Below are 144,179 nucleotides of genomic sequence, written 5' to 3'. Positions count from 1 at the left end.
CATTCTCCTAAGACAAGGGGCCCCCCTTGATTTATAGCAGAAAACAATTCTCAAAGTCGTAAAAAGGGAATTACAGGTCAAGAGCAAGGTTACATAGACCCAACATAATTAAGAGTTGGTAAATAGTAAAATAAAACCGTTAAACTTGAGCCACAGGACAAAAGGCCAAGAGCAAAGGAAGAGAAAACAACTGGCTGAAGGGGGGGTGTAGACTGGAGAGGCTTCTTTTAAAAAACTGTTTTTTTACTGAGTTCCTTCCTTTCTACTTTGAGAAGCTTTATTCTTTTAAAAGGTTACCTATGATAATGTATGAAATATATTAGCTTAAATATATTGGCTTAAATGTAATTATGCAAAGGATTTAAGAAATGCTAGATTCTCATTTCATATAGTTGTAAGAGTTGTATTTATCCTGAAATTAAGTCAGCCACCAGCCTAGCCCCCCTGCTAGACAAGGAGACGCCATCCAAGCAGTCCTGATAAATGGTGGTCAGGCATTTGTTTAGAAACCTTCAAATGAAGGAGATATTTCATTGATGATGCATGAGAATATGAACCCAAGATCCTTGACATATGTTTAAGATAAAAATTTAAGATTAACCATTTGTTTTAGAAGGCAATAGGGCAAGGAGGGCAAGAGGTGAGCTGGTAATTAAGATTCCATGTAAGATATATTATTACTTATTTGTCATTTATATATAGCTCTTTGTCTCCCTTATAAGGATAGAAGGATATGGGTGTATCTTTTAGGATTGGTTATAGCAATCAGCCAATAGGAAATCCAACCAGGCTGACTGGACAGAGGCAGCCACAGGAGGAGCAAAGGGGGCTGGATTAAGGAAATATAAGTGCTGGCCATAATGGCAGGAGGCAGGCCAGAGCTTGGTAACCATATACCACTGTGCCTCTCATTTATTTGTCTGACAAATAAATTATTATTTTAATTTCTCTGTTGCTGCGTTGAATATTTCATTCCAGCTAAGCGTTAACCACAAGCAGGGTGCTACAAAACCTCCTTCAGGATCTCTCTCGTGTTCATGAAAATTGCTTTACTTGGAGGTCACAGAAAACAAGGAGTGGTACATCTATAGAGATTACCCATGGTGGTTATTTCTTGTACACGTTAGGAGACATTTATTTTTATTACAGCTTCACACATTGAACCACTCAGCCCTTAAACTGGAACTCATTCCCAGTGCTAAGGCCTGGGTGTGAGAATTTTTTACGCAAACAGCAGCAGATAATCCAATATTTCAGTCCTCATATTTCAGTCCTCCTGTATTTTAGATTGTTTAACGAATAATCCATTTAAATCCCACTCTCTCGCACCTTCCAATTCACTCTTAACGTACCACAAACTACCAATCTTACCTTAAAAAACAAAGAAACAAAAGCAAAATCTGGGCCATGATCAGTTTCTCTCCTGTAAACTGACGTGATTTCAAAGCTTTGATATAAAAGCCCTTTTGAATATATATGTTCTGTACCAGTGAATCTACCTTTCTGTGTTTTTTTGTTTTTGTCTTTAGCTAGCCTGTTCTGCTGTGGTGATTTTCTACCATTTCAGAGGACATTTGAAATCTGTGCTGCCCTGTGCAAGGGCATTCTGTAAACAGAGAATTCCCCTTCATTTGGCAAAGATGGCAGGGATGGGGAGGGGACTTGCATAAATTGTGATTCCATCTTAAATGATGTGCCAGTAATAATCAGAAACGGGGCTTGGAATATTATGCATGACTAGTCAAAGAGGATATTTTATTTTATTTATCCAGCACTAAGAGCAGAGCCTCCCCGCAGAACTCCCACTGATTTTAATGTATGCAAAATTGGACCCTAGCTGAGTTAATTAGTACTTGACAAAAATTCACTCCCCACTTTGCTCTGATTAACATATCTTGAAATTTAGATAAAGAAGGGCAAAATAATTACTGGATGCAAATGAAGGCTGAAGGATGCTGACTATAAGCAGGTATAAATGTGGAAAGCTCAGGAGCAGCACTGGCTCCATTTAAACTCAGTTATTGTTTAACTTTGTTGCTTACCCTTCTATATGAGTGGCAGGGGGAGAAATTGGGGAGAAATTCAGGTTGGCAACCCTACCTAATCCACTTTCTGACACAATAAGCGAAGTGAAACTATCCTTCTAAAATCTGTACTTCTCTCAATTTTGCAGTTCAACAACAACAAGCCATTTGGGGGCCATTTCTCCAGCCTGCAGGCAAGTATAATAGCTGTCAACCTTCCCTTTTTTTGCGGGAAATTCCCTTATTCCGGTGCCATTTCCCGCTGCTTCCCGCTGCTATCCCGGATTGTTAGATATCCCGTAGACTGTCCCCGGGACAGGTGAGGCTGCTGATCCCTTATTTTCAAATCTGAAAGTTGACAGCTATAGCAAGAATCCAGTCAGGATTTGACTATGAGAGGTAAATAATAATAATAATAATAATAATAATAATAATAATAATAATATATTTGTATCCCACCCTCCCTGGCCGAGGCCGGGCTCAGAGCGGCTAACATCATGAAAACAACACAATAAGCATAAAAACAGACATCAAGTAATTAGAATACATCTTAAAATTAATTCAGACAAGTTAAAATCCGGGCAGGTGGCAATTATCAGGGTGGAATTGAGAGTGGTTAATAATTGCCAGGACCAACTGTTTCCACTGATCATACAAGGACCTGTGAGCAGGTTGGGGGCCTCCTTTAGGCTTGTTTTATACAAAGGAAAGTAAGTCAAACTGCATCCTGCCCAAAGGCCTGGTGCCCATCCCAATCAACCAGGCAGCTCTCAACAATCAACAGCAGGCTTCCCCAGCCTGGTGCTCTACCTCCAGATATCATTGAACGACAACTCCCATCATCCTTGCCCATTGCCCATGCTGGCCAGGGCAGATGAGACCTGCAGTCCAAAACATCTGGAGGGCATCAGGTTGGTTAAGGCTGGCCAAGTACAGCAAGCAGCAGGTCAGAGACATGCAAAAGACCATCTGCTGCCCCCCAGATTTTTGACCGGGACTGAGTGAACTTCTCTCACTGAAAGCATCTAGGGAAGAAATAAAAATACACAAGTCATTACTTTCTTGGGCTCCATGATCACTGCAGATGGTGACAGCAGCCACGAAATTAAAATACGCCTGCTTCTTGGGAGAAAAGCAATGACAAACCTAGACAGCATCTTAAAAAGCAGAGACATCACCTTGCCAACAAAGGTCTGTTATAGTTAAAGCTATGGTTTTCCCAGTAGTGATGTATGGAAGTGAGAGCTGGACCATAAAGGAGGCTGATCGCCAAAGAATGGATGCTTTTGAATTCTGGTGCTGGAGGAGACTCTTGAGAGTCCCATGGACTGCAAGAAGATCAAACCTGTCCATTCTTAAGGAAATCAGCCCTGAGTGCTCACTGGAAGGACAGATCCTGAAGCTGAGGCTCCAATACTTTGGCCACCTCATGAAAAGAGAAGAGTCCCTGGAAAAGACCCTGATGTTGGGAAAGATGGAGGGCACAAGGAGAAGGGGACAACAGAGGACGAGATGGTTGGACAGTGTTCTCAAAGCTACCAACATGAGTTTGACCAAACTGCGGGAGGCAGTGGAAGACAGGAGTGCCTGGCGTGCTCTGGTCCAGGGGGTCACGAAGAGTTAGACACGACTAAACGACTAAACAACAACAACAACAAAGTCATTATATTGTTCTTCGTGCTTAAGAGGGACTGTCAATAGAAAATGTTCTAGAAAGGTCTTGTGTTTCATGTCTTCTGTGTCTTGTTTGTTGCTAAAAGGCAACACACACACACACACACCCCATGACCCCTTGTTCCAAGGTTTCAAAGGGATTTGGAAAGAAGCATGAACTGTCTGTTCAGCAGGCTAAGAAAAGGTCACGTCAGCAAGCTCCCTGAGGAACATTCACAGGGCTTCTGTACTAAATGTTCTCCCTTGCCTTCAGCAGCGATATACAAATTAAAATGCATGTCAGTAAGAAAAGAGATGTATATAGGTAAAAATACCTCGAATTATCATGATCAAATGTCATTTAACTTCAAGATTCATTGGTCACAGTGAAGATGTTTCATTTGATGCAAGTGAAAGAGAGAACAAAAACGTGTGTTCTAGTTCCATTTACTTCTTTTGCATATCTAAAGTGACTGGTAATACTAGCTTCGCTGAATACGTTTCAATCCTTCCAAATTGCTTCCACCAACCTAGCGAAGATTGCAGTGATTTCAACACTCTTAAATGATACAGTAATGACAGGGGTGGAGACCAACATGATGACTGACTTCAAAAGACACGACTCATTATTCAGAGAGAGGAACTGCAGAGACATCCCTGGCCCAAGAGAATATCAGCCCCTTAAACAAAGGTCAATTTGGTGGCTATGGAAACTGTAATTATTTGATCCTTTAATAAGAAACCTCCACTTAGTTGGGCAGAACATGCAACTGACTGGCTACAGAACAGCAAGCACTGCCACCTTTTTCATAGTCTGAAATAAGACAAAGGGATTCTAAGTGTGTTAGCTGCCAGTAGCCATAAGAACATACTCTCAACACCAGGCATAGGCAAACTCAGCCCTCCAGATGTTTTGGGACTACAACTCCCATCATCCCTGTCCTGTTAGCTAGGGATGGTGGGAGTTGTAGTCCCAAAACGTCTGGAGGGCCGAGTTTGCTTATGCCTGCTCAACACAATCAGTTGCACTTAAAGGAGCACCTTTCTTATATTTTTGTATTGCAGGAAAAGGAACGTGCAAAATGGCTTCCCTTGACATGCTCAGAAGGAATTTCAAGATGGATATATTTGGCCTTTAAAAGGGGCCAGGTTTCCTTAGGCACCGTCACTTCAATTCTTGTATACTGGATATTGTTTCATTCGATTATATGTTGTTAACCACTGTGGGTTAAACCACAGAGCCTGGGACTTGCCGATAAGAAGGTCGGTGGTTCGAATCCCCGTGACAGGGTGAGCTCCCATTGCTCGGTCCCAGCTCCTGCCAACCTAGCAGTTTGAAAGCACGTCAAAGTGCAAGTAGATAAATAGCTCTGGTGGGAAGGTAAATGGCGTTTCCGTGTGCTGCTCTGGTTTGCCAGAAGCGGCTTAGACATGCTGGCCACATGTACGCTGGCTCCCTCGGCCAATAAAGCGAGATGAGCGCCGCAACCCCAGAGTCGGCCACGACTGGACCTAATGGTCAGGGGTCCCTTTACCTTTACCATGGGCACCCTTCGGGGAGAAAGGGCAGATTATAAATTTAACTAATGCATATATATATATATATCAATCAATAAATTTAGAAATAATAGTAATAATAAACTTATTATAGCGTTATTGGAACTTGCATTGTCCCTTCATGGAATCACAGACTTGTAGAGCTGGAACACATAGGGATGGTGAAGAAACTGGATTCAATTTGTATTTAAAGGCAAGCCTACCTCATCTGCAACTTCTGAAACAATATGAGGACCAAAACACACCCATCTTTTGCCGTTCACACTTCAGGGCAGTTCTCCAGCTAAGAGGTGTGTGAAAAAGGCATATGCTAAGCTATAGTGTGCATAAAAATGCTCATATCAGTGAAAATGACTTACAGGAATGCATTATAGCAGGGGGCACAGATTTGCATAAAAAATAGGCAAAATTGCATACTAAATGTGCATAGCGGGATAAATTAACATTAAACTGCTTGTGAATTTACATGAGGTCTTTTTCTTTCTTTTTTTAATTGCTTGCTGATGTGTAAACAAGAGAATTGAATTGAAGATTAGGAAAATGAGAAACCAAGAGAAACCAAAACTGGCAGATTTCCCAGTACGTTTCCCAGTACGTTTCCGAGCACAATTCAAAGTGTTGCTGCTGACCTTTAAAGCCCTAAACGGCCTCGGTCCAGTATACCTGAATGAGCGTCTCCACCCCCATCGTTCAGCCCGGACACTGAGATCCAGCTCTGAGGGCCTTCTGGCAGTTCCCTCACTGCGAGAAGCCAAGTTACAGGGAACCAGGCAGAGGGCCTTCTCGGTAGTGGCGCCCTCCCTGTGGAACGCCCTCCCACCAGATGTCAAAGAGAACAACAACTACCAGGCTTTTAGAAGACATCTGAAGGCAGCCCTGTTTAGGGAAACTTTTAATGTTTGATGTATCACAGTATTTTAATATTCTTTTGGAAGCCGCCCAGAGTGGCTGGGGAAGCCCAGCCAGATGGGCGGGGTATAAATAATAAATTATTATTATTATTATTATTATTATTATTATTATTATTAGCCTTCAAGTTGGGAATAAGCAAGTTTTTTCCATGGGGCTGTGCATATTTACTTGAGAATAAGACCCACTGTGTTCAATGGAGTTCCCTTTCCCTGCCTTCCCCACTCAACTGAACATTCCCCCTTGGTCACCCATTCAAAGACCTCTTTATCCAGAAAGTAGGAATACATAAAAAGACACCCCTCCCAAAAAAAAAAGCCTTCCCCAAAGAAGGAAATGAGTCAAACTCAATAGAGTATTGCTTGTTTTCTGCTCATCAGGAACATAAGCTTTGGGTCACTAATTACCATGCAAGACTTTCTGATAGTGGGAACGGAGGTGGAGGAAAATGAAACACTTCATTTCAGTAAACACTTGACTTCATTTATCTGTCTAATTTTCGCACGTACCATTGCTAGATTTCCAATTACTCTTTGGGCAAAGAGTATTCTCCCCAGAGGTATGACTCAAGCTCCTCAGTGGCACGACCTTTCAGAAAAGTACGTGTTCTGTAAATGCATTTTCCTTGATACAAAATGTGCCTGATTTCCTTTGTGTTCCTGTCACTGCTGTATAAGGAACAATTCTGAGAGACAGCCATTCTCTTTACTTTTCAGCTTAATAAAAAGAGTTTGCTTAGATAATAATAATAATAATAAGTACCATCTAAAACATATCAATCTTTAAACTGTATAGACTTTTCTTCTCTGTTTTTTCAGATTCTAATCTTGTGTAAACCTGCCCAGCAGAGGGTGGTGTTGCACACTTAAGTGTGCAAATCACTTGAAATGAAGACAGGATTAGCCATCAACCACAGAATAAATAAAACCCGGATAAATTTCATATAGGGGTTTGTTTTTAATACAATCGAATCTATAAGCATTTGAATGAACCATAGATTTATGTTTTATCGTAACTATCTGTTATAGAAGAATGCGTATTTAGGCAGGCACACTTCAAATAAAAAGGGGACAAAGATTGTTTGGCATAAAAACTACAGGTGTTCCGGCTTGTAGTTTGTGATGAATGTGCTGCAGAGACTGTCTAAAATCTTGGAATGGGGAAATTGCAGGTTACAGGGACAGCATTGGCCAATGCAATTTACATCCTTCAAGAGGACACAACTTTCCTCCTTTTTCAGGGTCTCCTTGCACTCCCGGTTATCTTGCTTAAATAACTTCCAGGTCAGTGTTCTGGAATGAGTGTCCAAAATGGCACCACACACACACACACGAAAGAAAGAGAGAGATGAGGGAACCCAAAGTGTACAGAAGTACAAAAATATTTAGGGGAGAGGAAACTCCAATAGGGATGATAATAATAATAATAATAATAATAATAATAATAATAATAATAATAATTTATTTATATCCCGCCCTCCCCAGCCGAAGCTGGGCTCAGGGGGATGTCAGCCGAAGGCGGATGGGGAATGTTAGAACAGTCCAATGCTCACTGGCCTTGAATACTGACTGACGGTTGGGGGATGAAGGAGGGAAAGGACAACCAGGTAGAAAACAGAAATGGAATGCAGTATTTTAGGGAATTCCATACAGTGCAATTTTGTTGCAGGTTCCACATGTTGAATGTTAACAAGATGGGAAGGGTTTGTATAAGCTTGTGAGGTGCACACTTGGATATTTCTATGCATCTTTGTTGCAGTTCAGATCACCCCGTATCATTTTAATACATACATAGCAACCACAAAGGGACATTTTTCTTGCCTGACATACTGGCAAAGACATGGCACTGTTAGCTCAGCAATCACCCTCGAGAGATTCCTGTGGAAGGGAATATGGATATATGTGGAAGGCACTTTGATGTCCAGCTGCAAGGGTACAGCAATTCCATTTGTCACCATAAATTATCAAGTGAGCTCTTAAATGTGCCAGACTGAGCAGTTCCACAAGCCTCATCTAGGTGACATTTCACAAGGTAACTTTCAAGAGGTTCCCCCACCTCACCGATCCATCGTAACAGCTCAAGCATATAGGATATTTCACATTCATGCATAGAGACACATTAAAGAATATTATTAATTCAAAGGTAAGCTAATTCCACCTTCGTAATTCTACGTCACCTTGCCAACAAAGGTCCATATAGTTAAAGCCATGGTTTTCCCAGTAGTGATGTATGGAAGTGAGAGCTGGACCATAAAGAAGGCTGGTTGCCAAAGAATTGATGCTTTTGAATTATGGTGCTGGAGGAGACTCTTGAGAGTCCCATGGACTGCAAGGAGATCAAACCTATCCATTCTTAAGGAAATCAGCCCTGAGTGCTCACTGGAAGGACAGACCTGAAGCTGAGGCTCCAATACTTTGGCCACCTCATGAGAAGAGAAGACTCCATGGAAAAGACCCTGATGTTGGGAAAGACTGAGGGCACAAGGAGAAGGGGGCGACAGAGGACGAGATGGTTGGATAGTGTTTTCGAGGTTACCAGCATGAGTTTGACCAAACTGCAGGAGGTAGTGGAGGACAGAGGTGCCTGGCGTGCTCTGGTCCATGGGGTCACAAAGAGCTGGACACGACTAAACGACTAAACAACAACAAAGCTAATTCCATGTTCCAAAAACTCTTGACAGAGCCTTGTGTGGCATCTTTTGGCCAACGCTTAATATGCATTTCTACAATAATTGCAGAGAGCTTCCAAAGAACGAACCTGAGATATGGATTTTTAAAAACAAACAAACCAATCGATCTTCAAGAAGAAAACAAAGTGGTTCTAAGTAGGGTGTGCACCACAAGATTTGGTTTAGATCCTGATGTGGCACTTTGGAAGATAGCCTTCCTGTGTAAAAGAGGTACTAGGAGAGTTTAGGTTCTGAGTCTGTTTTATTTCCCAACACCAATTCACTATTGCCCTCCCTGTAGCCCTTTCGGTGCCTGGTGAAGACGTTCGTCTTTCAACAAGACTCACCGTACCCTCCAACATTCCTCTGATTAAAATAGGGGTGTCCTAAGGAAAAGCAGGCCATTCCAGGATCAAATCAGAAACCGGAATGGCTTCTGTAAATCTGGGACTGTACCTGGAAAATAGAGACACTTGGAGGGCCTGGTGTTACAGTTTGGGGATGGCTTTAAAAAGCAATTGCTTAGTCGCCCCAAGTGTTTTGTGGGCAACCGGTCTGAACACAGCATCTGAAGGACTTGGAGCAACAGAACAATCTGGCCATTATAAAGAAACTCTGCCCTTGGTATGCCTTTTTCCCCCCTTCTCAGTTTGATTCCCTGGCACTATATTTGTATAAATTAACTATCCCAAAAGACAGACGTGCCTTCACACTGGCCAGACTGGATGTGATGCCCTCTGCCGTACTTGAGGGCAGATACCAAAAGATTCCAGCTGAGAAACGACTCTGCCCCTGTGGAGATGGCAACCTGGAAGCAGTGGCTCATGTTCTCCTGTCCTGTCCCCTTTATAAAGATCTGAGGAATGAGATCATCACCCCACTCTTACTTACCATCCCAGGCCGCCCATCTGCGGCCACATTGTTCTTTCTTTTATCCCATCAAAATGATCAGACAACAGCAAAGGTTGCTAGGTTTATCGAGGGTGCAATGAGATTAAGGGCCACCATCTGAACGATAATCTTGGTCATTTGATTGTCCTTTTTACCCATTGTTGTCTTTTTAATTGTATATATTGCTTGTTTTATGTTGCTATGGCCGTTGGCTAATGCGAATAAAGTTTATCTATCTAAACTGGTCTGAACATTTCAGATATGTGAGTGATGTCCCTGGGTGAGCTTCCTGCCAAATTGCAGGCAAATTGGTCCAGGGGTGTTTGTGCTAGGCAGAGAACTAAACGAGATGAACTCTCAAGGGAAAAGCATTCCCTCCGATTACAAGTGTGCCCTGTCAGTTACAATGAAGCTCTCCCTCTCTGGCCTCACTAGTTCAAATGGGGAACTTGCCTCTCTAGAGATATAGTTGTAAACCACTGGGATGGTGGAGGTTGCCAGCTTCATCCCATATACTTCTAGTGTCTCCGAACCTGACAACTGAAGCATGTGTCTTCTGCAACCTGCTGCTCTCCAGATGTTATTACAACCCCCATCATCTCTGACCATTGGCCGTACTGGGTGGGGTTGATGGAAGTTGTAGTCTAAAATATCTAGTTGGAAAAGGCTGGTGTAGGCCTTTGACAAGCCTATGGAGGGGCCACTAGCTGGTTAGATAGATTGATGAAGGCAACTCTGCAAATGAGGCCATCTCACTTTTGGTCACTTCATGGCTTGGATGGCCTAAATGTGCATGTTTTCTTCCCCTCTCAGCATTGTGTACTTCAGAATTTGTGGTGTTTGTTTGTTTGTTCTAAAAGAATGATCCACATGCTTTGCATATGCCTTGAGGGAGCATTCTTGATCTTATGACCTTGCCAGATATCAAGAGATAGGAAGGAACTGTCTCACCTAAGCAATTGTTGCCACATTACCATCGCTGTGGGGAAATCCTCTTGCGTTTAATACATATTCATCACCAATTGATTTTTAAAGGGGCAGTTGGGTTTTTAAAAAAAGCTATTTTGAGGCTATAGGCTCGGCAATTATTCCCCCCCCCCCCCCGTCCGTCATCATCCTTCCCATCACTCTGGATAATAAACCGAATGCAGCAAGAAGTAGCTGACTTGCTAAGTAAGCCCAAGGGAAGAGAGCAGCTGGGATTTTCAGCTTCTTTGGGAATGTTTGTTTGTCAGAAAAACAAGGCACACTGGGGGAAGGTCATGGCTGAGGGACAGAGCTATTGCTTGGCAGGCAGAAGGTCTGAAGTTCAATCCTGAAGGTTCAATAGCTGATGATTGACACAGGACAGAGGGCCCTTTGCCTCACTTCATTTTATGATAAGAACATTTTTAAATGTATTTATTTTGTTTCTTCATTCTAGATAAATTATCTACTATAGACGTTTTCATACCATTTTTCAACCATATTCCCAGGGCAATTTACAAGGAAGAAAAAAACAATTAGAATGGTCATTGAAAATAAAATAAAGGGCTACACAAACCACAAATGCATCATAAAACAGTTGGCAAGATTAATTTATATCTCAAACACATGCAGTGGGACACATTCTCAAAGGAGAATAAGGTCTCATCCACAATAAAGCACACTGAACACACATTTGAAGCACATGGCTTCCCACAAAGACTCCTGAGAACAGGGCATTGGGAGTTAGAGCTCTGTGACGGGTAAAATCAGTTTCCTTGAATCTTGGCAAGAAGCCATGCACTTGAATGTGCTTTAAATAGATGCCGTGCATGTGACCTTGGGTGCCAGGAAAACCTCTGAAAAAGGAGTTCTGCATCTGGGTGACACCACCACTGAAATGTTTTTCTCACTGGTCCCTGTAGATAAATAGGTACCGCTTCAGCCACCATCTCACCTCACCTGGTGGGCAGAAGGCTCTCCACAAAAGACCTCAGTATACAGGTAAAGGTAAAGGGACCCCTGACCATCAGGTCCAGTCGTGACCAACTCTGGGGTTGCGGCGCTCATCTCGCTTTATTGGCCGAGGGAGCTGGCGTACAACTTCCAGGTCATGTAGCCAGCATGACTAAGCCGCTTCTGGCGAACCAGAGAAGCGCACGGAAACACCGTTTACCTGAAGTGATACCTATTTATCTACTTGCACTTTGATGTGCTTTCGAACTGCTAGGTTGGCAGGAGCAGGGACCGAGCAATGGGAGCTCACCCCGTCGCGGGGATTCGAACCGCCAACCATCCAATCGGCAAGCCAAGTATTATTTGGTATCTTCAGGTGGAAATGACGTACTCTCAAAAGGAAAAGGAGAGTTAAGGGAATGTCTTGCTGACTGGATTGAGTTCTCAGAAGACACCTTAGACCAGGCCCTCCAGATGTTTTGGGACTACAACTCCCATCATCCCTGACCACTGGTCCTGTTAGCTAGGGATGATGGGAGTTGTAGTCCCAAAACATCTGGAGGGCTAAGTTTGCCTATGCCTGCCTTAGACCCTGCCTCACAGCAGCTGCATCTAAGATATGCTCCCTCAGCATTGGTTGGTGAAGAATATGCATTGTCCTATAACCAGCAGCAGCTACAACTAAAAATATATCTACAAACATGTAAGGAAGGAAGTCTGTACCCATCTTCAGTAGCCTTCAGAATCCCAAATATTCAGCAGCACAGGAGATAAGCCACCAAGATCCCCTGGAAATACCAGGACCTGATACCATTTGAAAAACAGGACATAGAATTTAGACATGAATATCTAAAGGGAATATTTTGGTAGATTAAATCCCAGAAGTCAGTATCTAAGCATATGGTTAGCACACCCAACCGTTTTGACTAATTCGAAAAGAGTTGATTATTATCTGACAATGTGCTGTGCTTTAAATACAGGGAATAAATAATTCAGTTCTCTTTGGCCTCGCATGCACACCTCAAATTTTGGCTCAGACTTCCTGAAAAATGTGGCTTCCATACTTTCACTTTCTAGATGGGAATCACATCAATTGTTGCCATGAGAATGTGATAAGACTCTCCACAAAGTCTATATGATTAGATCCAAAAATATCTGGTTCTCCATTTTATTCAAATGAACACACATCTACTGAGACACCTCGAACTGTTTACCAACCGCTTCTCCAAAACAGTTGTCTAGTATTGCTTTTGGTCTGAGGGCTTGCCTTTTCTACTAAGAATCTAGTTCTTTCAGGATGGTTTCAGGAAGGGAAAATGCTACAAGGTCTGGTAAACTGCGTCCTATACATCAGGGGAACTTGTGGCCCTCAAAATGTTGTTAGATTAAACTCCCTTGATCATTGACTATCAGACACGGTGGCTGAGACTGTTGGGAGTTGGAGATCAATGACATCTGGAGGGGCAGATCCCCTACCTCTGCTTTAAATCAGGGGTTGCCTAGATAGTTCTGTACAGATGCCATTGGACTACAAATCTCATCATCCCTTACTATTAGCCATGCTGAATGGGGTTGATGGACTCCAACAATAACTGGAGGAATGTAGGTTCCCTATCCCTGTATAATTTGGCAGTTGGAGGTTTCAATAAAAATCATACTAACAAGAACTCTAAGGAAACATTCCTTTTACTGTTTAAGGAAAGACTAATGGATCAATTCATATGGGCCTTCAATTTGAATTAGCCTGATTACCTTTTCCCTTTCCTCATCTATGAAGAAACCCTTTCTGGGACCCCACATTTAAATTATTCCCTGGTCTCCTTGTTGGCCCTAATAGGACCAACTTGGCCAGTTAGCCCTGGTGATCATTTGATGTCTACTGACTGGGTTTTTGTTTGGTTTTTTTCCTAAAATGACCCCTGAATTTTTTGAATTTTATTGATATTGATGCTGCATTTTATCTTGTATTTTATGCTGTTTTATGCTGTTTTTAAGTCACATTTTAATCAGTGTTTTATATTTGCTGTTAGCCGCCCTGAGCCCGGTTTTTAAATCGGGAAGGGTGGGGTATAAATAAAAAAATAATAATTAATATTATTATATGTTCCTCAACCCCACTTACCAAATTGTTTAGTATCTGTCATGAAGGCAGGGACTATACAAAAAAGGCAGCACTTTGTTGACTAATGAATTTCTGAAATGATAGGAATGGAAGCTCAATTTGATGGACCTTGACCCATCTTCCCTGATGTAGAGGCCACAGTTTTCCAGGCCTTGTAGCATCTTTCCTTCCTGAAACTATTTTGATCCTGGATGGTGGGGCTGCTGGGATCCAACAACATCTGGACGTCCACAGCGAACCCACCTACACAGAGACACATTTTGTACACAATTCATTTCCTTCACCAAAGCCCCACCAAATTTCGACGTGGTGGCAACAGTGCAGCCAAGTCAGCATCACCTTGTGGCCACACACTAATGACAACCAGTTCCCCACACTGGAGACAAGTCCCTAGTCGTTTTGCGCATTATAACATCGCCACCATCACCATCATGAATCAAATATTGTTGTGGAACCTAAAAACATAGCAATAGAGAAAAATGGCCTGGTGGCAGAGAAAATGTCCCTGGAAAACGTGTCTTGCAGGACACTGTGCATTTTTCCAGCAATAGCAAAATGGCAAATAACAAGATTAAAGCAGAAATGCTAATTGATATGTGTTAAAATGCAGCATTTTAGAGCATATGGTTCTCCGGACAAAATTTTTCTCTAAATGCTCAACTCTCTAGAAATTTCCTCCCCTGTTCTCTGCACTGCCAAAATATATGTACCTGCCCACACAGGAGGGTTTTTTCTTCTCCCAGAAACCTTTTTCAGTAAAACGCTGCCACTGCATGCTACAGTATCTTAGAAACTGTTAAATGAGCAGTTTATCATAATATGTCTGCATGAAAGAAATGCATTAAGAAAGTCTGCTCTAGTTTTTCCCCAACCTTGTAGAATCACAGCAGGAGGTTTATTATCAAAGTTACCATCACTTCTTATGCTCCAAACTCTAGAGATCTGAACATATTAGAAATTCAATACCCCAAATGTATTCCAAGTTGTAACTTGTAAAAATGTTAACCCTGCTGATTCAAGTGCTAATTTCACCTCCAGAACTAAGTGAAGGTAAGTTCTGCTTTTTAAAATTAAAGTCTGATGTAAAACCTTGATTTTATATTTAGTTTATTCATATGTTCTTAAGTGAAACACACACAGCTGTTTGCACGAGCCATTTAATGGGGGTGTATCGAAAGATGGATCAGCCCAACATTGGTCAATGTAGATATTTGTCTGGATGGCAAGTTTATATAGGTGGCAGGCACTAGACTTCCTGTCACCTCCAGTCATGCAATGATTTCCACATGATCAAAGTCATTATCCAGCTTGTGACTGCAGGCTATGCCTCAGAGGGAAAGGAAGGAAGGAAATCTCACTATTATTTCTTTATTTAATGTACTCATAATGTACTGCTTAAGCACTGCAGTCTGCAAGTGGTGTACATAAAAATTATAAAAAGCATACAAAGCCATTTTCCGTCCCTGGGGAGATGACGCCGTGGGCTGGGAGCAAGCCCTCCCCACGCGCATGGGGCGAGATAGCCCCTGTGCCATTAGTTGGTCCTCAGCCACGTCATCCCAAGGCTGTCCAATCCGGACAGTCCGGGGGCGTGGCGCGGGCTATTTAAACTGCCCATGGCCAAGGACATGTTCCTTTTCTCCCTGCTCAGTCAGTTCTTCCGCCCTCCCTCCCGTAGGTTAGGATCTTTTTCTCCTCACTTTGCTATGGACTTCGGTTGGTCGCCTGTTTTTTAACAGGGGCCTGGTAGGAATTTTTTCCACTTGGCAAATTGGCACCGGCCATTTGGTTTTTCACCTTTGTTGTTGTTGTTTAGTCATTTAGTCGTGTCCGACTCTTCGTGACCCCATGGACCAGAGCACGCCAGGCACTCCTGTCTTCCACTGCCTCCTGCAGTTTGGTCAAACTCATTCTGGTAGCTTCGAGAACACTGTCCAACCATCTCGTCCTCTGTTGTCCCCTTCTCCTTGTGCCCTCCATCTTTCTCAACATCAGGGTCTTTTCCAGGGAGTCTTCTCTTCTCATGAGGTGGCCAAAGTATTGGAGCCTCAGCTTCACAATCTGTCCTTCCAGTGAGCACTCAGGGCTGATTTCCTTAAGAATGGATACGTTTGATCTTCTTGCAGTCCATGGGATTCTCAAGTCTCCTCCAGCACCATAATTCAAAAGCATCCATTCTTTGGCGATCAGCCTTCTTTATGGTCCAGCTCTCACTTCCATACATCACTACTGGGGAAACCATAGCTTTAACTATACAGACCTTTGTTGGCAAGGTGATGTCTCTGCTTTTTAAGATGCTGTCTAGGTTTGTCGTTGCTTTTCTCCCAAGAAGCAGGGGTCTTTTAATTTCGTGGCTGCTGTCACCATCTGCAGTGATCATGGAGCCCAAGAAAGTAAAATATCTGCCTTACTTTGTAAGGTTTGGCGGTTAGACATTGGAGCATTAGGTTGAAGGGGAGGGGAGGTAGTGGCCATCTCCTACCCCTCCTATTTCAAGGGGCATATTCGACGTCCAAAGCCCCAGACGGGAGGGGGGCTAGAGCCATGGCACGACCCCTAGCGGTGACCCTGGGGGGAGTTCCTAGTTGATGTGCATCAGCAGGGCTCCCCTTTCTGGTGGTTAACCCTTCCAAGACTCCTGCAGATGGGCAGGAGTCAGATATAGTTGTTTCCAATGCCTAAGCCAATACCACTCACATTCTGTAACCGATAAAGTTGTGGCCTTTTTCGCCCATTAACCTAAAATACTGATTTGTGTGTCTCTATTCCACTTCCCGGGAGGGTCTGGGACCTTGCCATGCAATGGGTAAAATCAATTACAACTAATTGTGAAAAACAGAAAACTTGCTTAAAAGTGCCTGCTGAAATCGAAAGATGGCTGAAGTTAGGGAGGGGGCCTGTCTAATCTCAGCAGGGAAGGAATGCCAAAGAAATGGAACCACAGACCACAATGCACAGTTTCTGGTGGATATGAGTCAGGCATCTGAGATAATGTGAGACAACTCACAGAGATTCCTCTGAACATCTCAGTGATGGGGCAGGGATAAAAGGGATCAGGTGGTCCTGGACCCAAGTTGTTAAGGGCCTTGTAAATGAATACAAAAACCTTGAGCTTGGCCTTGTCACATATGGGCAGCCAGTGTAAGCTTTTAAGCAGCAAAGTTGCATGCTGGCTGTTATCTGTCCCCACCAACAATCTAGCTGCAGCATTCTGCACCACCCGGAGCTTCCAAACCACTGTTCCCTTTTGATAAGAGCACACAGCCCTCTGTTTTTAAGGAAGTGCTCTACCCAAGGAAGATGCTAAGAATACAACAGGATTAGAAAGTGTTCCCAGACAAAAGAGGAAGATTTGCTCATATACAGCACATAACTGGAGGGAAACAGGAACCATGAAAGGAAAGACGAAGGGGTCAGGCTAATCAAAAACAGAGGCCAGCACCCAGGTGGTAGCAGAGGTGCAACAAGTTCAGTCGCACAGGGGCCTCGGGGGAGCCATAGGGGGTGCCACAACTATGATGTAGAATGGAAGGCGAGAGGTGGGGGACACTGTATTTTGGTGTCACACAGGGCACCACTGAAATTTGAGACCCCAAGATTTAAATTATGGAAGCTGGCTTGAGTGGAGTATAAACTCTCAGAAAGGCAGGATTGAAATCTTGTAAATAAAAAAAATGAATATATGCTAATTATACATATTTCCAGTGCTTTTTTTCTCTCTCTATATAAAAATGTTTAGGGGTACTCTCATTTTCCTACCCATATTGAAATACTGCCTCTCAATGAGGCCAAACCTAGATTCACAAAATGTTTAGGGCTGTGTGTACCCCTGCGTATCCCCAGGAAAAAAGCACTGCATATTTCTGCTCCAAAAGGTGCTTGCTTACCCTGTGCTGATACCATTGCTATAGAGTTTGTTGTTAGATATATAAGAGAAGGGGGGAAATGACAGTAGATTATATATTACAGGTACAGCAGGGGTCATCTCAAAAATGTTCATTATATTATTTTCCCCATTATGATGGATCTTACTTCATCTAGACCTCCATATTGCCCTCTTTCTCCCCCACTCTGAAATGGCACTTTTTACAAAGTAGAAGATTGGTGAACATGGCTGAGGTGTGGGAAATAACTGAGGAAAGGAGGGGCGGAACCTGTGCTCTGCCTCTTGCAGATGCCTCTCAAAGAACAATTTAACACAATTTTCTTTTCTTTTTTAATCCTTCATACAAAAGCCTGAACAAGCTGTTCTACTTGCAAGTACATCAAACTGTTCTGGATTATACACATTGCAGCGTCCTTCCTTCCTAATTCTGCCTGGCAGCAGTCAATGTGTTGTCACGTAATTCTTGTGCATCTGGCCTGTGAGAACAGCCTCGCTGTTTGCCTGCAAGCTTCAGCGTGGTTTTTGGAGGGTGGGTGGCTGGGTGGGTCTTCAGATTACATACAATGGATTCAGGGTCTGTGGTACAGCAATACAGGCAACTTGCTAGAATTTTAAGCACCTTCAAAAAAAATTTGCTGTGGAAGTGAACACATTTATAATAAGCAACAAAAACAACAAACCTGCAATAAAATGATTCACTGCTGTCTGAATCTCATCTCTGTTCTCTCTTCTTGAATGACTGCTCCCCACATTTTTGCGTGGTCACGCACATCCCCCTGGAGCCCAGTGCGGCTCCTGGCAGTACGGACTGGCTTTGCCCTCCCCAGGCTGGATAACTGGAGGTCTCCGCCTACCTCAGCCAATCATCCAATCCCACCTGGGGAGGCGTTGTCAGGGGATTGGCCAGGTAGGGGGAGGGACCACCCTGCCCACACAACAGAAGGTGAAGCTTACCTGTGAAGCGTCAGTTGGCTCCAGAGCTTCTCCCACCCTGCCCTCCCTCAGTTAAGCCTTTTCTTTTCGCAGGTTAACCTCTTCTCCACAGGTACGCAGGCGCTGCTACGTCATGGTCGCTGTTGAAGGGCCGGAATGGAATTTTCCTGCATTGGCAGGTTTTGCCTTCCCCTTAGTAAAGGGGTCTTGAGGGGAGGCATTGGCCATACGCCAAGAGGTTGTGATTGCTCTCCCCTGTGACAGTGGCGAAACGGGGGCAGGCTCTCTGCTTCAACATATGTTCTCCAGAGCCAGCCCAATCCCCACACATTCTGAATAACCCTGATGTCTCCCAGATCCCCGGTTGGGGACTGGGAAGGATAAACGCCCAATGCCTTAGCCAAGGTCTCCCTACATCTGAAACTTAATAAAGTTGTGGCCAAATTTAATCCCATAGTGTTATGTACTGAAGTTCTCACCCTGGGCCAGCAGGGGGATACTGTAGATAGTTCAGGTCCACATATGCAAATAAGGGATCGAAAGTGACGTTCAGTGATTGGATAGTTACAGAAAGTTGTTACAATTACGTTGTTCCGGCTGGCTGGCTGGCTGGCTGAACCCTTCAGTTCAGTTCTGTTATGGCCTGTGAATAAACAAGAGCTGTTTGAAGAATCGCTGTGTCGTCTGATATGTTCACCCACAACTTAACACATAGCACGTTGTCTTGAGTCATTATTCCGCTCGGGGGTCGCCTGGGGTTGGGGGGACTCTGCCTGCCCACGCAAAGCTGACTGCTTCCAGAGAATCCCAGAGAAGGCCAGGTTAAGGCTGCAGAAGGAAGGCTTAGCTGTAGAGTGGGCACTCTGACTCCCGAGTGAGCGTAATGATTTCACAACATTCAAAACATTCAATCCAGAGATTTAGCTTTGATTGCATATCTGTTATCAGTTGATGACCATGTATTAGGCAGCTTGGAATAAGGTCAAAAAATTCCTTTTGGGAATTATAGGTACAGAACTTAGGTATGTTGTTGTTGTTTAGTCGTTTAGTCGTGTCCGACTCTTCGTGACCCCATGGACCAGAGCACGCCAGGCACTCCTGTCTTCCACCGCCTCCCGCAGTTTGGTCAGGCTCATGTTTGTAGCTTCGAGAACACTATCCAACCATCTCATCCTCTGTCGTCCCCTTCTCCTTGTGCCCTCCATCTTTCCCAACATCAGGGTCTTTTCCAGGGAGTCTTCTCTTCTCATGAGGTGGCCAAAGTATTGGAGCCTCAGCTTCAGGATCTGTCCTTTCAGTGAGCACTCAGGTCTGATTTCCTTAAGAATGGATGCATTTGATCTTCTTGCAGTCCATGAGACTCTCAAGAGTCTCCTCCAGCACCATAATTCAAAAGCATCTATTCTTCGGCGATCAGCCTTCTTTATGGTCCAGCTCTCACTTCCATACATCACTACTGGGAAAACCATGAACTTAGGTATAGAACTACCCAAACTTTATTGAAATTTATTCATGTACGCGACTACAGCGGCAAGAATGTTACTTGCCCAAAAATGGAAAGAAGAAGTAGTCCCAGCAAAAGAAGAATGGATACAAAAACTTTTGAAATATGCAGAAATGGCGAAACTTTCCAGAAAAATAAGAAATCAAGATAACAAACTTTTTATAAAAGAATAGAAATGGTTTATTGAATATTTACAAACAAACTGTAAACAGATAAGAACATTGTTGTAATAACCTGCAGTTTTATAAGAGTATATATTTAAAGTAGATGAATAAATGAGCAAATTTAGTTAATTTGGATATGTAGAAAATATTAAGAATAAATTTAAGGAACTGCAGAAAGAGGGAGAAGGAAGTCAGTGCTTTTTTCGGGGGGCGGAGCACAGGGGTACGCATACCCCTAAACATTTTGTGAATCTAAGTTTGGCCTCATTGAGGGGCAGTATTTCAATATGAGTAGAAAAATGACTGTACCCTTAAACATTATTTTAGGGGGAAAGCACTGTTTAGAATGATTGTAAAATTATTGAAATGTATAAAACTGAAAATCATAAATTATATACGTGTGTGTGTGTGTGTGTGTGTGTGTGTGACAAAAGTGACTAAGACTTATGGTGCAATATTGGGGGATGAAAGGCAGAAAATAGTCAGTAACTATGGGAAAGAAGAAAGTTGGATGTTACAAAGGAGCAACCCTGTTGAATCAGCCTAACAGACCAACTAGTCCAGGGATAGGCAAGCTAAGGCTCGTGGGCCGGATGCGGCCCAATTGCCTTCTCAATCCGGCCCGCGGACGGTTCAGGAATCAGCGTATTTTTACATGAGTAGAATGCGTCTTTATTGAAAATGCATCTCTGGGTTATTTGTGGGGCATAGCAATTTGTTCATTTCCCCCCAAAAAATATAGTCCAGCCCACCACATGGTCTGAGAGACAGCTGAAAAAGGTTGCTGACCCCTGATCTAGTCTCCTGATCTCACTGGAAGGGGAAAGGTAAAGGGACCCCTGACCATTAGGTCCAGTCGTGACCGACTCTGGGGTTGCGGCGCTCATCTTGCTTTATTGGCCGAGGGAGCCGGCGTACAGCTTCCGGGTCATGTGGCCAGCAGGATTAAGCCGCTTCTGGTGAACCAGAGCAGCCCACGGAGACGCCGTTTACCTTCCTGCCGGAGCGGTACCTATTTATCTACTTGCACTTTGACGTGCTTTCGAACTGCTAGGTTGGCAGGAGCAGGGACCAAGCAATGGGAGCTCACTCCGTTGCGGGAATTCGAACCGCCAACCTTCTGATCGGCAAGTCCTAGGCTCTGTGGTTTAACCCACAGCGCCACCCGTGTCCCACGATCTCACCGTAGTCAACCACAAACAGCCATTTGTAATACGCAGGTCAGAGGCATACCACCTCTCATATTGAAGGGACTACACAGCAGTCACGGGTAGTACCCACTGATAACCTCCATGAATTTGCCTAAACCCTTTTTGAAGATATCCAAGTTGGTAGCTATTACTATCTTGGCCCACTTTCAAGCATTTCTCCATCGTCATGAGGACTACAGATATCTGCTAAAATTCCTGAGGGTTTGTGGGTATATGAAAAGGAGACAGGGCTCTGGAACCTTTAACCGTTGCATAAAAGAAGAGATTCCACCTGGTATAGCTTGTCGTGTATCTACTGGCATTTCTACAGAAGAAGGAGCCTTTGAGCGGTTACTCCTAAATTTGTGGGAGTTTTCTGCATGGCCTAGGAGTTTCATGCTGAACAGCAACTTATACATTTACAAGATAAGTATGGTAATAACCCTTAATACATTCCTGTCATTATAGGACATAGAGTACACACATGCAGATTCTTCCAGCTCAACCATTTATTGCATTGACAATTTCAGTAACGTCAAACCCCCAAACGTGGCACAACTAGAGTTATTGCTGGATTTATTCCTTTCTCCACTGCCTTGAACAAATGTTGCATAATCCTAGCCTGGAATTACTTGTAGATTAATCCAGAAACATCCGTATGTAGTTTTAGAAAAATTATTGCTTAATTAAACCTTAGGGTTCCATTTCAATAATATTTTCTCTTTCTTTCTCTTGAATTTACACCATTGGGGGGGGGGACACTTCTAGATGCCATATATGTTTTGCAACACTGCCTTGTTAAATTGTTGACATTTTCTTTCTGCATTAACTTTAACAGTTGCCTCCTTTGAAAACTCACATACCTGAATAATTGGCAAAAGAAAGTGTAGGACTGATATCTGCAGAGAAATACCACGCTTGTAATTTCGATTTAGAAATCCAAATATTATCAAAAAGATATTTTTGTACATTTGAGTATATATTTTCTGAGTTTTGGCAAACTTCGTGTTTGGGCTCTCGGTTTGCTTTTATAAAGGTATGATTGTGAAATCTAAGTTTCAACCCCTAATAATGTTTTTAATTCAAATACAGTGGTACCTCTGGATACAAACGGGATCTGCTCCGGAGCCCCGTTTGCATCCAGAAGCAAACGTAACTAGCGACGGCACATCTGCGCACGCATGCGTCGCTTTTCGTCGCTTCTGCACATGCGCATGACGTCATTTTGAGCATCTGCGCATGCGCAAGTGGCGAAACCTGGAAGTAACGCGCTCCACTACTTCCGGGTTGCCGCAGAGTGCAACTCGAATGTGCTCAACCCGAAGCGCATTCAACCCAAGGTATGACTGTAATGCATTTCAAATGTTCAGAAATTGAGATTAGTGATCCAAAATGACAACTTCTGAATATTTGACAAATACTTTAATGAAAAGCTGCAGAATTTGGGGAAGCTTTTTTCTTGCAGCAGTGCACTCCCAGATATCTGAACTGCAATAGAAAACAAAAAACCTAACAGTTGCACAGAAGTCAACTCCCACATTAGGCATGAGAGAACCATCTGCTCTTGAAAAGATCACCATCACCTCCCTATTTATAGTATTTGCTTTAAATGTTTCAAAACCACCAAAATACAAAATAAAGCCTATTTTATCTCCTTCACAATATAAAACCTTTTTTTATAGGTCTATATATGCTTCCAAGGAAGAGGCTGGAACAGCTTCTCTTCCAAGAGCAACTTTGTTGTGCTGTTTAGGCAAGGCTACCCAAATAAAGAAAGCTGGCATCTATTATAACACATAATTTTACTTTACAGTGTATGCTATAACTGCTGGTTTCATTTATATGCATATTTTGAATTTCATATTTGTTTTGGTTCACTTGTTTTTAACTCTCATTTTTATCAATAATATTAATTAAACACCTCTGCTTACTCTTCTCGACAACAATGAATACTCAGTTGGATTAGCTGGATTGCTTTTGGTTCCAGATATTGATAAGCAAACACTGGCGATTTCTGCTCCTGTTTCTGTTGGAATTCACCGGCATTCCTTTTTTTTTTTTTTAAGAGATATTTATTAAAGTTTTCAAAGATTTATAAAAAATAGAAAAAGCAAAAATACATACAAAAGACATACAACAACAAGTATAATTTCAATCCCTTATATTCATAAAACTTACTTTCCCGACCTCCTCATACCTCCCCTTTCTGTATTCCAATCTCTAATTAATTCGCTTCAGCAAATCCTTCCCCTAATTTCTATTTAGTTTTTGACCTTTCTTTTCTTGTTTACATAATCATTACAACTAGAAACCACTTAATTTCCGAATCAACATCGTTTTAACATTCAATAATTTTACAATGTTTCTTAAGATAGTCCTTAAATTTCTTCCAATCTTCTTCCGCCGTCTCTTTTCCCTGGTCTCGGATTCTGCCGGTCATCTCTGCCAGTCCGAATTCACCGGTATTCCTAATGGTCATTGCCCTCACATAAGGCAGTATCATCTAGGAATTTCTCAGCAGATAAACATGCAGATCTGTGCACCATATTGCTCAGCAGTGGGAAGACCGAATGATCCACTCACCGGACAGAGGTAAAAACATGTATGAGAGGACCTGCCAAAAAAGTTGAAAAACATCTTCATGTACGCGACAACGGCCACGAGAGTTCTGGTAGCACAAGGATGGAAGACTGAAGAAACCCCAACTAAAGAATCATGGCAAGAAAAATTGATGGACTATGCAGAACTGGCAAAACTGACATATAAGCTATAAGGATAACTGTGACTTTAAGGATGAATGGGAACCCTTTAAAAAGTATCTGGAGACGCAACAAAGCGAGCTGGACTCCTTGGCAGGTTTTGATTAAACATTCACAAACCTTTTATTGGTAATAATCAGCTAAATAGTTTGAGGATCTATACAACTTTGTAACATGCAGAAAACAGCATTCTTAGAGAAACCAAAGACTGGAACTGAGGGAAGTCGGGGGGGGCATGTGTGGGAGGGGAGAGGGAGGGAAAATGGGGGGACGACGACAAGGATGATATATTTTTGGATAATATGTCTTGTTATAATTTTGAATAAAAAAAACTAAAAAAGTACATGTATGAGAGAACATGTCCCCATGCTCCTGAAATTCATTTTCCTCTGCATTTGATACTTTCTCCTACTGAACTGTACCATATATAGCCTAGCGAAACTTGCCTCGTGGCAGAAAAATGCTTGCTCTCTCCTGGCCTGCGGCCCAAAGGTGAAAGAAAATGTGGTTCTCAGAGAGGAAGTGAAGGGAAAACATTTGCTGACTTTTAGGGAGATGTTATCTTTCGTTCAGGCATACCTTTCATTCCTCTTGATCCTTTAATCTTATGCTCAACCATAGGACTCTGTTTAAAAAGCAGAAGCCGCCCACAGCACAGTTGGCTAACAAACATCAATGCAACTAAATCAATATTTATTTGAGCCTACTTGGGAATGAAATAGCACCGATTAGATCACGACGCACAACCCAACTAATGGCGTAAGTCAGAGGGCGCAACTTGCAGTTCAGTCCATAGAAGAGTGGCAAACTATTTTTTCCGGTTGCTTGTGCGCCCTCACTTCAACATGAGAACAGCGGGTGTGCTATGTCCTTAGTTAATAATCAAGGACGTTTACAGAGAGAAGAGAGATTTGCAAGAGCTGTAAACTGATTTTGCCTTTGGAATTGCTGGTAAACACTTCATGGCAGGTGAAAGTAATGTGACCTTCTGCTGTTGGTGCTGCATCTAAAAGAAATAATAATAATAATAATAATAATAATAATAATAATAATAATAATAATAATCTAAAGAGAGGCAGAATAGCAGGCCTGGACATCTTATACTTACTGTTCAGATAAATACTGAAAGACACAATAAAAATGGAGCATGCTTTTCGTCTTTGTGCATCCTATAGAAAAAGGCATGAATTGTTTTATATCTAGAAGCCTACAACCAAAGAACTAGCTGGTTAGACCAAGCTGCTATGTGAAATTCAAACCTCTCTGCCTTTTTTCTCAAGCCCTCTCTGTATATTCCTCAGATTTCTTTTTATTTTATTTTCATCCATTGTATCCTCTGTTCATCTGCTTTATCACTTGGGCTTCCTGCTTTTTCGTCGTTGTTTAGTCGTTTAGTCGTGTCTGACTCTTCGTGACCCTATGGACCAGAACACGCCAGGCACTCCTGTCTTTTTTAGCTTCACTATATTCTGGGACCTCTTCTGGTCCTCAGCCTTCCCCACAAAACTATTCCTGCTCCTAGGGTCCATGAGAGGCAACTTTTATTTATCTCATGAAGAGCCCTCCACAACTTCCTGAGAAGTCTGTTCCCTCAGCAGATGGAATAGCCATGAACATGTACCATCTCAGCTGCCCAGCCAATTCATCTTCACTGCTACAAATACAAGTCAGTATAGACAACCCCTGTTTTGTCAAGCAAAACAAGGAATCACCCCTTTCCATATATTGCAGCCCTGCCATCTGAAATGTACAGTTCACTAACTCAATAAAATCTTTTTCTGGCAGCCCAGGAATACTTTGTGAATATGTAAGAATCGTTGGAAGCATTGATTTCCAAAAGACGGAAATAATGTGATTTATTCCTCTTGGCAAGGAACATGAGAACTAGGCCTTATTAGTCTGCTCTGCTCAACACAGGTCCCTCCTCTTTCTTCTTTATAATAGATCATCCATGATGTGGATTATAAGAACATCTCCCTTGTATGTTGCCTGCAAGAGTACTTCCCTTCAGACGTTACTTGTGTGAGGAGATGTTCAATCAATCAATGGGCAGCGGGGTTTCTTTGCCCTTAAGTCATGAGCTTTCCCTAGTATCCTGTCTTTATATTCTGATCTCTTCAGAGGGATAGCCTATGTGCACAGTGTCCCCCTATCTTAAATGTATGGTCAGCTGTGCAGCCCCCACTAACCTCTAAATCAGGTGGACACCCCCTCACACAAGTTTTTAGACTGGAAACAGGATTGATTTTTGTTAATATTGTCTGTTGTTTGGAAAAAAGGAACACAGGTATCTGCCTTATATGAGTCCAAACACTGATCCATCTAGCTCAGTACAGTGGTACCTCCGGTTACGTAACCCTCTGGTTACATAAACTTCAGGATGCGAAAGCGGCAAACCCGGAAGTATTTGACTGGGTTTCGCCATGCGCGCATGCACAGAAGGGGTCCTCAGATTGTGGAAACCTCGGGATCCGACTGGACCTCCAGAACGGATCCCGTCTGCAACCGGAGGTACCACTGTATTGTCTACACTGACTGACAGCAGCTCTCCTGGGTTTTAGGCTGAGTTCCTACCTGGAGATTCCAGGGATTAAGCCTTAGACCTTCTGCATGCAAAGCAGATGCTCTAACCACTGAACCACAATCCTGCCCCTGAACTTGGTGTGAAATGTCCAGTAATAATAATAATAATAATAATTTATTATTTGTACCCCGCCCATCTGGCTGGGTTTTCCCAGCCACTCTGGGTGGCTTCCACAGAGACCAAAAATACACTAAAATGTCACACATTAAAAACTTCCCTGAACAGGGCTGCCTTAAGATGTCTTCTGAATGTCAGGTAGTTGTTTTTCTCTTTGACATCTGATGGGAGGGCGTTCCACAGGGCGGGCGCCACTACCGAGAAGGCCCTCTGCCTGGTTCCCTGTAGCTTTGCTTCTCGCAATGAGGGAACCACCAGAAGGCCCTTGGCACTGGACCTCAGTGGGGGTGGAGACGCTCCTTCAGGTATACTGGACCAAGGCCGTTTAAGGCTTTAAAGGTCAACACCAACACTTTGAATTGTGCTTGGAAACGTACTGGGAGCCAATGTAGGTCTTTCAAGACCTGTGTTATGTGGTCTCGGCGGCCGCCCCCAGTCACCAGTCTAGCTGCCGCATTCTGGATTAGTTGTAGTTTCCGGGTCACCTTCAAAGGTAGCCCCACGTAGAGCGCATTGCAGTAGTCCAAGCTGGAGATAACTAGAGCATGCACCACTCTGGTGAGACTGTCCACGGGCAGGTAGGGTCTCAGCCTGCATACCAGTGACATACATATTGAGACAGGGGCCTCACAAAATATTTCAGTAAAAGGTAACATCATAAGTGACCTATAGGAGGGGTACAGGTGTATGGGGCTATCTTTCTTTCCCTTTGTGTTGTATCTTTTAGATTGTAAGCCTGAGGGCAGGGCCTCTGACATTTTTAATTTTTTGTACAGTGTCTATAAAGCTTTAGGCATCTTATAAAATACAAACACACATACAGTCAAGTTTATTGTTTTCAAATATTGCTGCTCCGTACTGATAATCCTTTTATTTGAGAAATGAGGGCACCTCCGTGGCAGGGTATATTGAAATTTAGAATCTTCCTTCTAAATTACCCTGCCCTACTGTCACAACTGGAGGTGACTACAATTAACCCTCCAGCCAGGGCCGCAACTGTCATTACACTGGTGCATTTAAGATGATTCTGCAGTTGTCATGGCAATCTGACCGAATGTTTGTTTGTTCATTTATTTAAACCATTTGTACACCAGGTTGCTAAAATTTCTCAGGGTAGCTCTGAACAAAAGAATATCCAGTACAGAACTCAGAATAAAAAAAAATAATGTTTGAAATTAAGTCAGCAGAAGCAAGAAAAACAGATGAGAGTGGTAAGAACCATTCAAACCATAAAATAATTGGATAAAATCAGCTGAGGTTATGGAATGCCTTGGCAACTAAAAAAGTTCTCCAGCTTGTTAAAAAAAGGCATCAGATTTAATTCTAAGTGCTACAAATAGGAGCACAAGAAGCTGCACAAGAAGTCAGACAACTACTCCATCTACCTCAGTATTGTCTACACCAGTGTTTCCCAACCTTGGGCCTCCAGCTGTTTTTGGACTACAACTCCCATCATCCCTAGCTAGCAAGACCAGTGGTCAGGGATTATGGGAATTGTAGTTCAAAAACAGCTGGAGGCCCAAGGTTGGGAAACACTGGTCTACACAAACTGGCAGCGTTTCTACAGGGTTTCACAAAGGTGACCTTCTCAGTCCTCACTGGAGATGCCAGGGACTGAACGTGGAACCTTCTGCATGCAAAGCAGGTGTTCTGCCAATGAGCTGCAACCCTTTCCCCAAAATTGAAAAGCCCCTCTTCTCCAGTCATCCCCTAACCTTGGAAGATGGGAAGACGCAAAAGAGGCCATTCAGGTACCATCAGGATAGCGTTTGATAGGCTCACATAGGATGTGACCATCCCTTTAACATAAAGGTAAAGGGACCCCTGACAGTTAGGTCCAGTCGTGGCCGACTCTGGGGTTGCGCGCTCATCTCGCTTTACAGGAAGAGGGAGCCGGCGTACAGCTTCCGAGTCATGTGGCCAGCATGGCAAAGATGCTTCTGGTGAACCAGAGCAGCGCATGGAAATGCCGTTTACCTTCCCGCTGGAGCGGTACCTATTTATCTACTTGCACTTTGATGTGCTTTTGAACTGCTAGGTTGGCAAGAGCAGGGACAGAACAACAGGAGCTCACCCCATCGCAGGGATTCGAACCGCCGACCTTCTGATCGGCAAGCCCTAGGTCTTAACACGATGCAAGAACATTGCAGAAGCCTTTTTTCCTAAGGGCCTGGTGTAAAGAAGAGCCACCAGGTTAGCCATGATTAAGTCCAGTTCTTCCAGCAGTAAAGGTAAAAAAATTAAATGATGTGTAATTAACCTTCATGATCACAGTTGTGGTAATTACTGACAGTGCCCACAGAAAGCAAATAGGAAACAGCTGCAGCTTTACAAGCCAGTGCATTTAAGGTCTTCTCTGTGTGCGCAGTCTGAAACTTCAGCTGTGGAACTGCTGCTTTTGCACCTGCTCTAATGAAATCTCAGAGGAGCCTCCCTTGTTGGGATTGTTCAGAGGCCGGCTGGCCTGTCAGTCCCTTTGCTCTGATAGTCCAGGCTCTGGGTCTATTTATCTACCTACCTGAACCTCAAAGAGCTGTTTCATATGCTAAAGATATGTGGGACTGCAATTTACAACGCTTATTCATGATAACCTGTACGCTTTCCAGGAAAATGCCATTTTACATTGAAGGCAAGAAATACTGACAAAGTTTGCATATTTACCTTGCATATTTGATTTGATTTGATTTGATTTATATACCTCCCTATACCTGGAGGTCTCAGGGCAGTTCACAGAACAAAATCAAAATATAAAACCACAATATATATAATCATCATCATCATCATCAATCAATAACACACACAACCCCAAAAGAACCACATTTTAAAAGGGCATAGGTTGTCAATCAAATCAACCAAAAGCCTGGTTAAAAAGGAATGTTTTTGCCTGGCGCCTAAAGGTGTATAATGAAGGTGCCAGGCGAACTGCCCACAGACGGGGAGCCACTGCAGAGAAGGCCCCGTTCTCGTGTTGCCACCCTCCGGACCTCTCGAGGAGGAGAAACGTGAAGAAGGGCCTCAGAAGATGATCTCAGGGTCCAGGTAGGTTCATATAGAAAGAGGCGGTCCTTGAGGTATTGCAGTCCTGAGCCACTTAAGGCTTTATAAGTTAAAACCAGCACTTTGAATTGACCCTGGAAACTAATTGGTAGCCAGTGCAGTTGGACCAGGATCAGTGTAATATGCTTAAACAATATGTCTTGCTTTGGTGAGCGACTTGGCTGCTGAATTCTGCACTAGCTGAAGTTTCCAAACCGTCATCAGAGGCAGCCCTGCATATAACGTAAAGATTACTGCAACATGTTTAATGCGATGTTTCTCTTTGTTAAGCTGTAACAAGCGATGAAATACTAGAAACATGGATCCAGGTTCCCTTCCATGAATGGAGGGAGCCTCTTCATAGAAGGCCTTGCATCAAGCAGAGCTTCTGCAGACAAGGGGGGCGGGGGGGGAGTAGATTCCCCTTCACCCCAACAGTGGCACTCAAGCTCTTAAAGCAGTCTTTTGGGGGCGCATAGGTTTAATGGGAGCTCAGAGCCTTCTGTTCCATAAGCCAGACTCCATTCACAGGCCTCCACCCCAACCTTTTACAATAAGGATGAAAGACATACACTGAAATTGCTAAACAACGCATACGGCATGTTTCGTTGGTTTCTGAGTGTTCTGGGTCAGTATCATTATCATCCATAACACGGAAGAAATATGCCTGTGATGAATGGCCTGTCCATCTCAGTCATCATTCCAATCTGGCCCAACATGTCCCTTGGCCTGTTTATTTAAGAATCGTGATCCAAATTTACGTGCAAGTTGAGCAATTTTGTCCATCCACCCATTGTCCTTTGGCTGACATTTCCGCTCTGTGTTCGTTTTGCAACAGCAGAGGAACAGATAGGGCATGTCACATTTGTTGGGTTGGTGTTGAATTGCATCATGGCAAGCAAGCCAGTTCCGTTCAGCTCCTGTGTGGCCAGCTGTGCTACTGAGGGCCAATGCCTTATCTGTCTTCCTAACTGTGGGTGTGCCTTCCCTGCACACTGCTGCATTGTTGCTTTTCACACAGCTCTCAATTCCACAGAAAACATATATCCCTCAATTTTCATTTAAAAGCATCATTGTGCATGTTCTTATGCACTCTGCAGCTATTCCGCACCATTACTTATTGTTCCTTATTATTATTTCCTAGGGCCAATCTTGTTCTAGGTCTAAGCTGCGGCTCATATAAAACCCTGGTTATCCTTAAGCATAGGTAGAGATAGCCTGTGTACATATAACATTTTATCCTAGAATTAATACAGACCGAGTACTTGTTTTTCTAAAATAGTACACACACAGGCTAGAAGTATTATCATTCTTGCCATTCTGGATGTCAGTATCTAGAATCAATCTAGATTGAAAGCAACTTATATAATTATTATTATTATTATTTGTTATTTATTATTTATACCCCACCCATCTGGCTGAGTCTCCCCAGCCACTCTCGGCGGCTCCCAATCAAATGTTAAAAACAGTACAACGTTAAATATTACAAACTTCCCTGAACAGGGCTGCCTTCAGATGTCTTTTAAAGATAGGATAGCTGCTTATTTCCTTCACATCTGAAGGGAGGGTGTTCCACAGGGTGGGCGCCACTACCGAGAAGGCCCTCTGCCTGGTTCCCTGTAACTTGGCTTCTCACAGCGAGGGAACCGCCAGAAGGCCCTCGGCGCTGGATCTCAGTGTCCAGGCTGAACGATGGGGGTGGAGACGCTCCTTCAGGTATACTGGACCGAGGCCATTTAGGGCTTTAAAGGTCAGCACCAACACTTTGAATTGTGCTCGGAAACGTACTGGGAGCCAATGCAGATCTCTCAGAACCAGTGTTATGTGGTCCCGGCAGCCGCTCCCAGTCACCAATCTAGCTGTCGCATTCTGGATTAATTGCAGTTTCCAGGTCACCTTCAAAGGTAGCCCCACGTAGAGCGTGTTGCAGTAGTCCAAGCGGATGAGAAAGGGCATGACCGATTCCCAATTGAGGAAAAACTACATTTTCCTGCTCCAATGACCGCTCCCCACATCAAATGGGGGGCGCCTTTTGTGTGGTCGCACGCAGCCCACCAGATCCCAGTGCAGCTCCTGGTAGTATGGGTTGGCTTTGCCCTTCCCAGGCTGAATACCTGGAGGTCTTCGCCTACCTCAGCCAATCGCCCAATCCTGCCTGGGGAGGTGTTGCCAGGGGACTGGCCAGGTAGGGGGAGGGACTGCCCTGCCCAAACAACAAAAGGTGAATCTTACATGTGAAACATCAGTTAGTATGTATGCAACTGTATAGACTGAATAACATTTGCTTTGCTACATTTGCATGTATGTGCGAGCACAAGTGTTTTTAAGAGCATTGCTTTGGTTCTCAAACTTCATAGCCTTGCCAAGGAATAACTGTCGTCTTGCGGAAAACAAATTGAAGGTGGCAACAGAGTCCACGCTGTGTCTGGCTTCCAAGTAAATAACATTTAAAGAAAGAGAGAACTTTTTGGCAGAGATCCTTTAGCTTTGATGCCAAAGAACAAGAAATAGCTCCCCCACTCCAGATATTTGAATTAATAAGACTATAAACCAGCAACTTTAAAAGAGGGTTTAATTATGCTTTTGTGATTCTTTTGAACTGGAACCTTTTCCTAAAAAATGTTCTTTGTTGCTATAGCAATAGATTCCCAGTGAAATTATATCAAACTGGCTTTCTTTCAGGTTTTCAGCAATGTGCAATCAACTCCCACTCGTTCTTCAGTCTGTCAATAATGTTCCTGCCACCATATTCCCCCAGTAGCTAACTATATACGAGGTTTAAATTTGGGGGAGGAGTGTAACATGTAGCTAGCTAGCTATGCAGCAAGCCAGTAGGGAACGAAGATGGATTTTGGAATTGTTAAAAGGGAGGTATTTTGCAAAATACCTCTTCAGCGATCCAAGTGCAAAGGAATCCTTAGGAATACTTTTTGCTACCTTTTCACGTATAATTGAAGGGGGGTCTCCCTATTGATGATGAGATGAGAACCAGCATCTATTAGACTGATGCTGCCAAGGCAATTTAATGTTTGAAGCGGAATCTTGTTCTCTTGAGATGAAATACTACTGCATTTACACAGTGTGCTTCTGCCTCCCTCGTTCACCAGCATTTGATATCTCTACAGGATTGGGGGGGGGGGCAGAAATCTCCAATGTACCAGGAGAAAATATACCCTTCATGCCAAGGAACTGAATTAGTTCCAAAGGGGGGGGGGGATATACTCTGTGGTTGAAAAGATTTGGAGTTAGCATTTCAGCACTTAAGAAACAGCCTGTACAATTAGTCTAGCAATACTTTGTTCTCTCCCTTCATTCTGAGTTTGTTTCCAGCATCCCACGGCACACAGCAAAGGCAATTTACTCCTTGCTTCCCAGTGTTTTCACGTCCTCTGTTTTTTAAAATGGTCTATTTCTACTGAAAGGAGTTTTTCATTACAAGTGAAGAATAGAAAAAGATCTCCACGCATGTGGGCGATAGGGGAAGCAGGCGGAGTTGGGAAAGGAAAGAGGAAGGTTGGGATTAATGCAGCAATAAGAAGGGAAATACCTATACAGAACTGGGTAGGAAAACAGGTTACATGTGTACGCTATTTTATCTAAACTGACACATTCAGGATAAAGAATAAAGACAACAATGCAATAAATGCATGAAAATCCGAGTGCAATTAAAATTTATTGGATCAAAACCAGGTAATTGGCTTCAAAAACCATTTTGAGACAGTATATCACCCAACTAAGCCACTTTCTATAAACGAACATTATATTCAGTCCTCAAATTCAGATATCATTATTTCTTTTTCACGCAAAGTCTACGAGGGGTTTCCAATCTTTAACAAATGTTAGCAATGACTTTTCTCAGCTAAGCCTGTTAGTTTTAACAGCCATTCTCCCATTGTTGGTAATAATACGTCCTTCCATCTTTGTGCATATGAACGACACACAGCCTTAATCATATATTGTAACAAAGTTCCATAGTCATTTTCTAACCAGACTCCAGCATCGTCTTTGGAGCCACAGTTCCCCATCTTTGTTTTGCTGCCTCAGCTCCATACGAGCTCAGCCTTCCACATAAGAACCAGTGTGGCGTGGTGGTTCGAGTGTTGGACTAAGACCTGGGAGACCAGGGTTTGAATCCCCACTCAGCCCTGAAGCTCACTGGTTGACCTCAGGCCAATCACTCACTCTCAGCCTTATTCTTGTTGGAAGAATAAAATCAGGAGAAGAAGGACTATGTATACCACTTTGAGCTCCTTGAAGGAAAGGTGATCTATAAATGCGATAAACAAATAAACCCATGGAAGTCCAAGGCTGCAGCATAAGAAAATTAAGTGGGGCTGGGGGAACCATGAAGGAGGATAGTGTGAGTCTGAGGGGGTAGAAAGTATGAGCACAGGCTTGCCAATCCCAGTCCCCTTGTCTAGGGCCTAGGCAATGGTTGTAAATAGTTGAGCACCAGAATAGTTGAGCATCATGATTAGCATAACCAAATAAAGGGTGGTGCCTTCTGAACAAAAGGGTGAGCCTTTCCCCTCATCACCTGGCTGGTAGTTAGAAGGACAAGAGCCAAAGTAAGTTGTGTATCAGCTGAGCAAGACAGCAGGTACAGAGACAGAAAGACAGAGACATGCTTGATTGGGTATCTAAGGCTGTACTAATGAAGGAGCAAGTTCTGTTAATGCTGTGAGCTCCCCCATCTTAGGCTCGGGTCATATATAGGTGCAGATAAAACCATCTCTCCTAAAGACACCACAGTCTCCGCTGGCCTTCATCCCAAGGAAACCAAATCCCGGGTAAGCGCCTGGAACCCTCGCAATCTCTCACCGTTCAGAGAGGGGGTGGCATGTAACAAAACACTTGGATCTTTTTCATATATCTGGCTGCATTTTTGCAGCCAAGGTGGGACCAGACATAAAAGTACAATTATATGCTTGTTTACGCAGAAGTAAGTCCCATTGAACATAATGGGACTTACTTCTGAGTCAGCACATGTAGGATGATGATGCAATTTTAGCCCAACCTTGGATGTAAAATGCACTGTTTGCCGCCCCCCAAGCAGAGACTAAGCAGTGCCTTTGCAGCTATTATTGGAGTAAGAAAACTCACTCAGATATGCTGCTAATTATGTCACACTGAATATCCGTATTGGATATTGTTTAATTAGATTCTATTACATCCATTAAGAAACTTCTGAAAGTGCATTGAAGGAGCAAGTCAGCTTATAGTGAGGAATAAATGCTGCCAAGTTATTAAAAAAAAGGCTCACATTAGTATTGATTTGCCTTGTGCTCAGACCGCCATTTAACAGTAAGTAGGTTTAAATGGACAAGCAATAAGAACTCTTTGTATCATCTGGTTCTTTTACATCTCTTTAGACTTCCAGGCTGTGTGTGATTACAAAAGACCTAATATAAATTAATGTGCACAAGAGACATGCATAAAGCAGTGCATTAAATTTTAGCTAAAAGGAGACATTCATTTTTCATTAGATGAGCTACTTTTATAATGCAAAAAAGGTCTTTGTTTAACAGGCTAAAACGCTGGCAATGCTGAACAATTGCCCCATTTCAATATGCTTTGAGTGTGGGAATTCTGATTTGCACGTAAAGCTCTCTTGTCAATGACTTCTGCTTTCACTTCAAGGTTCAGGAAAGATATATCAAATAAAAGCATATGAAATATTAAGCACAACTTTGTCCAACTAAATAAAGACGGATTATAAGGATGGCACATTTCTTAAACATTTCAAGTGAGGCAGAATTGATGCCACATAGCATGAGCAAAAATCCTTCATTTGTCATCAGTAAGACCTTCTGCAGTGGCAAAGATGCCACCAATTATATTCAACCTTTCATACAATGTTTGTAATCCTGTGCAGGAGCACTATGAGTCATACATTCTCATAGCTGGAAAGTGGAGCCACAGGCAAGCATGGTGCTCTGTGTTCTGTTCCATATCTTCATCCTAATGATGGCATTACATGGTTTTATATTAGTGTCCTCCTTGGAAATGTGTGATGATTATAATTCCAAGGACTTGTTCAGATGCTTAGAGATGTTTGATGTCAATGCTAGATTGATCATTCATTTTGCAATGTTTACGCAGAGGGCTGAAGCTGAGGATCATCAAGTGTACTTAGTACCCAGGTACTAATCTGAGCCAGTGGCGTAGCGTGGGTTGTCAGCACCAAGGGCAAGGCAAGTAATTTGTGCTCCCTAACCCGTGGATTTGCGCCCCCTAACCCGTGGATTTGCGCCCCCTAACCTTAACCCCCAGATGTTGCACCCGGTGCGGCCGGCCCCCCTGCACCCCCCACGCTACGCCACTGATCTGAGCCATGTAATCAACACCTGAAAAATGTGAGTTTAGCATACAACCTGTTTCTAGTTGAAAGGTTCATACCCAGGACATGTGACAAAATCATGTGAGGAGAGAGCGCCTCTGAGCATGCATTCATGTCACCATGATCTATACCTGCATGTTGGAAACAAGAACTTCCAGTATTATTATTTTTTAACGTTAACTATGTCAGTGTCTTTGTGAGAAAAGGGTGGTGAAACAAAGCAACTCTCATGCTGATTTTGGAGAGCAGGAATGGGGAGCCTGTGGCCCTACAGACATTGATAGACTACAGCTCCCATCATCCTTAACCATTAGTCGTACCGGCTATAGCTGATGGGTGCCAGGAGTCCAGTAAATCAGATCCTCTTCAAGGAGAGTACGCGTTGTGCTTGGGCCCCCAGGCATCTTGGTCCCTAAAGCCAATGGCTTGGCTTGGGGGGTGGCCATGAAATGTTCTTTAATCCCTGCTGGACCTCTTTGCCTTCGCGCAGTGGATCACTCGCCCACCCACCCCCTTTATCTGGTGTGTTGGCCTTACTATGGACATTTTTGGTCGCCTGTTTTGCAATGGGGGCCTGGTAGGAATTTTTCCATCTGGCAGATTGGCAGAGCCATTTGGTTTTCGCCTACCACATAGCAATCGTCACAACTTTGTACGGTCTGGCGGTTGGGCATTGGATCAACAATGTGTGGGGAGGGGAGGTGCAGCCATCACCTGCCCCTCCAAGCTCCAGGGTATTCCAGTAAAGGAATCAGGAGTTGGCCTGGGTCTTGTCCAAAACCCTGTGGTAGGGGCTAGGGGCATACCAGGACCCCACTAAGGCACCGGGGGGAGCTCGAGTTGGTTCGCATCGGTGGGGCTCCCTCTGGAGGTGTTTCACCCTTTTATCAGATTCCCTGCGATGCGGGTGGGAGTCTGATATAGTTTGGATGATTCCAATGCCTAAGCCAATACCACTCACATTCTGTATTCAATAAAGTTGTGGCCTAAATTTTGCCCAGTAACTTAAACTAAAATCCTGTGTCACTGTGTCTTCATTTTTGGGGGGTGCTTGGGGGTCTCGAAGCGCAACATCAGGAGGACCATATGTTTATGGCCAAGCACTAAAATATGAAATAAGTAATACGATGAACTGCTTGCTGCAAGCTCTGTGCACCTTCCATTAAAGTTGCCTTTAAACAATAGTGCCAGGATTCAAGAGTCCCTTGCAGGAGTGGGAGCTCTGAAATGCTCCTACTTCCATTTCAGTGGTAGAGGCAGCCCCATCACACCCAACATGAGAAACTGTTGGGACAGTATTTAGCTAGCAGCGGGGAAGTCTGCATCTCCCTCTTCATTTCAGAGCTCTGTTTCTTAGGAACAACGATCTCTAGCATAAAAAGTTGTGCAGCAAATTGTGCAACAAATAAATCTATCTTGTCTACATTGATTGTTGCACAATTTAATGTTGTCTACATGCTAGAGAAGAAGGCCTTCCAACCTTGCTGCAAAACTTGCCTCCTTTTTCAAAATGTGAAATGGCATGCTTCAAAGGAATGTAGAAAGCTGAACAGGGAAGCACTAGAGAGCACACAACTTTGGATCGGGAAGTACAGCTGTAGTCCTGTATCTGAGCTATAACTGCATCCATTTGAGCCAGGTGTCCTCAAATAAACAATTCTTAAAATTGTCTACCTTCAGGGTACAGTAGATCCCTTTCTACATCATCTTGTCTGCTGCAGAACCACTGCATATCTGCCACAAAACTCCACAGATTCGGCATGTCCTAAGGCATAAGAGGTTGACCGAAGTGACCAAGGGGCTGGATCAGCTCTCCAATGAGGAGATTTTGGCTTGGAGTGCAGGGGAGAGCTAACATGAATAAAATTGTGCATACTTGGCCATAGGTTTTTTCTCCCTCTCCATAAAACTGGTCATCCAATTAAGTTAAAGCTGAAGTGTGGGAGATTCGGGACAGACAAAAAGGAAGTGCTTATTTGCACAGTACAAAATTTGCTACTACAAGTACTGGTTGCCTCTCCAGAAGAGGATTAGACAACTTCACAGTGGATAAAGCTATCAAGGCTATCAGCATCTGGTACAAGTCAGATGCAAATGTCATATAATCCACAATTGTGTCAAACATGAGATGAAGGCTTTAAAATTTGATGTAGGAAGATTTGCCCTCAAAGTACTTTGCTTTCCTCCTCAAGTCAATATGATAGACTTGCTTGTGTCCTTTTTTTTACTTTGTATAACAGGAATACAAAGGTGTGCTTAGTCACATGCCAGCAAGGTAGCTGTCACTTCTATATGCTATTGAACTCATACTACCATGCCAGCCAACAGTGAGGGCATTGTTATGTACTGAAGTTCTCACCCTGGGCCAGCAGGGGGATACTGTAGATAGTTATGCAAATGAAGGATCGAAAGTGATGTTCAGTGATTGGATAGTTTGTATGCAAATGAAGGATCGAAAGTGACGTTCAGTGATTGGCTAGTTACAGAAAATGGTTACTGTTGCATTCTAGTGGAGCTCTATATAAGCAGGCTGACTGAGCTCCTCAGTTCAGTTCTGTTCCAGCTTACAAATAAAGAGCTGCTTTGGAAGAATCGCTGTGTCATCTGATATGTTCGCCCACAACTTAACAGGCATACTTTTCTTTCAGAGGGGGGTTTCAGATTGTGTGTTCAGCATTCGGTGAGGAAGAACACAAATCCCCGCTTCTTTGTTTTGCTTACTTTCTGCACAACCTGATGGAAATCCTTGACATGGTGAGCTGAATACCTGGAGAAATTGTATGGTGTTGAAACATCACTTATAAAAACAGATGTCAGCGCTCTCACTTCACAATGACATGAAATGGACAGCTTTAGAGTCTCTTGCTACAGCACTCCACATTGAGATAGACATTGGCAAGCTGTACGATGACTTCTGCACTATGCAAGAAACAAGGGATGAGATGATCTTGAAGGAGCAGAATATAAATCAGAGATGAGGGGAGATTTTGCAGATGAATGCCAGAGGGCAGAGGTAAAGAAACTAGTCTCTTTCACGCTTTCCATTCCTGGATCTAATGTGAGAAAGTTTTCATAAATAAAGTCCAAGGACAGAAACAGGCTGAGAAATAGTGTGGTGAAGACTGAGGTGCAGGTGCAGCTGAACATTCACATGGCCTGTGCAGATTATCTTGACTGCTTAAGAAAAGAACCCAGATCTGCTAAGAACAGCAAGGTAAAGGTAAAGGTAAAGGTAAAGGTACCCCTGCCCGTACGGGCCAGTCTTGACAGACTCTAGGGTTGTGCGCCCATCTCACTCTATAGGCCGGGGGCCAGCGCTGTCCAGAGACACTTCCGGGTCACGTGGCCAGCGTGACATCGCTGCTCTGGTGAGCCAGAGCCGCACACGGAAACGCCGTTTACCTTCCCGCTAGTAAGCGGTCCCTATTTATCTATTTGCACCCGGGGGTGCTTTCGAACTGCTAGGTTGGCAGGCGCTGGGACCGAGCAACGGGAGCGCACCCCGCCGCGGGGATTCGAACCGCCGACCTTTCGATCGGCAAGCCCTAGGCGCTGAGGCTTTTACCCACAGCGCCACCCGCGTCCCAAGAACAGCAAGAGGCCAGCTCAAATACAAATTTAAAAGGAAGGAAGGCAAGGACAAACCAACCCAGCTTTCAGGTAAAAACTGTTAGGATTCTTGCTCCGTGTTTGCAGTCATGGGATTTTTGTCTATCACATGACAGTGTATGTTTTCATTCCACAGCGTGGGAAGTGACGGAGACAGGATGTTTGGGTGTTACTGTGTTCTGTGAAGTGGGGCTATTGTCCTTTGTTTCTCTCCCTTTGCTGTCTGATGAGAAAGGGAAAGCAGCTAAGGCAGAATTCTCTAAGTGTATTATATGCAAATAAACATAGATTAGCCAAAATGCTGTGCAACTGAGTTCTGTTATGCAAGCTGCAAATACTCTGCGGATCTCTAAGTGTGGTGATGCTTCTTGGTATCAGTCGTTGTAATGTTCGGGCTGAAGAAAGCATTTAATTTCAATTATTTCACTATGAAGGTGGCACGTCAACTACCTAGCTGCAGGGAGGGAGAATACAAGAAGTTTGGGAGGGGGGCAGACATGGCCCCGGAGGTTGACTCTGGGGAGACCCACCACTCTCCCTGGGGTTTAAAGGTGAGCTGAAGGGGTCAAATTGGGTAGAAATTCACTGTCAGATTTTTTTTTGGGGGGGGGGGGAATCTTCTGGAATTTATTCCACCACAGTTGATAAATCTACTTGAGCATCACAATTACTCTTCTTAGAATGGAGAATGTGAGCTAGAATATACGTCTTACATCTTCAAGCTGAAGGGGGAGATCAATAAAGACAGAAAAGCTGCCTTCTGGGAGAACTTGTCCATCACTTCTGATCTTCTCATATAGGAACTACTGAAAGGCTTCATCTCAAGTTCCCTGGAACGTATCTTGAATACCAAGGAGCCACAGCATATAAAACTGGGCACAGGATTTCAGCCTTTCTTTTGCACCATATAGTCTAGTTTATTATACCATACAACTCTATGAATAGAATCACAGAATTGTAGAGTTGGATGGGACCCCAAGGTTCATCTAGTCCACCCCCCTGCAATGCAGGGATCTCAGCTAAAGCATCCATGACAGATGGCCACCCAACCTCTGCTCAAAAACCTCCAAGGAAGGAAAGTCTACAACCTCCCAAGGGAGTCAGTTCCACTGTCAAACAGCTGAAAGCAATTTCTTCGATTGTTTTAAAAAAACCCTTAAGGCTCCAATGCTAGATCCAGTTTTTAGGAGTAAGCCCCACTGAATTACTTCCAAGTGGGCATGTATAGGATTGTACTGTAAGCTACTGATAGGTAAAGGTAAAGGGACCCCTGACCATTAGGTCCAGTCGTGACCGACTCTGGGGTTGCGGCGCTCATCTCGCTTTATTGGCAGAGGGAGCCAGCATACAGCTTCCAGGTCATGTGGCCAGCATGACTAAGCTGCTTCTGGCGAACCAGAGCAGCGCACGGAAACGCTGTTTACCTTCCTGCCAGAGTGGTACCTATTTATCTACTTGCACTTTGAAGTGCTTTCAAACTGCTGGGTTGGCAGGAGCAGGGACCGAGCAACGGGAGCTCACCCCATCGTAGGGATTCTTTTTTTACAAAAAAATTAAAATTATAACAAGACATATTATCAAGAAACATATCATCCTTGTTTTTCCCCCCCATATTTACTCCCCCTCCCACACAAAACACACCCACACCCACCCCACACCCGACTTCCCTCAGTTCCAGTCTTTGGTTTCTCTAAGAATGCTGTTTTCTGCATGTTTCAAAGTTGTATAGATCCTCAAACTATTTAGCTGATTATTATCAATAAAAAGTTTGTGAATGTTTATTCAAAGTCAGCCAAGGAGTCCAGTTCGCTTTGTTGCGTCTTCAGATACTTTGTAAAGGGTTCCCATTCATCCTTAAAGTCACTGTTATCCTTATAGCTTATATGTCAGTTTTGCCAGTTCTGTATAGTCCATCAATTTTTCTTGCCATGATTCTTTAGTTGGGGTTTCTTCAGTCTTCCATCCTTGTGCTATCAGAACTCTCACGGCCGTTGTTGCATACATGAAGATGTTTTTCAACTTTTTTGGCAGGTCTTTCCCTACAATCCCCAACAAAAATGCCTCGGGTTTTTTAACAAATGTTAAATGGAACATTTTCTTCAGTTCGTTGTAAATCATTTCCCAATTTTTTTAAATTACCTTACAATCCCACCACATATGATAAAATGTCCCCTCCTTTTCCTTACACTTCCAACATATATTTGAACTAGTTTTGTAAATTTTCCCTAACTGCACTGGTGTTGTGTACCATCTGTACATCATCTTCATGTAATTCTCCTTCAATAGGGAACAATCTGTAAATTTTAAGTCAGTTTTCCATAATTTAACCCAATCTTCCATCATAATGTTGTGCCCTACATCTTGTGCCCCACCCCGTCACAGGGATTCAAACTGCTGATTTTCTGATCGGCAAGTCCTAGGCTCTGTGGTTTAACCCACAGCGCCACCCGCGTCCCTAAGCTACTAATAAGTGACAACAAAAGGGAGGTGGCAAGATAGCGAAGTATTCCATGACTTTATGAATAGGTGCATGTCCTAGTCTAATTTTCCACAACCTAATGCCCCCCAGATGATTTGGACTACAACTCCCATCAGTCCTAGCCAGCACTGCCAATAGTCAGGAATGCTGTGAATTGCAGTGAAAAACATCTGGAAGGTACCATGTTGAGGGGAAGTTATCCTATCCATTGGCAGCTGACTGATGGCCAATTTACCACTCTATGATAAATGACTTTGAATTTGAAGCATTATTCATTAAACTGGTTAAAGCTTTTATAACCCACTCTTCCAGCCTACAGAAACTGCCCAGAAGTCACTTACAGCTAGCATATTACAACCATGCAAGGTGTCATATTTAAAAAGCAAAACAAAAATAAGAAATGCAAAAGACAAAACTAAAAAGAGAGACTGAGACTATGAAGTACAATCTTTTACACCCACCTTAAGCATTCAAATGGACTGCTGCACCTTTTCAGGAAATGAAACAATTTTACCCATTTTTTTTAAAGTTTTTGTGACAAAGGATGAGAATGACCTATATTTAAAAATCCTAGTCAAATGAGGGGGAAGAGGGCATTAGCCGCATAGAAAGCATAGCTATTTTCTGCTCCAGTGGTCAGGTTTTGAAAGCTCTTTCGTGTGATGCTAAGTGACAGCAGGAAGGCTTACTGCCACATGTACACTGTAAATGCAGGTGACAGGCCCCCAGGACATTTAGAGACAGAAGACCTTAGCAAGGCTCAGGGGACATGGGTGGGGAAGTGACTTGGCTGCAGCAGCATTTCAGGAGAAGACAGGATTGTTAAAGAGCCGGAAACTCCTGACGGTAAGGCGTTAGAAGCCTGTGTGTCCCATTGCAAATTTTGCCTAGAGACACTCCTTGTCCAAATGCGTGGTGGGATCCATGCAGCTTCTTATCCACACATCAGTTTCCAAACTGCGGGAGGCAGTGGAAGACAGGAGTGCCTGGCGTGCTCTGATCCATGGGGTCACGAATAGTTGGACACGACTAATCAACTAAGCAACAACAACAACAACAGTTTCCTCAGTCCAAACTGCGTTCGCATATGAGGGTACTTCTGTTCCAAGTGGAAAGAAGTGTGTGTAAATATCATGCTCCAGATATTTTAATCTGATCTGTGCCTTTGCGTGCAAGATAGACAGGTGGAGTGTACATCTGTGAAATATGCCACACATGATTATAATATCTCTAAAACGTCATGGTGACACTGTTTGCATAGATTTGATCCTTGTCATTTCATATACATGAGTGTTTACTTTAGGAAATACCAAGGGATCTGGGTAAATACTCACAGAAAATAATGCATTCATGTGCTAATTTAAGACCATGCAAGAAGCATTTAGCTAACAGCTGCACAGGGCAGTTTATTTGGCTTGCTAGTGGGGGTAGCTGGGTGCTGCAAAAGCAGTTATCATACATTTTGGTTTCAGACATGTTATTTCCAGATCTCCACAATTTGAAAATAAATCCGCCTTACACATTCTGCTACTGGAACAGGACAAAATGTACACTCACAATGCTATTTTTCTTTTTAAAATGTAACCCTCAAGTGATCATGTCTTCTTCTTTTTAGCTACATTTAATTCCAGTCAGGTGCTGATTTTATGTTTGAGCTAATCTGTCCTGACTCTTGACTACTATGAGATGCACATAGGAACCCAGTTAATAACTGTATGACCCAGTTATTTACTTAGGAATTACAGAATTCCCTTGCTAAATACTAGTGGAAGCTGCTCTATTGGAGATAATGGGGCATGGCCCACAAATCTCATTCTGGCCTCAGCCAGTCCTGACCTGCCTCCTGGGGGTGGCACTGCCTATGTAGAATTCAGCAGGGAGAAGGATGGAGACAAAACTAGAATTAGTTGGCTCTGCCTCTTATTGGCTCTCGCTCTCCCTACAGTTGGGCTCCACATTTTCCACCCAACCAGTCCCAAGGATTGCCATACAGCATTTTAAAAAACCCAGGACACCTCAAAAGCCTTTTTCAGACAGACTCCAAAATTACAAAAAACGCCAATTTTGTTGCATGCTGAAGTTCCAGAACAAACTGCCGCCTTCCGGAAATCCACCCCAAACGTCACTTCCGCCTTTGAAATCCCAGTAATGTCCGGGACATATGGCAGCCTGCAATAGACACCAGCCACCACTGCTAAATCCTCCATGGGGCTTATGTATGCATTGCAATAAACTATGTCCTAACAATTTCCCTTTTGTTTAGTCATTTAGTCGTGTCCGACTCTTCGTGACCCCATGGACCAGAGCACGCCAGGCACTCCTGTCTTCCACTGCCTCCCGCAGTTTGGTCAAACTCATGCTGGTAGCTTCGAGAACACTGTCCAACGATGTCGTCCTCTGTCGTCCCCTTCTCCTTGTGCCCTCCATCTTTCCCAGCATCAGTGTCTTCTCCAGGGAGTCTTCTCTTCTCATGAGGTGGCCAAAGTACTGGAGCCTCAGCTTCACAATCTGTCCTTCCAGTGAGCACTCAGGGCTAATTTCCTTAAGAATGGACAGGTTTGATCTTCTTGCAGTCCATGGGACTCTCAAGAGTCTTCTCCAGCACCAGAATTCAAAAGCATCAATTCTTCGGCGATCGGCCTTCTTTATGGTCCAGCTCTCACTTCCATACATCACTACTGGGAAAACCATGGCTTTAACTATACGGACCTTTGTTGGCAAGGTGACGTCTCTACTTCTCAAGATGCTGTCTAGGCCTGTCATTGCCCTTCTCCCAAGAAGCAGGCGTCTTTTAATTTCGTGACTGCTGTCACCATCTGCAGTGATCGTGGAGCCCAAGAAAGTAAAATCTCTCACTGCCTTCCCTGCATTCACTATTAAAAGCTGCAGCAGCAGATGAGTGGGGAAGGGCAAGTAAAATAGATCTGGGCCAAATGCAACACTGCCACCCTGACCCCAGTCAAACAAAGGCTTGACCACAGAACATGTAAGGATGTGGCAGGGAAAAGGTTAAAACAACAAAAATCTCTGGGCTTGTATCAGGCTATCTGTTTTCACATATGGTCTTTGCGAGCTGAAATCCAGGCAGCTGGATTATAGTGATGTAGAAATCTTTGATTCTAATTACAATTTGTTGAGTCTGAATTCTGAGATTCACAGGCAATTTGATGATAAATTAAGCAGTGCCAGAGCATGCCTATTCAGTAGGCTTTTAAATGACACGTTGCGGGTTCTAATCGCTTGAGCTGTCTATGAGCTTTTTTGCCAGAAACACAGAGGCAACACTTTCTGCTTATAAAGGTAAGATAAGGTAATTTACATAAAACAAGATGAATGTAAATAAACCTACAAGTATGTGATAGACTTTGAATGAGTCTATCTTGAAGTTTTTTAAATTAGGAAGCCACTGCAGCGTTTTTAGAAAGTCTGCAAGGCTGTTCCTTCCTTTCTCTAGATGTAATGGATACATTAATTTTGAGCAAGGTACTTCTTGTGCCTCAGATCTTCTTGACTGAATAATGATACACATATCCTTATTGAACTAGCTGAATCACGATCTCTCGGGCGAGCCACTGCCGAGAACAACAGAATGATAGATACTCAGAAGCTGACCTTGGGATAGACACGGGTGTATGAAAGCACGCCTGGAAGCACTATGAACCCTTAGTCCCATATATAGAAAATATAAATAATATGCTTCAACATAACACATTGTGATATAATGGATAAATGATGGCTGCAATCCATTTCAAACATAAGAACATAAGAAGAGTCTGATAGATCAGGCCAGTGGCCCATCTAGGCCAGCATCCTGTTCTCACAGTGGCCAACCAGATGCCTACAGGAAGCCTGCAAGCATCACAGGAACACAACAACACTTTGCCCAGCTGGTATTCAGAGGCATTGTGCCTCTGAGAGGGGAGGTAGAGCCCAGCCATTGTAGCCAGGAGCCATTGGTAGCCTTGTCCGCCATTAAATTGTCTAACCTTCTGGTAAAGTGTGTTCTCCTTCATAGAGAGCACGTGTTGCGGTGGGGTCTGAACAGGCCACCCCTCTGTTGCTGGATGGGTTAGTGTGGATGACCATTCGCAGTGATTAGGTGGTTGGGTTACTGGGCAAATTTTGGTGTTGCCATTCAGAGGGACGGACCAAAGGTTATAAAATCAAGTCATGCAGCACTGACTGGGCTCTTTTGCTGCATGCATCGGATCACCCGCCCACCCACCCTAATCTAGGGCGTTGACCTTGCTATGCCTGTCATGGGGTCGCCTGCTTTTGAGGCAGGGGCCCGGTAGGAATTTTGTCCATTTGGCTGATTGGCTGGTGCCATTTGGTTTTTGCCTACTGCGTAGCAAATGGTCACAACTTGTAAGATTGCGGTTAGGCATTGGTTAAAAAATTGGTTGGTGGAGGGGTAAGGATTGGCGGTGCCTGCCCCTCCAATGCTGCTGCTGCAAGGGAATTCCATTAAAGGAATCCAGGGGCTTGCCATTCTTTCGGCCGTACCCCTGAATGGGGCTTGGGCCACGCAAGCCCCTGGCAGCATGCGAGAAGAGGTGAGGGTCTGGTGCTCGGCTCCATGCTCTCCCCAATATTGTTTTCCCTTACTGGCTTTCGCTGGAATCCTGAAGCCAGTTCTGTCTTTGGGCGGGGGACAGATAGTCGGAACCTAAGCAACCACTCACATTTATGTATTTTAATAAAGTTGTGGCCAAAATTATGCCAAAAACCTTAAACAAAAATTATGTATGAATTGTGAATTATTTAGGGGTGGCTTGGGGGACCCTCGACATGCAGAATGAGATGTTCGTAGGGTTTGCTGTTTAAATGAAAGGAAGAACATTATATATGGTTCATTGGACACTAGTCTACCTATAACCTGGACCTGTACTCTTGGTGTCATTACAGACCAAGTGGCTTATTCTCCTGGTCCTGAGACTTCTGATCTAAATGCAGCTGCCTGCAAAAAGAAAAGACTGAAAAAATGTATAATTTTAGCTTGGTATTTTTACCCTTGCTAATAACATTCTCGGGACCAGATCCTCTGGTCCATCAAGTTAACTCTGCATCACTTATGAAAGACCAAATGTCAGGAAAAGTTATTTTTCATAGTTATTTGTGTGTTTCCAAGTGGCACCAGTTTTCCTTGTTCACCAACAGTGCTCTTCCACCGTCCATTATCTGACATGTGTTTAAAAACGGCAAAGAATGTCAGTGTCCTGTTTTCTGATGAACACACTTTGGGACTCATCGCAAAGAAGACAAGTTCAGCCGGAGTCTGAGGTATCGTGATGATACCTAGAAGTGGGTTAAATTGCTTTAAAATGGCAACTGCGTGTGTTGGGACCAGGAATGACACTATGGCAGAGATGGAGGTTTTCTGCTTTGCGTCTGCAAAAGGTTTGGTGCAGCCATACCCATTGCTGCCTGTCCTGTAACCTCCTGCTGAAATCATATAACCTTTTATAACACAAGTGTTCTGGCTGTGAGTTTTGTAAAGGTACCCCTGCCCGTATGGGCCAGTCTTGACAGACTCTAGGGTTGTGCGCCCATCTCACTCAAGAGGCCGGGGGCCAGCGCTGGCCGGAGACACTTCCGGGTCACGTGGCCAGCGTGACAAGCTGCATCTGGCGAGCCAGAGCCGCACACGGAAACGCCGTTTACCTTCCCGCTAGTAAGCGGTCCCTATTTATCTACTTGCACCCGGGGTTGCTTTCGAACTGCTAGGTTGGCAGGCGCTGGGACCGAACAACGGGAGCGCACCCCGCCGCGGGGATTCGAACCGCCGACCTTTCGATCGGCAAGCCCTAGGCGCTGAGGCTTTTACCCACAGTGCCACCCGCGTCCCTTAGTTTTGTATCTCGCTTCTTTTGTGCTATAGTGCAAGAATGCAATGATGTGGTTTCAGGAAGTTTCACAGAACTAACAAAGCAGAATGATGGGTGGATGGTCTGATACAAACCCACCACAACTGTACTATTATGTCCACATGTTCCAGATTACACCTGCAAAACACACCAATTTGGGGGCGGGGGGACAGAGGAATAGATTTCAGGAATCAGGAATCAGACTATTGGTCTGAAGATGGATTAACATCCCTCCCCCCTGTGATTCTTTAGCCTTTCAAAATACACTCCCACTTTACACATGAAAATCCAGGGGTTTATCTGCCACCTTCATGTATAGTTTGGAGTTATGTAAAGCAGCTTTGGAAGCACAGTGTGAAGCTGATGGAATTTAAACATAGTCTATGTGGGCAGGATTGCAGCCTTTAAAAAAAAAAAAAAAAAAGCTTCCAAACAGTTCATTATGCTGTTCAGCATCCATGGCAACAAATGCTAAATGGCCTGCCTCACTAGATAATGCAGAAAAGGCAATAGAACCAAGACAGTGTATTCCAAAACATTTTGTGGCTGTCTGGTATCAAAACAGAAAAGGAACTGTTATATTCATGCAGAATTACATGTGCAAGGTTTCGGTGTTTTCGCTTCAAATTAAATGAACGGAGAAAATTAATAAATCTAAGGTTGCTGAACTGATGTTTACTCAGATAAAATGGGCTTGTAAATAGGTCCTGTCCTTGGAGCAAGGAGGATTGCCTAAGCTCTTGCCCCGTGTCACATTTCAGATGGCTCTTCTTCACCTGCTGCACATTAAATGGATGTCCATGGATGAGCAACATCATGGGAGGGGTGTTTCTAGGACTAAGGTGAAACTGTGAAGCTCCCTTTTTAATTTTTGCTATTAGATGCTGCATGTTGTTTAAGTAACCTGGTTATATTTAGTATTGAAATGTGGATTTTTGCATGTTTTATTTTTGTTTTGTTATGTTATTATGAAATTGTTACTACATTATTGCTTTTGCTATGTTATTATGAAATTGTTGTTATGTCATTGTCTTGCTATGTTATTGTGGCATTGTTTTTGTAATGTTTTGCAGTGGACCCCCCCTCTATAATACTGCCATGGATTATCTTTTAGTTTTGTGCGAAGGTAAACTTAGCTACTTGGAGACTCAGGCAGAAGATGAACAAATAAGAAAGATTTATTTTACCGAACAAAGTTGACAAACAGCAATGCTATTCCTTAGCAAAAAGCACAGAAACCTTGTAATACTGAACTCTATAGGAAGGTAATATACAGGGTGAGCCTCCATTAAATTTACCCTGAAGAACATCACACAGAATTCAGTGGCCGTTACTTCCTGCAAAATATGCATAGGATTTCTCTCCCCAGTGCCTAAGTGTATAAACCATTCAAGGACATACAGATATGTATCCCCAAATGAGCAAGCTATGATAATGTTTTGTTGCCACCTTCAATTCCCAACTGTTCTAGAATTGTGTTTGATTCATTACAATGCCTTTTATTAATTACAGGGAATCCAGTCTGGCTGAAAGCCTTTATATTCCCTGGCATGGTCCACGGAAATAAAGGTCCCATTATCTCAACTAGGCAAATGATTTACAACCCTCTTCAAGTATCACTTATGCTCAATTTACACAGTCATCTTTACATACAAATAACAGGCAAACAGTCACATAAATTTTGGCTTTGCACTACAGCTGCTTTTGTGATTTGGTTGTTAGCCAACAAAGCAACACAATTTTATCCTCTTTGGCTTTTACTTTTAGAAGGTTAAGCCTCCTTAATTATCAGCAAGTGGGGTAATATTGGCCCTTTGCATTTTTAGCAAGAGGGGAAGAATATTGTCTGTTTACCCAGGGATAGCAGACCTGCGCATGGTTAAAAGCAGCGAGCCTATCATGAGTCCTTGTAACAAGCAATGGAACTCATCCTGTGCATTTACCCATTCCTGCTTCACATCACTGGCTGCCATTGGTTCAGGGTTGGGTGGGGGGAATTGTGCATCCTGATGTCAGGACAGAAGATAAATTGAGAAACTTACCAGAGGGAGGGAAGTGAGAACTCCACACATGGCTGCCATGTCCTTTGTAACAACAGTTGCCCTCCTTTGTGAGCTGTACTGTGAAAATTAGCATTTTCCATTAGTTGGTGTTCTTATAGCCAAGAAGGACTTTGCTTTTCTTCCTTTTTGCAGTGCCCCTCTGTGAAATATGCCGGTGGCTTAGGCCAGTGTTTCCCAACCTTTTTTGGGCAAAGGCACACTTGTTTGATGAAAAAAATCTCGAGGCACACCACCATTACAGCCCCGTGACGTCAGCGCGCAGCGTCACGCCGGGAGGGAAGGGCGCCGGGGCGCTGCTGCTGCTGCTGCTGCCGCCGCCGCTCCCGGCAGGCATGGGCCCAGCTGAAGCGGCGGCGGCTGTTGTGGTGGTGGCGGCGATAGCGGGCGGAGGAGGGGGCGGCGGCGGGGCCGAGGTGGCCGGCGGCGGCGGGGGAGGCGGCGGCGGGTGGAGCAGGAGGGCGGCCGAGGCCGGTGAGGGAGTAGGGTTGCCCGGGGCTTGAGGAGCCGTCGCCGGGAGTTGCTGCTGCTGTTGTTGCTGCTGCTGCCCGGACATGCCGGCCTCCTCCTCGTCCGCTGTCTCGCGCTCCTCCCTTTTGCGCGCGCTGCCCCGCCGCCGCCCCATTGGCCGGGTCCTGTCAGCTGATCCTGTGTTATTTCCTGTGTGGGGGGGGGGGGAGAATGGAGAGAGAAACCTCGGCACCACCACCGCGGAGCCGCCCCCGGCTCGACGCGGATCCTCGCCGCCGCCGCCCCGCCTCTCGCCGCCCGACTCGCCCGCCTCCCTCCCACGGCACACCAGGCAACGTCTCGCGGCACACTAGTGTGCCGCGGAACACCGGTTGGGAAACACTGGCTTAGGCTACTGATTGCAGGGTATTTGATTATGTTCTCCTTTAAAAAGTGGTGCTTTGTTTATTTATGCACGGTGCTTGGCATCGTACATATAACTATTGCATCCTTTGCATCGTACATATAACTATTAAAGGCACTGTCTCAGAGACATAGGCTAGCCAATGTGATCCTTGCTTTGGAAACTTCAAGATCATACTGTTGCAGAACAATTAAACCTGGTCCCTGTTCTGGTAATCCCAGATCTTACACCTCCCCCTTCCAGTTATATCCAGATTGAACCCCAATATTTTGATAGCCCTTCTCAGGGTCTCATACTAGAGTGTGATAGAATGTCATGAGAGTTTAAGAAAGATAATAAATCCATAGAGAGAGGTTTTGGTTTATATCACATTGTATGTCAAAGCTATGCTAAGGCAGCTGAAGAAGGACATTTAATGCACACATTAGATCTAGAAGGAAGTTATTTGAGGATGGGAAATGAGTACGTCTGGATACTAGAAAACTACTGCTTAAGAAATACAATGAATGATAATTAATGCTTATTTCTGTGTGAAAAATAATTTGCTATAATTGCCCAGCCTTTTGGGTTGTTGCCATACCTGATAATCTGGAGTACTTAGCTTTTCTAGAATCAAGCCTGATAAGCCTGTTTTCCTTCCTGCTTGTTTATTACAGCATTTAACAAGCCAGCAGGATATAGCAGGTTACCAAAGGATATCCTCATACAGTATTATTCTTGTGACGCAGTGAAACTGGAGAGGAAGAACAATATTGTGGAATGGAATAAGCCGTCACTGACACAGCCTCTGGTACCAAGGAGATCCCAGGACAGCAACTGTGATTACAGCCAACTGCTCTGCATTATGTAGATAATTTCTGCATTATTTGGAGCTGTAGCACAGATTAAACACATTGCACATAATCATGCAGTTGATATTAAACTAATCTATATTTGTACCCAGTAGTAATGCAGCATTTAAGACCACTTAAAACTTTCTCGCTTAAATATGTCCAGGAACACTTAAGGAAGTGAAACAAGCATGGTCTGAACCATTAGATGTATTTATGTCTCTTACTATGTGAACAGTATCATTAATGCTTGTGATATTCAGTGTAGGTGCTATCAGCACCCAGCCCTAGAGTTGGAATAATCATGGGTTGCCATTGCACAATACAAAGAGAGAGAGAGAGACCCTTCAAATAGAAGATACCAATTTAAATACATTACTTGTTGACTTCCAATTTACTGCTTTAGCCATTATTTGCCTCAAACAAGATCAACTATTTATTGCTAGGGAGAAAATATAGTTTTTCTACATTTCAATTCAATACAGTAAATTTTTAATTGACCCTGACAAATGATGGCACAACAACAGAATATATTTTATTGCTAAAATAAATATGGCCAGATAATTCTAATAACTTGTCTCTCTTTGCCCTGATGAACAACTAGCAAATTTCAGGCAATTAAGATTACCCTCTACAAAATTCAACAGAGTTGTTCTCCAGTGATAGCCTAGCAGATTAACTGTCTGGGTTTTGAATGGCTGCAGTTGGTTGTTGCTCTTGTAACCCTGCTCTTCTGCTCTTAAGTGGCTAACTTTACAGTTCCCAGATGGTCTTAAATCCAGATAATGCTCCGGGCAAGACACACAGATTTTGCAATAATACTTCATCATTCGCAGCTTCTGTGCCATCAGAATGCAGCTGTACGCAATGCTACACTGTCTTCCTGAATACAGAGACGGGTGGCTGTCATTCATGCTCTGGCAACCTCCAGATTACACTCTTATAATGCACTCTGCCTGGAGGTACATCTGAAAAAGATTTGGAAATTTCCAGCTATTGAAGAACGTGGTGGCCTATGTTAGCAGATACAGAATGGTATTCACGTTAGTGGGAGGCGGGTGTGGGTTGCAACAGCATTTCTCTTTGCTAAATTTAAGGAACTATGTTCACCGTTTGATTAGGGTATCCACAGAACCTCTTTACATTCTCCATTAGTAACCCCACCATGATAATTATAGAATATATTAGAGTTACATTAGGGTCCCTGTAACAGACCAACCCAATTAGTTCACCATCCTTGCATAGGTAGGCAACCTTGATTAGGTAGCTGTCTTATCTGTAACAACGTCCTCATATCAATGTCACTAATAATTCTAGATTAATGGCGTCTGCCTAATACTGAAAAGTAAATCTAAAGCTTGAACTTTTAAACTTTTTAATATTCCCAGTATAACCTAGGACAACTCATTGGAAGTTATGAAAGCCATGAAGTCCTTGTCGGACTATACTACGCATTTATTATACATAAATCAGGATAAAGAAAAACATGGTCGTTCTTCTCAGAGAGAGAGAAAACAAAAGCAATACAGAGAGGATGTTCCACTCATGGGACTCCAGCAATCTGTGTTGGAATGTAGACAGACATGTGACATGTAACAATCCCACATATCTGCAGCAAGGTCCTAAGTCAGATGACCTTGGCATGAATGTCAGAGGACATCCAGTACCATAAGCAAGAATGCTTCAAACACCAGCCGTAAGATCACCTCTATCTATTTGATCATAGAATCTGCTAGCTCCCTGGGAAGTTGCTAAACTTGTTGTTGTTGTTGTTTAGTCATTTAGTCGTGTCCGACTCTTCATGACCCCATGGACCAGAGCACGCCAAGCACTCCTGTCTTCCACTGCCTCCCGCAATTTGGTCAAATTCATGCTGGTAGCTTCGAGAACACTATCCAACCATCTCGTCCTCTGTCGTCCCCTTCTCCTTGTGCCCTCCACCTTTCCCAACATCAGGGTCTTTTCCAGGGAGTCTTCTCTTCTCATGAGGTGGCCAAAGTATTGGAGCCTCAGCTTCAGGATATGTCCTTCCAGTGAGCACTCAGGGCTGATTTCCTTAAGAATGGATAGGTTTGATCTTCTTGCAGTCCATGGGACTCTCAAGAGTCTCCTCCAGCACCATAATTCAAAAGCATCTATTCTTTGGTGATCAGCTTTCCTTATGGTCCAGCTTTCACTTCCATACATCACTACTGGGAAAACCATAGCTTTAACTGTACAGACCTTTGTTGGCCAGGTGATGTCTCTACTTTTTAAGATGCTGTCTAGCATCTTAAAGGTAAAGGTACCCCTGCCCGTACGGGCCAGTCTTGACAGACTCTAGGGTTGTGCGCCCATCTCACTTAAGAGGCCGAGGGCCAGTGCTGTCTGGAGACACTTCCGGGTCATGTGGCCAGCGTGACAAAGCTGCATCTGGCGAGCCAGCGCAGCACACGGAAACGCCGTTTACCTTCCCGCCAGTAAGCGGTCCCTATTTATCTACTTGCACCCGAGGGTGCTTTCGAACTGCTAGGTTGGCAGGCGCTGGGACGGAGCAATGGGAGCGCACCCCGCCGCGGGGATTCGAACCGCCGACCTTTCGATCGGCAAGCCCTAGGCGCTGAGGCTTTTACCCACAGCGCCACACACGTCCCCGTCTAGCATCTTAGCAGAATGTTAAACTTGTCCTTAGAGAAAAATACATTAAAAACATAATCAATGCCAGACAAAATGTACACTGGGTATTTGCACAAGGAGAAATCCAACCTGTTCACCTCATTCAGCTACATCAAATTATTTCTCTCCTCCCCCATCTTTATTATTCACGACTTCATATCAAGTTTATCAAGTTTATGTGGAGGAAGTTGGGAGCCATGGATCCCATATTTCTTGGGATGAGAAAGACTACATGTTGACAGTTCTTAATCATGCTGTATCCAACACCCAGAATTTCCCTACCCAACTTATCAGTTCAGATAAATTGAGTCCTGGAGGGACAAAATATGTGCACCTACACACCAGCCATTAGACAACTGGGGTTCCTTGTGTATGAAGACATGCCTTATGTGATTGTTGTACTTCCCTTGACCTTTGATGATCAGCATTTTTGATGAGATAAAAGAGTTCACACAAAAATTAAAAGCTGCTCATCTGCAGTAGGTTTTATGCTCCTTTGGGGTTGCGTATGACCTGAAAACTTGTCTCAAGCATGAAAAGAAATAGGTAAGATAATACTGGATTAAATGGGTACAAAAATATTTAGTAGAATCGTGGAATCACAACAATCTCAATCATGAAAAGAGATGGGCAAGACAGAACTGGATTGAATGGGTGAAAAACATTTAGTAGCACTGTAGAATCATCATCTAATGCTTACTTTTTACTTACTAATGAGTAAAAAAAACACCACATTTTTCATCTTGGTAATAAAGTGTGAAATTTAATAAATACTGCAACATTTCTGTATAATTAGGAATGTATTTTGTTTTCCAAACTGCCTCCATTTGGTTTCCTTTCTTCAATCCTGAGTCATCCCAAGAGTTTCATCATATTATATAAGCCAGCTGGTGAAGCAAGCTATATCTAATTCTAGGCAGTTCTCTTGGTTATGTTTTGGCAATTTAAATTTCAGTACTGTCAATATGTAATAGGAGCAGGATACAGGATTTGTTTTACTCAAATTGATCACAATTCACATTAACTGAAAACTCAATGTGGATATAGTTTTGATCTTAACCTTAAAAACCTTGTTACCAATGCATTAGCCTTCAGAGTAATACAAGGCTCTTTCTTCTTCAAATTGAGCATAGTTAGATTGGAATTTGCTCCTACAAAAGGTAGTGATTCCAACCAACTTAGATGGCTTTAAAGGGGGATTAGATAAATTCATGAAGGGCAAGGGTATCAATGGTCACTAGCCCATGAAAGATGTTCCACTGTTGGAGGCAGTTTTGTTGGTATCCATCTTTCTCAAGATACAATGGAGTGTGCCTCTGGGGTTGAAGGCAAACTGCTGGGAAATCACAGCGCCTGCTGTGGCTGCAGAGATAGGTAACTCATAACTGCTGCCTCTTGCATTGATTGTTTTTGCTGCATTAGTAGCACTGAAGTGACCTCTCCAGGGCGGAAACCTGGGCACAGTCTGTGTGTGGAGGTCCAGGGCAGCCCAGACAACAAGATCCTCCACTCGGCCTCATTGATGCAGTTCAAGGTAAGCAGAGCAATACTTCTGGCACCAGCTTGGCTGCAGGAGCTGTCGGAAGGAGGCATACAAGATGCTATTCAACCGTCTTAGGGACTTCACTTTGGATTTGTGTAGGATTTGCTCCTTAACCTTTTCTTCTCCTGAAGACACCCCACTAGGCAGCAAGTAGGGATTTTTCCTTGCGGTTTACTCCCAAAACCTTTCTCACGAGTAAGTATAACCTCAGTATACCAGCTACTAGGAATTATAGGTGGGGAAACTGCTGGTGCGTTCAATTTCTGCTTGTGGGCTTCTCACAGACATCAAGTTGGCAACTGTGAGGACATAATACTGGGTATGATTTGCCTCTGGCATGATTCAGAAGGCTCAACTTATGTTGTTCCTTTTTCTGCATTAGATTCACACAAATATCCCTTTGGAAATTCATTCAAACTTACATATTTTGAACAGTAATGTCCTTTTAATGTGAGTTTCGTCTTTGGTGCTGAGCAAATCAGCTCATCTCCTCCTAATGGCAATCGATCACTGGCAACATTGTTCCAGTGTCTGCTTCTAAAAAGAATGTAAGCCGCTGGTTTTGACCAATACACAGCTAAAAGGCTTCAGACTAACAACAAAACTTAACCAATCACTTCTTTCCCTATGCTGGGCAATGGTGCTAGTTATCTGAAATCAGCCAGTGGTAGAGTCCTATCAGTATCCCTTTGAAGGCAAATTTAGCAAGGTATGTAGATAAGAGTCATCCCTTGGTTATGCAACTCTTTCTCTTCAGATACCCTTCAAAGCTGAGGGTAGAGCATCTTTCAGAAGCACTGCAAGACATATTTGGACTCACTTGTTGTGATTACAGATAAACTGACAGAAGGATGGGGAAATTTACAGTATTTTAATTTGGTTTTGTAGGTGTTGCTGTAAATCTTAAAGTCTATAAATAGCAGTCCCTTGCACAGTAGTAGACTTAAACTAGCACCTTCTGCCATCTTCCCCAACACACATTATCTCAGCCAATTTTAAATCATTTTAGGCCTTCTGGAGTCAGTCACACTTTTTGAAAGGCTCATCTACCCCACACATTACAATACTTTCTGCCCCCCCCCCCAACAGACTTTTGTGAAAGTGAACAATGAAACTATGTGAGTTGTTCCAGTTTTGCTATTGTTCACCTCTTATGTTCCAGTAAGTTTCATGTTTCTTAACCTGCTGCAGCTACAAGACAATCCATTTTAATACGGTCCTTTATCTTATCTAATAAGCTTATCTTGCTTATTAGGCCAGAGAGCATAACTTGAAAGGGCAAGCTGAGGAGAGAGCTGCGATTTGGAGCCTCTTCTCAACCACAGGCTCCAGCTCCTGCATGCCTGAAGTCACAATGTTGTTGTTTAGTCATTTAGTCTTCTCCGACTCTTCGTGACCCCATGGACCAGAGCACGCCAGGCACTCCTGTCTTCCACTGCCTCCCGCAATTTGGTCAAACTCATGCTGGTAGCTTTGAGAACACTGTCCAACCATCTCGTCCTCTGTCGTCCCCTTCTCCTTGTGCCCTCCATCTTTCCCAACATCAGGGTCTTTTCCAGGGAGTCTTCTCTTCTCATGAGGTGGCCAAAGTATTGGAGCCTCAACTTCATGATCTGTCCTTCCAGTGAGCACTCAGGGCTGATTTCCTTCAGAATGGACAGGTTTGATCTTCTTGCAGTCCATGGGACTCTCAAGAGTCTCCTCCAGTGCCATAATTCAAAAGCATCAATTCCTCGGCAGTCAGCCTTATTTATGCTCCAGCTCTCACTTCCATACATCACTACTGGGAAAACCATAGCTTTAACTATAAAGACCTTTGTTGGCAAGGTGATGTCTCTGCTTTTTAAGATGCTGTCTAGGTTTGTCATTGCTTTTCTCCCAAGGAGCAGGCGTCTTTTAATTTCGTGGCTGCTGTCACCATCTGCAGTGATCATGGAGCCCAAGAATGTAAAATCTCTCTCTGCCTCCATTTCTTCCCCTTCTATTTGCCAGGAGGTGATGGGACCAGTGGCCATGATCTTCATTTTTTTGATGTTGAGCTTCAGACCATATTTTGCGCTCTCCTCTGTCACCCTCATTAAAAGGTTCTTTAATTCCTCCTCACTTTCTGCCATCAAAGTTGTGTCATTGGCATATCTCAGGTTGTTGCTTCAGCACTTTGCCCTCTCGCCGTCGATTAATCCCAAGCGGAGCCATTTGCGCCCAGCTGCCTGGCCGTCGAAGCCACTCCAAAGGGCACCGCAGGTGCGGCAGCGGGCCTAAGCGCCTCCTCCTCCCCGCTGGGCAAACGGAGGCGAAGCGGCACAAGCGCGCCCCCCCCCCCGCGCGCGCGCGCACCGGCAGCTCTTGACACCTGTACGGCCGTGTTGCGCGCCTGCGTCCGCGCGCCGGGCTCCCCGCCCCTTCGCCGCTGCCGAGCGCAGGTCAGGAGAGGAGAAGGAGGGGGGGGAGCGCCGCGTGCAGCTGCCTTCCCATTGGCCGCTGGCCGGAGTCCTTCTTCTCCTGCCTTGCTGGGCTCTCCCGGGAGCGAGGGACGTCGGCGGGGGCCGATTGTCGCCGCCTGCGGCTAGTGCGGCCGGTGAGTCGCCGGCGCGAGAGAAAGAGAGCGCTGCATGTTTGGAGAGGAGGAGGAAGAGGAGAAAGAGGAGGGGGCGGGTTCTCTCTCTCGGGCTGCCCCAACCCGGGAAGAGGGTCGCTGCGCCAAAGGAGAAGTCCTGGGCGCGCGCTCCTCCCCCTGCAGCTGCAGCCGCCGCCACAGCGGAGCGCGGCGAGGCGGAGGGCTTCCTTCCCTTTCTCCCTCCCTTCCTCCGCCGCTCCCTCCCCTCGGTTAGTTCAGCCGAGCTGCTGGCCGCTGCGTGTGGGGGAGAGGAGGCCTCGTGCGAGCGCCCAGGAGGGGAAAGGAGGAAGGGTCCCCGCGCGCCCCGGCAAGCAACCTGGGCAGGCCGGCGCTGGCTGCCTCCCGAGATGGACGCGGTCTCCTCTGAGGCAGGCGCCTTTTAAACCGTGTAGTAGTAGCAGCGGCGGCGGCGGCGGAGGCTCCTCCCGGTAGCACGTCCTAGTTGACCGGGTAACGGAGGGGGAGTCGCTGAGGAATGTGGCGCCCGGGCGGCTCGGAGGCGCCTTCCTGAGGTGGAAATGGTGGCTGCTCGCGCCGCTGCTCCGGCTTCCTCGGCCAGCGAAAGGTGAGGCGCGCTTGGGCGCTGCGCTTTGCTCTCTTCGCCCGCGGAGGGGCTCGATCCGGGAAACGAGCCTCGGTTCTCCCCTCCCCCCTTTCCCTCCCCCAGGCCGGCGCGTTTCCCATTTTGCAGCTTTGGAGGAAGGGGGAAGGCGAGGGGGAGCCCCTCTCCTATGTATGGACGGGAGGCCGGGGAAGAAACGGCGCCTTCCATTTGCCGTCGGCAGCGCAGTTCCGGAGGTTCCTGGAGAGCAAAGTTGAGCAGCCCAAGGCCGCGCGCGGGCTGATCTGCACGGCGATCCTGAAACCGGGGTCGCCTCCGCCGCCGCTGCTGTGGACATTTGGCGTTCACCGGTGCGGGTTGGGTGCATGTTGCAGTGTGCGGATAACCACACCCCTCTTGCAAACGCAGGCGTTTTAACTAAACAACTGTCTTTCCCCCTTCCCCGTCCCCACCTCTGTTTCTTCAGGGATTGCAGCCGCAAAATGCTGGAGGATTTGACCAGGGATGTGATGAGTTGAAAGGCGGCGGCGGCCGAGAGTGTTGTTTTCCTTTCTGAGGAGTGGCAGCTATCATGACTGTCTTCAGGCAAGAGAACCTGGATGATCACTATGAGATCGGGGAGGAACTTGGAAGGTACCGTACTTGTTGGAAGGAAAAGTGCATGCCAGGTGTGGGCCTGTATCAATAAGATGGTCCCCCGGGTAAGGACCAGATAGCAGAGGGTCTGTGGAGGAAGAGAATCCAGCGGTGCTGTTGGAGGAAGCAATATAAATGAGCAGACTGTGTTGGATTGGAGTGTAAATTCATTTGCTGCTAACCCCAGTGAACTGCTTATATGCCTCAGATTAAGGAATGCTCTGTGGTATATTTTAGAGCCTGTGTGCCTTATAAGAGTTAATATGTAAGCCAGAAGCAAAATGTGTTACACTTGGCATTGCTATTAGTGTTTCATAGAGAGGTGTCTCCTTGCATACATATATGTACTCAGATGACATTGCGTAGAAAGGTGATTCTAAGCTAAAGCAATTTTCTTCTGTATGTAAGGCTGGAGGATTGAAACATTAGAGTTGATACTTGTATGTCTATTTTTATGCTGATTGCAAAAGTGGTTTGCATAGGTGGGTGGGTTTTGTATGCACACTTAAGTTCTGATGATAACAGTAGTGAATTATTAGTGTATATGGAAGAATGCAAACCAGTTTGCAATATTAATACTAGCATGCAATATTAATAATTTCTCCATCTTCACCTTGGTTCTTTAAGTATGAGGGTGCCTGAATACAGATAATTTCTAGCATTTGTTTTCAATCCAGTGCAGATCGATCGGTTTCAAGGTATCAGAGTTCAATTATTCCATTCCAGTCAAATGTCAGATCAAGAGATTTATAGTCATTAAGCAGTGTAGATTTAACACGGTCTCCATAAAGCTTGTTAGTTGAATACTACAGAATGCTGTGTCTATGCCACAGCTTTGTGCTGGAAAACCCAGACCATTGACTAGAGATTATAGTTTGCTTTTGGTTTTAAATCTCCTAGCTTAATTGCTAAATGAAGTGTGTGCTTTTTACTGTGTGTTGTGTTCGCTGCTTGCATTTTATCTTTTAAGGTATTGCTAATTTTTAAATTTAAAAACTAGGTGAACTATTGGTGCTTTGCAGTATAGCACTCTGCGGTACACTATGGGTAGGATTTACCTAACAAACTCTGTAAGCGGAGGTCTTCATAAAGGTTGCACAATAAGGCTTTTTCCCTGAACCTCCAAAATGGTTGGGTGAACCGCCAGAGTAGGAATGGGAGGGTTCTCTAGCAAGCTGATACACTTGCACAGATAGAAAATTCATCATAGTGTGAAGTTAAATTTCACCCTGTGTTTTATTATTCTTCCGTACCATCACAACAACTCTGTGGGGAAGATTAAGTTGAGCCACTGACCTCCATACCATGATTTGGTGTGGGTCTGCAAACAATAGTTTAGAGATTATCACTAACCATGGTGTACCAATTTGGACATCATGGCAAGCCATGGTTAGCAAAAAGTAGTAAGTGGATGGAGGGAACTTGCATGCAAAGAGAGAACATGCGTTTAAACCTATAGAGATAGTCCTATTCACCAAACTCTTGTTTGGCATTACATCTAAACTGAGCTAGTGGCTTGACCAAAGTCTATACTGTGAGCCTGCCCTGTGGATGAAGGGGCTCTCACGCTTGGAAAAAAAGCATTAGTGTCGGCTTCCATCTTGATTTTTGTGCTTGCTTAAATGTGTTTACTTTTACCAGTGATGTGTGTATCATACAAAATTGTTATACAAAAATAGAAAGCTGATGCTGCAGCCTTTTATTTCAATGCTGTAAACTTGGGGGGGGGTTGGGGGGAGGGGAGATGGGGAACAGTGTCCCTTCAGTTATTGTGCATTGAATGTGCGCTATTTAGTGTATAAAAGCTAAATCCCGTACCTCGACATGTTATGGGGGAATCCATTTCTCCCTAAAATGTACAGTAAAACAGTTGATCGCTTTTAATTCAGTGACCTTTAATTTTGTTTCTGGCAATCGTCATACAGTGGCTGATGGGAAAACAAAAGTAGTGCTCCCATAATTCAGCTTAAATTTAAACATGGACCTTCTCCCATTTTACTATGGGCAGTGCTTCTTTTTTGTGCAGATTGCATCAGTACTGATGATTCCCAAGTACCAACAGGTAGTCACTAACAGTGCAAGCCTGTGCATGTCTGCTTGGAAGTAAGCCCCAGTGAGCTCAGTGGGACTTGTTCCCAGTAAGTGAATAAAGAAAGGCATCCTTCAACAGAATAACGATCAGAACTAATTGGGACGATTGTAGCATGTGCAATGTCACGGCATTTGGGACTTTTTAATGTAGAGAAAAGGCGAGTTAGAGGTGGCGTGATGGAAGCATATAAAATTATGCATGGTATGGAGAAAGTGGACAGAAAAGTTTTGTTGGAAGGTTCAGGACTGATAAAGGAAAGTACTTATTTAATGCAGTGCGTAGTTAAACCATGAAGCTCTGCTGCTGTGACAGGAGATGGTGATGGCCATCAACTTAGATGTCTGTAAATGAAGCTTGGTCAAATACATAGAGGACAAACCTTTCAGGGGCTACTAGCCACGATAGCAATGTTGTGCTTCTGCAGGTGGAGGAAGTATGTTTCCGAACGCAGGCAAACCCCGATTTGTACGGAGGTTATGTTCTGGGTCAGGGGCCCCTGATTCACATGGAAGCACAAGAAGCACCTCTTTTGCCACACACGAGTCAGCTGGCTCGATAGAGAGGTCAGCTACCAACCTGGCGCCCAGCAATCTCCACGTAGTCGCCATTGGATCTGCACCAGTAGCAAAACATGCCTGGTGCTTGGGGAATTTCAAACACTGGGTGCTACCAAAGCAAAATAAAAATAATGCGCCATGGAGAAAATACGTAGTATAGCAAATAAGTTGCAAATGATTTCTAGTTAAGTTGGAATCTAGCATGTTCATTTGTGTGCTGTTTTAGAAAGCTCTCTGAACTGGATTATCTTAATTAAGGGATTAAGTTGCAGCTCTATACTGAGTCAAATCACTGGACCATCTGATCCAGTGTAGTCTATTCTGACTAGCAGAAGACCTCAAAGGTATGTGAGATCCTTTAACTGAGGATGCTTGTGACTGAGAAAAAGGTACCCTATCTTTTTTTTAAATCAATAGGAGATTTGAACCTACAGCCATATAGGCAAAGGCTGCAACATAAATTACCTGTTTTAAACCAGCGAGACAGAGTGTCCTGAACACTTGCCATATGGACTGGAAGCCACTTCACACAAATGCCTTGCTTTGTGGAGCTGTACTCAAGTAATTACCCAAATATTTTCCCATATGGACGGCAGTAACTATGAATCAGGCCTTATATTTGTCACCTTGAGAGTAGTTCTATCAAAATCAATGAGACGCCTGGTTAAAAATATTTGAGATTGGAATGTAAAATATCCACTAGTCACATTATCTCCATTAAAATACCAAACTTAAAACTAAGATAAGTACTCCCTTGCTTATCTTTTAAACAGATGTTTTAAGCAATCGGCTCATCATGCAATTTCAGAAAACCAAAGCAGATTTCGGTGGAAATGATTATGAAATGCAAGCAAATATAAGCCTTTTTCTGTTTAGTTCTCTTGTGGTTGCGAGCAGTGTGGCTGTGCATTTTAAATAAACAATTCTGCCATTCTTTTATGATACTTTGTTGTTTCAAGGACTTTGTGTATGCGGTTGCCACAGTGCTGCATTCTTCTGAAACTTTTTTCATTGCTCCTGATCAAAACAGTCAAAACACTTAATCCTCATGAAGGTGGCTTAGTTTTACAAAGACCTGCCCTGCATCTAGGAAAAACACTCACATTAAAAAACAAAAAAGTTGAGTGAAACTGCAAGAGTGCTGGTCAAGTCGTTCATGATATGTTAAATGAGCTAAATGTGTGGAGGGCATCTATAAAAATGTTCCCATTGTGGAACTGGAGCAAGCCTGACTCACAACAACTCTTGCAGCTTTGCCTCTCTTACTGTCTCTCATGCATACAGACAAGTCTCATACAACTGCACATTTAATGCGCAGGTTCCTTCTCTCAGTCTCTGAATACAGTTGCTGCAGGCAAATGGGAACGCAGTTGCCAATGAAACTTGTTTGACAGTTTTTCATAGGTATTTCACTGGTCATTGCTGCAAACACTGTGTTCAGCTAAACGCACATAAGTAACGTAAGGAGGCAGACTGAATACAAGGCAGAGGTGGGGCCTGAACTCCAATGCCTTGCGCCCCCCGACAACTTAAATTAGGTGCTAGAAAGTTTACAGAATCACAGAATTGAAAGTGACCATGAGATTATTTAGTTTAGCCCCTTGCTGTGCAGGAATCTTAAACCCAACATGGAACTCAAACCCACTACCCACTGAGCACAGTTGTATCCATTTTGCAGAAGGCAGATGGCAGGATCCTGCCCCTAAATAGATTTGTTTGATTTAACACCTCCAATTACTATTCCATCCCAATTGCACTTCATTAGTTTTTCCCCTTGGCTTTGCCCCTCCCCAAAAGAAACGCTCCCTCTCCGCTCTGCCTCTCTGGAAGGCCTAGGAGAGTCTCTTGCAACATTGCCTCAGAAACGGGAGAGGCACGCATAGAAGGCAAGGGAGGAGCTGCTTCTTGGGTCTGAGCTGCTTCCCTCACTTCTTGGCTTGGGTTGCTGAGTTCCTGCCAAAGCAGACCTTCGATTCTTTCCCCTCCGTATTTCGGAAGTTGTTGCCTTTGCTTTGCTGGAGCTGGTGGTGCAAGTCAGCAACTGGGATGCCTTTGGATCGTGCCCTCCCACATCTACCTGGGAATTTTATTTACTTTATTAGGCACCATCAGTGCTTTTTTTCTAGGAAAAAAAGGTGCCAGTTCTGCACTTTTGAGTACCACCAGGAAAAAAATCAGAGTATACTTTAGTCCAGAAACTCCCAATGATTTCATTAAAGTGTCTAGTTGAAAGTTGTTAGCACTTTAAAAAATCTTATCTTTGATGGAATGTACACCCATATTTGAGTCCCTATCCAGGAATTGGATGTTATCTCACAGAGCAAATACTTAGTAGCTACAGCTATTTGAGTCCTACTTTGGTATGTTGTATAGAGTAAGTTACCATGGAACTTTCAACTTTGTTGGAATAAACACTCATAGCAGTGCACCTTTCAGTTGGCTCTTGGCTTCCGCTGTTCTGTGTGTTTTAATACAGTGAGTGGTAAATAAGAGGCTTACGAAATAAGATTGTGTTTGAAGTGCTTATATTAAGCTAAACGCTTGGTGAAATTGCAGGCCCACAGCCTGATGCATGCAGATCCATTCTAATATGCTTGGAGATGCATTTTAAAAAAGAAGGAATATACTATGCAGACTAGCTAGAGTTGTGCAACAACCCTTCCTCTAGTAATGTCCTGTTATATCTACTTTAGTGGATGAGAACTTTGCTATTCAATACAACTTTTGCTGCCTTGACACTGGTTGCATTTGGACATCACAGTAAGCTATGGTTCACTGTGATGGGAATGAGCCATAGCAAGCCTTTGGGTGCAAGGCAGAGATCTAAGGCATTAGCTTCCATTTAGCTTCTGGTTAGCAGCAATTATGGTTTGCTCAAAACAAGCCAGCTTCAAAAACCACAGTTTGTTTCAAAGAAACTATAGTTAAGATTAATCAGAGTTTGTCAAGGTTTGGGCATGCTAAATTCTAAAGCTTCCTAACTTCTTCTAGTGGTTGCATTGGAGAGACTGAGGGTGTGTATGAGATGAAGATCATCAGGCTTTATCCTCGAGCTCAAATGCAACCACTGACTCAAATCAACTTACCTGTGGTATGGGTTCACCAAATTAACAAAATATGATTTGCAAATCGGAATCTAGGTTTTGAAGTGGGTTTGCAAACTAAGTTTAGCAATATGAATTGTCATCTTTTAAAATCTACAAGTATTTTAATAAAAATAATTTCTTATTGCAACTCACCATAATTAATGAATCCCTTTATCAAGCAGCCTGGGGTGGCTATCAAGTAGTAAATTCATGAGAAATAGAAGAAGGAGGGAAGAAAGCCAACAAAAAACCGTGAAATAACAACAGCACCAGCAATCAGTGAACAGATGCTATTAAACCGGCAGGGCCACTTCCACTATGAACCAAAGACCTGCAAAAATAAATGAGTCTTAAGCTGCCTCCTAAATCAAAACAGCACCGGGACTGGGTAGCTCAAAGCTGAGAGGGAAGTCCATAACTAGAGTGGTGCCATGGAGAAAACCTGTTAGATACAGATTTGTAAATCTTTGAATCTGTTTGAATATAACAAACAGTGTGGTGGAGTCTCCTTCTTTGGAGGTCTTTAAGCAGAGGCTTGACAACCATATGTCAGGAGTGCTCTGATGGTGTTTCCTGCTTGGCAGGGGGTTGGACTCGATGGTCCTTGTGGTCTATTCCAACTCTATGATTCTATGATTCTAACATTTCAACCACACTTAGGCACAATTTATTGTGCTCCGCCCCTATCAAACGTGTTAGAAAAGCTTTTACAGCAATTCTGTTTTTAAATGCAAGTCAACTAATAACGATAAGTCATATCTCAGTTGATTTACAGCTGTGAACAACCCATATCAAACAAATGGGACAACCCATTCAAACAAAAACATCTTGGAGGTCCCAGGCCACAGAGAGTTTAGGCTGGCCTCAACCAGAGCCAGGGCTTTTTCGGCTGTGGCTCCGATCTGGTGGAACGCTCTGCCACAAGAGACTAGGGCCCTGCGGGACTTGACATCTTTCCACAGAGCCTGCAAGACAGAGCTGTTCCGCCAGGGCACAGCCTGACTCCTTCCTTTGGCAATCTTCACAGAACTCTAGCCCAATGGTTGCCATCAATTTGATCTGAAGTAATTTTTTAATGAAATGATTTTAGAATGTTGTATTGTTTTATTGTTGTTATCCTCCCTGAGCCTGGCTTCAGCTGGGGAGGGCGGGATATAAATTTTTTATTATTATTATTATTATTATTATTATTATTATTATTATTATTATTATTATTATTATTATATCTGCTACCCCAGCAACACTCAGCCCAAATTTCTGTATTGCCTGCCCTTTGAGGTTACCTCACTGATGCTATTTTACCTGCCTTTTTATCACAGTGCCCTGTGCTCTGGCCATATTACTTAGAACCTAAAAGGACAATTGATACAGTACTGGACCTGGGACTAAAGTAAGGGGAGGAACACATATTAAATTTCTAGGGGCCACGTGAAAATTAAATGTATCTCCCCATCTTAGTTCCATACTATTTGCTATACTGTATAGATTTTTCGAAACAGTAGACTAAACCGTGTCTGTAACTGTAATTAAAATGCATTCTTGCTTTAAAAACCTTAACGTTATCTTGGCAAACTTGTGTTTCCAGTTCTTTGTTTGCCAAGATGCATTGGGAGGAGGGGGGTGGACGGCAGAGATGGCATTTGTAGGGGAAAAGCAGTGGGCATGCGGGAGATAAGGCTGCTTAAAACCCATGTCTGGCAGTCCTCCCCTACAACTCTTCTGCCTCCCCACCCAAAGTTGGGCTGGCTTCCGGTTTCAGCAGTTGGCTGAGAAAAATGATTTAAAAACAGGCTTGAGGTTGGGTGGATTGATTTTTAAATCAGTGAGGTTAAATCATCTAGGAAAGAGGCTGCTTTTCAGCTTGATTGACACACTCAAAGCCATTTATTTTAACCTCCATTCCCACTGTTCTACTCTCCAGATGAACAATGAGCTGCCTTGCCTTGCAGAGTATTTAGAAGAGGATTGCAAAGAAGCTGTGAAGCACACTGAAATCAAAGTTGCAACCGTGCATGTGTTTTCCTGGGAGTAAATCCTATGGAGGGATGCGGGTGGCACTGTGGGTAAAAGCCTCAGCGCCTAGGGCTTGCCGATCGAAAGGTCGGCGGTTCGAATCCCCGCGGCGGGGTGTGCTCCCGTTGCTCAGTCCCAGCGCCTGCCAACCTAGCAGTTCGAAAGCACCTCCGGGTGCAAGTAGATAAATAGGGACCGCTTACTAGCGGGAAGGTAAACGGCGTTTCCGTGTGCAGCTCTGGCTCGCCAGAGCAGCGATGTCACGCTGGCCACGTGACCCGGAAGTGTCTCCGAACAGCGCTGGCCCCCGGCTCTTGAGTGAGATGGGCGCACAACCCCAGAGTCTGTCAAGACTGGTCCGTACGGGCAGGGGTACCTTTACCTTTTTTAATCCTATGGAACATGTAGGACTTGCTTCTGAGCACTCGTATATAGGGTTTTGCTAGTCATACTAAGTGTGGGAGTGGGAGTTATACTTGAGGAGGGGTAGATGTCATACCTGGGCATTGCAGTGGTATAATTCCTGTTTGATTGGGACTTGTAGGTGAGCCCAGAAACTACTCAGGCATTTTTATCAATCCCCGTCCCCCTGATTAACACCTCATCGGGATGGTGCCAGGGAGAACACTACCTCCATCACATCACAGTTCTTTGCAGCCCTTAATATGTTGGAATCTGAGTTATCATAAGAAGCATCTAGCCGCATTGGCACCAGGGCTTGTCTAGTCTAGCATTCTGTTCGCGCAGTGGCTCTCTCTTGACTCGTGATACTCAGAGGCAAACTGCCTCCAACAGTGGAGGTAGAACACAGCAACTGTGGGTAGTAGCTGTGGATAGCCTTATCCTTTATGAATTTGTCTGATCCTCTTTTAAAGCCATTTAGGGGCCCATCCACATTTCCACTTGATTTCTTAATATTGTTACCTGTTCAGCAAGGAGAGATCTCATTGATACACCTGTACAGTGTGCTAGTTCTGGTGCTAGATTCCTTTATACGACATTCCCTTTTGGGACTCATTAGGAAGGAGACGATGGCAACAGTCATGAACATCATAATAAACCATAGTTAAAGATTTATTGTTCTAGGAAGAATCAGATCAGAATTCTCAGTTTAGTGTTGTGTCCAAGACAAAGAGTTTGGTTTGTTTCACTCAGAAAAAAGTCACAAGGTATAGCCTAGGCTTTTCTTGGCTTCCTAATCGTAGCTTGTATGAACAAAACAATCTATAGAAACAGACCCTGGTTACAATCTAATACTAAGCCCAAGGGCCATGGTTTCTTTCTCCCCAGCACTAGCAAGGAGGTAGTGGACATGACTAGGTTATGCACAGTAAATAACTATGGTTTACTGTGACACCTGAAAGTTAATGGCAGGTAGAGGGTCTGCCAAACTGCCAGGCAGAAACACTTGTGAAAGCAACTGCATTCCCAGTTCTAAACACCAGGTTGCTGAAAGGACTATTATGTGCTCTGTTTGTCTAAAATAGACCTGGATTTCAAAAATTGGGTTTTATCACGTTAAAAATTCATCGTGCATAAGGCCCAGTTTACATGCACCTGCTGCAGCAGTAATACGTTTGAACAGGATGAATTCATGGACAGGGTCAGTCTCTTGGCCTTTTCCAACTGATAATTGATCCATACTACTACTGCAAGTGTTAATAAATGGGACCTAACCATGATATGGGATGAGGGTGACGCTGTGGTCTAAACCACTGAGCCTAGGGCTTGCCGAGTGGAAGGTTGGTGGTTCGAGTCCCCGCGACGGGGTGAGCTCCCGTTGCTCGGTCCCAGCTCCTGCCAACCTAGCAATTTGAAAGCATGTCAAAGTGCAAGTAGATAAACAAGTACCACTCCGGTGGGAAGGTAAACGCCGTTTCCGTGCAGTGCTCTGGTTTCGCCAGAAGCGGCTTAGTGATGCTGGCCACATGATCCGGAAAAACTGCGGACAAACGTTGGCTCCCTTGGCCAGTAAAGTGAGATGAGCGCTGCAGCCCCAGAGTCGTTTGTGACTAGACTTAACTGTCAGGGGTCCCTTTACCTTTAACCATGATATGTTGTTGAAAAAATAGTTGTGTAGCAAAAAACAACAACCCCAAAACCCCTTTTAACCATAACAATGTTACTTGGCATTTGCTAGAGGAATTAATCTTGCTGTACTTGTTTTTTGTTTTCAGAAGAAACCAAGAAGATGCTGTAGCATCTTCTGAAACAAGTATTATAAGCTAGAGTTGCCTTGGGAATGTTGTGGCATTTGTTCTGATTGTCCCCTATGGAAGGTTTGAGGGTGGGGGAAAGAAACGATCCGCTTGTCTGTATGTGTGTTTTCATTTGTATTGGCAGCGCCACAAAGAAAATATGATCCATGTCCCAATGCTAGTTCTCAAGACAGTGTTTATGACTGACGTGTGCAGTTAAGTGCTTGAGAGCTCCGAAACCATAAGAGTTTTGAATTTATTTAGTTTCCCTTCTTTTCTTTTCTCTTAGTAAGGTAGAAAGGGGACTGGTACCTTCGTGATCTCAAAACTCCTTTTAAAGGGACTCGGTTATGTTGGCACAATGTTCTACCCCACCCATGATTTAACTCCCTTTTATTGCCATTTAGATTGTCTAACTGGCTGTGTTTTCTTAGTTCTTAGTTATATTCATGTTTGTTTGATGTGTTATACTGCACCATGTTGTGAAACTCTAATAATTTTTTTAAAAAAACCTCATAATCCCCATGAATTTGCTATCCCTCACAAATATGCATCATTCATAGATCCTCAAAACCATCTGCATCAAGATCCTGCATCAATCTTCTTCCTACAAGAGTGTTTAGGTATGCTGTTCTGACCCCATTATAGCATGCTTATTACCCTGGTCCCATGCCCTTGTACTGAAATGGTGATGTGTAGGAACCCCATTGTTTCTTTGATCTGAGGCACTGTGTACAGCCTGTGTTATCATCTCATCCCTCACCCACCTCCTCTGCTTGCTGTGGCTGAAAGAAATCATATTCTACTCCACAATATGAAGGGTTTGATGACCCCACCAGTGAATGGACCAATGGATGCATTCTGCATCATGTCTCAGAGCATCCTTATGTAGTCTCTAAGGCTGCAGTTCTAAGCCTGCTTACTTGGAAGTAAGCCTTATCATTATTATTATTATCATCATCATCATTCAGTAGCTAGAAAAATAAGCACATCAACCATATATGCACCCTGGAAATTTATTTCTTGGATTTTAATATCCACTAAAAAAAAAATAGTGCATCCATGTTCAGAAAACATTAGCTATGAGGGATTTGCATATGACTGCTTGAGTACTGGTTTGTCAGTTCCTGGCTTACTGGGAAATCTTAAGTGTATTTTATTTTATATGTTCTAGGACAAAACTGTATCTGTTACTTACATAAAGTTTCAAAAGTTCTAATTATTATTTGCTGGAAGTCTTGTATAACTTCTGAGGACAGAATAAATCTTCTTTTGTCTCCATTCATGCATTCCTTGACCTTCATCTGTCTCAATTTAAAGAGCAGGCTTTGACCTAATTGCTTAGTTCCATGTGATCACAGTTGTTCCCTACATCTAATCAGCTAGGCCTCTAGCCATAAATTCTTTTTTTTTTTAAGTTGTGCTTTTTAGTTAGTGAATTAGCATCAGTAGGAGATCTAAGTTACAGCTGTTAGATTTCCCACAACTTTCTTTCATGTTTCCAATCATTGTTTGCCACAATGTTTTCTGGAGTGCACAATATAGCCTCTGATCAAATGCAGAGTAAATTGAGCAAATGAATTGACAGTTGTAGAGTAAAAGTAGATGAAACAGGCCTTGCAAACAATAATGGCTAAATAGATGTGCTTGGAGGAGGATGACTTCCTACTTATGCCTAAAATTCAGCTATCAGACAAGTATTTTCCCCCCCCCCCCATAACTGATATAAATAAATTAAATTTAGGAGACTTAAACCTAAGGAAAGAAGATTAAAATATTAGCTAGTATTCCTGGCAAGTAGTCCTCGGTTAAGTCCAGTAACTTCTCAACAGAATTGGTTCATATACCGTGACAGGCTATGGTTTGTACTAATCATGGTTTAGAAGCCAAATGTGAGTGCAAATGTAACTTGCTGTGCAAAGCTCTGTCCTTGTGCTATGTTGCCTTTTAGTTCACCTGCCTCTTAGCAGAGTTCTAGGACACTGTCCCAAATACAGTAGATATCCCATGTGTGGCTGCTGGCAGAATGACTTTATTTGTGGTGTCACTTTGTAATTTGGCTACTGCTATGGAGTTCAAAGGTTAAACCACAGAGCCTCTTGGGCTTGCCGATCAGAAGTTCGGCGGTTCAAATCCCTGCGATGGGGTGAGCTCCTGTTGCTCGGTCCCTGCTCCTGCCAACCTAGCAGTTCAAAAGCACGTCAAAGTGCAAGTAGATAAATAGGTACCGCTCCGGCGGGAAGGTATATGGCATTTTCGTGTGCTGCTCTGGTTTGCCAGAAGCGGCTTAGTCATGCTGGCCACATGACCCGGAAGCTCTACGTCGGCTCCCTCGGCCAGTAAAGCAAGATGAGCACCGCAACTCCAGAGTTATCCGCGACTGGACTTAACGGTCAGGGGTCGCTTTACCTTTACCTATGGAGTTCAAATAGTTGATAACTTGCCTGCTTAACAACATTCTCTCAGCTGTCTTCTCCAGCACCAATTTCCAAAGCATCGCCATCCCTTCACACACACATACACACATCTTTCTGTCCAAGACTAGTGCATACATTTTGCCGGGAAAATTATTTCTGTTGTGATGGCTGTAACATGATCTATTCAGTTGACCCATGTGTGTCCCCTACCACACCACCCTCAGCTCCAGCATAGCACGTCTGCTGTACTTTGGAACTGTATTCTCATTTCCATTATGATTTGTCCTGTTTTTACAGTCTGTTCTCTAAAGTACCTGTGTTCAACCAGAGGTAATTCAGCAGTGCTCTGATTCCTGATGGTGTTAAACTAGTGTCCACTTTGGGAATTGTACCTCAGCTTCAAATTTTGCATTCATAGCATTGACCATTACGTCCAGTCGTGGCCGACTCTGGGGTTGCGGCACTCATCTCGCTTTATTGGCCGAGGGAGCCGGCGTACAGCTTCCGGGTCATGTGGCCAGCATGACTAAGCCGCTTCTGGCGAACCAGAGCAGCACACGGAAACGCCGTTTACCTTCCCGTTTACCTATTTATCTACTTGCAACTTGACGTGCTTTCGAACTGCTAGGTTGGCAGGAGCAGGAACCAAGCAACGGGAGCTCACCCCGTCGTGGGGATTCGAACTGCCGACCTCCTGATCGGCAAGTCCTAGGCTCTGTGGTTTAACCCACAGCGCCACCCGCATCCCAGCATTGAGCGGTACATGGAGCCAATATAAAGTGCATGCCATTTACAATTCCATCCCTTTCCAGTTTGCGGAGACCATTAATGACCATCTTAGAGAACAATAACAATGAATTTTTTGCTTAAAAAAGAAAACTAATTCCATAAACAGATTATTGTAATGTGAATATAGTCATCTGAATTGGAGAATTCCTATGGGTGTCTTAGAGATGTCAGTAACAGCAGCATATCAGCAGGGTGGTCAATGTGCTGTTCCATCCACATACCCCCATTTCCAAAGCACTTGGGTCTTCCAATTGTCAAGCAGCAAACACACAAAAATGCTGTATTTTCCTTGGGAATATATTGTGAATCGCTGTGTATCCTTCTAGCTACAGTCTTATCCCAAGAAGAGATACATTTAGGAACTTGGAAAATAACTTCAGTGTTTTCAGTAGCCTTGAAGCAACTGAGTTTATGGCTAGAATAAAATTATTAGTAAGGTTGCTGTCTTTTAGTGTCTTTAACCGAGAGACAGGCATTAGGTATTAAATTTTACCATTCTCAAAGCTTGTTAGGAATATGGCTGCAAATTCTTTTTGTTATTTGTTGCTGCCGTTTCCATGCAAGGTAGCTGGATGATGCCTAATGCTGGAGTATTGTTTGTTTGTTTGTTTTTAAATATATTTTTATTAAAGATTTCCTGGTTTACAAAAGTATGTGCAATGTCTCTTTTTTTCAAGTTTCCTTTTCTACAGATCAGTTTCATTTGTTGTGAGACATTAGTGTTACATTGGGAAGAAAAGGGGAAAGAGGTAGAGGTGAGTGGGTGTTGTTGTTTTTAGTTGCATGCTTTAAGAATACAATACAAACCTGTGGCCCCTTCCTATTTGATAACTAGGTAGGTATAATGCAACTGCTAATGCTATTCTAGGCTGCATCAACAGAAATATGGCGTCCAGATCAAGAGAAGTAAGGTAAAGGTAAAGGGACCCCTGACCATTAGGTCCAGTCGTGACCGACTCTGGGGTTGCAGCACTCATCTCGCTTTATTGGCCAAGGGAGCCGGGGTACAGCTTCCGGGTCATGTGGCCAGCATGACTAAGCCGCTTCTGGCGAACCAGAGCAGCGCACGGAAACACCATTTACCTTCCTGCCGGAGTGGTACCTATTTATCTACTTGCACTTTGACGTGCTTTCGAACTGCTAGGTTGGCAGGAGCTGGAACCGAGCAACGGGAGCTCACCCCGTCACGGGGATTTGAACTGAAGACCTTCTGATTGGAAAGCCCTAGGCTCTGTGGTTTAACCCACAGCGCCACCCAAGTCCCATTAAGAGAAGTAATACCACTCTATTCTGCCTTGATCAGACCACATCTGGAATACTGTGTCCAGTTATGGGCACCACAATTTTAGAAGGATGTTGACAAGCTGGAAGGCGTGTAGAGGAGGGCAACTAAGACGATCAAGGGTCTCGAAATCAAGTCTTATGGTTGAAGGAGCTGGTTATGTTTAGTCTGGTAAAGAGGAGACCCAGAGGAGATAGTATAGCCGTCTTCAACTATTTAAACAACTGTCACATGGAAGATGGAGCAAGCTTGGTTTCTTCTGCTCTGGAGGGTAGGACATGAACCAGTGGCTTCAAATTACAAGAAAGGAGATTCCGACTAAACATCAGGAAGGACTTTCTGACAGAACTGTTCTATAGTGGAACGGACTCCCTCTGAAGGTTGTGGACTCTCCTTCATTGGAGGTTATTAAGCAGAGGTTGGACGGACATCTGTCCTGGATGCTTTAGCTGCAGGGGTTGGACTAGATGACTAGATGACCCAAATATGATTCTATTCTTCTAAATGTGTATTTTTATTTTATTTTATTTTTTCCAATACCTGAAATAAAAGTAATTATTTTACCAAGTAGGCTGCTTAGTTTTTCTACTTTGTGGGTTTAGATTTACTAAATAACTGGAGATGATTGATTCCTACCCACCACCACAGCATATGCGCACAACACACCAAGAGGAGTGACTGAATCTCCATAGGACGTTTCCTGCCACCAAATATCAAACTCTCATTTCTCATCCTGGTTTGTTTTTCCTAACTAGGGTTTAAGCAGGTGTTTCCCAAACTTGGGTTGGGTCTCCAGCTGTTTGCAGACTACAATTCCCATCATTCCTGACCACTGGTATTGCTAGCTAGCGACGGTGAGGGTTGTAGACCAAAAACAGCTGGAGACCCGAGTTTGGGAAACACTGGTTTAAACAAACAATAGTCCCTGATATAAGACAGAACAGAGAGCTGTATTGGAAATAGAAGCTTCCATTCTCCTGCTATGCTGAAGGTGAGGAAGAAGCACATGATCTCAGGTCTTTCTGTGTCTTGTTTGAAAAGCGGGAAGCTATGGTTTTCTAACTTGAGCCTGGTTTAAGACTCAGTTGAGCATCATGATCCCAATATGCCAAACAATAGTTTGAAACACCGAGAATGTGCCACAGGCTTTCGCACTCTTCTATTTCCAAGTCAGTCCTGGTTAATGCTAACCACAGTGTCCCCAATTAGTGCATTATTGCAAACCAAGAGAAACGAAAGAAATTCAAACATTTTATATAAGTCTTCAAAACCATGGTTTGAAATAACAGTGGTTCTAGGCTGACCAGTCATTTCATTGAATAACCTTATACAGGTTAAGAAGGTCTGATAATATTTGGAACACCAATGCCAACCATTCTACAAACATCAGGGTTACTGACTATTATTAAATTTCTGAAAAAAAGAAAAAGTACTACTGTCTCTTTCCACTTCACAATAAATTGAGCTGTCATCCCATTTGGATCAGCAGTTTAAAGATGTGATTGTATTGATGATGAGGGAAGAGAATTCCCTAAATTCATTCTTTTAAAGACTCCTACATTTAATTTTCTGAGCGCTAAGGTGGCAGTTGGAAACCTTATCTCTGTAAAGCTCTGCTATCCATATTTTTGTTTCAAGTTCAGGACAGCTGTATACTGCTTATATTTAGCACACTGCTTTAGCAAAGCTCCAAATGCAGAATACAATAAAGCTGGATTATCAGTATTTGTGTGTTTAATCTTAAATTGAAATCTCAGGAGAAGAGAGAGACACAGATACGCTTATCTTCATTTCAAGCTTTCATCATCTTTCTCTCCCCCTCATTCTTAGTCAACTATGACTGCCTATTATTAGCTAGTAAATTTGCATGAAAGGAGTGATATTTTATACATAAGGTCACCAAGGGAGATACCCAACATCAGTCATACTTGGGAGAAAGCCCACCGTAATCAAGGAAATTGATTTCCATTGGGTCTACAGTGGATATCACCTCAGATGGTTTTTTTTTCCTATCGAGGTCCATTTCTGAGCTTAATCCATAAAATGCCATTCATTGCTGCATGCCACAAATGGAGAGAAGGGCTAAAAAAAATCTGTCTGCAGGACAGACAGCTCCCAATGATTAACATAAGTAAGCAACGCAGTATGCTTCTGTTTAATCTATTATAATGAGATTCCAGCATGCTTGGAAGCCACACCACCTGACATGGCAACTGTTATCCAGGGAATAGGCTATTTCAGGTGATGATTTGATGGTGAGGGAAGACACACTGGATGTGCTGGGCAAGGCACTTTTTCTCATCTTACATTTCAAGAAAAAGGCTGGGATGCCTCTGAAATGGAACTGCAGTTTCTGCCTGCCTCTCCTCCCTTCTGCAGTTGTCTTGGAACTAAGGGAGGCTGGTTTCCACTCCCTACTCTCTCCTCCTTGCTCGATACCTTGGAGAGGAAGGAAAACAAGCTGCTACGGCCCTCTCAGTGCTGGTATCATGTATGGAGGAGTGAGGAAAGGCATCAGAGTCACCAGAAGTCCTCCATGCGAAGGTTCCCTCGCTTGGCTACCAGCAGCTTTGGGCTGTACAGTGGTGCCTCGCAAGACGAAATTAATTCGTTCCGCGAGTTTTTTCATCTAGCGAATTTTTCGTCTTGCGAAGCACGGTTTCCCATAGGAATGCATTGAAAATCAATTAATGCGTTCCTATGGTCAAAAAAAGTCCAAACAAAGCCAAATTTGGTACAACAAGAGTTTATTAAGTGCTCTTTAAAGTCACACATACTGTAAAGAGCATTTCAAAATTCAAACCTAGAATTTTTTAAAAAAAACAGCAGAGTGGCCCAATGGTCACAGAAAATCATAAAAATGCAGAAAAAAACCACACAAGCTTCCAGATTCTTGCAAACCCCTCCCCAACACCAAGTCCTTGAATTCCAAACACCCCAACCCAAAATCCAAAACCCCCCAAAAAAGTTTTAAAAGTTTAACTTACCAAATGGCTGCAAAAGAAGTTTTGGAAAAGCTTCAAAAATCAGCAAAGTCTTCATAAACCTCAAAAAAGGCTACCACACCGCGTGCTATGAGTTGCTCCTCGAAGTCAAGTTGCAACTGCACCTCTTCAAGCAATGCACCCTGGGTATTAACGGTTTTAAGAAAAAGGAAACAAACTTGCAAGACGTTTTTGTCTTGCGAAGCAAGCCCATAGGGAAATTCATCTTGCGAAGCAGCTCGAAAACGGAAAACCCTTTCGTCTAGAGAGTTTTTCGTCTTGCGAGGCATTCGTCTTGCAGGGCAACACTGTATGTGATTAAGCATATATTCGCTGCCTCTGGAAAAGATCCCTTGCATGGGATGTGATTGCACTGTGTAAAAACCTTTTTTAAGATTTTGAGCCGTCTTAAATGCACTTGCGTAAAAGATGGAATTGATATAATTGACTTAATGGTAAAAATATTTTTTCTAAAAGAAAAATAGTTTCTAGTAGTGTACTACTAATAACTTCTTGAACCTTATTATGGTTTATGGTTCCTTTTTAGTCTGCCTTCTTGCAGAGTAGTTGATGTGTCATTTACTTGTCTCCCCTCCATTTGTAACAGGATAATAATTGATGAGCTTACTTGTTCTGTTTTGTATCTGTTGTAGAACTTTTATAATTCCTTACGTTTAAATAAAAATTATTAAATTTACGTGTGTATGAATTAAATCAGTTAATTAAATTAAATATATTGTTGCTGACTTGCTTCAGAGTGAAAGTCCTGTTGCTTAAAGGAAATAATGTCGAGTTTATTTTCCATTTCATGCATTTAGTTGTCTTATCTGTCTCTCATTGTAGGTGTGAATACAACAGGGTAATTGCCATGACTTCAAGTTGGAAGTCTTAATCCCTAAATAATACTTGCCTTATTTTCTTTTATTTATGTGCTTGGTATGTCCAGACTCTTGGGTTCGATATTGTTTAGGGAGTTTTATTGTGGGGGGAGGGTGTTGCTGTTATTGATATTTATTGTTTATTTTCTTTTTTAAAAAAATATTACGATTTATATGGAAATTTCAATTTGGTTGTGTATTTTTTGATGTTTTATTTAGTGTTCATGATTACTTTTGTAGCATTTAGAATTGTGTATTTTTTTTTACATGTTGTAAGCTGCCTTGAGCCTGGTTTGAATTATGGAAATGCAGCATACAAATACAATTATGTATGTATATTAAAATAAATATAGGATGATTCAGAAAGTTTTCTCCTTCTTTTATGTAAGCAATACTTTTAGTAGACATTAATTTCCTTCCCTAATGGTTTGTGCAAGTGCTGTTCTTAGGAATATCACAACAGTAATGCATTGTAATTGTACACTGATAATTTGCTTTCTGGAAAAGCCACAGTCAAATTTGCTTTCAGTCAGACTTGCTTTACATTTTTAGTTTGGTGTACCTTATGATGAAAGCAAAAGTGAGTCTTGCTGTGCTTTTATCTATTGCTTTGTATAATAGAGGCAAACAACGTATAATGAGATTAGGAAATGACCTATTAGGCAAGTAACCGATTTCTGTACATGAAGTCTACATGTTCATGAAGTCTAAAAGTTGCCTAAGTTTTTTAGTTAGTGCACACTGGGCTGCCTGTGTCGTGACTCCTGGGAGGACTTCTTGGCAGGGCTGGTCTGAAGGAGCTTGGGAGGTGCCCATCAGGATGCTGGGGAGGGGCTGAGCAGGTTGTCAGGAGAAAGCCCCACCTCAGAGACATTGGCTGTCCCAGGCGCCAACTGAGGAGGGTCCAAATTAGCCCCTGTCTCACCTACTGCTAGCAGGTAGGCACCTGAGCCTAGGTTGAACAGTGAACTGGCACAATCACCTTTGCCTCCATCTTCAAGGACACAGTGCTGCTGGCTGTGGTGTTGTGAATAAACTCTGCCTACTCAAAGCCTGCCTGCTTGCCCAGTCTTGTGGATCAATGATCTGCATGTAAGACCGTGCCTGCTCTTCAAAAGGCGAGCTCAGTGTGCGTGTTAAGTGTTGGGATAATGCCTTACCTTAACACCAAGCCATGTACTTAAAGCTTAGTATTAATCTGCCAAGTCTGCACCTTGTTACCAGATTGATATTTAGACTGTGTAGTGAATTTTGGATTAAATCTATGGTAATAACTAGGCCAAAGGTCTGAGTACTGCACCCATGAGTGAGAGCCTAGGCAGTTGTTCTGGAGTCTACAGTCCTTGTAGAAGATAAACACCTCTTTCAGATTTGATAAACGTAAGTGGAACTGTGCCCAGTGCTTGGGCATTTTTCTTTCTTTCGGAGGGCTGCATTATGTGAATTGCTATGTACCTCCACACACCTTCACTCATGTTTTTCTTGCCAGTGTCATTTTAGTTGCATGCTTAACCAATCCGTTAGTTTGTGTGGGTCTTGCCATTAAATATGTTTAACTGAAAGTGTTCTAGCTCAAATGCAAAAATTGTTGATTTTAAATGCACTATCAAATTGCACAGTGGCACTGACATTTAAAAAATAGTTGAGCACAAATTAAGAAATGGTTTTTAACATTGCATGTCCCCTCTTCACATAACTATGTTATGCTCGTGAGTATGGATGAAGCACAGCTAGATATATACTGTACACTTTAAAAGTGCTATACTGCCCCAAAGTGTAGGACATGGGTAGGCAAACTAAGACCCAGGGGCCGGATCTGACCCAATTGCCTTCTAAATCCGGCCCACGAATGGTCCGGGAATCAGCATGTTTTCACATGAGTAGAATGTGTCCTTTTATTTAAAATGCATCTCTGGGTTATTTGTGGGGCATAGGAATTAATTCATTTTTCCCCAAAATATAGTCCGGCCCCCCACAAGGTCTGAGGGACAGTGGACCAGCCCACTGCTGAAAAAGTTTTCTGACCCCTGGTGTAGGAAGTCAATTGAAATTCAACATGTAGCTTACAACAGAAGACCAATGTTTGGTTAGCTCCTAGGAGCTGCCTGGTCTTGAAGCACCCACAGATGATAATCTGGAAGAAACAAATATGCTGAAGTTCTTACGAGATACAGGAAATGGAAAGAGGATGTAAAAAAAGAGAACAGAGAAACTTTTAACAACAATTTCCAGAGGCATAGCTGTAATAGTTTCCTGCAGCAAAAACAACATTTTTGGCATGTTAAAGACATACACGCTTATTATTGAATAAACGTTTATGGACTACAATCCACTGCCAGTGTTCAAAACTCTGATTGTTCTAGGCACATTTTGCGACAGGGAATTTCATTAGCGTGAGCAGTTTCTGAGCTCTGGGGGCAGTAATGCACCTAAGATTTCATATTAAAACTGCAGAGTGGAAGGAAAGGAGGACCTTTTCTGCCTCCCCATTTCCAGCTACTCTGAAGACTGGAGAAGAGACCCTCTTAAGAATATTAGTGGGGAGGGCAAGGGAAGGACTAGACCATGTGAAAAATTAACATTTTATTTTAGCTGCAGTTCATTCATTTTCAGCTTTGTATTGTTATAAAAAAAAAAAAGTGTGCTTAGACATTCCGTTGTTGCGCCCATAACCTCGGTTTAAGGTGCCATTTAGCTCCTAGCTTTCATATCTCAGTTTCTAACACTGGCCACTGCATCAAATGTATGAAGAGTTAACCAGAGCTACAGGCGTATATACAGACACAGTTGTGGATCAGTAGGAATTGTGAACAGGGATGTCAAGGAGGAAATGAAATACAGAAGATACAGACAGTGAAAATTACACCAATTGTGGCCATTCACAGGACAACAGTCGTTTCACTGCAGTTTGTAATGTATTAGTCTTATTGCCAAAGCTACAGATAGATGGTCGTGTGTCTGGGCATAGTTAAATTATCTGTGCAATTTATGCATATTTATTAAGAAATAAGTACCTGTCCATTTCCTCAAGTCAGGAAGGCTGAGATGAGAATTTTGCCTCTGTTCATTTTAGGTAGAATCCACAGACTCATAAATGGAGAAAGCATTTTTGTTGGTATTTTCCTTCCCAACCCCGCATCCCTTTCAAAGTATTTTTACCAAGCTCTTGTAATTTCCTTCTCACATTCAACTTGTACCTTACTTTCCCCCAAATGGCAAATTTCTTTCATTGCTCTTCCCTGGTCATTTTACATTCACTTCTTCCTCCTATGATAGCTTTCCTTCAATCCCCTTCCTTTCTATTCCCAGTTTATTTATACTGTATTATCTTCAATAGGGACGCGGGTGGCGCTGTGGGTTAAACCACAGAGCCTACGGCTTGCCGATCAGAAGGTTGGTGGTTCGAATCCTCGCGACGGGGTGAGCTCCCGTTGCTCGGTCTCTGCTCCTGCCAACCTAGCAGTTCGAAAGCACGTCAAAGTGCAAGTAGGTAAATAGGTACCACTCTGGCAGGAAGGTAAACAGTGTTTCTGTGTGCTGCTCTGGTTCGCCAGAAGCGGCTTAGTCATGCTGGCCACATGACCCGGAAGCTGTACTCCGGCTCCCTGGGCCGCTAAAGCAAGATGAGCGCTGCAACCCCAGAGTCAGTCACGACTGGACTTTACCTTTACCTACCGTATTTTTCGCACCATAGGACGCACTTTTTCCCTCCTAAAAAGCAAGGGAAAATGTGTGTGCGCGTCCTATGGAGCGAATGCAGGGGGGAGGCAGGCGGGAAAAGCCCCCAAGAGCCGCACACAAGCTCTGTGCGCTCTTGCGGGCTTTTCCACAGGAGGGAGAAGGGACTGACTGGCCGCATCAGTCCCTTCTCCCACCTCCCAGGAAAGCCAGGAGAAGCCGTGCAGCCCTTTTAAAGTGCACGCGGCTTCTGCCGGTTTTGCGGGAGGTGGGGGAATTCCCCCACCTCCCAGAAAAGCCAGGAGAAGCCGCGCAGCCCCTTTAAAGAGCTCACGGCTTCTGCGGGCTTTTGCGAGAGGTGAGGGAATCCCCCCACCTCCCAGGAAAGCCAGAAGAAGCCGTGCAGCCCTTTTAAAGTGTGCGTGGCTTCTGCCCCACCTCCCAGAAAAGCCAGGAAAGCCCTGCGCAGCATCTCCCGGCAAGGAGAGGCTGCGCGGGGCTAAAGGGGAAGGCAAAACAGCGAGCGGGATCCATCCCGCTTGCTGCCTTGCCTTCTTCCATAGCTGCGCGCAACCCCTCCGCAAGGAGAGGCTGCATGGGGCTATGGCTTCTTTAGCCCTGTGCAGCGTCTCCCGGCAAGGAGAGGCTGCATGGGGCTAAAGGGGAAGCCAAAACTTGGCTTGCTCCATAGCTGCTCGCAACCCCTCCGGCAGGGAGAGGTTGTGCGCACCCTGTACGCTGCTCTTTGGGGCTGGGGGGGGGGGAGATTTTTTTCTTGATTTCCCCCCCTAAAAACTGGGTGCGCCCTATGGTCCGGTGCGCCCTATGGTGCGAAAAATACGGTATCTTCAATACCTTCTCCATCCCTTAGAGGGGGAGCATATTCCTTCTATCCTCCTCCCCCCCCCCAACCCCTCTGTTTTCTGGCCATCTGCATGCCAAGGAGTTTCCTGGTGCTGGCATTGGTCCAACCAAAAGGCTTGAGGACAACAAGCGGGTGATGAGGCACCTGGCAGGCTCTGGCACAAGGCCCACTAGTAGATCCCAACCTACTATTTAAGGAACTAATTCCATACACTGACCGTAAAATGCTGGCTTTCTAATTTCTATTTCTGACATCAGAACTGAGTTTACTTGTGGTCATGGATTCATGTTGCTGAGGTGAATGTTTCTTTGATCGACTTTGGAAATTTGATCTGCCTTGAATCTCTCTCTCTGTGTGTGCGTTTGTGTGTTAAAAGTTCCAAACAGCAGTACTTGCAGGGCATCAGTTGCTCTTTTTTATACACTGTCTACCAGGGCTAGTGTCTCTTCAGGAAGGTGTGTGAGGAAAAGTAAACAAACGAGTGTGCTCCATTTATTTATCTAGCTACGGCAATGTTTGTGTTAGCACTCCTTCTTGGCTTAAGATTAAGGTGACTTTCAATAAAAGCATCAATACAAAAAGCAAAAGCTGTAAAACAAAACAAAGTTCCTACAGTTTAACAAGCCCAGTTTAACATTCACTGACTGAATGTGAGTGATTTTAGTAAGCAAAATGCTTAATCATAGTTGCAAAGTCCCTCACAGGCCCAGTGGTGGTGAAAAGGTGTACAGATTCCTTACTAGATTCATTCTCACACAAATTCTTTCTTTCTTTCTTTCTTTCTTTCTTTCTTTCTTTCTTTCTTTCTTTCTCTTTCTCATGGGCAACAAGTTGCAGTAAAGCATGCAGGAGTAAACTCTCCCTCCCCCTACTGGAAAAAAGCAAGTCGTGAAATTATTGTTATTATCAGGTGTTACATGTTTACAGTGTGTTCTAGATTATCAAACTATGCAACCAGTTTGTTCTGATTAGGTAATGTTCCACAATCTGTCATTCACGATACATACTGGTCTGATCTTTAATATAAAATGTATTGGCCAGATTATCACTAAGAATTACTGCAATATAAACAGATTAAATAGCATCAGTTAGCGTTTTACATGTGCAAATGCAGTATCACCACATTAACGTTTGCAATTTGAAGTTCTTGTTTGTTTGCTTGTTCATTATTACTTGTGCTTAAACTCTGCTTTCTATCGCTTTCACAAGGTGGATACATCTAACATAACATTAGTTCTTAAGTGGTTCATAAGTTCCCTGACGTGGTGTTTTTGTTTTTTAGGACAATGCTTTTAATGTTTTCATATTGGCTTTTTAGTGTGTTATAATTCATAGCCTTGGGCATCAGGCAGCATTAAAATTCCAGCAAATTAATCTAGAGATTTATGGCACATCCCTTAATACTTTTACTACACCTTCCTTACATCCTGCTCAACATGAGTATTATGCAAGGATTCTTGTATTTGATTATTTTGTGCACACTCATTCCTGCAGTATCTAGAATAGCCTTTCCCAACTTTTTTCCATGTGCGGCACATAACTTCTTGAGTTCTTCACTTCATGTCTCTGTAGTAGCCCATTGAGATTGAGAAGTGTGGCTCTAACTTCGATTTGTGAATTCATATGTCAGCAGCAGAAACTGGTTTGCAAACCAGTTTCAGACTGGTTGATGTCCTGATTTGTCTGTCCCTTACAAAGCATGATTTGTATGTTAAAATAGGTTCAAACATAACTGAGCTTATGGATACATTGCCTGAATGTATAGGCTCCGTACAGATGTAATATTGACAATCCCTTAACCATGCTGATTCCATGGTTAAGGGAATGAGTGAAGGCATTCGTGCACACCCTCCCTTCTTCCATATTAATCCTCCTTCTCTTGTAAGTGTTAGCCAGGCTTCACACCAATGCAGACTAAAGGCTACATCAGACTTCCTCAACCTGGTGCCTTCCAGATGTTTTGGGCTACAACTTCCATCATCCTTGTCCAATGGCCGTTCTAGCTGATGAGGGTTGTGGTCCAAAACATCTGGAGGATGTGAGGTTGGGGAAGACAGTCTGTACACCACCTTAGTACTAACCAGAGCTTTAAATGAAGATTTAAGCTGTTTTTGATTTTGTTTTTCAAATACTGGTTAGCGCTAATGCTGTTGGTGCCAATTTAGATGTAACACTACATCATGTTTAATGTTTGGAAAGGAGGGATGAGTTGATGCTAGAACAGAGAAGTTAGACAGAAGGGAAGGTAGCTCACAAGCCAAGCCCACCCAATAAAGCATGTTTAGGAAATTGGCAGTTGTGCATCTGCACTGGATCATAAAGAGAATGAAGCAGTGGTAGAACCAGGGGAGAGCCTTTACTATGGTGCTATCCCATATGTTGAATCACCTTCCCTCCAAACTCAGCCAAAATCATTTATACTTTCAGCACCTCCGTCAAAGCATATTTGTGTACAGAGGCTTCTTTTGGTTTTTTAATCCAGCATGTCACTTAATTTGTTCATTTTCAATTTCAGCTGCATTTATTTTGTATTATCTTATCATTGTGTTGGGCTTTTTCGAACTCCCTTCAGACAGATGTGGGAGGCAGTGTACGCTGGTTTAAAAATATTTGTTCATTTTGTAAATATTACTATACTAGCGAGTGTTTTTAATAAGGGAAAATCTTGTACAGTATATATCTCCCTGGGGGGGCAGGGAGTGATACATTCTATGAATATATCATGAATTGACTTCTTAGCATTTTCCTTTTTCAACTTCCCTAAGTTCCAGCTGGGACGCGGGTGGCGCTGTGGGTAAAAGCCTCAGCGCCTAGGGCTTGCCGATCGAAAGGTCGGCGGTTCGAATCCCCGCAGCGGGGTGCGCTCCCATTGTTCAGTCCCAGCGCCTGCCAACCTAGCAGTTCGAAAGCACTCCCGGGTGCAAGTAGATAAATAGGGACCGCTTACTAGCGGGAAGGTAAACGGTGTTTCTGTGTGTGGCTCTGGCTCACCAGAGCAGCGATGTCACACTGGCCACGTGACCCAGAAGTGTCTCCAGACAGGGCTGGCCCCCGGCCTCTTGAGTGAGATGGGCGCACAACCCTAGAGTCTGTCAAGACTGGCCCGTACGGGCAGGGGTACCTTTACCTTTACCTTTAAGTTCCAGCTGCCTCTGTTAATTTTTGCCTTTCACACAGTTGACAGTATCATCTGTTTTTTAAAAAGCTGTGGCTTTAAATTGAAGGGTTTGAAAGAGGTCCCTTACCATCTTTATTGCTAAAGTTCTATTCACAGAACAATAGCTTTTCCATTGTCGCTTAACAGACTAATCTCTATTTGGTCAAGACTGATCTGTGTGCATTTGCCTGTCTTCATCGTTCCCCTCCTTCTAAGAAATGAGACATGATAATTTTCCAGAGACATAAACCCAAAAATTAAGTTTAAAAAATATGCTCCATAGCGGGCAGTGGGCAGGCACCCAGCCTCCTGTCAGTAGAGTCACTGCCCCTTACTGGGAAGGGTGAGGAAACAGGAAGGTCAGCGCTGTGTGCACACACCAGCAGGATCAGTCCAGCATCCCTGTTGCCTACACCATGCAGACCTCCTGTCCATCTCAACCCTTTCAGTAAGGACACTAATTTTGCTGCAAGAAAGGTTGTGTTGTGGATCCACCTCAGTGGGCAAGCAGCTTCTGAATATCATCCAGACCATGAAACATAGAACTAAATACAATCAAATCCATTTAACTGATGGGACTTCAGCTTCCTTTAAGACATATAGGCTTAATTTTTCCCCCCAGTGAAATTTCTTCTAATAAACTGGTATTGTAAAGTCTTATTTCTAAATTAATTACAGTGCAGGGGTGGAAATGGTAAATACAACTTACTATAATTTCATCTAGTAGTAGTAGCTTTATAAACATTCCAATGTCTGATTCTTTTTGTCTTTTTTTATAAAGAGAAGGAAGTTGGGCTGCCATGGGAGTTATTGTTGCCCATGTTGTGCTAATTAGTAATCCTTTATGTGTGCACCCTATCCGTGCTGGAGAGCAACAAGAGGGCAGGGACGCAGAGCCCATTTACGTAAATTTGTGAATTCCCTCTTCACCTTCTCCTTCCTCCCCACTCTTTGTTTTAAGCAGCAGCTTATGATTTCCTGGACTAAACGCTAAAACACAATTTTATCTGTCAGATGATCTGCTAACTGGTCAGAAAGACGGTTGAAAAAATCATTACGCCTACAACACTTGCATAGGCTGATGCCAAGCACCTTGAACAGAGGAGATTTAGAGTAGCAATTATCCACCAATTCAAGGAGAATTGCAGGATCACAAACAAATCACTGTTATTAAAAGACAGCACTTATTCTTGCAAAGTGCTTTCATTGTGATTCTCACTGTCTTCAACTGATATTCTCCCTTGAGGGGAATTATATACGCTAGTTAATATTATTTAAGTAGAGTGCTAGACATTATTATTATTATTATTATTATTATTATTATTATTATTATTATTATTAAAATTAGCTCTTCAATTCTAATAAAACCTATGACACTTGGCACTATACTTTTGAAACCTGCAGAGTGTTTCCTGTATTTGCAGCACAGGCAGCTGTGACGAGGCATAGTAATGAAATGAGAGCACACAAATGTTGTGGTTAATTTTTAGCAAAATGGCTTTCAGGATTTCTTCCCACACTTCAGCTCACAAACACCCATGGAAAGCTCTCTTATTTCAGTTTATACCTGCCTCTGTAGTAATAAAAATCCCACAAGTCCTTAATTGTATGAATCAGTAATATATATTGTTGATATTCCTTCATTACAAAGCAAATGGAAATGGAAAATAGGCATATGCAGTAAACAATGTCAAATTTTCCATAATATTTAGAAATATCTCCTGCTAAGTCAGGTTCAAGGTTTTTGTATTAACTCACAAAACCTGGAACAACTTAGGTCTAAGGAACCTTAGGGACCACCTGAACTCTTATTTTGCAGCTCAGTGACTGAGATCATCTACAGAATGTTTGCCCCCTGGGTTGCTGTTGCTTATGAACAAAGGAAGATCTTAGCCACCTTTAAAATTTGTTTCAGCATGTAACTGAATCGCTGTACCGGTTACACTAAATTCAAATGAAATAAACCCTTCAAATGAAATAACAGTCTTCTTTACATTGGAGTTTTGGTTATCATGGGGTGCTTCCACACTGGGTGTTTAATGTGGAATTACCATGCTTCATTCATTTACAGTGAGCCCACTGCGTTTGTGACAGTTTGCTTGCAAAGGTAGACACAGGGTCTGCCTAGGACTCTCGTACCTACGGGACCACCTCTCCTGGTATGTCCCACGGAGGACCTTACGGTCTTCAAATAAAAACACCTTGGAGATCCCGGGCCATAGGGAGGTTAGGCTGGCCTCAACCAGAGCCAGGGCTTTTTCGGCCATGGCCCCGACCTGGTGGAACACTCTGTCACAAGAGACTAGGGCCCTGCGGGACTTGACATCTTTCCGCAGGGCCTGCAAGACAGAGCTGTTCCGCCTGGCCTTTGGCCAAGGCACAGTCTGACCCCCTCTCTCCTTCTGTAATCCTCAAAGAACTCTAACCCTGTGATTGCCATTAATTTGATTCTGAATTGATTTTAGAATTAATTTACTCTGTGATTTTATGTACGGTGGTACCTCGGGTTACATATGCTTCAGGTTACATGCGCTTCAGGTTAAAGACTCCGCTAACCCAGAAATATTACCTCGGGTTAAGAACTTTGTTTCAGGATGAGAACAGAAATCGTGCAGTGGCAGCAGGAGGCCCCATTAGCTAAAGTGGTTGTCAGGGAACTGACATCGGAGCAAAATAGAGAGGCGAGGCTCTCCAATGATGCTGGAGAATGAACCAGTACAGGAGGAGAGAGGGCTCCCGCGGGGGAAGGAAAATCAGGTGACACCAGGAAGAAAGGAGGGTTGGAGAGCACTTCGGAGGGGAGGCTCCGAGACTCTTCAAGTGAGGTCAGTGGGGAGAGTGGAGGACCACCGATAGGCACGCCCACTCTGCACAGAAGGCTGCCGCGCAGAGAGGCAAGAAGGAGGCTGTCCGTTAAGGAATTTTTATGTTGGAAGAAGTTTAGGAAACGCCCACTGACGGATTCTGCCAACGACTGAAGCAGTCGTGCCCAAGGGGGACTGCTCAGCCGGGGAAAACGCAACCGCCTCACGCAGTTTGGAGCAGGTGGAGGTTTACACACAAGCAACCCCAATTCCCATGATAGTGGTGCTTCAGGTTAAGAACAGTTTCAGGTTAAGAACAGGCCTCCAGAATGAATTAAATACTTAACCTGAGGTACCACTGTACATTGTGCTATTTTTACTTGTTGTTAGCCGCTCTGAGCCCGGCTTAGGCCAGGGAGGGCGGGATACAAATAAATTATTGTTGTTATTATTATTATTTGTTATTGTTGTTTGTTCATCTAAAGTTGTATTTACCTAATCTTAAGACCTGCTAAGGAACAGGTGATTATGTCCTTATATGTAAAGCCACAGAATTCAAATAAGGTGTGCTTTCTTTTTCCCATGACTGTAAATAAATGGGGCACGGAGGGCAGTGGATTCCCCCAGTTTTCCATTCATTTATTCCCCCCACCTCACTTATGTAAGGTTGCAGGTGTCAATCATCTACGTAAAGTGAGAGCAAGTTGCAGGCTTACTGTGCTTGTTATGGGGCGTTGGGACATCCAATGGTCAGCATCCTGTATTTTCCTTAGGATTCATCCCCAGAAGATTGGGCGCACTATCCACAGGTATAGATGCCCTTAAGGGTGGTATTCAGTGCAAGGATTTCCACTTGCACAAGGGGACTCCTCCCCCCTTTCTCTCATGCACACCCCACACTTTCCCTAAATCTGCTCCAGAAGGTTGGTGGAATCCTTAAACCAAATTTAGGGAGCACGCAAGAGGAGGAGAGTGAGAGGGTGTTCCCTTGTACATGGATAAATAATTGTGCTAATGGAGCTACATTGGATTCCACCTTAAAGTGTTGCTCTGTTTTGTTTAAACGGCAGGGTTTTGACTCTGGCAGTGATGTGTCAAAAAGGTGGTATCAGTTTGGTACACATTCACTCTAACCTTTGTTATGTGCAGCATTTCAAAGCCTATTTTAATTAGTTCTAAATTGCTTTTCTGGTGATTCCCCACCGCCCAAAACATTTTCCGCATTGCAGTTAGGGATTTATTTCTTTTTAAATGAGTGGTTGTATTGGGGGAAGATCACAGCTCATTGGTTGAATCCGTAGCTAGCACCAAGTGAGCTAAATGGACCAGTGGTGTCACCAGGTATGAGCACATTTCTGTGTTCCTTTCATATTTAATTTTTGTCTTTTCTTTCTTTCTTTTTTGCCGAATAATTTTTTATCAGTTTTCCAATATTAACCCAATTTTGCATATGCCAATGAATTCCGAATTTTTGTCATTTCTATTGTGTGTAGCAATAGAAAATATTTTTGTACTATGCTTAATAAATACCTTTCCTACTGTCTTGTGTTTCTTAGTGGACAGTTTGCAGTAGTAAGGAAATGTCGAGAGAAGAGCACTGGGGCACAGTATGCTGCAAAATTCATCAAGAAACGAAGAACAAAATCCAGCCGCCGAGGAGTGACTCGAGAAGACATTGAACGAGAAGTAAACATCTTGAAGGAAATCCAGCATCCCAATGTGATTACTCTCCACGATGTTTATGAAAGTAAAATGGATGTAATTCTTATTCTTGAACTGTAAGTAGTTTTGAAATTGCTTTTTAGGGGATGGGGTAGTTTCTGAAAATCAGAAATGTATGTTTTTGGAAATGCATCTTTCTGTCAGTTTGTGCTGGAAAAAACCGTGGTGCGGATCTTAATAAAAAACCTGCAGCTTTTTGAGAGAAGCTAGCGAATGGAGCTGGGAAAAGGACAGGAGAAATGTTATTGGAGTAACAATTATAACCCTGCAGGTTGAAGGTGGTAGTTCTGGGTGGTAGAATTGTGAAAAAGAATTGTGTTGTGTGCGTGCGCACAGAGGTGAGTTAGAAAATTTATTTTGTTTTACAGCAGATCAGTGATTTGAGAGTTAAGCAGTGAGAAAACAAACAAGAGAATCAAACTGAGTGGTGAAGTGGAAATCCCTGTCATTTTTACCTACATGTGGCAATTAGGTTTCTCTTCCCCCCGGTTGGCAGTTTCTTGCATTTTGCTTGTTGATGGAGCAATAGAAGTACTCTATTGCTCCACCAATGCGTGGTCAAAGGGAGCAGATGGGAGAAGGAGGCACCAGAAGCTGAAGAGTTTAGTGAGCAGGAAGAGGCTAGGGCAGAGAGCCTTCCAGACTCAGTGGCAGGAGAGGAGAGGAGACAGAGATGAAGCAGGCTGCTGAGGAATCAATGGGTGTCTGCCTCCTGCTGCAGCCATCTCCCCTCCTCTCTGGTCTCCCAGGATGCACAGAGAAATGAAGAGGGCAGAGCGAAGGGAGACAAAGCGAAGGAGCTTCAGGCTGCTGGGGAAGGCACAGAGGGAGGAGCCTAAGATAGCGGTGGGAAAGCAGGGACCTTTAGTCCTCGCAAGTATGATCACTAGGCCTACACTGATTTGGTTTCTTTGAATAAAGAATCCACTGACACCAGTGGTTTTTTTATTGCTGATTTACTCCTGGCACTGGCTCCTGACAGAAACGAAGCACTGTTAAGTAAATATCTCAAATGCATGAAAAAGGAACTCATTTGGTTTGGGGAGTCGGGCTGCAAACTTGAACCATCAATTTTTCAAACTTACTCATTTAAAAATACAATTTTCAATAAAGGTTAACTGTCAGACATCTGGTCTGTTATTTCCCTATAATTTATTCCTTCTTGTTAGTTAACACGCTTAGCTGACTTAGTTAGTTAGTTAACACTTCTAGTCAACTAGTTAACGCTGCTGAGCCCCATGGGGGGGGGGGATTTCATCTAGTGTTCAATATACATAGGATGAATCTGAAAAGGATACACATTTAACATGAGAGTGCACTCAGTGTGGAGTGGGCAGAGGAAGCCGATTTCGGTGTGGCATCTGTGACTGGCTCCTCCTGAGAGCCAGAGAGGAGGAGCTGCTGGCCATTGAAGCCGTGCTGCACTGGGGTCCGTGCTTGGCCCCCTCCTGATGAAGCAACATTGGGTACACGATGTCACAAACACGTGACACCTGCTGAACCCCCTCAATCTTGGGCTAAAGTCGGCGCCTATGCCAACTTTATCACTCTTTGCTTTTCTATCTCATCAAGCAAGAAAAAAAAGCTATTAACTAAATGTTCAGGCCTCATTTTTCACCATGAATGATCAGTGAAAAAGGATAGGTTCCCCAATAGCAAAACCAATCAGGCTAATCTCTGTTTTGTTCTGATTTACTCTCCATTTCCAATGTAGGCCATTTTAATTTTGTTAAACGCACTGGGCTTAAAATGCTCCATGGGACAATAACTATTTAGCTGGTGCCTTAATTATTTAATCAGTTCATTAATAAAGGCATGTAAGTACAATGCTACTAGCTCATTAAGGAATGATGATGCTGGTTTTTGAAGCTAATCTGTTTCAAGGTTACTGTTTAAAATCTATAATTATATCTTATGGGATGTAGCATTTAATCCCAAAGCTTGAGAAAGGGTTGTTTGCTTCTTTTGAAAAATAATTATTTTCTAGTGCTGTGTGATATATTTTTCCTCCCAGAGGATGGAAGTGTTGACTGCACGCATCTTTTTTTTTTTTTACTGTTAAACACAGTGCTTGATCTTCTTGAAGACTCTCAGTTAAACCTTGCACTAGAACCTATAGACAACTCCACATGTATGTTTTCTGTTGATTCCATTTGTAAACTCCTTATGCATGCACAAAAATATAATTACCTCTTGTGATCCAGAGAGGGAGTACTGTAGATACAGCTCTCTTGTGTGTTAAATACTGAGGGGTTTTATTGGGTTTGCAGCTGTTTTGCTCTGGGTATATAGGTCTCAGAAAAACCAACTCTGCAATGGCTTCTTGTTGCTTCTACCTCCAATACAGTAATCAGAGTGCAGGTCTTGGTTGCTGGTGCTTCTTCCATATAAGAGATTAACCAGCATGTCAGAAAAAAGCAATTCTCAAAGAGCTTGTTTCTGGAAAATGTTTTATGTTAAGGATGAAACTAGAACAAAAATGAAATGTTAGGTTGCTGAAACGTTGGTTCTATAGTTGTTTATCCTTACGAGGATACAGCATGTGCCAGTGACTAATATTTGCTTAGTGTGATCTTTGTGTTATTTTATGCTTGGGGAAGCAGTCAGTATAAACTTTTAGGTACGAATCAGAGAAATTGCATTGGAATGGTTACTTTTCTGCTGCTAAATGAGAAAGCTGCAGGGTTCATACATGATCTGAATTTAATGTAATTATATGCTATGTTCATTAGAAGTATTTAGAGTCTGTGGGTGGCACTCACTATAACGTTCTGCTAATCAGAGTTCAAGAGCATGCAGTTCTTTAAGGAGCTATGCAGAATTTACTCAGTAATCCCTATTAGAGAACCAGAAGGAAAATAATCAATTAGACTTGCCCTCAGCTGTTGTCATAAATATGCTGCAAATAAAATCTCCTGTGTGGAAAAAATATGGCGGCTAATGTAGGGGACAAGTTATTTCTTCAAAGGACAAGTTAATCATCAACTAATTAGCACCATTTTGCTGCGCTGCATTTCTTTTCAGAAATATTTATAGCAGATGTTCAAGAAGTGAACTTCTGAAAACAGAATTTTAAGCATTCCACTGGCTTCATCTGGGTGAAATGGAGATTATTCACATTTTAATTTCATAATTTGCTTTTTAGTTCCATTAAGGTGAATAAACTGCTCAAGCTTAACTTGGTGCATGCTGAGGCATTATAATGAACCACAAAGCAGCAGTGCACTGAAACGTGGGATGTGTTAGCAGTTGCCCTGCTTAGGTAAACCTCTTAGATGTGGGTTTTTTCCCCCTAGCCTATTTGATGAAATGCCTACCCATTTACAATGGTTTCACCTTTCCTGCATTTCACATTGAGAAGCAAAGGTTGTTTCCTGCCCATGGCTACCGCTACTTTTTTTCTTCCTCCTCTCTTCATTTCTTCAATACTACTCCAATCCCCTCTAATCCAGCCATAGGTTATGCCCATTACTGTCTCCTTTAAGTGTCCCTATTAAGTTGTTTTTCTGTAGTACCGGTATATACAGTCTTTATTGTTCGCATCTATCTGTCTCAAGAGACTTATGAAGTGTGCCTCTGGGGGTGAAGGCAAACTGCTGGAGAATCACAGCGCCTGCTGTGGTTGTGGAGACAGGTAACAATGCCTGCCTCCCATGTTGTTTTTGCTGCTTTAGCAGCACTGCAGTGAACTCTCCGGGGTGCAAGCCTGGGCAGTGTGTATGGAGGTCCTGGGTGGCCCAGACAACAAGAGCCCACACTTAGCTTCACTGATGTGGTCAAAAGGGAAGCAGAACAGTACATTTGGTACTAGCTTGGCTGCAGAAACGAGTTGCTGAAATGAGGCGTATGAGACACCATCCAACTGTCTTTGGGATTCCACTTTGGATTTGTGTGGAGTTTACTCCTTAGCAGATACAGATTTTTTCCTCCAGATTTGCTGCTGAATGAATAGAGCTGCAAGGCAGCAGTGGTTTAGGATCAGAGCTTTCCTTTTCCTAGATGGGCGACCTTCCCAGGTTGACTAGCCCCATCTGCCCCTCAGTTCCCTCTACAACATGTGCAGTAACCGCTTTCTTGACCGTTGGACCCACTGTTGGTCCTGACCGCTCAATCCGCCAGAGCCTTTCTTCACATGCAGGGGAAGTCCCATAGGCTACCCTCTTCTGGTTTAGCTGACCAATCGAAGCCATTTCCTTGTGTGTGGCCACTGTTGCATGCTCACTGCTTCTAGGAGCCACGGGTGCAGGGTATACATTACACACCTAAAATACCGTATTTTTTGCTCTATAAGACTCACTTTTCCCCTCCTAAAAAATAAGGGGAAATGTGTGTACGTCTTATGGAGCGAATGCAGGCTGCGCAGCTATCACAGAAGCCAGAATAGCAAGAGGGATTGCTGCTTTCACTGCGCAGCGATCCCTCTTGCTGTTCTGGCTTCTGAGATTCAGAATTTTTTCTTTCTTGTTTTCCTCCTCCAAAAACTAGGTGCGTCTTATAGAGCGAAAAATACGGTAAATAGCAGCCTTTATACAGTGCAGCTATTCATGTTAGGCGTATGATATAGAGATTCAAAGATAAAGTATCTTGGAAAAAGCAAACTTCTGCAGTAGAAAATGAAAGTAGTGTTGGCTATTGTCATACTAGCAAACTTTTAAATGAGATTATATTTTATAAAATTAGGGGTGGGGGACCTATGGTTCTCCAGGTGTTATTGGACTGCAACTCCCATCAGCCCCAGCCAGTATGACCAGTGCTCAGGAATGGTGAAAGTTGTAGTCCATCAGCACCTGGAAGCCACAGATTTGTGAAAGGATATTCAATGAATGGCCCTAATGAGTGGGATATTCGGATTCTTGAGCTATTCAAAGTTGAGTGGAGGGCAGAGAACTGAGTTGAGTATTGGGATATGGATTGGCATTTGGAGTATTTGTAATCTTGGTCTGCAACCCTTTACTCCCCTTGTGTCTTCTGTCCAGTTTTAGACTAAGCTCTTCAGGGTGTGAGCATGTCTCTCTAGCTGCTTAAAAATGATGCAGCTGCATAAGCAATAAGAATTAATAATGCTCTGCGACTGATGGTCACTCAGGACTAGTTCAGATTGCTAGGGATGGCACCCAAAATTTCATATTGCCTTACATACATGCAAATGTATGATCACAGCTATGCTGTAAAGTAGACTGATTGCACATAAAGGGCACATTGCATTTATTCATATATATTAGCTGCCTCACAAAATCATATCTCTTGCCAACGTACAATACATCAAATATTGTAAGCAAAGTTATAAACCCAACAAAAATACAATACAGTGGACCCTCTGGATACAGATTTAATTCGTTCCAGGGGTCCGTACGCACCCTAAAACATCTGTAACCAGAGGCACCGCTTCCGCACACATGAACAGAGCACTTCTGCGCATGCGTGAGCGACAAAACCCAGAAAAATACTTCTGGGTTTGCTGATTTCACAACCCGAAGATGACGTATCCAGAGAGGTACGTAACTCGAGGGTCTACTGTAAATTTAGCACTGAATCCAAACCCAGCTTAAAAGGATAAAACATATGTCAGCCATGATCGCAAAACATTTTTAACATAAAAAGAGTGGGGGGAAACACCTCAGCCAGCCATATAGGACAGTGATTGCATGTGTGGTTGTATGTCTTCATCTCTACATCTCTTCATATGAACAAGAAATCATTATGGAATTTACTGCCTCAGATAGTGAAAGATAAGGCCATTGTTGAGATTTGTGTGCCAGGTATGCTAGTGGTTTCTTGCAGGGAAGATAGAGTGCGGAACAAACAGCAGAGGAAGCTGTTGCCTTCATGACCTGTTATGGGACTGTCCAGAAACATCTCACCAACCGCTGGTGGACTTAATGGCACTTTGTCTATGGGCTGTTCTAATGCCTACACAACACCCCAGTGGTGAGACGAAGGTACCCATGATTACCCCTGACAGTACTACAATTGGTTTAGAGCTTTAAAGTAAATAGAAATACGGGCTTGGCTGTTTCATACATACTTTGGTAGCTTCCAGATTGGCTTGCATACTATGTTCTGTATAAGGCTACTTTTGGAAGGCTGGAATAGTTCAGCTTGTTCGGAATGATGCAGCGACACTGTTATCTGGGTCTGATCACAGAGCACATATTGTGCCTCTTGAAGCTTGACTGCCTACAAGGTAGTTTGCAGGCACAATAAAAAATAATGGTGTTAATTTTTAAAGCCACAGACAGCCTAAAACCAGGTTACTTGAGGGAAGACTGATTTCCATTCAGACCTTTCCAATTTGTTGTTGTTGTTGTTGTTTAGTCGTTTAGTCGTGTCCGACTCTTCGTGACCCCATAGACCAGAGCACGCCAGGCACTCCTGTCTTCCACTGCCTCCCGCACTTTGGTCAAACTCATGCTGGTAGCTTCGAGAACACTATCCAACCATCTCGTCCTCTGTCGTCCCCTTCTCCTTGTGCCCTCCATCTTTCCCAACATCAGGGTCTTTTCCAGGGAGTCTTCTCTTCTCCTGAGGTGGCCAAAGTCTTGGAGCTTCAGCTTCATGATCTGTCCTTCCAGTGAGCACTCAGGGCTGATTTCCTTCAGAATGGATAGCTTTGATCTTCTTGCAGTCCATGGGACTCTCAAAGAGTCTCCTCCAGCACCATAATTCAAATTTATATGCGGTTCTAGTTTATATACGATTATAGGTAAGGTCTTTTCCATCTCTGTGTTGTGGATCTCCAAAAGGAAAACCATCCAGTTGGCTTCCTCTCCCTTGTCTTCTAAAGATTGATTAAGGCATCTTTCCCCCTTTGGGTTGGTGGTTGTTTTTTTTTAATTACCACTGTTGCGTTTCAGTGCCAAGTTTCTTCTTTGTTATGGGTTAGTTGCTGCTTTGAGAGCACTTGGTGAATGGGAAGGAGATATATAAATAAGTAATAAATATGATAAAGACAGTGGTAATAGGCAAGGGTGTTTTCATCAATGTTTCATTTTAAAATCCGCCTTTGTCACTTAATATTTGTTGCTAATAATGTAGATGCTGACACAAAGAAGTAACATTTGGAACAAAAAAACCAAGAACATTTCTCCGTTGTTTTCAGAGGATGTTGCGATTCAGTTTTGTATAGAACGAAAGGATGTGATGGTGAGCCAGTAAACTGTTATTGTCAGCTGCTATTCATCATCACAGAAAGTGATGGATGGAAAAAGGACTATGCGTGTACACATTCATTTGTAAGAGTTTCTTGACAGATTTTACAATCAAAATATTTGAGAACTTTTTAAATGTAGTCTTTATGCAGGCAAAGGGTACACAGAAATATTTAAAATCAAGTTTGCTGCAGCACTGAAAATTATAACCAAAGTATGGAAATGGTTGGGAGATGGCAGGAGTCAACGTTTAAAGAGTTATGGGGAAACAATGTGTGACTTTTCTGTATTCTGCTTTAAAATCAATAGTTGCATATAATATTGCTATTTCTCTCCTGCCTCCGGAGATTTGCTAATACTCCCACTTCCTGTCATCCAAAACAATGTATGAACCTCATTGATTTTCATAAATTAAAGTACAACCTATGATAATAAAGCTAGAAAAACAGTTCAGTATACCAGAACAATTCTTCAGAGGCAGTCGTCAATTTTCTAGGTGCCTAGAATTTTCAATCTTGCATTGTTACATGGCAGACTGAAATAAACATTTGAATTGTAATTAAAAAAAACCAAAAACAAACCTGTGTTCAGATCCTGTGCAGGAAGCTTTTAAGAATGGATTGCCTTTCTTAATATGGCTGTACAAAGTCCTTAAGCTGGAAAAAAATCAATAGGTTAAAGTCAATAACTGCTGCTCCTATTCTCACAGTGTTGCAGGAGGGGAGCTCTTTGATTTTTTAGCGGAAAAGGAATCTCTGTCTGAAGAGGAGGCCACGGAATTTCTCAAGCAAATCCTCAATGGTGTTAACTATCTGCACTCTCTGCAAATTGCACACTTTGATCTCAAGGTATGTTGGATAGATTTTAAGTTTGGGGAATAGTGCCTAAAGCAATGCTTAGAACTTGGATAGCATAATAAAAATCCCCATTATTTATGTGAAAGGTAGCTATTGATAAGAGTATCATGGTGGTGGCGGAGCATGCCCCGGGGCTTCTGCACTATTTCCTAAATATTTTGTGCCCCTACCTACTAGTCCACTCATTTTGCCCGCCTGAAAGAACCTGTGCAGTCTCAGTGCCAGACCAGACTTAATGATTGATGAATGTGAGTAATTATTAATTGAAGGAAGACTCTGGTTTTGAACTGGATGTGGAAAATGAATTGAGGAGAACTTAATTAAAGACTCGCTGATTTGGGGTAGATGGGGGGTGGGCTCAAATTAACAGAAGAATTTATTTTACTTAGGGTCATTTGGATGAGAAATAAATTAGCTTGCTGCTGTGAAGTTTATTTCCAAACCTGCATTTGTATATACAAATTAGCATGTGCAAATGTGTGTTTTATGGGTCTCTGCTTCAGTTATTTTAAGTACTTAGGAATACTCCTGATTTTATAAAGAACAAATGTGAATCTTGCAGCTGTTCTGTGCAGGACCCACCATTATATTATGATGTTTGGATATAATAAATCATCATCTGGGAACCCTGTGTCAAGTCAGGATTCAGTGTGAGGAACCAATGTGCTTTCACAGCCACGGGGCCATTTCCGTTGAGTGTGGTGCTTAGAGCATATGAGTTTGAGTACTTGTCAGGAAGAGATTATTTTTCCAAATTGTTCCTGTGTTTTGCAACTGCTCACACGCAACCAATCTTTTTTTCTTCAAAGCCTGAGAACATAATGCTGCTGGATAGAAATGTACCAAAGCCTCGTATCAAGATCATTGACTTCGGCTTAGCGCATAAAATAGACTTTAGTAATGAGTTTAAGAACATTTTTGGGACGCCTGAATTTGTTGGTGAGTGTTGTACTTCCCTATTTAGCTGTTGTGGTGTGTTTGCATGACAGTGCTGAAGTGGACTGGTTCGTATAGTCAGAGGAGAACTGACCTCCATTTTCCACATGAGCTGGAAACTTCAGTCTACTCCGTCTCTCGCCTGTACTGTCTGTGCTGAGAACAGGGGCAGTGGATGGGCAAGCACAACCTGTCCAGATTGCACAGCAAAAGAATTTACCTAGGACGATACTGTAGTGTGTACTTCTCCCAGTTTCTCATTTGCCATGCAAATAAAGGAACATACCGTATTTTTCGCTCTATAAGATGCACCAGACCACAAGACGCACCTAGTTTTTGGAGGAGGAAAACAAGAAAAAGAAGTAATAGGAAGTAATAGTGCCACTGTATTCTGCTCTGGTCAGACCTCACCTGGAGTACTGTGTCCAGTTCTGGGCACCACAGTTCAAGAAGGACACTGACAAACTGGAACGTGTCCAGAGGAGGGCAACCAAAATGGTCAAAGGCCTGGAAACGATGCCTTATGAGGAACAGCTAAGGGAGCTGGGCATGTTTAGCCTGGAGAAGAGGAGGTTAAGGGGTGATATGATAGCCATGTTCAAATATATAAAAGGATGTCATATAGAGGAGGGAGAAAGGTTGTTTTCTGCTGCTCCAGAGAAGCGGACATGGAGCAATGGATCCAAACTACAAGAAAGAAGATTCCACCTAAACATTAGGAAGAACTTCCTGACAGTAAGAGCTGTTCGACAGTGGAATTTGCTGCCAAGGAGTGTGGTGGAGTCTCCTTCTTTGGAGGTCTTTAAGCAGAGGCTTGACAGCCATATGTCAGGAGTGCTCTGATGGTGTTTCCTGCTTGGCAGGGGGTTGGACTCGATGGCCCTTGTGGTCTCTTCCAATTCTATGATTCTATGGGGGGGGGGGGGGAAATCTGAATCTCAGAAGCCAGAACAGCAAGAGGGATCGCTACGCAGTGAAAGCAGCAATCCCTCTTGCTGTTCTGGCTTCTGGGATAGCTGTGCAGCCTGCATTCACTCCATAAGACGCACACACACATTTCCCCTTACTTTTTAGGAGGGAAAAAGTGAGTCTTATAGAGCAATAAATACGGTACATTACAAGCTCACACACATTTTTTCAGCCCTCCTGTCTCCATACGCCCATCTTAGAAATTTGTGACAGATGGATGGCCTGACTTCAAAACAGAAAATAAGAAACAGTTCTAGCCATTTGCAAATGCCTGGTAACCTGGAGCTCATTCCTGGTGCCAGATGGGAGACCTTTTATTTATTTAAAAATACTTATATCCTGCTTACTCATCAAAAGAAATATCAAGAGAGGTTTACAGGAATCTGCTGATGACACACCCAGCTCTGTTTCTCTTTTATATCTGACCCAAGTGTTGGCATGGTATCAGCTGGTACAGTGGTGCCCCGCAAGACGAACGCCTCGCAAGACGGAAAACCCGCTAGACGAAAGGGTTTTCCGTTTTGGAGGCGCTTCGCAAAACGAATTTCCCTATGGGCTTGCTTCGCAAGACGAAAGCCCATAGGGAAATCTCCGGGGACCTCTTTTAAATGCTAGCGGTGGGGAGCAAAGCCTTTCCCCCCCCCTCCGGCCTTCAGAAGAGGTCCAGGAAGGCTGGCGGGGGCCAAAAGGCTTTGCTCCCCACCGCCAGCATTTTAAAAGCAGTCCGGGATAGCAGGGAAGCGCTTCCCGCTATCCCGGACGGCTTTTGAAGGCAGGAGAGGTCCACAAAGCCTGGGCGCGCTGATCTCAGCGTGCGCAGGCTTCGGCATGCCGGCAACTCACCGCAAGCAGCGGCAGCGCTGCCGCTGCTTGCGGAGAGGTCCGCAAAGCCTTGGCCGGACAGCTTTTGAAGGCAGGCGGGGGGGAGCAAAGACTTTTGCCCCCGCCAGCCTTCAGAAGAGGTCCTGGACCTCTTCTGAAGGAGGGTGGGGGGCAAATGTCTTTGTCCCCCCTGCCTGCCTTCCTGGGAGAGCGGAGAAACGCAGTGCGTTTCTCCGCTCTTCCGGGAGGGCTTTTAAAGGCAGGCAGGGGGGACAAAGACTTTCGCCCCCCGCCAGCCTTCAGAAGAGGTCCAGGACATCTTCTGAAGGCTGGCGGGGGGCAAAAGTCTTTGTCCCCCCTGCCTGCCTTCCCAGGGGCTTTTAAATCGCCCCGGACAGCGGAGAAGTCCTCCGCTGTCCGGGGCGATTTTAAAATGCCGCCCGCCAGCATTTTAAGATCGCCCCGGACAGCGGAGAAGCCCTCCGCTGTCCCGGGGTTTTTTAAAATGCTGGGGGTGGGAAGAAAAGCCCTTGTCCCCCCCCCCAGCCTTCAGAAGAGGTCGGGGGACAGACTGTCCCCGGACCTGGTCTGAAGTCGGTTTCCCTAGGAACGCATTAATTGATTTTCAATGCATTCCTATGGGAAACCGTGCATCGCAAGACGAAAAACTCGCAAGAAGAAAAAACTTGCGGAACGAATTAATTTCGTCTTGCGAGGCACCACTGTATCTGGAATCAGTAATGGGCTGGATGAGAGCTAACAAATAGAAGCTCAATCCAGATAAAGACGGTGGTGATGATGAATGATTTATCAATCCCGGGAAGTGGTATTCAGCCTATTCTGGATGGGGTTGAGCTTCATGAGAATCAGGTCTCCATTCTCGGAGTTCTGCTTCTCCCTGCTTTACTGCGGGATACTCAGGTGGCCTCTGTTTCTTGTACCCATTCTCCAAAAACATCCAGGGGCATAGGAATTCATTTCCCCCAAAAAAATATAGTCCGGCCCCCCACAAGGTCTGAGGGACAGTGAACCGGCCCCCTGCTGAAAAAGTTTGCTGACCCCTGGACTAGAGGATCCTTGTGGTCCCTTCCAATTCTATAATTCTATGATTCTTGCAAACCATTTGGATGTTTTGCTACCATGAAGTGGTATATAAATTTTGTTAAATAAAAATAAATTTGTCCAAAGCTTTTTTTGGCATTACTGTCTGGCTGCTGCTGCTCTTTTTTGCTTCTTTGTTCTTTAGTTGGTTGTATGCTGGTTTATTGTTTTTATTCTAGTTGTTCTAAAGCACATGTGGAATATATAGATCTCTCTAAAAAATTTCTCACATCCATTTTAGAATATGTGAAAAGGGTACAGACTGAGCTACGGGCCAGTTCCTGAGACTGAAGGGGGAAATATATTAGCCTGATAGGCAGTAGTCAAAGGGAAGGTAAACAAATACAGAAAAAGTGAGAGATAACCAAATTATAAAAAGAACACAGATGAAAAACATTGTGCCACTAAAGGAGAAAGGAAACAAGACACTTGTAATTGAAAAAGAAAAGTTCAGAGACCAGCAAGTGGTTGATATTAGAAAAAATATATAGGAATTTAAGCAAGGTGGGTGAGTGTTAATGCAAAAATAGAAATTCTGTGGAAAGGAACAGCTGTTGACAAAAGTGCATAGATTGAATAAAAGGAATAGCTGTTAATTTAATGCATAAAAGAGTGTTCATTTATCTCTTTGCATGTAGCAACATATAAAACGAAGACAGTGAGAAGGAAAAAATGGATGTTTTATTTTAAGTTCCTTCCAGGCACTAAAAATAGTCCACATGAGGGAGGAAACTGTTGGGAACTAATGCAAGTTTTTAAAATAGACTCCATAATGACTTGGAAAATATGTTGAAATACCAATAACAATGTAGAACATTCCTACTGTGGAGTATAGGGAAGGAAGGCAGAAGGAAGCATTGTATAAATAAACCATAGAAAGCAAAGTTGTTTCCATATCGAAATAAGAAAATGGGGAGAGCTTAGAACAGGGGCTGTGATAAAAGGAAAATCTTCAGGTTAACATAAAGCAAAGACACCAGGCATTTGAATAATTGGGGGGCGGGGGTGTTATTGAACAGCAGGAAGAGAAGGAATATTTCTAAAATTAACTCAAGAAAAAAATGTCATGAAGATAATAAACAAAGATAACCACACAAAAACCTTGCACACAAGACCAAAGGAGTTAAAGTGACTTATATCCCGTAAACTAAACTAGGAGCAGTCAGGAAAACATTAAAGACAGACTTCTGGGGCTTGTATGTTTCCATATGTTAAGAGAGCAGAACAGGGGACAATAGCAAGTGGAAGAGAGATTAACAGAGAAATAATGTTGAACATGTACATGTTCATCAAGCAGAAATAAAAGAAGAAAATGGTACAAGAGTGGGTGGTAGTGTTTTATATGTTAGGAAAAACATAAGCCTCTCACAAGTGCCAAACACATTATTATTAGGCAGTTTGATATGTACATGTCAATATTGTTTAGGCCTACATTTCATATGTGAGCAGTGGTGATCATTACATGTGTTCAGTCTTTACAAGTTCTCTTTAAATGTTGCCCGTCCTCTTGAACACTGTTTCTAGGTAGGTAATATTTACCTGCATTCAAACTAATTTGAATTTGAATATTTGCAAATTTAACACCCTTTCCTTTCTGTATGTGGAAGTCATGATTTTCTGCCTGGACTTTCTATATACTGTATATATTTTTAATTTGAAAGATTTATGACCTACCTTTCAATATAAAGCTTGTAAGGTGGATAAGATGGTAAAAACAACTTAAAACAATACTTTTAAAATAAAAAAGCAATTTTGTATTTACATGATTGCTTGATAACTAAAATCCCTAACAAAACCACGGTCAAAGTAGCAGTAAAATAGCAGTGGCAAAAGGAGAGAAGGAAATCAGTTTGGTGGAATGACATTGCCTTACTTTGGGGTAGGCATGTGCAGATCGCACAGTAAACTCGATCCAAAGCTCCTCTGACCTTTTCCTCCTCCTGGGAAAATAGCAGCCCCTCCAGGATGATTCCACTCTGCACCTAATCACTGAAGGCAGGTCATTCCCAAAGCTGATGTACAGATTCCTATGGAAGCAGACAGTCCCAAACTAATGTATATAGTTTTATAAGTTAAAAACTTTGACATCTCTCCAGATACAAATTGGGTATGTGGCAATTTTTAGTTCTGGTGAGATGATCCTGGCCAGCTGAAGTTTCTGGACAGTCTTCGAAATCAGCCCTGGATACAATACACAGCAGATGTTTTGGGAACGTGAATACTTCTGGCAATAGTATATACATTGAATATGTTGTTTTCAAATACAGGGGATCATAATGAATAAATATCTTACAGAAGAGTCTGAATCAGTTTCATAAAAAGTTTAAAAGGGGGTGAGGTTGTGTAGGATGAATTGTAAAATAAACTAACGATAAAATGTTTGTGGATCTGCATTTGTGTAAACTAATGCAGCTTGTAAACTAATGTACAGATGATTCCTGTTGGAAAATCTGCTTTTTCCATTTGCTGTTTCTGGACCTTACCCTTGTGGTATGTATACTTCATAGCTGAAAAAAATATATTGTTTCGTGTCAAACTGCTCTGCTGTAGACTAAAGCTTCTGCTTTGTCTCTTAGCTCCTGAAATAGTAAATTATGAACCGCTGGGCCTTGAGGCAGATATGTGGTAAGTTCACAATTCTTCTGCACTTGAACATTTTGTAATTTTTTTGTGTCTTTTTGAATAGTAATAGACACTCTTTCTTTTTTTCAGGAGTATTGGTGTAATAACGTATATTCTGTAAGTATTAACACTCTAAATCACTTCGTTTTACCCATTTGGTTATTAAATCAACTCCACAAAGTTATAGTCAAGGTTACTTATCTATCCAGGCCCATTTTTTGGATAGTTGTACATAATTTTCCAAATATATTCTTCAAACTACTGATTACAAACATAACTTGTTGCTGTCCTTAGTTTCAACGTTACGATTTATTATTATGCTCCTCTATATGGGAACTTTATTTTATTTTTATTTTATTTTATTTTATTTTATTTGAATAGTGTGTGTTTTTCCATGCAGTCAGCATAAATGATGAAAAGCGAAAATATGTAAATTCTGAGAGTTGCAGTCACTGTGAGAAGATAGTGGAGGCCTTGTTTAAGTTATTGGGCTGAGCTTCAGAATCACTTTTAAAACTCAATCCTGGAACCAAACTTTTTGTCCTGGAGTCATACTATATCATTGTGACCGAACTTATTTTTTGCAGTCTGAGTGGTGCATCGCCGTTTCTGGGAGAGACCAAACAAGAAACATTAGCCAATGTGTCTGCAGTGAACTATGACTTCGAGGAGGAATTCTTCAGCAACACCAGTGCTTTAGCGAAAGATTTTATAAGAAGACTACTAATCAAGGATCCAAAGTAAGTTTCTTCCAGGATTCATTTTGTGATTCAAGCAAACAGGATTAGTTGGTAGTTACACTTATCCCTTTCAAAGTGAAGGAGATCTTCCCTGTTTTGTTGATCTAGACTGTCAAGTTTGCTGCCCTTAAGGTAAAGGTAAAGGGACCCCTGATCATTAGGTCCATTCGTGTCCGACTCTGGGGTTGCGGTGCTCATCTTGCTTTATTGACCAAGGGAGCCGGCGTACAGCTTCTGGGTCATGTGGCCAGCATGACTAAGCCGCTTCTGGCGAACTAGAGCAGCGCACGGAAACGCCGTTTACCTTCCCACCGGAGCGGTACCTATTTATCTACTTGCACTTTGGCGTGTTTTCGAACTGGAGCAGGTTGTCAGAAGCAGGGACCGAGCAACGGGAGCTCACCCTGTCACGGGGATTTGAACTGCCGACCTTCTGATCGGCAAGTCCTAGGCTCTGTGGTTTAACCCACAGCGCCACCTGCATCCCATTGCTGCCCTTACCACACCACTTTATACAATTTGCATTTGCTTATTTATTAGTTACTTCTAGCATGTTTTCAGTGCTGTATAAATATGTAGTGGAAGTAACCGCCTGAAGAATATGTTAGAACCAGTCTGGTGTAATGTTCAGAATCTCCAGCTGGAACCAGGAAGACATAATGTTTAAGTGTCCACTAATCTATGAAACTGACCATGGGCCACTCCCCATTTCTCAGCCTAACCTACCTTACAGAATTGTTGTGAGAATAATAATAGGGGTACGTATATGCCTTTTTGAGGCCTTTGAAGAAAATACAGACCATAAAAGTAATAAATGAAATGAAATATTTTTTTTCTCCTTTAAAAGGAAGAGAATGACAATTCAAGACAGCTTGCAGCACCCATGGATTAAGGTTAGTGTGCAATGCATAGATTATTATATTAGTTTTACCTCTTTCTTTTGCCCTTGTAGAAGGCAATATCTTCTTCGCTTCTTCACTGAAGGATATAGCATTTCAAAGTGTTGTTTTAATTTTCTCACAGCCGAAGGATACCCTTCAAGCACTTAGTAGAAAAGCATCTGCTGTGAATATGGAAAAATTCAAGAAGTTTGCAGCACGAAGGAAATGGAAAGTAAGACTTAACAGTTCTTTATAGTAACTATTGTTCTTTGGCTTTGGAATAAGTACATGTAACAGCGGGTCACATTAAATCATAATGCTTAACTATGCTCTAACACGGAACAAGCAGCATGATGGTAACCACGGCTCATCCTCGTTTATTGTCACCAGCACAACTGGGCCAGGAGTAAAGGAGCAAATGGGAAAGAATGGTTAAAGATTAAGTGTAGTTTAACATGGCGTGTCAACCTAGCCAGTATATATTAACACATGAAAGCTATTGAGAGCTTCATCTGGGCCTTAAATGATTTGGTTTAGTTCAGTCCTGAACTTCTTGTATATTTGTTAGACTTTTAGAGTGAAATTGGTACGGGGCATTACAGCTGAGCAGCAGATAGTATTTCCAGTGTATCGTGAGAAATGAAAGACGAGCAGGAGGAAGTAAGAGCAGAAAGGAGTTTCTTGCAAACTGTGAAAAAGAGACGTGTAGGATAACTTGGAAGAAAGAGATATGGAACAGTGTGCATAATTATCATCAGGGGATAATAACTGTTAGTAGGGAGAGAGTTAGCAAATAAGTCCAACCAAAGAAAAGAACTTCTTGGAAACGAGATCACCAAATGCAAGGCAGATGTGGCTGTTGATGAATTCAGCCCTATAAAAATAGATCCCAAATTTGTCCTAGATCTGACTCTCACAAGACTTTCTAATGTGATAATAAGGCATTCCAAGGTTATTTGGCCACATCAGTTTTCAGTGGCAAATACTTAATGTCCAGTATGCCTTGGCATATTCACCATATGACAGAAATTAGTTGCCTCTCCAAATGCACATTGAACAATGGCACATTGAACCATATGCCACATAGAACGATATGCCACATAGTACTAACATGGTAATATTGGTTGTGTTGCTGCTTGGCAACCCTGTTTTATTAATATGCTTATTAGCAATCATTCACTGATGATCAGTGGATCTTTCCTCAGTGGGAAATACAGGCAGTGACCATTTTAGGTGTGTCTGATATGTGTGCGACTGCATCATTCCAGACCCAAAAGTGACCTGAAAATGTCACCAAAAGAGGCAAGGCAGGGACAGAGCATGGTGTTTGCAGGCTTTTTCAATGGGTGTTCTGATTACATGTGATTTCACACAAGCACACAGTGACCCAGAACGCAATCCCCACACAACCGGGGAGTTGCCTGTAATGGAGCCCTCTAGAACAGGCTTCCTGAACTTCGGCCCTCCAGATGTTTTGAGACTACAATTCCCATCATCCCTGACCACTGGTCCTGCTAGCTAGGGATCACAGGACTTGTAGGCCAAAAACATCTGGAGAGCCGAGGTTCAGGAAGCCTGCTCTAGAAATTGTTGGACTATAATCATCCTGGACCATCAGCTGTCCTTTCTGGGGCTGATGGGAATTGAAGTCCAGCAACGTCTGGAGGGGGTACCATTGGCTAACTCACCATCAGACGACACTATTTTATTTTATATTTTGGATGGGCAATTTGTCTATAGGGAACTAGATCTGAGAGGATCGTTCTGCAAGGTAAAGTGGGGAGAAATAGAGAGAGTTGGCAGTTCAGTTTGGATACAACAAGGGCAGGGGGAATAAAGGATTTAGCAGGATTTAACCTGGACTGGAAACAACTGTCAGGGTGTCTGCACTTCCTTCCTGCAAAATTCATGTAGGAGCAAATCTTTTGGCTGCCCTCTGTAGCAATCCTGCTGAACAAATATTGCAGATACATTGTGAGTCTGCAGCCTCTTTCATCTATAGGACACTATATTTTAGAGCATGACCCCTGGAATGCTCAGGGAAGTAGGGAGTGTGTAACCATACTATTATCTTGAGGCAAATGAACCATATAAAAATACAGACCTTAGAGACTTAGCTTGAATGCAACTACTAACAGTTTAGCAGTATTGCTTGCGGAACTGAACTTGTATCAGAAATGTTTCCTGTAATGAGTTTTTATGGTTTCACATAAATATTTGTCTCTTCTCTTACAAAAGCAATCAGTGCGCTTAATATCGCTATGCCAAAGATTATCAAGATCCTTTTTGTCCAGAAGTAACATGAGTGTGGCTAGGAGCGATGACACTCTGGTAAGTAAATACTTGGGAGTATTGAGATTAACATAGCATATAACATCTTCTGAAGTGCAGTAATTGAAACTGTAATGTCCCTTGTAGGTGTTTCAAATTGATGCCAAGGAACTGAGCAATAAATACAGACAAAAGACAATATGTGGACAATACCTGTAATCTAATTTAAGATAGATGACTAAATTTTGCTCAGTCGTTTCTGCTTTCCATATTTCTGGACGAAGCTAATTCATTGCAATGCTATTTGAGCACCACTAATGGGTTAAATCTAGAAACAAGCCAGAAGTCTCTCAAGTAGATAGAGGAGAACAGCAGGTATCAAACAGAAAATTGGGCTGGCATTTTGTCTCCCTCCTTCGTACAGGTCACCTTAATTACAGCAGTAGCTTGGCTGGCGGACATTGGGGTACCAAAGTGTGAGAAGATTCTCCCCCTTTCGCTTGTCTGAGCTGCCATCAGTGTGATACAGTTGAGAGGTGCGGCCACCTTATTTGCTTTAGTGTAACCGTGTAGCTGGCCAAGAGATGTGAGAAGAGACTCTGTGCCATTCCCAATAAGTTGTTGGTCACCCAGTGAACTTCATGGCTGAGTGAGGATTTGAACCCTGGTTTCCCAGGTCCTTGAACAGACCCATTAAAATTAAAACAAAAAAAAATTCCTTCCAGTAGCACCTTAAAGACCAACTAAGTTAGTTCTTGGTATGAGCTTTCGTGTGCATGCACACTTCTTCAGATACCACTTCAAGTGTGCATGCACACGAAAGCTCATACCAAGAACTAACTTAGTTGGTCTTTAAGGTGCTACTGGAAGGAATTTTTTTTGTTTTGACTATGGCAGACCAACACGGCTACCTATCTGTAACTGGAACCATTAAAATTAATAAACATAACTGTTAGACCCATTAATTTCAGTGGGTCTGCTGAGTAAAACACCCATAGTTTTTGGTTTTAAGACTAAACCATATTTTAGTGACCATAATGCAAAAACTGGAAGCATTTGCTTCCTGGTTTTAAAATTGCTTTAGATTCTCATCATGTCTACACTAAGCAAAAGTGTGGTTAGTTTGAACTATGTTTTTTTTTTTTTTTAAACAAGCCAGGCTCAGATTGTGATATTTGGTCTTGGTTTGCTTTAATAAACCATAGTTGAAGCAGCTATTCTTAATTTAGACATCATAATGTATTGCGTCTTTAGTTTAAACCAGCAACACTTCCTTTTTATGCTTTCACATGAAAGCAGGTATGCTATCTGTTTTGAGTCTTTCTGATTTACACTTGGAGGTGCATAAATCCTGTAGATTTCTTTTTAAAGGTTTGATTCTGTACTTTATGAAATGTGTTCTTAAATACAGTGGTACCTCGGTTTACGTACTTAATCCATTCTGGAAGTCCATTCTTAAACCAAAACCATTCTTAAACCAAGGTGCGCTTTCCCTAATGAGGCCTCCCACCACCGGTGCCCTTCCACCATTTGGATTCCATTCCTAGACCGAGGTAAAGTTCGCAAACCAGGACATTACTTCTGGTTTTGCAGAGTTTGTAAACCAAATCATTCGTAAACAGAGCTGTTCTTAAACCAAGGTACCACTGTACTAGTTTTAATAAGTATCATGCAAACATTTTTTCCCTTAGAATTAAAAGTCCTTAGGCATTAAAAATTCTGCAGAGTGGCAAGTTTCTGTCTTACTCTCTTTATCTCACTTTGCTAACTTCTACATTTTTGTAAATGAAATCTCTGCTTATTGATGTGCTGTTATTTTTTAATGTTGAATCAGTAATCGTAACCGTTGCAGAACCAGCTCCCAGTAGAATTGTAGCCTCGTGCCACTGTGGTTTAAAACCTTATAAACTCTAGATAGGAGTTATTTATAGCACTGTTCTGCTTTAAGATGTCATTCTTGGGAAATAGATGCTTCTTATTCCTGTTTTTATGTTGATTTAGCTTTTAAAAAACGAATTGTGAAATGCATAATAGAGCTCTTTTAAATCAGGGTCAGTGATATGTGCTGATGCATAAAAAAGGAGACTCTTATTAGAGAAAGTAAATTACCTCCAGAATTTAAGCAGATGTTATAACAGCTTGTTTCCCATTGGGAATGGCAGTCATACTGTGAAATGACAATATATTGCTGCTGAAGAGTTTATTTCCTTTCCATACCCTCCTCCCTCTCAAAGGTAATAACTTCTTTTCTCTTGTTTTTCCCTTCCCATCTACTTTCTGGTTAATTTATGAGGACGAGGAAGATTCATTTGTAATGAAAGCCATCATTCATGCCATCAATGATGACAACGTTCCTGGTCTCCAGCACCTTCTGGGCTCTTTGACCAGTTATGATGTCAATCAACCTAATAAGGTATGCTGTTGCTGTATAGATTTAGCAGCTAAAGAAGAAGAAGCTATCATTTTTACTGACAAACAAAGATCAGCCCAAAGACTCGTGAACATTCCAATATCCGTTCAGGAAAATCTTCCTGGGAAGGTTACAGAGGACACAGTTTTGTCTGGGGTTTTTTATTTGCATGTGTGGACAAGGACCTATCTCTTCCACTTGATACCTAGCTTTTAACACCCATTTTGAGAAAATACCACAACATCTATAGACAGTTACTTCCATTCTTGATGTCCTTGCCCAGATTTGCCAGCAGTGATGAGTGGAGAAGAAGGAAAAGCTGAGGCTGTTGTGTGCAGTTTAGGCCTCTCCCCCTCCCCCCCCCAAAAAAACCCCATGCGGGATCCAAACGCTACCATTCCTGCCTCTCATTGGGTGGTCCTGGGAAGGAGGTTCCTGGTGCTGCCTACATGAGTGGGTGGAATGGATGGTTGTTGCTGTGAAAATGAGGTGTTGCATAGTTAGCTGTTCCTCTTCCTTTTCAGTGTACAGTGGTACCTCGCAAGACGAATGCCTCGCAAGACAAAAAACTCGCAAGACGAAAGGGTTTTTTGTTTTTTGAGCTGCTTCGCAAGACGATTTTCCCTATGGGCTTGCTTCGCAAGACGGAAACGTCTTGCAGGTTTGTTTCCTTTTTCTTAACACCGTTAATACAGTTGCGACTTGACTTCGAGGAGCAACTCATAGAACGCGGTGTGGTAGCCTTTTTTTGAGGTTTTTAAAGACTTTGGTGATTTTTGAAGCTTTTCCAAAACTTTCCCGACACCGTGCTTCGCAAGACGACAAAAATCGCAAGACGACAAAACTCGCGGAACGAATTAATTTCGTCTTGCGAGGCACCACTGTACCTCCAGTGCTGAAAAACTTGCTTTTCTGTATAATTAAAATACTCAGCGCCTTTATCCTTCAATCATTATCTTCCAAATCTTTCATTGTCTTTGCATCGCTCCAGTGAATTGGTTTTTCATGATTTGTCAATATCCTTTTTGAAATACGATGCCAACTTACACAATGCTCACAAAGCTAAATTTAGCAGTGCTGTCTCTCACTATATTATGAAAGCAATAATCGTAATAATGAAAAATAAAGACACTGCATGTCTGGTATAGGTTTTGTTACACACAGAGAGCTATTGTACATGGTGCACCAGACCCACTCTAAATCTTTCTCAGAAACTCATAGCATTGCATTTTTGGATGTTTGTTAAATGTATCTGGACTTTCAGAGCGATTTTGACGCAGCTCTTCAATAGCAGACGCTTACTCTTCGTACACAGATTTTCCATCAGCTAAAACATTTATAAATATCCATATACTACTATATCATTAAAAAATCAAAGCGGTTTATAATCTTGTCTTCATATATAATAAAATCTGTTACAAAATTAAATCAGAGACTATCAACTAGCTATATATATATATGTTGTTCTCTCCCATAATCTCTTGAGACCCAGCCAGATGGGTGGGATATAAATAATAAATTATTATTATTGAGAAAAGTGATCAGTTTTTAACAGTTTGTTCATTGTAGCATGGGACACCTCCATTTCTGATTGCTGCTGGATGTGGAAATATTCAAATGCTTCAGTTATTCCTAAAGCGAGGTGCCCGCATTGATGTCCAAGATAAGGTGAGACAATTGTTTAGATTGGTATCTAAATTTGTTACTTATTTGCAGTGCATTTTAGAAGGAAACAGATTGAACATTTGTTTACATTGTTGTAAATGATTATAGATTGCAATCATTCCTGCAGCTCAGCCAGTCATATTCTAAATTTGGCAAAGAGCAATTGCATTTCTCACCCTTTCGTTAGTATCAGCAAGTTAATACCCATATGAATTCATTTTATTTGAATGAATAGCTAAACAAAATGTTTCCGCTTTGGAAAAGACGCTTTGTTAGATCTTGATAATTCTCCTCATCGTGTAACATTATCCTAAGTGTGTTGGAATATGTTGCTGCAATTTGCTTATGGTTTTATTGATTGCCATCATCAAATATTTTGGACAGGCAGGATCTAATGCAATCTACTGGGCGTCTCGACATGGTCACGTCGAAACTCTGAAATTCCTCCATCTAAATAAATGTCCTTTGGATGTTAGAGACAAGGTAAGGGCAAACTTTTAAATGTGTTGGAGCATTATTTTAAAACTTCTATTTTAGATAGCCTTGTGGTGCCATCATATAGCTTCTCTACTCAGAAATAAGCCCCACTGACTTCAGTGGGACCTAAGAAAGGTAAAGGACCCCCGACAGTTGAGTCCAGTCACAGATGACTCTGGGGTTGCGCCGCTCATCTCGCTTTACAGGCCGAGGGAGCCGACGTTTGTCCGCTGACAGTTTTTCCGGGTCATGTGGCCAGCATGACAAAGCCGCTTCTGGCGAACCAGAGCAGCACACAAAAACGCCGTTTACCTTCCTGCCGGAGCGGTACCTATTTATCTACTTGCACTTTTTGGCATGCTTTCAAACTGCTAGGTTGGCAGGAGCTGGGACCGAGCAACGGGAGCTCACCTCGTCCTGGGGATTCGAACCGCCGACCTTCTGATTGGCAAGCCCAAGAGGCTCAGTGGTTTAGACCACAGCGCCACCCGCGTCCCTTTCAGTGGGACATACTCCGAAATAAATGTGTATGTGAATGCAGCCTGGCCCATCCAGTGCTCAAGTTTAGGGCAGGCTACAGTGTTTCTAAAAATTAAATAACATTGATTCTGTTAAAGTACTTGTTCTATGCTAACTCCTGAAGTTTTCTGTTAGAGTAAGATTAGTATGTGCCAGAGGTAGCCATCTGCTGACCTGCACTGGGATGGGGTGGATGTCTGTAGGTAATGCTATCCCAAGCTATTTTCCAGCCAGCAGTAGCCCACAACAAGCTCCAAAGCAGAACCTTTATGTTTATTTGTAGTATTCATATTATTGCTGCTGGGAGGAAAAGGGCAAACCTCTCTAGAAATTGTTCCCATCCAGTATTTATAGGAACTAATATAATCCATGATGTTGGGAGTACAGTGGTACCTCGGGTTAAGAACTTAACTCGTTCTGGAGGTCTGTTCTTAACCTGAAACTGTTCTTAACCTGAAGCACCACTTTAGCTAATGGGGCCTCCTGCCACCGCTGCACGATTTCTGTTCCCATCCTGAAGCAAAGTTCTTAACCTGAAGCACTATTTCTGGGTTAGCGGAGTCTGTAACCTGAAGCGTATGTAACCTGAAGCGTATGTAACCCGAGGTACCGCTGTATTCAACAGTGTGGCATGAAGAATAATACTTGTATGTGTTTTGTCTTCTTCTCAGTCTGGAGAAACTGCACTCCATGTGGCATCTCGGTATGGTCACGTTGATGTGGTTCAAGTCTTGTGTAGCATTGGCTCAAATCCAAATTTTCAAGATAAGGTGAGTAGTAGAGATTAAGCCTTATTCTGCTGCTAAGCAAAACCAGGATTCCTTCCCATTCAGTACTTGAAACTACCATGTGGGTTTTTTACTTAGAGTAGAAATTAGTGGCCCTAACATTCCAGTTTCTATGGGTCTGACAACCACCTAATGAGGCCTGCAGTCCATGCTTACGCATGTACTAGTAGCAGATTTACCGTATTTTTCGCTCTATAAGACGCTCCAGACCACAAGACGCACCTAGTTTTTGGAAGAGGAAAACAAGGAAAAAAATATTCTGAATCTCAGAAGCCAGAACAGCAAGAGAGATCGCTGCACAGTGAAAGCAGCAATCCCTCTTGCTGTTCTGGCTTCTGGGATAGCTGCGCAGCCTGCATTCACTGCATAAGACGCACACACATTTCCCCTTACTTTTTAGGAGGGAAAAAGGGAGTCTTATAGAGCAAAAAATACGGTCATTCATTCATTCATTCATTTTGCCACTTTTCCACAAGAAAGCCTGCTCCAGGTGGCTTACAGCAAAGAAACAGGGATGCATTTCTAACAAGCTACAAAACAATTTCATAGTAACAAAGCAAAACAAAATATAACATACCAAAAAGCCACATTTCAGTACTATAAATCTAGCAAGGTTACGTAACAACATGCAGCTTCCAAGTGTTTCATGCAGCAGTCCTTCCCAGGCCTACCTGAAGATGCAAACTACGTGCTCTACTGCTGAACTTTGGCCCTTCACCAACTAATCACCAACACTAAATATTAAAAATGGATTGAAAAGGCCTGTTTAAGGCTAGTTCTCACTGAATGTTTCTGTGAATATATTACAATTGCCAACTTGGTAGAGAAGCATATGGGACCCAGTCAATCACAAATATAGTCGTTGCTGATTTAATAAATTGCAACTCCACTTCCTCTGTTTAGTGCAGTCTTATGAGTTGTTTCCCACTGTTATTGCTCCAGAATGGTTGGGACGTCTCACGTGTTCACACAGATTGTTGGGCTATCTGGTCCTGAGTAAAAATTCTGCAAATAAATGATAAGCTTTCCCCCCTTTTTTATAAAGAGTCCCCCTTCCCTATCCCATTCATAGCTGTGCTACGTGGGATTTACCCTGTATCCCTTGAGGCAGGCCAGTAATACATTCACTGCATGTATTACTAGTGATATCATCATGGTAGTAGTAATAATATTCTTTTCAGTGTTTGTTGATGGGGGAATTAACTCTTGGGATTATTTGTGATCTATAGATATGAAACTAATAGAATTTGCAGTTCCACAAGTCTGCCGCATGTCGATTGGGGAGCTGGAGCACACTGCTGTTGGAGACCATGACAAGGACATCTGCATGGATGAAGCCTATGCACAAATCTCATACTTGTGTGTGCTTCCTCCTTCAGATATCGACCCCAGCGCATGGGCCACTATGCCTGCTTGATGCATTGAAGGGCACTAATTCACAAATACAAAGCACATCCTCTTAATAACCTTTTAATGGGATTGTGACATTTGCCTAGGAGTTAGATTTATGGAGTCAAAATTGGAAGTGTTGTTTAAGCATAATGTCAGCTTTGTTAATAGCAATCTTACTAAATTATTTTATAGGAAGAAGAAACTCCTTTGCACTGTGCCGCTTGGCATGGATACTACCTTGTTGCCAAAGCACTCTGCAAGGCAGGCTGCAATGTGAATGTTAAAAATAAGGAAGGGGAAACTCCGCTCTTGACAGCTTCGGCTAGAGGTTACCATGATATTGTGGAATGTTTGGCGGAGCATGGCGCTGACCTTGATGCAACTGACAAGGTTAGTTATGGTTGAATTGCGTCGCATTTAGCAAGAAATTGTCTATAAAGGTTTTGGATAGTAGAGAAGAGCTTTAAATAGCTTTCATAACTTGTTTGGATATTGCATGTCATTGTTAATCATTAAATGAAGGCTGCCTTAGGAAGTAGGATACAGCACTATGAAAAATTAATTAATTGCATTTACTATGCTTATTTCATCTAACTGTATAGTGATCTCCTCTGTGGTTCAGCTGTTCATTTTGGGAGACATAAGGCTCTTCCATGTTTTACTGAAAATAACCAGAACATCCCAAATGATAGCAAGACTTTTTAATTTTTATTAAATACTTGAAGTAGAAATAAGATGGTGAAAATATATGATGCTCAGCATACAGATAGATTACTAGAAGTTTGCCGTTTCTTCCTTGTCTGCATCCAGTCTTTGAAGATTGATTGATCCAACTCTGACTCCAGTTTGACCCTATGAAAGGATAATCCATAGTCTGGATTGATGGGCTCTCATCCGTGGTCAGAGCCCTCTGTCCTGCCTGCAGCAGGCACTCAGATTGGTTCTTTATCAATCAGAGAGACACTTAAAAGGCAAAGCGGGGAAAGAAACAAGGCATTTTTAGCTGAATAAGAAGTTCAAGCTTCAGTCCTTTTCCCACTTACCTGGGAGTAAGCTGCATTGAATTCAGTGTGAATTACTTCTAAGACATAGAGCAGTATAAGAAACAAATAAAAAAATGTAAAAGTCTTTGACAATAACCTTAGATTTGGAGCCCCTTTTTTAATAACTCAGAAATGCTTTCCCATATACCGGGAGCAAGCAAATGAAGCTTTTATTTCCAACTTTTAAGTATCTGAAATCCAGGAAACTCTAGTGTGTTTGTGAGTCCTCCGTTTACCACAAGGTCTCTTTCCCATATATGAGGTTAGAGTCTCTCCAGCAAAGCTCCACTTACTGCTTAGAAGTGTCACAATGAGTACAAACTCAGTAGTATTCGTTATCATCAAGACGTACTGAAGAAGAAAAATACAATTCTATCTCTCTTGCTAGAAATTCGGGGTTTCTTTAAATAGCTGTTTCTTTTGCAGTTTAAGAGTTTTCATTGTGAGTCTTACTTGCAATTTTCTGCATCTGTACTGTGCTTACAGCAAAAGAATCATTGCGGAAAGCGGAGAAATTCAAGTGGTTTTGTCTGTGATAGATTTATATAGAAATTTCCTCATAACCTTTTAAGCACTGCACAATGCTAACTGAATGTGCAGCTAATTAAACAGGACTAGCTTTTCATGAGGTAGTTTTGAAGTTCCTGTTTGGTCTTTTTCTTGACACCTGTAAGGGAGTAGCTTTCAGTACCAGGGAAATGTACATGGGCTAAGCTGTGCTATTTAAATCTCCTCTTTCATTTATCTAGAACACTTCTTTTTTCATTTGGGTCCCAAACAAGGCAGGAAAGGATGTAACTTTTTATGGGACAAACCAATTGTACCTCAGTCCAAGGTGGTCATGGTTGAAAACCTATGGTGGTTGCCATTTTATCCTAACCGCAACTCTAAAGTTGATGACCCCAGATCATCAAATGGACTTCATGGTCAAGCAGGGCATTAAGAACATTCCTCTACAATCCAGCCCACAGCCCACTGAACCACAGTGGGGCTGGTTCAGAAGTAATGTGATAATTTAGCATACAAGAACAGTCCTAGCCTCTGGTTCCTGCATTTTCCTCCTTCCTTGGTGTTCCACAAGGAAGAATGGAAGCATCTGGTTCCCTCTTTAGAATTAGCTACAGTTTAGGAAATCAGCCCTGAGTGCTCACTGGAAGGGCAGATCCTGAAGCTGAGGCTCCAATACTTTGGCCACCTCATGAGAAGAGAAGACTCCCTGGAAAAGACCCTGATGCTGGGAAAGATGGAGGGCACAAGGAGAAGGGGATGACAGAGGACAAGATGGTTGGATAGTGTTCTCGAAGCTACCAGCATGAGTTTGACCAAACTGCGGGAGGCAGTGGAAGACAGGAGTGCCTGGCGTGCTCTGGTTCATAGGGTCATGAAGAGTCGGACACGACTAAATGACTAAACAACAACAGTTTAAGATGCCTTCTGAAACCTCTAAAGTGTGATTAATCTTAACTTTGGTTAATAGGTTATTAAGCTGGTTTATATTCATAGTTGGCATTAACCATACTTTAGAGTTCACACACCAAATGGCAGTTAATCTGAAATGGAGCCAGAAGATTCCAGACACATCACAGTAATGTTCCTCCTCACAGTCATGTGAGGACAAAGGGAGCACAGCAGTCGAGAGGGAGGTTAATCTTGTTCTAGTAATTTTAAACCACGGTTTAGTGTTGCATCCAACTGCAGACACTGACTTAACTAGGAAGTTATCAGGTTCCACAAAGCCCAAAAGGAGCTCTGTGGTGCTCAAAATGACTGAATATTATTGTATTTGCTTCTGATAGAAACATGTTAAAAAAACAGTTACTGATTTTGTTTGCAACGCAAGAAATAGCTGGCCATTCTTTTTTTGTGTGTGCATTTAGGACGGACACATAGCCCTTCACCTTGCAGTCCGAAGATGTCAGATGGAAGTGGTTAAAATGCTTATCATACAGGGATGCTCCATAGATTTCCAGGATAGACACGGGAACACTCCTCTCCATGTGGCCTGCAAAGATGGAAACATTCCCATTGTGATGGCACTCTGTGAAGCAAACTGTAACATCGATATAACCAATAAGGTACTTAAACAAAAAACAGCAACCCTACAGCGTTTGTACTAAGGGCTTTTCCAGATGACAAATTGTTCCAGCACTGAATGTACAGTAGGTTTGCACTTGAGAGGGATCAAACAGTTCTTTTCCTCCCAAAAAAGGCTATAATTTCTGAGGGAGGAAAGGGGATATTTCTCTACAGCTAGGGGTTCCATTTCAAGAGTGAATGCTCGTTGTTCAGTGTAATTAGTACCTATTAGGTAGTTCTCATGATTGTCTACCCCCCCCCCCCCATGTCCTTTGGTGAATTTTATATTATTTTACTTGAATAGCCTCAGTATCCAGAGAAGTTACACTCTATCCTCCCTCGTCTCTTCACATACTAAGCTGGGTGGGCATGCAGGCTAATATACTTATACAGTGGTACCTCGGTTTACGAACTTAATCCATTCCAGAAGTCCGTTCTTATACTGAAACTGTTCTTAAAACCGAGGCGCGCTTTCCCTAATGAGGCCTTCCGCTGCCGGTGCCCTTCCACCGTTCGGAGACTGAGGTAAAGTTCGCAAACCAGGACACTACTTTCAGTTTTGCGGAGTTCGTAAACCGAATCATTGGTAAACAGGAGTGTTTTTAAGCTGAGGTACCACTGTATCTTCTAGACATGTTTGTTAATACAGTTGTATGTTTATTTCATCATGCCAGGTTAAGTCACTCTTCATTTTATTTGCTGAGAATCTGAATTTGACACATACAGTGGTACCTCAGGTTACAGACGCTTCAGGTTACATACTTTTCAGGTTACAGACTCCGCTAACTCAGAAATAGTGCTTCAGGTTAAGAACTTTGCTCTGATTAGACAGCAATCTCTCCTTCACATACAGTGAGGAACCAATAGACAGAAACAGTTTAATCCCCACTGATGAGGCCATGCAAACTATACAGAAATGAAATTCACTGAAGTGAGAATAAATTACTTGTGTAAAGTTTTGGTATAAATGCACCACAGCGCTACCACACAAGGCATCTAGTATGTATATACAACGTGTTTCAGATCGTGGTTCTGCGGCAAGTGAAAAACGAGCACCAGAAACTAACTAAATGAGATACAGTGGTACCTCAGGTTACATACGCTTCAGGTTACAGACTCCGCTAACCCAGAAATAGTGCTTCAGGTTAAGAACTTTGCTTCAGGATGAGAACAGAAATTGTGCTCTGGTGGCGCGGCAGCAGCAGGAGGCCCCATTAACTAAAGTGGTGCTTCAGGTTAAGAACAGTTTCAGGTTAAGAACGGACCTCCGGAACGAATTAAGTACTTAACCCGAGGTACCACTGTTGTCCCAGTTTACACAAAATTCTTCATACTGTTCTTGTGCGATCAGAAATTTATCAGTGCAGTTTTCGATTCTGACATTATAAAGGCAGATAGACCCCTTCAAGCTGTTACTCAGCAACATTGCCTACCCACCTCCTGGCAGGTTGGCCACTTACCTTCTGGCAGTGCTCAGCTGCTTCTGAGGTAGCAGAAGCGAGCAAGAAAGTTGCTGCATTAAGCAAACTAGTAATTAACTGGGGGAAAGGTGCATTGGTGATAGGTAGCATGTGGGTGTAAGGATGTTTTTAGGTCCTAAGGTGGAAAGACTTAGATCCCTTAGACAGCTTCTCATGTTTTATTTTGCTTCCATGCAGCTGGTAAATAATACATCTCAGCAACTCTTGTTCCTTTGTGCATTAGAAGATTGCTGTTAATTGCATTGCAAAAACATTGTATGCCTCTGTGGTGTTGGTATTACTTCTTTGTGAAAATGGCTCGGCATTATGTGGGAAAGCGAAATACAGTACTTAACAGGTTTGACTCTTGTGACTTTCCATGTAGGAGTTTGTAGAACTTCAGGGTTTTTTTCCTGGTGCTAATTTCAGTGGCTTTAGGCTCTGCTGACACACTGTGTGTGTATAGGTATGTAGGGAGGCAAATCTTGGATTCTATAATGCTACAGAAGTGGAGGATATTTTGAATAATGCAGCTTTTATATTACACAAATCGGTTCAATTCAAGAGTCCTTGCATTCCTTTCAAGGAACGTTGTAATACTGCAGTTACAGCCTGACCACCTAAACACCCTTCATGACCTTCTGTGCTACAACCCACCATGGAAAGTTGCGGGTTTTTGGCTGACCCTGTGCAATCATTTATTTGGATTATTTTTAAATTTAAGTGTCACCAGCTGCCAAGTAAAAAGCTTATGATAATAAGCCCTCTGCCCTCTTGTGTTAGCTTAATCCTGACTGATTGAGCAATTAAATGCAGAACCATGATAGAAATTCAGTTTTCAGGGAAGCAGAGTTAATACAGCTAAAGGCTTGACTTTATGGCTGAAAATCTTCTACTGGTCTCAGTGGCTTGGCACCAGTTTCCCCCTGGGGGAAAAAGCAAACCCCTCCATCTAAAGAGGTCAAGTAGTTTCGTTACACATGTATGATGGTTTGCACCTTAAGCTCTTTCATTAGATGCCATGAATTTTATTCAACTTGCTTGTTCGGCTTTGAGCACAAAACATTCTGTAAATCATCTTCACAATCACATCTTTTGACAAGGAATAATGGACTTAATGAAGCATCCATTCTGGATCCTTAAACGTGACATTAAGCAGTTTATTGGATATGTCACTGTCTTGTATAGTGTCAGGTAAATAATCTGTTCAGCCTAGTGGAGATTACTCTAACTGACAAGGGTTCTGCAGAATTTGGGGAAAATATTTTCCCCAGCTCTTCGGTTGAAGATCCTTTGACTGGAGATGCCAGGAGTTATAAATGCAAGTAGTTCTCAAACCACCAAGCTCTTATTAACTTTCTTTCTTTGCTGCTGCTCCAGATTAATTAAGGAAAGGCGAAATATTACTGTGCATGTGCTCTAAAAGGTCATAATATTTGATGAAATTACAGCAGCACAGATAAGGTAATATCACTAAGCAGCTTTGCCCAGAAGGTGCACAGAAAATGTGTTAACCAAGTAAATGTTCATTCTGTGTCTGGCAGTAAAGCCAGGATTTCACAAAAACGATGGAAGAAGTAACAACATACGTGGTTCTAATTATCCTACAAAAAGAACACAGACTTGTATGTAATTTGCAACAACTTCGTATTTTAGAAGTAAAACTTCTAGAAGCCTTAATACAAGCTTTAAAATATGCAGACACTTGTGTTTCTGCACTCCTATAGAAATCCCTAAATTATATAGTCATAGCAGAATCGTGTGTGTGTGTGTGTGTGTGTGTGTGTGTGTGTGTGATGCCACTGCTGTTTTAGATGCTTTCCCCCCTCTCTCCTTCTCCCCCCCCCCCCCCGAGGAAATGAGAGCTGCCTATAGAAAACAATGCAGATATCTAGGATTTTAGTACTGGACAGTAGAGTGCCCTCAAGCAAAAGTTATCAACAAGTGTAGGAATTCCTTTAATGTGTTTAGTGTGAATCCATAGTTCCTCTCTCCAGACAGGAAGATGAATTACTATAGTACTGTGACCTCAACATTCCTTCCAGATGTTGTTTCTAAACACTGATTCATGGAAGTTTTAAAGGTTTCTTTAAGGAGGAAAAAGTGAGTAGGCACCACTGTAAAGTTGTTTGCTTCTGCTGAAGATTAAGCCTTGGGAGTTCACTTCTTGGGTTACAAACCGCCTTGCTAGATTACGGTGTGCTGAATGGTTTCGTCACTAAACTGCAAGAGGCATGATTATATCAAACTGGTATATTGAGAGGCTCCTGGAGTATGACCCTGTTCAGATATAATGCTGCACACAAGGAGCCTTGGTCTTGCAAACTCCTCCTTTCTCTCACATTGCCAAGAGGAAGCGTCTGACACCTTTCACTTTTGCTTAACTACAGCTACCCACTTCATTTGAACCAGGAATCGAAGTTTAATACGATCCACTTTATCCAGGAATCATAGTTTAATACCATATGGTCCGGTTTCAAAACAAGCTAACTTCAAACCATGGTTCAGGAAATGTGACTTCTTTAAACTTGCCACAGTTAGTGATAAACTTTGATTCCCAGTTTGGGGGGAAAATAGGAAACTACTGTTCACCAGACGTCTCCTTTCAGCTGCATGGAAAGAGGAATGAGTGCAAGACCATGTCTCTGTCTGCAAGCCAATCACAACATTTTAATATTTTGACTGGATTATTGTTTCAGCAGAAGTCTTATTTTATCTTTTATAGTATGGTAGGACACCTTTACATCTGGCAGCGAACAATGGAATTCTCGATGTTGTCCGGTACCTTTGCCTAAGTGGAGCAAATGTGGAGGCGTTAACTTCTGTAAGTATGACCTAGTATATGGGTTTGGCAATTTTCTGAAATCTCTCCTCCCCCCCCCCCCCCCACACACACACAAAAAGAGCTTCTGAGCTATAACACTTAGGTTTTTAAAAAATCTTACACACAATATACAGGCTTTTCTGACACTAAGCCTAAAATAATTTAATTTGGAACGCGGTTCCTAGCTTAGCGACAGTATTCTTGCTCAGAACTCGGCTACTTGGTTTCCAGTAACGTGTTAGCTATTCCCCTGACAATGTGTGTTGAAAACCTATAAATACAATATTTAGGCCTTTTTGAAATTAGTTCCTCTGGAAAGCTTTCATGCTAAAAATAAGAAGGATAATTCACAGTGTACTGGCATGTGTGGGAGGCAGAGTGAATGGATCAGCAAGCTTGCAGGTGAACTTGTAAAACAATTACTGCTTGTCCAACGGATCTGCGCCACTGCCTCCAATCAGCACCACCTGCTGTCTTTTCAGCTCTCACCAGGGTTGAGTAATGTTCCTAAAACTGACCTTCTTGAAGAACCAAATAGCTATCACACACATCATTGCCTGCACTTTAACTAAGTAACGTGTGGGGGTTTTGGGCAGGAGGCGCATAGAGCTTGCACCCAAAATGTGTGCCCCTCCCCTCGATCTACCTGCATAGTTGTCAGGGTTCTCCTACTGCAAGCCAAATAGTTTTATGTCATAGGCTCACAACATTGCTGGAAAGAGAACCAGAAAGAGAGAATTTTTGCATGCAATTTATGTGCCTGTATTTTTCATCCTTGTTGGAAGCCACCCAGAGTGACTGAAACCCAGCAAGATGGGTGGGGTACAAATAATTTATTATTATTATTATTATTATTATTATTATTATTATTACTACTACTACTACTATCATCATCATCATCATCATCATCATCATCGCCCCTGCAGCACTTGCAGTGATTTAAAGCTAATTCACATATTCAAAGGAATCTCCGTGAACTGTACTACAGAGTAGGGAAATAAAATGGCCTCAGCTTGAAGATTTTAACTTTTTACTTGGAACTTAATAATCCAGAATAACTCCACCAATGTCCACACTTGCATGCACGCTAGCTAATAACAATTAGCATTACTACTTGGTCAGCATCATAAGGTTGTATTGAAAAACTAGGGGGGGGGGTTGCTTTTTTCATTCTTTCACCACACTCTTGTGTTTTATTTAATGGATGGGTATAAAGTGCATTCATTTAAGTAGCTAAAGGGATATGTGATTATGGAAGCATAGTTTTGGTTATAGATGAGGTAGCACAGTGTCTTCAAATGGTTAGCAGAAAAGAACCACTTTGAGTTCCAGTATTTTGTTGATCTTGGTGGTCTTAATGGAAGACATGCTAACATGCTATCAGAAGGCCTGCATTAGCGCTCCTTGCTTAAATCGAAAATGCAGTTCTGTTTCAGAAAAGATTGTAAATACAGAATGGGTAGGTCCTCAAGGTATAACAGTTACACAAATGCAGCCCTAAGAAGCTATTGCAGTAAGCAATTTTTCCTATACTTCGTTTCACACCAAACTGCTGACTCATGGAATGTGGGTAATTAAAAGTCAAAAGCAGAATGCTGAAGACAGATTTGCTCCGCTCCTGAGTTTGCTTAAGCTGTTTAAAGCTGCGCTGTCATCTTCCCTGCACTAACACCTCCCAGAGATGATAGACAAAGTAACCAAGTAATTCATTTCCCCCTCTCTGTTTCTCATAGCTATATAAACACAATTCTTGATTTCTTGCATCCTATTTAAATGAGCATCAACAGTACATGACCCCAGTCAAGCTTGCAAAAATATATCACCTGCCTGACAATAAATGTTGGAAATGTAAAGAAACTGAAGGAACGTTCTTTCACCTCTGGTGGACCTGCCCTAGGGTTAAGGCTTTCTGGGAAATGATATATAACGAGCTGAAAAAGGTATTTAAATATACCTTTCCTAAGAAACCAGAGGCCCTCCTTTTGGGCATTGTTGGCCAGAGGGTGTTAAAGAAGGACCGAACGTTTTTTATGTATGCAACAACTGCAGCAAGGATACTTATCGCTAAACACTGGAAAACCCAAGATTTGCCCACGCTGGAAGAATGGCAGATGCAACTGATAGACTACATGGAACTAGCAGAAATGACTGGCAGAATCCGAGACCTGGGAGAAGAAGCAGTGGAAGAGGACTGGAAGAAATTTAAGGACTATTTACAAAAACACTGTAAATTGTATGAGTGCTAGGAAGGATGCAAGATTGAAAACAACATGGCACCAGCAAACTAGCTGAAAGGAACATGAGAATAGGTGAGATTAGAGAAGAAGATAAATTTTGGAGTAATGTTACGTCTAAATTAAGTATTTAAGTTTTTGATAAAAGTATTCAAAATTGGAGACAGAATATTGGAAGAATATAAAATAAGATCTGAAACAAGGTGATAATTTGCTGTTTTAAAATTTTACAAACTAGGAACGCAGGAACGAGAGATGTGAGGAAGTGCAAAAAGTGAAGAAAATATGGTTATATTTTTTTGGATTATGTGTTAACTTTTTCTTTTTTATGTTTTTCTTTGTTTACTGTATCTTGGTGATGGGTCTATATGTGCTGGGTGATTATAATGTTTAAAACTTTCAATAAATATTTTATTTAAAAAAATAAATAAATAAATGAGCACCGACAGATCATCATAGTTGCATTTTAAAGATTCATATTGTTCATACTCAGTATTAGGAACACATGGCTTGGAAAAAGCATTTTGCCTGTTTCTTTGTAAAGACGGGAGCAATCATGCTGAAAGTGGTAAAAAAAAATGCTTCAAGTGTTTCTGTAAGATCAGGATGCTTCTATAAAAGAAGCATTAAGAGAAAAAAGAACAGAAAGAGAACAAAATAGAGGTTCCAGCTAGGAGGTCCTTGCTATTTCTTTCCTTAATCCATTTGCTTCTGACATAATTTATTTTCTTACCACCCTGAGGATACTGGAACATTTTTGTTTCTATCTTTCTCTTGTGGGCCAGAAGTCATGGGAGCTAATCACTTGTCTTCTAACAGGATGGAAAAACAGCAGAAGACCTGGCTAGAGCGGAGCAACACGAACACGTAGCCAGCCTGCTTACAAGATTAAAAAAGGTGAGGAGATGAGTGAGGAATCGATCTTTATTTCGCTTTTTCACTTGAACCTAAAATATTATGAAAAATAATAGATCAAAAAAATAATTTTTAGTAATGGTTAGTAATTCATTGACAGATATCACTTTAATTTTAACAAAATCCCCAAAGGGTAAAGCATTCCCTTTTCCCTAGAGGAAAGAAGGGTCGTATCCAGCAAAGTTGTCCCATTAGCACAAAGGCTTCCCCTTGTGCCATGGGGCTTTGTTTCCCCTATCCCTCCCGTCATTCGTTATATTTCTGCTACTTGAATCAGAATACTAATTCCTGCACAACTGCTTTACTCTGGAAAATATGGGATGTTTAAAGAAGCAGAAGCATTTTGATGTTTGGCGTTTCTCTTCACAATTACGTGTTTGTTTTATATCTTTGCTTTCACCTTACAGGATACACACAGAGCACTTTTCATCCAGCATCTTAGACCTACTCATAATCTGCAGCCGAGAATAAAACTTAAGCTTTTTGGACACTCGGCATCTGGGAAAACTACTCTTGTGGAGTCTCTGAAGTGTGGGCTCCTGAGAAGCTTTTTCAGAAGGCGCAGACCAAGGCTTTCCTCTACAAACTCTGTCCGTTTTCCCCCTTCACCTTTATCTAATAAGCCATCAGGTACCATTTTAAGGCTTTTTATATTGTTGCTCTTAATAGTCATTGTTTTTTACCTCAGTGCATTGGGTGAACATACTAGTTTACAGCAACTGTTTTAATTTGTGGTGTTCATGATGGGCCTAATCTAGTTAACAGTAATGCAATGATCACTTTTCATGCAAAGCTGGAAAAGGCAGAAGAGTAGCCTTCCTGCAAGAAGGTGGAGCTTGCTAGATACCGTATTTTTGCGTGTATTAGACGAGGTTTTTTGACTCATTAATAATAATAATAATAATTCATTATTTATACCCCGCCCATCTGGCTGGGCTTCCCCAGCCACTCTAGGCGGCTTCCAAAAAAAATATTAAAATACTGTAATACATCAAACATTAAAAGCTTCCCTAAACAGGGCTGCCTTCAGATGTCTACTAAAAGTCTGGTAGTTGTTGTTCTCTTTGACAACTGGTGGGAGGGCGTACCACAGGGAGGGCGCCACTACCGAGAAGGCCCTCTGCCTGGTTCCCTGTAACTTGGCTTCTCGCAGTCAAAAAACAGGGGTTGTCCTATACACGGATAGTGGCATGAGTGGGGGAAGAGAAGCAACGCACCCTCCAGCCAGCTGGTTGGCGGGCGCGCAACTTCCCCCGATGCTGCTGCATGTGGGAAACGATCTAGGGAGTGTTTTCTGCCTGCAGCTGCATAGGGGGAGAAGCTCAACAATTTTGGGCCATCTCCCCTCATTTTCTTAAAATTGAGTCCCCCAAAATTATACAGTCATACCTCATGTTGCGTCCGCTTCAGGTTGCATTTTTTCGGGTTGCAGACTGCCGAAACCCGGAAGTACCAGAATGGGTTACTTCCGAGTTTTGGCAGTCGCACATGCGCAGAAGTGCTAAATCGTGCTTTGCGCATGCACAGATGCACTGAATCACTACCTGTGTGTGCGCAGACGCGGGTTGCAAATGTGCATCCCGCACGGATTACGTTCGCAACCCAAGCGTCCACTGTACATGGAGGCGTCTTATAGATGGAAAAATACGGTACATGCCAGCTTTAAAGATGGCAGGTGTTAAACTCTTGGAAAGAAATGTTTTGGTCTTTTTAGAAGGAAAGACCCACAAAATGGCAGAGCTTTGCTTGGGGAGTGGTGATGGTCTGCACCATTCATTTCTGGCACTTGACATTTTATATTTCAGTAGTACACTAGCATAGTACTTGGTTTCTAACAAGAGTGGATGCACCACTGTAGCATTAAAGGTGCAGTTAAGATAATACTGTTTTTCATTTTAAATTTGTATTTATATTTATTTCAGCTTTCACCAACTGGGTGCCCTCCAGGGCCGTTCTGGCTGGGGCTGATTGGAGCCGTAGTCTAAAAACAGGGCACCAAGTTGATCAAAGCTGGCTTGCACCTTCAGAAATGTCAGGGGTGCCTTAATTATTTCAACCACTAGAGGAGGCTAGTTCAATACCAAAAGTACTAATTATACATATTTACAGTGGAACCTCTGGTTACATACTTAATTCGTTCCGGAGGTCCGTTCTTAACCTGAAACTGTTCTTAACCTGAAGCACCACTTTAGCTAATGGGGCCTGCCGCGCTGTCACCGCACAAGTTCTGTTTCTCATCCTGAAGCAAAGTTCTTAACCCGAGGTACTATTTCTGGGTTAGCGGAGTCTGTAACCTGAAGTGTATGTAACCTGAAGCGTATGTAACCCGAGGTACCACTGTACTAAATTTGCATGGTTTCTGTTAATCCTGAAAAAGTTACGGATAATGAAATGGCTCTTCTTCTTCTTTATGCTTCCACTTGGAAAGGATACAGCTTTGCTATTTATTATTCAAATTGATGCTTTATAGGTAGTCTCCTTAATATTTAGATAATAACATACATGTTGAAATCATTGATCTCTGCAGTGATAATTGGAGAGGGATAAAATATTACCCTCACAAGTAAAGTACCAATGCCTCTACCCCCTCAAAAAAGAAGGTCTCCAACCATATGTAATCTACCCAGCTGTGAACTGGGAATGACCTCCTTTGTCACCAAGGGGCTGTTCTGAACTGCTGATTCACCTCTAGATAGGAGGGCTTTGGTTGTGATTGATTGTTGTATACTTGTATATCTGAAAAGAGAATATTCCAGGCAGCTGCTGATAGCACCAGCGCCTTATTTTTGCCACCGACGCTTGAACTTGCTCTGTTCAAACTACCACAATGGTCTGTCCACATGGTTTTGTAATAATGCTGTTTTTAAAAATTCAAGGTTTTTAATCTTCTTTTGCCTTTCTCCTTTTCTTCCTGCAATCCAGTTTCAGTAAGTATTACAAATCTGTATCCTGGCTGTGAGAATGTTAGTGTGAGAAGCCGGAGCATGATGTTTGAGCCAGGCCTTACCAAAGGGATGTTGGAAGTCTTTGTTTCGCCCTCTCACCATTCCCACTGCTCAGCAGATGACCAGTCAACCAAGGCCATTGACGTTCAGAATGCATATTTGAATGGTAAAACATGAACTTGAATCCTCTTCTTTTAATGTAACTAATTGGGTCCTTTGTGCAAAAACGCTTCAGTCTGAAATCCACTTAAATGATTTATTGGTTTATTTTGTTAGTTGCCGAACACAGAGCAAGCTCTAGGTGGCTTACGTTGGGTTGAAAAAATCCAAAATTGTTTGAAACACCCATGAAAAATTAACGAAATACATAGAACAGTGCCAGCCGCCACAGAAAACCAACAAACAAAAATTTATCAGTAACCCAGAGCACAGCTGGATCATGTTCCATCAAGTGTCCTGGGAATGAGAAAGTATTAACCTGGCAGTGAAAACAGGTGAGCATCATTGGGGAGAGCATTCTACAGACATAAGTCTCTCCTATAGTTTCCACCCTTCAAACCTCTCTAAGAGGGGGCACGCTTTAAGTATATCAGAGCTTATACCTCCACATGTGGTGGGAGTGCCCCAAAATCCAACTATTCTGGACAACAGCCATATGAGAAATATGTAAAATAACTAAGCAAGTATTAGACCTCACCCCAGAATTGGCCCTACTAAACATCTTCCAAGACAACAGTGCCCATTTACACCACAAAGCACTGATAACCCACCTACTTTCAGCAGCCAGAAACACCATAACCAGACACTGCAGAGACCTGTCATCATCATCAACCTTTTATTCGACCGTCAGTCAGAAAATAGTACATTTGTCAATACACAGTTAAAACATCCAGGAAGATTTTAGAACTTAGCCAACACTAAAATGGGCTAAACAGATAGCCCCATATCAATACAGTCAATTATAGTCTTGCGACGCTTAAAAGCTAAAAAAAGAAATTTGGCCACCAAGGAAGGTATAGCTCTAGTGACATTATTCAGCAAGTGTAAAGCCTGGTTTTCTCCGGGTATGAAGCTAAATTGACATAGGAGTGGGTCTATAAAATTTTGTCTAAGCTCTGCATAAGAAGGGCAAGTCAAGAGAATGTGTTCGGTGGACTCAACCACACCCATGGCACAATGACAGGTTCTCTGGGCGTATGGTACTCCCCTGTACCTTCCCCACAATATTGCAGAGTCAAGGACATTTAATCTAGCCGCTGTAAGAAGTCTGCGGTATTCCACATAGTGGATTTCTGCAAGGTAGGGGGCTGGTATGGTCCGATAAATCTGGTCACCTAGGAACATCCCTGGTTTTACCTGGGCTATGTCCTCTTGTCTGGCAATGTCACTCAGTCTCCGGGAGATCACAGCTCTAGCTTGATTGTACGTCATAGACTCAAAGTAAAGCTGAGACAATCCGCAGGATTGAACCTCGTTAATGACCTCCTTTTCCCACGATGATTGGAAATCGTCCCTCAATATCAAGGGGGCAATACCCACTGGTTTAAAACAAAGCTTGAGCCATAGCCAGAGCTTTGTCTTCAAGGCCACATACCGTAGAGCTTGCCAGCCGACCTCTAATCTCATAACCGCACCCGCTACCGAGGGGGGAATCCTAAGGATGGCTCTAAGGAATCGCGTTTGAATAGAATCCAGTTTCAAAAAAATCCCTACGGGAGCCTAAAGAGATGCCCACCAAAAGAAGGGGGAGGACTTTCATTTGAAAGAGTCTCAAAGCTATCTTCACTGATTGAGCCTGATTCTTAGCATATAGAGATCTAATCTGGATGGCTGCTTTAGATGCATTAGTTGTTATATAGTTTCTATGGGCCAGAAAAGACCTATTTGACCATATTACTTGTCCCAGATATTTAAAGCAGTTAACCTGCTCTAGGGGGATCCCGTTCATCGACCATCGATGGAGTCTCGGTCGGGCAGAGAAGACCATGATCTTGGTCTTAGCATAGTTGGGTTGGAGCTCATGCTGATCACAGTATTCATGTAGAGCTTGCAACATTCTCCTCAGTCCAATAGGGGATCTGGCAAGAAGTGCGGCGTCATCCGCATACAGAAGAACATTCAGAGATCGGCCTGCTAATTTGCAGAGACCTGTCAGGAGTAAGCATGGACCAATGGTACCAAATAGTATGGGAAACTGCCCTACTAGAAAAATTAACCAATAAACTGAAACTAATACGGGGACAAACAGAAGAAGACGCCTTTACCCCAGTATGGCTCCCCTATATCACGTACACAGCCCAACAAGACAATGACAATAATCCACCAACAGCATATAAATCAATATGGCTAACCTGATCCAAAACACCCACCCACCCCACTCACACACGAAAACAAAGATCACCACAGCCAATCACAAACAAACAAGCACACCCTAGGCCAACCCCAACCTCTCTCACCACCAAAGGAACACAAGTGATCAGCAGAGAACCTGCACGAGTAACGCTGACACCAAACCCTACATACATTAAGCAAAATAGAAACATCGCCACCCGACCCCACCCATCTTCCTCCCCTCCACCCCTTTTCTTCCTAATGTCTCAACAAATGAAACTGATTTGTAAAAATGTTACATGGAAAAATTACGAGAGACATTGCACATACTTCTGTAAAACAAGAAAATCTTTAATTTTTTCTTAAAAGTATATCAGTGCTTTATCCCTAATTTCAGACTCTCTACCAGCACAATAAAAGCTTACGATTAGGTGTAACATTTGCTATGTCAACACAATATCTCAAAAAACATTACTATTTTAAAGTTTCTTCAATATCAGCGTAGTATCTCAATCCAGCACTAATCCTCTGAGAGCCAAGAGATATTGGCCAAAGCCAGTGGTGGTATTACATTTTCAGCAGGAGCTCCATTTATTGATGGAATCCCAGAAGTGTGATTTAACTTGCTGTGTGCTCTGTACAAGCGTCTCTATGAGGAATACAAGCTGCAGAGAGCCATTCTCTGTCTGAGGAAATATAGGCCCTTTTACAGCCTGCAAAGAAACCGTTATATGAGGGACGGTCTTCTCCAGGGTATTCAACGTAGGTTGAACAGACATGATGGGAGCATTGTATCTGTAGTCTGAGGAATTCACTCTGCCACTGATGAACAAACACTGTGAGGTGCTTACTCAGGGCTTACTCACTGCTGTTTAAGAAGCTCTTATTCAGCCAACCTGTACCCAAAGAAAGGCTGAAGTCCTTCCAAGCTGCAGGTGTACTAATGGGTAGATATTTCAGATGTTTACTTGCTATTCTTAAAAGCTTCGAAAAACGGCAGCCAAATATTCCACGAGAAGGAGGAATAGATTGCATCTCCACCGTCGTAGGACACAGTATTTGTCAAAAGTGCCAGGGGTTTGTCATAGAAACTATGAGCTTAGGAAAATGTCACAATTTTTGAAGGAATTCCTGAAGATAGTATGCATTGGGGCTTAAATTCCAGCCTGGAATGAGCATACTGTCACTACCAGCTGTAGCCTGACATCCTGTTTATATATGCAGATTGAGATTATTACACTAGCCAAAGTATTTGCTCAAATCCTCCAGATTAATAAAGATAACATTTCTGAACTATTAATAGCTGAAATTTCAATTCCTTTTAAAATGCTGAGGCATTTTTCTAGTGCTCCCGCCTTCCTGAGATGCATTTATTTATAAATCCTATTAATTAAAGTTTGTAAAAATGCCTGTTACTCTCTGGAAGACAGGGAATAAACATATGCTTCTCTCAGCTTCAGAAAAATTAAAAAAATAAAAATTGCATGATAAAGTATTGCATAAAATGGCAGTTAGTAATGAACTATGACTATTCTAATCTCTCTCTGAGTTTACAATTACACATTATTATTCTACTGTCTTGTGAAACAAAATGGCCTGTTCTGATTTTTTTAAAATAGAAAACCTCCTGTTTTGACACTTTATATAGCACAATAATATGCCTGTGTAATAGTATGCTTCAGATTCTGTCAAACAAGACAAAACTAGTAAAATTACTCATTTAATATTTTAGCAATTAACTCTCTTGCAGTGGTCTTAACGTGTACTTCTGCACAAACTACAGCTTTAGTCGTAGGTATATTGTATCATGTTTTCTATAGTTTTTACAGAAATGCTGTTTGGAAAGTTTGTCTTCTAATGTAAGACCCACTGTGTTAAAAAAAAAAAGACTTGAATTTCTTCAGTGGATAAACCTGTCTAATTTTGACTGGAGTCTTGCACCCAGTCTTGGTTCTTTGAAATCAGTAAATGTAGCTGTGATCAGGATTGCAGCCTCTGTCTCTGAATATAATAACTAATAATAATAATAACAATAATGATATGTATACTTCAACAACAACGAGAATAAAAATGTTTGTAAAACTTGTTCTACTCAATGTCTTGATAATATATATTTGCTTGTTGCAGGAGTTGGTGATTTCAGTGTGTGGGAATTCTCTGGGAATCCTGTGTATTTCTGCTGCTATGACTATTTTGCTGCAAATGATCCCACCTCAGTTCACGTTGTACTTTTTAGTCTTGAAGAGCCCTATGAAATCCAGTTGAACCAAGTGACCTTTTGGCTTAGTTTCCTAAAATCTCTTGTTCCAGTCGAAGAATCCATAGGTATGCCACAAGTACTTTATCTCTGCCAGCCTTCAACATGGGAGAAAGCAGTATTTCTTCATGGTTTTGTAGAGCTATGTTGAACCATTCCATCCTTCCTTTTACTCTACTGCCTTGATTCATACAAATTAACCTTTTTAGAATTCTTTGCTGTTCAGTATACTTCTTAAATGAGATCACTGGTCAACTATTTTAACTAGGCATGATGCTTTAAAGTTGGGTATGCCAACAAACTTAATTGCTCCATATTTTGGAGAAAGATTAAATATATAGGTTTAGCTAACATCATAAATCTAGCTTCATTATGGTAAATTACTCTTCACCTACTACTGTGGAAGTTTTTTGGAAGAACAAAGTAATGATGTCTGTCTTCACTTCATCAACAGCAAAGTTGCTGAAATGTGTGCAACAAAGCCATTAAACGATCATGGGACTGACGGTTTAAGAAAGACCATAGTGCTTGTTATAAATATAAGAATATAAGATGAACCAGTTAATTGGTCCATCTAGGTCAGCATTGTCTATATCGGGGTAGAGAACCTTTGGCCTGCCAGATGTTGCTGAACAGCCCCAGCAAGCATGGCCAATGGTCAGACCTGATGGGAATTGTCATCTGACAACACCGCTGGTCTTCATTGGCTACCAATGGCTCTCTGGAGTTTGAGACAGTGCTCTCTCCCAGTCCTACTTGAATTGAACATAGGACCTTCTGCATGCAAAGCACATGCTCTGCTACACATTAGAATGCATACAGATCATATTTGCACTGGAACCAAATTAGGGATTTGGGGTGTTCTAGAGTTGCACAGAATTTACAAAGAGCACAAAACAGAAAGCAAGGATTGTATTGGGCATGCTTATGTTCCATGTAAGTCTGAAGTATGCTTATCTGTATTCTGCATTTGAAGAATGTATGTGTTTAGCATATGATGGCCCTTGCTCATACGGATAATTGTGGTATTGCCTCTAGAGTATGTGCCACAATACAGGTAATAGCAATAAAGTTAAATTCAGTATTTTCCGAAATTTGGCAAAATACTTTCATCTTATCAAGATGATGTATAAGCAAGCAGGCTGTACAAATTTGTGTTCAGTGCTGTTACCTCATTCATATCCCATTTGTATCTCTTTCTCTCTCATTCTTTTTCATGGTATCTCCCAGGCTACTTTCCTACCTAACTCTCACTTATGTGAGAATTCTTTGTTTGTGTAAGTACTGTATAGTTGCATTCATACCACTGTATGAATGTTTTTTAGATCGTTTTGTTTCCTGCCTATAATAATCTCAACCATAGTATTGTAGACTAGTGCGGTCAGTGGATGATATTTTAAAAAGTAGCTATAGCTGAAAGAAAGCATTGCCCCTTCTCCAAATATATACTTTGTTAGAAACGAAATAGATGGTTTACAAAGATTTATTGTGATTTGTAATATGTCTCTGTTTTATGACATGGACCATCAATTTTGCTTTGGAATGATGAACGTCTGTTTTTTGTGCTATGAATGTAACCACACTAGCCACAGTCAGCCTCTTAAGTTTGGGAAAACATTTAATCAATCCCTGACTTAAGTGCCAGGTTCAGATATCACGCTAAGCCAAAGTTTATAGACCAATAACAAACCATGGCTTACAGGTATGGTTTGTCATGGTTAACAAACCGTGGTTAAGCTGCTGGTCCAAGTTCAAATGGTCAACTAATTATAACAATTTGACATACCATAAAATGTTACATTTGAACTATGCCATTAGAAGAGAAAGCTTTTCCCCTCAAAGTCTTCCTTGTGGTTTTTTTCCCCCCCTGAAGCATTTGGAGGAAAGCTAAAAAACCCACTACATGTTGCGCTGGTGGCTACTCATGCCGACATTGTCAATCTTCCACGTTCTGCTGGAGGAGAGTTCCAGTATGACAAAGATACATCTCTTCTGAAAGAAATCAGGAACAGGTAAGATGGGGGAATTGTATTTTTTTAAAAAGGAACGATTGCTTTTCTAAGAAATTAGTATATTTTAAAACGTATGTGCATGTTAAGACCTTGAGCTAAACTTTTTTTTAAAAGAAAAGGGTGTGCTTGCATACAAATAAAGAAAATCTACACCTTCCATTGGACTGGTTCAGATGCAGAAAGGAAACAATGGATTCCCTTTTTTATCTTTAACTAAAGAGAACCATTATGAATTATGGTGAATTATGGTGCTAGAGGAGACTCTTGAGAGTCCCATGGACTGCAAGAAGATCAAACCTATCCATTCTCAAGGAAATTAGCCCTGAGTGCTCACTGGAAGGACAGATCTTGAAGCTGAGGCTCCAATACTTTGGCCACCTCATGAGAAGAGAAGACTCCCTGGAAAAGACCCTGATGTTGGGAAAGATGGAGGGCACAAGGAGAAGGGGACGACAGAGGACGAGATGGTTGGACAGTGTTCTCGAAGCTACCAGCATGAGTCTGACCAAACTGCGGGAGGCAGTGGAAGACAGGAGTGCCTGGTGTGCTCTGGTCCATGGGGTCACGAAGAGTCGGACATGACTAAACAACTAAACAACAACAAAGAGAACCATAAAGCAAATATAAAACAGATCAAAAACATCAGAAACAAAGGCAGTTATTGTAGCAAAAGTAAAAAATACAAAAATCAGTAGATATAAAATCAGTAAAAAGCCTGAGCAATCTTTTTTTTTATGTTTTTCTAAAACAATGGATTTCCATTATGAAAATGTGCCACAGCAAACCTGAGCTCAGGCATTCCCTTCTTCCACATACAAGCAACTGCTTGCTTTCCATTTTGAACAGACGTCCATTTTCTATTTTGTTTGAACTCTTGAGTCAAGCAAAGCAGCATTAAGCCATTGTTTTCAGATCATGTTTGAAGTGAGCACAGTTAGAGTAACCCACAGCTTTCTTAGTCCGGGCATAATGGGAAACCGCAGTTAATTCAAAATAGAAAGTGGGAAGGTTTCAATTTCCTTCCCTCATGCATGAGGGGGTCAACGTAATTTCAACTAAACCAGGGCACTGTGTACCACAAAAATATGCACACTTACTGTGGGATAAGCACCACTAAATTTGGAAGGATCTGAGTATATAGAAATAGGATCAAGTTACAAGGTTGTTGTTTTTTACTAGATATGTGATACTAGTAGAACTTGCTTCCTCAAACTGCTTCAATTAATACATGGAATAAGAATGAAAAAGATGGATGCAGTACTGTAAAATGATAAACAGGTTCTTTATTCTTTTCCTTTCAGGTTTGGAAATGACCTTCACATTTTAGACAGATTATTTATTTTGGATGCTGGGGCATCTGGGTCTAAAGATATGAAGATTCTCCGCAACCACCTCCAAGAATTACGTAGTCAAATTATTTCTGTAAGTCACGTCTTCTTAGTACATCCATTGGCCCAGGCCTCATGAGAGTATTTCCATTTTGAGTGCACCTTGAATTATGAAGTTGCCTTGTGGTTATAAGTATGGGAAGAAAGGAAGAGAGTTAGAAATATGAATCAACAAGGTCTGTATGGGATAAATTAGATTCATTGGCCTGAGTGCCCTCTGGTGGTGAGCAAGAAGTATTAAATAGATCATGAGCCCACAAATTCTTTCAGCTCCTTCTTACAACTTGTAAAAAGGGGGGGGGGGGCAAGTAAATTTAGATAGAAAATATACTTGTCTCATTCTGCAGAAACGGCCTAATAAATATTTTATTGAAGTATAGCAAGTTTTTAAACATGTGTCTGCAGTGTTGAACTAGTTCTTCTGAAAAGCTTTGGGCCTCTTGAATTCCATGTGACCAAACCATCCTGAACCTTTCAGTGAGAGTCATCTTTGTTTTCTTCATTTATACTTTGCTGTTGCTCCAGGGAACTCATGGTGGAATAAATTAGCTATTCCACTTTATTCTCATATCACATGAGTTGCCATAGGTCACGTACTGAGTATTATGGCTGAGTGGTTGTTTGAACACTGGTCCTAGTCCAATATTTTACACAGCATACCATAGTGGTGGTCTCACTGCTTCCATGTTTAATTTTGCACATCATTTACTCGGCCACTTTCACTTCCAACAGATTTGAAAGAGGAATTAATTTGTCTGGCATCCAATTGTGTGGGGGGGGTTGTAAAAAAATAAATAGTATACATACAGAAGCATACTTTTCTGTGTAGATCAACTATCTCTCCTCTGCTGCATAAATCTTACACTCTCCTACTGCTGGGTTTGCCACCAGATTTTTTTGGTGTGTAAAATGTTTCTCACTCCCAGAATAAGTATTTAACTATGCTGTCAAACAGGCAACAGCTATAACAGTTCGTTTCAGTATGAGTTTTCGCCAGAGGCAGGAGTCTGAAGAATGCAACCCCTTTTAAGCAGTGTGTGTTGGTTCCTGCTTTCACATGTTTCGTAGATTGCAATGTTGTGGTGAAAAGCTGGTCCTTCTTTGCCAGAACCACTCAGCTAAACTAGTGATCATTTCAGTGCTCTTTTTCTGCAGCACATGCATGCACTTGAAGTTCATTCTGTTAACTTGTCCAAATGGTGCCAAGAAACGGGGTTTGTTTTGTTCCAGAAAGTTCGTGCTACTGCAGTTTTTCCATTAAAAAGACTTGAAGAGCCCGTCTGCTTATGCCAGTACAGATTTAATGCAAGCCATACTAACACGTTGTGCTGTCTTTATGAAACGTTTGTAATATAAAAGAAAAGGCTTGTTAACTGCCTCGTCAAAAACTGAGGAAAATGTACTGTGACATACTTTCACATTACAAATATAAAAGGGATGAGTGTTACAGTTATGCTGTAGCAGTTTGCTTTGGGGTTTGTTTGGTTTTTTTTTAAAGAAAATACAGTTTACATGATGCCTGGAGCAGGAGTGACTATGACTAAGTACTTAGCATAATCTGTGATTTGATAGCTTCTTTCATTCTTGTATTCCTTTACAGAATGCATCGCCTTGAAATGGGAATGACAGAATAGCACAGCCTTCACATTCAGCAGAATGAGCATGCAAGCCAATACTGCTAGGGCTGCATCAGTTGTGGAAATAACTTCCACTTCTAGCATCATTACCAATAGAGGAGTATACATGGCCAAAGAGAATCAATGCTCTATTCTTCAGCATCCAGTGAGGTGTGGCAGAGCCATGGAGCCAGCCCTCACAGTACTTCAGCTTACCTGGCCAGGTAGAGACTGTGCAGATGCACCAGTGGCGGCAGCAGATTGGCTCTGCTGTTGGGTCTGTGTAGCATCACACCTGCCCTGCCACAGACCCATCTGGCTAAGCTGTAGTAACACCAGTCTCAGAAGTGCGGCTCTGTGACTCTGTTCCACCGCACTGGGTCTGTTCCGGCTAGGATATGAGTGACTGACGGCATATATTTTTTTAAGCGAAAAGATAACAGTTTACCTTCTCGAATTAGAGCTAATGTCCAATCTGGTGTTTTCCATAGACATGTCCACCCATGACACACTTGTGCGAAAAAATCGTCTCCACGCTACCTTCATGGAGAAAAGTGAATGGACCCAACCAGCTCATGTCACTGCAGCAATTTGTGTATGATGTGCAAGATCAGCTTAACCCGTTAGCAAGCGAAGATGAGCTGAGGCACATTGCCCAGCAACTACACAGTATAGGAGAAGTAAGTAAACTGCATTAATCCCATTTTAATTCTGTAGGTAACTGCATTCTTTGCAGCTTGGCCATCAAAAGAGGTGAATGAATTTTGGCTCAGCTTGAGACCCAGCCATAACTTGTGGTCTGCACTGTCCTTTAAGTGCTGTATGCCAGAGAACTCAGTATACAAGGAGAAGCTCTCCTCCCTTTCTCAAATTCACATTTTTCATTGGATGTAGATAATGGACCATATGAGAACCTGTAGTCCTCTTACAGTTAAAGCTGCGATGTCTGCCAAGCTCTTCCTTCCTCTCGTATTTGGATTTGACTTGTGGCTTTTCTTCTGTTCAACAGATCAATATCATGCAAAGCGAGACAGTCCAAGATGTTGTTTTGCTGGATCCTCGCTGGCTGTGCTCAAATGTGCTTGGAAGACTCCTGTCCGTGGAGAACCCCAAGGCCCTCCATCACTACAGAGGCCGTTACACCATAGAGGACATCCAGCGCCTGGTCCCAGATAGCGATATAGAAGAACTCATACAAATCTTGGACGCTATGGACATCTGTGCCAGGGATCTCAGCAGTGGAACAATGATTGACATTCCTGCTTTAATCAAGACTGATAGCCTCCATAGGTCTTGGGCTGACGAGGAGGATGAAGTTATGATTTATGGTGGTGTTAGAATTGTTCCTGTGGAACACCTCACCCCACTGCCTTGTGGGATATTCCACAAAGTTCAGGTGAACCTTTGTAGATGGATCCATCAACAGAGCACAGAGGGAGATGCAGACATACGCTTGTGGATCAATGGCTCAAAGATTGTGAACCGTGGAGCTGAGCTCCTTGTCCTCCTTGTGAACAATGGTCAGGGTATTGAGGTTCAAGTTAGAGGCCTGGAAACTGAGAAGATAAAATGCTGCTTGTTCCTGGACTCTGTGTGCAGTACGATTGATAACCTGATGGCCACAACATTACCAGGACTCCTGACAGTCAAACACTATCTCAGTCCTCAGCAGCTGAGGGAACACCATGAGCCAATAATGATCTACCACCCGAGAGATTTTTTCCGCGCACAAAGTCAAAAGGAGACCTCATTGACTAATACCATGGGTGGCTACAAAGAAAGCTTCAGCAGTATACTGTGCTTTGGGTGTCTAGATGTCTATTCACAGGGGAGTTTGGGGATGGATATCCACGTGTCTGATCTGAATCTGCTTACACGAAGGAAACTGAGTCGGCTTCTGGATCCACCTGATCCCATGGGCAAGGACTGGTGCCTTCTTGCTATGAACTTGGGCCTTCCTGACCTGGTTGCGAAATACAATACAAACAATGGGAGTCAGAATGACTTTGTCCCGAGCCCATCCTATGCTCTTCTACAGGAATGGGGAAATAGCCCTGAAAGTACTGTGGGCACCCTAATGTCTAAACTGAGGGAACTGGGGCGCAGAGATGCAGCCGACTTTTTAATGAAAGCATCCTCTGTGTTTAGAGTCAGTTTAGATGTGAATGGCCAGGAAGCCTACGCTTCAAGCTGTAACAGCGGGACATCTTATAATTCAATTAGCTCAGTTGTCTCTCGGTAAAAGCAAACACGAGAAAGCACACACTTTTCTAATAGCAGATAGCGACAAAGGATTAAGTACGACAGTTTTGTATGTATTTATAAGTTTCTACATTCGTGGGTTGCCGCTGCCTCCCAGCACCACTTTTTAAGTGACCAATCATCTTATTTTTTTTACTGTGACCTCTTGCTCTTATTTTAGTTATAAACGGCTGGTGTATTTCTGGGTATTTCACAGTTTGTTTCTGATTATACATCGTGCTGCTTAAATACTGGCGTTTTAACTGGGAGGACTCTAGCTTTTCGGTACCTAGAGGTTTTTAAAAGTCATTTTTCCAAACAGAAGAAGCATACGTAGTGATACAAAGCTCGTTTCCTAAGTCCTCTCCTTTTTTATCGTGCTTGTTTAATTTAAAAACGAAAAAAGCATTTATAGTAAAACAATGCTAGTACATTTCAATTTTAACACCAGACTTAGAAATGAAAAAGTGAGTGCCTTTTGCAGAAGATAATGTGGCTAAAATCAAGTGATCCTGTTGAAGCTATAAGACAATGCTACCTCTATTTCACTGTCTCTGCATGCTGGTTGCTACAAGTGGTGCTTGCCTCTGTGTTTTTCTGGAGTTTAAGATACTTGGTAACATGAAAATTGTTCTGCTGAAGAGCTCTCATGTTGAATACCGTGCGAGTACAAACATTAAGACATTATCAGTTTTTATTTCCGTTGAAGTGGAATGGAAAAATTGAAACCCCATGAACTTGCACCTTCCATTCTTTCCACATATCTCAGGTAAAGATTTTACACAGTTGTAAAGTTCACCAAGGCACATATACAAGTGTTAGCTAAACAGATTTACTCTGTACTTAACAGTGATCATTTGTGCAAAGCAAATGTTTTTTTCACTTTCAGATACTAGTGTGCTTATTTCTTATACTTGAAAGTTTGATTTTTATTTTTATTTTAATTAAGGAAAGCAAGAATTTCTTGCAGTAAGAGAAAGTGGTATGAGGGATCAAGACTCTTCTGTTCCGAAAAGCATGTAATTTTAATTGTACAAGATACATTATGTGTATATACATATACAATGTATGTATATATATTAATACTGTTTTTCCTTAATCTTTGTTGTAGTAAAATTTTAAAGTTTTTTTTACAAATAAATGGTTGCCTGTTGCAACTTTTCCATCATTCCTCATTTCCTAGCTGCCTTCGTGTTAACCAGCAAATTGAGCATTGCTGTCTGTTGGTTCCAACAACTTGACTTTTTAGCAACAGCTGTGAACTCTGCAGGACTATATTACTCCCTGCAGTTTTTAAGAGGTTGCTGTAGGCTATCCTTTAGGCATGGCCTGCTTTTTTAACCTGCAGGCATGCCAACCTGGTAGCCACCATTACATTTATGTTCCACCTTTCTTCCAAAGTCTGCCGTGATTTGTGAGCCATCCCTAGAACATTTAGGATAAAGGCTGTAATTTGCTTCTGGTAGTGATTCGGATATTGCAAGTAAGTCAAGCAGAAAGGGAACAAATAGCTTGTGCACACTAGAGGAGGACTCTGGAAGACACAAAGGTGAAAACATACGCAAACATGTTTTTGAAGAGTTTCCTCTGCTGAATCATCTTTTTTCTTTTTTTTTAAGTGTGTGAAGAGGAAATGACTTCTTGTGTAAATACAATGATTTCTGGCCAAGGTCTGTGTTAATTTCCTCCAAAAGTGCTGATTCTGCATAGTTGGAAACAGCAGTGATAGTGAAGGGTGTGGCTTTGCTTAAGTATGCAGAGTGAATCACCATCACCAGACTGCAGAATCCAGGATTACTTTCTGCAGATGGTATGCATTCATGAGTGCATAAAACGTAATTTGTGATTAAGCTTCCTTTTTTCAGCAGTAGTTCCTATCAGTATGGGATCTTGGTTTCAATTTCCAGGGATCTTTGGACAGGAATCTCCTGGTTTCAATTTGCATTATTATTATTATTATTATTATTATTATTATTATTATTATTATTATTATTATTATTATGCTCATTTGACTGCGTTGCCCCAGCCCTTCTGAGTGGCTTCCAACAAATTAAAAGATCAAACACAGTAAAACATCAAACATTGAAAATTTCCCTATGAAGGCTGCTTTCAAATGTCTTCTAAAAGTCAGATGATTTTTCAATGCAGCGAGATTTCTTTTTTCTGTGTTCATTTTAATACTTACTTGCACCCTACAAATCCACAGTGGGGTGGCAGTGCTGCTTCTAGGAATAAGACGTTTTGCAATTACTTGATTTTATAAAACCCACTGTTTATAATGAAAATATGCCTTAAGGCATACCTTATTAGGCACTTAAAACAAATCTTCCTCTGGCAGAATATGCTTGTTTTGACAGAGGTCTGGTAGCCAGGTGGTCTGGCTCCTTTGCAGGGTCTATATTTTGGCAGAGCATGAAAAGTTAGATTTTCAAAGGTCCTCAATGTGGCCCTTTTGAGGGCCTGTTTGTTTATTATATATAATATATAAGTATCTCCATAGGTAGATAGATGTTCCTCTCCTGTCTTTAAGAGAAGCTGCCTTATTCCTATTTGAATCAGCGTTCCAGTTTAGTCCAGGCCTGTGCCTACACAGGTAAGGTGTTTTCTGAGATTTAAGTCCTGTTGAACTCAGTGACATTTCCACATAAAAGGTAAAGGTAAAGGTACCCCTGCCCGTACGGGCCAGTCTTGCCAGACTCTAGGGTTGTGCGCTCATCTCACTCTATAG

At 42.5% G+C, this 144,179-nt stretch overlaps 1 protein-coding gene across 3 annotated transcripts; it reads left to right on the top strand.

Annotated features, from left to right (window-relative positions):
• Nucleotides 1-58,585: 58,585 nt before the first annotated feature.
• On the top strand, nt 58,586-142,619 carry DAPK1 (death associated protein kinase 1). 3 transcript variants are annotated; one of them, XM_028749564.2, is made up of 26 exons: nt 58,586-58,752; nt 59,820-59,986; nt 90,346-90,567; nt 98,369-98,507; nt 99,326-99,455; nt 104,921-104,969; nt 105,057-105,083; nt 105,554-105,706; nt 106,554-106,599; nt 106,730-106,819; nt 108,826-108,918; nt 111,152-111,271; nt 112,838-112,936; nt 113,318-113,416; nt 114,601-114,699; nt 116,302-116,499; nt 119,030-119,227; nt 123,414-123,512; nt 126,566-126,643; nt 127,069-127,291; nt 129,584-129,772; nt 134,065-134,262; nt 136,068-136,206; nt 137,508-137,628; nt 139,702-139,890; nt 140,220-142,619. In XM_028749564.2, the coding sequence occupies exons 2-26, from the start codon at nt 59,925-59,927 to the stop codon at nt 141,450-141,452; spliced, it is 4,293 nt and encodes a 1,430-aa protein (XP_028605397.2). In that variant the 5' UTR covers nt 58,586-58,752; nt 59,820-59,924; the 3' UTR covers nt 141,453-142,619. The 3 variants fall into 3 exon arrangements, with proteins under 3 accessions (XP_028605397.2, XP_028605396.2, XP_028605398.2); XM_028749563.2 differs by lacking the exon at nt 58,586-58,752 and adding an exon at nt 58,820-59,356; XM_028749565.2 differs by lacking the exons at nt 58,586-58,752; nt 59,820-59,986; nt 98,369-98,507; nt 99,326-99,455 and having other exon boundaries at nt 90,462-90,567.
• Nucleotides 142,620-144,179: the final 1,560 nt, after the last annotated feature.

This window comes from Podarcis muralis, chromosome 11, assembly GCF_964188315.1.
Source record: "Podarcis muralis chromosome 11, rPodMur119.hap1.1, whole genome shotgun sequence".
NCBI lineage: Eukaryota > Metazoa > Chordata > Lepidosauria > Squamata > Lacertidae > Podarcis > Podarcis muralis.
Note: the sequence above shows the minus strand (reverse complement) of the source record. Positions and strands in the feature narration are given on the sequence as shown.

Bases quoted from the DNA above. Each gene is read 5' to 3' on its own strand.
- DAPK1 (XM_028749564.2), top strand. From the start codon at position 59,925: ATGACTGTCTTCAGGCAAGAGAACCTGGATGATCACTATGAGATCGGG. The intron at 59,987-90,345 runs GTACCGTACTTG...TGTGTTTCTTAG, and splicing joins ATCGGGGAGGAACTTGGAAG to TGGACAGTTTGCAGTAGTAA. The intron at 108,919-111,151 runs GTAAGTAAATAC...TTAATTTATGAG, and splicing joins CTAGGAGCGATGACACTCTG to GACGAGGAAGATTCATTTGT.